The sequence below is a fragment of the Mauremys reevesii genome, linkage group 14, assembly GCF_016161935.1.
Source record: "Mauremys reevesii isolate NIE-2019 linkage group 14, ASM1616193v1, whole genome shotgun sequence".
NCBI classification, from domain to species: Eukaryota; Metazoa; Chordata; order Testudines; family Geoemydidae; genus Mauremys; species Mauremys reevesii.
Genome location: NC_052636.1, coordinates 8,771,533 through 8,914,780, shown reverse-complemented (window position 1 = coordinate 8,914,780; position 143,248 = coordinate 8,771,533). Strand labels below are relative to the sequence as shown.

Sequence of the window (143,248 nt, the reverse complement as noted above, 5' to 3'; positions counted from 1 at the left end):
GGCCCCTGAAAGAGCAAGAGTCCAACACTCAGTACCTGCTGCCCCACTCACAGCCCCACTTTCAATCAAATGGAAGCTCTGGTGGATGATAGTCGACAGAGTCCCACCCCACCCCGCTCAGAGCATCCAGGAAACGCCAGGGGGAGGGACGAAGCGAGAGCCCCTTGTCTCTCCCAGCAGATCCATCCCCCCCTACTAGCCACAGACGGACACAGGAGATAGAGGCCCTGGCAGGGTGCAGGGAGAGCTCGCTGGCAGGGAGCCCAGCGCTGTTCTCATTGTGAAGAGCTGGACGGGGCCAGACTTAGTGGGGGGCAGATGACATGACAGTGCAGGGGGGCCTTGCTGAGGGGGTTCTTCCAACAGGGGTGTCCTGTCTCTCCTCCCCCCACTTCTCTTCAGCTGTCTGCCCCTGCAGCTGTTCCTGCAGCCCTGCCCCCTCCCCCCACTTGGAGCTGCCCTGGACAAGCTGCTCCCAGGCGCTTCCTGTGCTGTGCGGGGGGGGGGGGGGTTGCTGATGTCGGGGTGGCCCCACCCTCCTGCCTCTGTGCCCAGTCTCTGCTGAGCTGAGGTGGGGGGACAAGATTCTGTGCTGCTGCCTCTGGGTCAGGAGTGGGGGCTGCTGGCCCCTGCTGCCGTGTGAACGAGCCTTCGGACTAGTGAGTGCCGCTGGGCTGGAAGTGACAGCGGGTGTGTCTCACCCCTCCCCCCCACCCACACACACACACACCCCACCACAGACACGTCAGTTACTGTTATTACTTCCTTTTACTTCCTGTCAAAATGCGCAAAGTACATGTAGTCTCTGTAATTTTATTCTTTCACATTCGGTCAGGATGACAGTGCTGGTAGTTTAGCTTTAACTGGTCTGTGCATGTCATCATTTTATTTCTGGCTTATGCTGAAATTCAGTTCTTTGAGTAACGAGTTCTAAAATGCCTCACCTGGCCTGGCTGGAGTAATTATCATTATTACTGTTGTGGCCGTATTGTGCTTTGTCATTCGTTATTTAAATGGTACTAGCAAATAACAGACTGTACATTTTGCTTGTACTTACCTGAGCAGGGCTCGTTTGAAAAAATTAGCTAAACTCAAAACTTCAGACACTGTGCAGATGAAGATCACTTATCTTCAGATTGTATTTTTAGTCTGTGACGAAGCAGGGAGTGGGGAGGATTGAGCTGGGGATGTTGCGCGAGAGTTTTACTGGAACTGTCTGCATTGGGGATGGGATATCAGGGTGTGACTTCACTTGAGGGGCGATAGCTGAGCATGTAACCTGAGCCCAGGAGGGGGATGGGGCCAGGTGACACCTTCTGCCCGAGGAAAGTGGACAAAGGCTGGAGGAGGAGCCGGGAGGTGTGGCTGGAGGAGACGGCTGGAGGAGGGATTTCAGTTTGGAGCTGGCTGGGGAAAGGGAGGTAGGCCAGAACAGGGAGGACAGAACCGTATATAAAAGTAAGTAAATACGTTGTCAGTGGAGTGAAAAACAATTGACTAAAATAGAGGAGATAATGGCAGTAACACAGAGTGTTAAGTAAAATCTGCTTCCTTTCTCTATATTTATTTATCTCTACGAAAGAGAGGGTGCAAAGTATCAAACTTGTGTTTCTGATACCTGCGTCAAAGCTCCAGAATGGATACCTCAAGGCTTGGGATAGGGAATATCTTGCTGTATTATCTCCTGATTGTTCTAAATTTAATTTTACATTTAATATGTGGCTGTAATTGGAGTCAGTAAATATTTATCTTTCTTTATATAACAATTAGATAGAGTGCTCGTCAGTGAATTTCTAAGTTATTTTCTGCAAAAAACCCTACAGTTTTCAGGTGCCTCAGTAGCCCCTGGAATCACAGTTAAAGTTGCCCCCGCCCCAAAATCTGAAATGGCCCCTGGTGAGCCAGGAGCGGCCACAGGGCTGCAGGGTATCTGGGGCTCCAGCAAGATGCAGCCCCCGTGTGAGAGCGCAAAGCCCGGCTTGAGCTGCAGGCAGAGCGCCGGGCACCACAGGCCACAGCAGCAGTGTAGGAGTAAGGGTGGGAACGGCAGCCAGTGATTTTAGTTCACCGTTCATTTACTGTGTGGTATTATAAATAACTAACACGTTATGTCACATGGAATCACTGTGTGCTAAATAGAGAATTGATTGATCGGTCTGTAGCGAGAATAATCATGTATTAGGTATCTAAGTAAATAGGGTTGAACCACAAGGCCTGTAGGCTGAGACCTGCAAGATTTTAACTTCGCTATTTTAGGCCTTGGAGCTAGGAAATGCTGACAGAAGTAAATAGCCGAGGAATAACCCGATGCCCTAAGATGATGGGAAAAGAGGTACCAAGTGGTAACAGGGTGAACAATTAGCCAGAAGATTAATTTTAAATAAAAAAAAATCTGGAAAGGCATCTCTGTTTCCACAGGACACAGGTTGTGTGTCAATGCTAATGAGGTATAATCAGAATCACGTTATCAAAGGGGGTGCCCAGAGCAGGAAAATTGAGTTCCCTGTGGGAAACTCCAGCAGGAACCATCCCTCTACTGATGATCAATCCATGAGAGACACATCAGACCCTAATACTATTGTTGTGAGTAGAACTAGAGTTGTAACTTTTGCACAGGTCTTTATAGAATTTCTGTGCACTTGGGTCGTCATAACCTTAACTGTAACTTTAATAAAACTTGTAAAACCGACTAGACCTTGTGCTTGTGAATGTCTGTGTGGTCACTTCCCTTGGTCTTTGTGTGTTCCTAGAGACTGTACGTTTGAAGCAAGTAGCAGAGGCGACTTTCACTCTGTTAAGCTTGAAACTGTCGCCACCAGAGCCGACCCCGCGGGGGTGAAATGCCACATTACAAACTGCACTTTACATAAAATAAAAGGCTGCACAATACACCACACACCAGGCCACCCTCACTTCTGCGCTGCTGCTGGCGGTGGCACGGCCTTCAGAGCTGGGCGCTCGGCCAGCAGCCGCTGCTGTGAGGCCGCCCTGCCAGTGCTGAATTTGAGCCGGGGCTTGTTGCGTTGCAGGCGAGCCGGATAAAGCACAACAACCAATATGATTGCAAGCTGAATCATTTATTATTTACAATGCATTATATTATATAGGCTTCTTCATATTAGCAAACGTCAGACACACCAACATTACATTGCTGCTGATTGGTTCTTTGTCTGATACACACACTTTTCACATGCATGGCCCTTTGCTTACTGGTTTCCCATTTCCCATGCAACTTATCTGATCCCAATTAGGCCACCTGGCATTTGCCTCGCTCTGGCAGTTCCCTACTTTCTCATAACAACTTTATCTTATCCCTCTGTTCTCGTAACCACGCAACTATAACTTTCCACCAAGGCAGCATAGGGATGATGTAACCCAACAGGGGCTGAGCTCTGGCGCCTCTTTCAATACAAACTAAGCCCTAGAGGGAGGCATCGGGGTCTGGACATGAGGGTGGGGAGCCCGTGGGGGCCAGGGGGGATGGGGGGCACCAAAATACAAGTTCACCCAAGGCCCCATTTTCTCTAAGGCCAGCCCTGGAGCTGGGTGTGGGGGAGGGGCACATCCCCTAAGGCCGTGGTTCTCAACTAGGGGTCCCTGGGCCTCTGGGGGGCTGCGAGCAGGTTTCAGGGGGGCCTCCAAGCAGGGCCCGTGTCAGACTCGCTTGGACCCAGGGCAGAAAGCCCAAACCTCCCGGCCTGGGGCTGAAGCCTGGGGCCATGAGCCCTGCCACCAGGGGCTGAAGCCAAAGCTTGAGCAATTAGCTTTGCGGGGGGGGGGGGGGCTGTCACATGGGGCCCCAGGCAACTGCCCTGGTTGCCACCCCCTAACGCCAGCCCTGGCTTTTATATGCAGAGAACCAGGCACATGCAGGGCAGTGGAGTTTTTATAGCACGTTGGGGGCCTTAGAAAGAAAAAGGTTAAGAACCCCCCCTAAGCCTCCCTGGTGGGTGCCCCTCACATCTCACAGCAGCGGCTGGTTAATCAGGTCAGGCTCCAGCTCTGGGAGTCTGGCCCGTTTTCCTAGCCCCACTGAGGGGGGTTGTTTCCTGTCCCACAAATTACAGCATTTCCACCCTCTAACCCCGTGGGTCTGTTCCTAGAATGGGAGCTGCATATTGAACAAGTCCCAACAGGTTTGCTACACCCTGGCCTCCTCCCATTCTCCCCCCGTGAATTTTTTGGCAAACTCCAACCCCCAAACCAGACTGCCCAAACCTCTCTCCTCCTGTGTGTTTGCTGTCCCTCCCCTCCAGCAGGAACCCACCAGCAACCCCCCCATAACCCCTACCTGAGCTGGCTCCTTTGCAGCCATTTCCCTTCCCTGTCCCATGGGAGCATGGGACGAGCTGGAGTGAAACATGGACGACATCCTGCAGCCTGGCAGGGCGAGAAGGGCAGTTGCAGAGGTTTCAGAACAGTTCATGTCACATCACAATTCCCCCAGGATCTTTCCCTGCAGAGACACAGCCTAGGCTCTGCCATGCTGGGAAATGCTCCATCTCTTTATTGCAGGGGAGACCTGGCCCCTCCTGCCAGGTTAAGCCCACAGGGAGATTTTTCAGCCTCCCCAGTAAAAAAGTCTCTGAACAAAATGCTGGAAAGGAGCAGAACCAAAGGGGCTGGACAGGCCCCATAGGGACACTGGCTCCTCCCTTCCCCTCCTGTGCGGCCATGTTCTGTCGCTGGCAGAGATCGCCCCCCCATCTCCCCCCCAGAGGCAGCCGTGTCTGCGGGCTCCCCCAGCCAGCACCTACTAACCACCACCCACGCTGGGGGAGTGACACAGGACAGCAAATTCCACCTACCCAAGGACAAATTGCTGCAGATAAACAGGCTGGGTTCACATCCCAAAGCTGAGGAGAACTGAAGAATTACAGAGAAAATAGGGCAAAATGAGAGACTAGAGAGTCAATAATTTTAGGGAAAATGAGGGAATCTCCTTGGATTTTCTAGCCACATGTGGGGAGGGGAGAGAGAAGGGGAAGAACTAGAGAGAATTGTTCTCAGGTTTTGAGATGGAAAGAAATGGCACAAACAGGAAAAGAATGCGAGTGGCTCACCCCCGTGACCATAGGCGTGTGCAGCACATTTCATTAGGGTGTACACCCAGGGAGCCCCGCCCTAGCCCACCCCATCCACTGCCTCCCACTTCCTGCCCCCCTCAGAACCCCCAACCCCCCCTGCTCCTTGTCCCTGACTGCCTCCTCCTGGGACCCCCACTGTAACTGCCTCCCTAGGACCCAACCCCCTACCTGTCCCCCTGACCCTTATCCACCCCCCCGCCCCCAGACAGACCCCGGGGACTCCCACGCCCCATCCAACCGCTCCCCGCTGATCCCAGACACCTCTGTGTTCTTGGGGAAGCAGGGTGCAGTATCCAGCCTGACTTATGAAAGACACCCCCCATCCTCTGCTTAAACCAAAACCCATCAGAGAAAAACACTTGCAGAGAGCAGTGAAGGGCGTTGGGAGACACACCTAGACCCCTCCTGACAAGGGTGACAAGATTAAGACATCTCCATTAGCATACAGAATGGAGAGCGGAGACGACTCCCCTAGCCTCATCTGCATGAAAGATGGGACAGGAAGCCATCTCAATTTACATACAGAATGGAGAGCAGAGAACCACACTGAATTCTGGGACCAGAAAAAGCAGGGAAGCACTGCATCATGGGAATCTCTGCTCCAGATGCTAATGAACCTACACCTGCCCACACCCAGCTCAGCAATTATCAGACCAATTGTCGCAATGGATCCTTAATTGATGTCCAAATAGTGAAGCTGCCTAGTGGCATTGTGAGCTCCCTGGAAGAAAACACCACCCATAGCCAAGAGTGATCAGCTCCTATTGTCTAGTCTACAGAAAACCCTTGAGTCATCAGCCTTACCTATAAACAAATGCATTGTTCTCCCTTGAACCACTGTATTCTCTCTACAAAAATCCCCACTCACCCTCCAGTCAGGGTGCTGATGCTTAGATTCAAACTAGGCATCAGTTCCACTGGGACTCCATCTTCTCCTGACTGATCGTGCTGGGGGCTCTGCCTGTCTCCAGCCCTCAGGACCCTGAGCTACCAGCATCACCTGGGAACCCCGACCAGTTCAAGCTTCATGGAGTGGCTGAGACCCCCCCCCCCACTTTCTCTCTCTTGCTCTGTTTTCCTTTCTACCGTAGCTATTAACCTTTAATAGTGGATGTTAGGTTGGTTTAGGCTCCTTGTGCAGTGATCACCAGTATTCAATACATAACCTGCATGGTTCAGCTGGCTGCTTCTCTCTCTCTTGCTGAGCCTCACTCTTTTGTGTTTTTAGCTTCCCCCAGTCACTCTGCAGCAACGCGTCTCTTACCTAAGCTACAGATCCCTGCAGCGCCCAGAATCCTGTGGGGTTTGCTCATCAAGGCGGGTCCTGCCAGTACAATTGTGATGTGAGAGCGGGGACAGGGACGTGCTGAATCTGGGACACATAAAGGTAACAGCTTGGAAGTGCTGCTTCATCCAGCCCAGTGAGTCCAGGGGCAGATACGGGGTCAGCGTGGCAGTGCTGATTGACCCGGTCCGCTCAGACTTGCTCTGTTACCGTAGGGGCGGGTGGGTGGGGGCTCATCCGGTTTTGGGGCTGGAAAAACCCAGCCCTAGGGAACCGAGGTCCTGCAGGAGAGCTCCATTGGGAGGGGACGTGCAGAAGGGAGGAGCAGAGCTCCATATGAAAACACACGTGAGACAAACAGCACATTGATAGAATTACAGAATCCCCTCCCCAGAAAAGTAACCCGAATAAATGAGCGTACCCCCAAGTAATGGGCAAATCTGGTAACACCGCCCCCTGACAGGACCCCCAGAATTCCCGACCCATCCAGCTCCCTCTGCTCCCTGCCTGCCCTGATCCTGCTCCACCCCACAACAGGCACCCCCCAAACCCTCAACCCATGCAACCCCCCCCACTCCTTGTCCCCTGACTGCCCCCTCCAGAGACCCCCCCACCCTCTAATCACCCCCAACTATCCACCCCCCCACCCCACCACCTGGCAGCTCTGTCAAGTGGCTGCTCCCACCCACACACTCAAAGGGGCAGAGGAGGTTCCCTCTCCTTCGGGGGGAAGGTTGCCTAGTGGTTAAGGCACAGGACTCAGGTGATCTGGGTTTGAGTCTCTGCTCTGCCACAGACTCCCTGCTTAGCCTTGGGAAAGTCACTTCACCTCCTTGTGCCCTAGATCCCACCTGCCCAATGGGGCCAACAGTGACCCTGCCTCCTGGGCTAAATCCATCCATGGCTGGGTGATGGGGGGGAGAAATGGAAATATCAACATGGGGAGATTTGGGCAAAAATTTCTCCACAGCCGGAGAGTGGGAGCCAGCTCCACAGGGGGGATGGGAGCGAGAGGGGCTCAGGCCGGCTCCACACAGAGGGGGATCAGGGCTTCAGCCCTGCAACCTTCGCCACTAAGGCGGCTGGGGCTCCCGAGCCGGGGACTTCAGCCCCACATCTTCTGCCAGGGTCCGGGGTTCTCCTGCCTGCCCCAGGGTGGCTCCTCGCCCCCTCCATCGCCCCCCCCCCTGCAGCTCCTGCAGGGGCCCGGGGCTTCTCCACCCCCCCCCCCAGCTCGGCTCCTCGCCCCCCCGCGGCTTCTGCCGGTATCTGGAGCTTCTCCTCCCCCCAACCTGCGCCCGCCCCAGCCCAGCTGGGCTCCCCGGGGGACCCGCCGCTGTTGTGGCCGGAGCCGAGCCTGGCGGGCAGGGAGCAGCGATGCACGCGGGGCCCCTGGCAGAGCCCCCAGCCCGAGCGGGCGGGGCAGCCCCAGGAGCGGGGGCTCTGCTGCTGGCCCCGCCCCCCACCGATCCCTGGGGCTGTTTGGGCGGGGGGCTCACTCAGCCCCCCGGGGGGGGAAGCAGCCGGGCGGAGCCTGCCCAGCAAACAGCTGATCGCAGCTGCGCCCAGGCCGCCCCCGGGGAAAAGCTCCGCGGAGGAGGCGCCACAAGCTGCCGGCAGCGGGTCATTCCCGGGGGGGCCGAGCACCCGCCTGCAGCCTCCTCCCCCGCCCCGGAGCCCCCACGGGAGGGGGGGAGCAGCCTCCCCAGCCGGGCTCAGGGCATTGGGGTGCCGGGGCTCCCCCCCTGCGCACGCCTGGGCCCGGGACACTCACACACACACTCTGCCCCGGGGCTCCCCTGGTGCCCAGAGACCGATCAACCCCCCGCCTGCCCCACCGCCCTTCCCCGCCTGCAGCTCCGGCCTCTCCCCTCCCGCCAGCCGCACCCAGGGGAGCCCCGGGCCCCAGGCTCTGTCCCCACCTGGAGCCCAGCGGGGCCGGGGGCAGCTCCTGCTGCAGCTGAGAACAGCGGCTCCGCTCCGGCCCGGGCGGCTCCAGCGCTGCTGGCAGCACGTGGCCACCAGGGAGCAGCTGCTCGGCCCGGGCTCCTACGTCACAATGTGCCAGAGCCCCGCCCCCAGGAGCTGCCCCGCCCCCGGGCTGTGCCAGAGCCCCGCCCCCAGGAGCTGCCCCGCCCCCGGCCTGTGCCAGAGCCCCGCCCCCAGGAGCTACCCCGCCCCCGGTCTGTGCCAGAGCCCCGCCCCCAGGAGCTGCCCCGCCCCTGGCCTGTCCCAGAGCCCCGCCCCAGGAGCTGCCCCCCCGGGCTGTGCCAGAGCCCCGCCCCAGGAGCTGCCCCGCCCCGGGTTGTGCCAGAGCCCCGCCCCAGGAGCTGCCCTGCCCCCGGGCTGTGCCAGAGCCCCGCCCCAGGAGCTGCCCCGCCCGGGCTGTGCCAGAGCCCGCCCCAGGAGCTGCCCCGCCCCAGGCTGTGCCAGAGCCCCGCCCCAGGAGCTGCCCCGCCCCGGGCTGTGCCAGAGCCCCGCCCCAGGAGCTGCCCCGCCCCGTGCTGTGCTAGAGCCCCGCCCCCAGGAGCTGCCCGCCCCGGGCTGTGCCAGAGCCCCGCCCGCAGGAGCTGCCCGTCCTGGGCTGTGCCACCCAGCCCCTTGAAACACCCCCAGCGCTGCCCGCCCCGCAGAAACAAACCCTTCTTCCCCAGCACCGCCCCCCCGAAACAGCTGTGGGCCGAAAAGGAAAGTTTGGGGTGGAGGGAGAAGAAACGGCCCCCATAGGGTGACCAGCTCCCACCAGCACACCCCTCTTCACCCCTAGCCCCCACTGGCCTGCTGCATCTCCTGCTAGTCAGTCCCCACCCACCACTCACTGCCTTTCACCTCCGCCCTCCCCTCCCAGATACCCCCAGGCCCGCCCCTAGAGCCCCTGCTGGCTCACTGCTCACCTCTGTGCCCACCTGCCACTCGCCCACCCGCTCGCCCACCTGCGCCCCACTTGCCCCCTCACCCCCCCCAGTGTAAAGCCTCATTCAGAGACCCAGGGGTCACTATATCACCGCACCCAGCAGTCACTCACTGCAGCACCAAACATTAAACTGCTGAAAATGGCGACCCCCTGCATCCACTGACGTTTTGGACTAGAAAGCTTTGCCCCAGACATCCCCTGCAGAAGACATCCCAAGACGGGCTGAGGGATACTGGTGTGACCTCACCTGGCAGCCCCCAAAGAAGGAATTGGGGGGACTAAATGGACAGGGCCCCCTTCTAGCTGAAGCCTGGCAAGGGAGGTACGTGGATCCCACTAGAGTTTAAAATGAAAAGTGAGGGAGGGGAGGCTCTGCTGGACATGGGCAGCTCTAGATACAGCACCAGGCACGTAGGAGGATTTCCACTCCTGAGCCATGGAAGCAGAAATTGACTTTTCCTTTCCAGTTTTAGTTAATGTTCAGAAAGGGAATCTAGCGCCTGCCTTCCAGATCTGAACACCTCAACATTCAGGAGGGCTCCAGCTCAATTTGGGCAGCTGTTACTTCATTTCTCCCAAATCAAATATACTGATCCACTGTCATTTGCTGTAGAAAAAGTAGGATAAAATTGAGCAAGAAATGCTTCCCAGTGGTTATTAGGACTGGAATTGCAATTTTCAACAGCCATTGCCTTTTTGTTTGTTTTTGTTTTATTTGTTTAAAAGGAAGACAGTGATATTGCACTGGCAAATTCCCCAGAGAAAGAAAGAGTGGAACAAAAGAATAATAAAGGCACCTCAACTTTTCCTCATGTATGGAGGACAGTCTTATAATATGCATCCAGATCTCCTCCAATCACACAAGCTGAAAATTGTTCCACTTTACTGCAGCTCTGTAACCATGCGGGAACCAGTCCTGTCTGTGTTCTGTGCACATCCAAAATCCCTGCTGAATGACCCACCCTGGGAGCAATTTACCAGTGACTCAGGGCTGGGGTGGAAGGAGGGTGCAGGGGTGTGTGTGTGTGTGGGGAGAGCCCAGGGCTGGGGTGGCAGGGGGTGTCGGTGGGAGCAGTGGGGAAGGGCAGAGCCAAGAGCTGGGGCAGCATGGGGTATGTGGGGGAGAGCCCAGGGCTGGGTTCGCAGGGGTGCAGGTGGGGAGAGCCCAGGGCTGAGATGGCAGGGGGGTGCGGGTTGGGAGTGGAAAGCCCCAGGCTGGGGTGGCAGGGGGTGTGGGTGGAGGGGGCAGAGCCCAGGTATGGGGTGGCAGGGAGGTGCAGGGGGGAGCCCAGGGCTGGGGTGGGGACAGCCAACATTTTTCTTTGCTTGGGACGGCAAAAAACCTAGAGCCGGCCCTGCCTCCACGCACCGTGAGGTAGGTAGGAGCAGATCATTATTATCCCTACTTGAAAGAGGGACCAGCTAAGGCTGAGAAAGGAGAATTGACTTGTCTGAGGTCACACACCCAGCCAGTGGCAGAGTTGGGAATAGGACCCAAGAGCCCTGATTTTCAAACTAACCATCGGATCTTGAATTTCAGACACTGAATGACCTGAATAAAGTGCTCTCAGATGAGCTCCAGACAAGCAACAGTGCACAGGAATTATTCAGCAAGTATCTGAGGAGAACTGCAATGTTAGAGAGAATCATGAACTGCTCAGAGACCATTAATGCAGAGAAGCAGCAAAATTTATCAAACATAGAACTGGTTCTGACTTATTTCCTTGGTCTTAAAAGAGAATAACAAGGACCTGAGTCTCCTCCCTGTCAATAACCCCCTGCTCAGCCAATCAGGGTAGAGACTGAGGACGGGAGGCTGAGGGTTCTCACCAGAGAGCCCAAAGGATGGCCCAGGTCACTGGTGGGGATCACTGCCCGAGCACTATTTCAGCCCCACATTTTTGAGTGGACCTCCCACAGTGGGAGCTGCAGAGCACTGCCCCGCAACGCACGCGCGCGCACACACACACACACACACACACACACACACACACACACACACACACACACCCACCCTCCTGGTGTTGGGAGGGGAACAGGAGAAAGGACAAAAGAAGCAAGAGACGAAGAGAAAAGAGGGAGGGAAGCAGGGAGGAAAAGGTGAAACAAAAAAGACTAACCCCAATGTCTCCAGTGATTCTAAGGGACAAAATCCCACGTGCGGAATAAAATTCGGCCTCCTTAACCTCGTGTTTTCCATGCCTAGAATTCAACTCTCACCAGATGGATCAGACTGAACAGGTTTCAAACCTCCAGGAGGCTCTTACCTTCTAAACAGGGATGTCTGTTTTCTAGTAAAATCACTGAAAGGGAAGGAGAAAACTCGAAAGAGGGTCCTCCTGGCGCTCACGTCCATGAACCCAAATACTCTCTCAGTCCTCAAAGAGAGACCCGGAGAAGGAGACTTGCTGAAGCAAAGCCACAGGGGTCTCTGAGGTTTCCCTGGCCCCTCACCCCTGTCCTGCCTGGCTGATGTCAGCATCTCTCTGTGAGGTCACCACCTCCCCACCGCCTTGGACCAATAGGCTGAGGTGCTGCAAAAGGCCTTTGTGATGTCACTGCCACACCCCTCCCTTGCTGTGCCAATGTCCTGTCCCTGGCCAGGCACTTTGGAGGTTTGAGCTACTCCCTGTGGATCACCCCACTCAAGGAGTGTTCGTTCTAGGCAGCAAGCCGGCTAGGCAGGAAAACCTCAGACGCTGCTCCCAATGCTAAACTCAGATTTTCAGAAATTAGTCGACTTTATGGCCAGAAGAGACCATTAGAGCATCTAACCCGACCCCCTGCATATCACAGGCCTCCTGTATGACACAAGAGCTACTTTTGGGGCAAACACATTCCAGAAAGGCATCTAGTCTTCATTAAACGACATCAAGAGATGGCAAATCCACCACTTTCCTTGGTAGCTTGTTCCTGTGGTGAATCATCCTCGCTGTTGAATATTTGTGCCTTAATTGTAATATGAATTTGTCTCTTTTCACCTTCCAGCCACTGGGTCTTGTTAGGCCTTTCTCTGCTCAATTCAAGAGCCCTTTAATACCCACTCTTTTCTCTCCATTAAGACACTTCAACACTTCAATGAAGTCACCTTTCAATCTTCTTTTGATCAGCTAAACAGATTGAGCTCTTTCAATAGCTCACTAGAAGACATTTTTCTCCAGCCCTCAGAACATTTGGTGGCTCTTTGCTGCCGCAAACTCTAATTTCACAACATCTTTTTCAAATGAGGACACCGAAACTGGAGGCAATATTCCACTATCAGTCTCACTGATGCCGTGTCACCTCCTGTGACGTTATTGACATAATCTGTAACTGTATAGATCACCGTTGCGACTGCTGTTCTATATTTGCAGCCAATATTGTAGAAAGGTTATTGTGTAAGGGGGTCTATGGAGAGGTTCTGATTGGCTGATTATAATGATGCCATCTCTAGATGTGTGTCATTTTTGTAGTTGACATTATGAATATTGGTTCTATGCTGCCCGTATTTCAAACTTGTGCTCTGCTTGTGGGAAACACCCCAGACAAGTTGGTGTCAGTTCTGCCTAGCCGGCTTGATGCAGGTTAGGCAAATATGAGAACCACTACACTACAGAAACTCCATTACAGTGCACTGCCCTGCCCTGCCCTCAAATTCCCTGCACTTTGGTGGTGCTCACCCTGGCACACACTGATGGGCGAACCTGGAGAAACTGGCAGCAGCTCTTTGATGGGTCAGCTGGAAGAGCAGAGGACTGGAGCCAGGGATCAGGAAGTCATCCTTACATCACCCTTGTGACTCTAGCTTGAAGGGGAGCTTCTTTTTCTTCCCCTTGCTGAGAAGCAGCAAGAGAAGAAAGAAAGGTCCGGTGGGCCAACTGGGTGCAGAAGCCAATGCTGCCTTTTCCTGCAGTGAAGCCCAAAATGAGGGACTTGCATTGAGTAAAGGCAGTACTGTGCTTCCAGGAAAGAGCCCACTGCTGCAGGAAGAGGGATGAAACAGCCTGCTGAAGCCTGGGATTGAACCAGGGACTTATTAGTCTAATGCTCTCCCAACTGAGCTACTTCAACACCTGCAGGGGGCCTTTTTGGGCTGCTACTTCTCACCTTGGAGTTTATTCTCCATAAACCATCTCTCCAGTCAATAATGGCCAATGCAAGACGGACATCACTTGCTATTTTAGCATTTGGAAACGTCATCAACTAGTCTCTGGATCTCTCAAATGCTGCGCTTCAGTTCATGGGGGAAAGGCGAGAGAAGCGACCTTTGAACAAAGGGCCTGGGGTTAACATCCTAACGCTGTCTGTCTCCGACTGTAACACTATTTAATACTGTTCCACCCTGTGCTGGTGAGTGCTCCATTGCTAGATGTTAGTACATTTCAGTTACTGTCAAAATTAAAAGTTTCTATATGCTTAAAAGAAATGATTTTTTAATTTGCTTATATATGGCATGAATAAATACCCTTTTACACATTCTAGCATGAACATTTATTGTCTTATATGATAGATAAAATCATGCATCCAAACTGTGCATCAAAATCATGAAATGAGCTACAAATGCAATAAAAATAAGGTATTCAATGGTTTAACATATGGAGCGGGGCTGGGGGAGGTTCCGAAGACATGTCTTGCCTGGGATGCCACTTGGTCTAGGGGAGGCTCTGTCAGGGAGAACAGGAGTTAGTCTCACACGCCTATTTCCAGGCTGTAATCTGTGGGCGCCCTGCTCTGGGGGAGGGATCGCGGCAGCCCAGACTCAGGGCTGGAACAGGCCCCGGATTGAGGGGGTGGCTGCAGGGTTTGCAGCGCTCTGATGTCTCAGACAATGTGTCTCTCCCAAAGCCTCAGATCTGCGTCCCCAGAAGGCTCCTGCGCTGCCTCTGCTCCTTTCACAGTCTATAGCAAGGAGCAGCAGCAGCAAGGGTCAGGGATGAGCTTTAGGCACTAGGTGGGGGGCAGAGGCTTCAGGAGGAAACCCAGCCCCCAGAGCAGAGGGGGATAGGAGGCTTTTTCTCTCTCCTTAGCCACAGGCTATAGCTCCGAGAGCTCTGTGAAATGCCTCCCCGCCCACAGCCTGGGGAAGGGGAAGGAGCCCCAGGTTCTAGCTCGATTTGGAGGAGGATCACTGGCCCCTAGAACCACTCGCTGCCCTTTCCCGGAGAAACCTGTGATGCCCAGAACGGGGCTGAGATAAATGCTGACAGGAGCCAGGAATTGCTCCCCTGGAATAGCAGCAGGACTGGGCAGCTGGAAATCTCCCCAAAGGAGCTGAAGCCTTGGTGGGTCAGACATAGATGCCCCAGGTACTGCATGGGGGGCTTAGGTTTGTTTCTGGACAAGAGCAGTGAGAGTTTTATTGCCTCAACATTTCAGTAGAAAAATTCAGACCCAAAGTGTGTGTGGGGGAGGTCGATAGCGGTTTCTTTGGGTTTGATTTAGTTTGTTTTCTCATTCTCGTTGTAAAAGCCCTGGGTCATTTTGATGGGAACAATGTTTGTGGAAGGCCAAGGACAAGTAAGAAAAGTTAAAAATCTGCGTTGGAGTGAGGGGGTCTGTGTGGGCCAGGGCAGGGGTGGAGATTTTCATGGGGAGGGGTTAGGGGATAAACTAGAGGCTTTTGCGGGAACATAGGGGGATGTTTTGCAGTTTAACCTCCCCACTTTCCTGTGCTGCTGCCCAGCTCCGACCCCACTGACACCCCTTTGACGAAGTTGGAATTTTCTGGATGTTTTGTTTGCATCTTGTGTGTACCTCAGTTTCCCCTATTTGTTGCACGATTATCTAGGTTAAAGGTCCAAAATGTGGGGTGCCCCCTGCCAGGGGGAATGGAGTAACATTCAGGGGGATGCAGCTGGGCCCAGGCCAGCCCCCATGGGGATGGGGAGGGGGAGCCACCCAGCTCCACTCTTGGCTCCAGCCCCAGCTCTGGCCCCTGCCTCAGCCCCCTTACCCCTGTCTGTGTCCCTTCCCCCTTAGCTGCGGCCCCACTCCCAGCCACGACTCGGGGGGAGCATGGACGGGGTGGGGGCATGACCCTGAAGTGTTTTGGGACCACGGATCTCAGCGGTGGGACAAGGGGGTTAAATCTTGGCAGAGACCCCCAAAGGGCAGGTGTGGCTGCTGTTGAGCTGCCTGGGCCCAGACAATGGCCACAAATTCTGTCTCCTAGCAACCGATGGCCGGGGCGCACCTGCTGCAAGAGGCCAGCTGGCTGGGAGGAGTCGGAGAACAAAGAACGAGCTGGAGGCCAGGTGAGCAGGTTGCCAGGGAAACAGGACAGAGGACAGATGAAGGGCAAAGGGCCTGGCTGAGTCGGGCTGTTGGGAGCAAGGAGTCTGCTGGGTTGGGGACTCGACGGGAGAGCCCAGGCTCTGAGTTCAGGGGCTGCCCAAGATGGACGTTGCTGAATCTTCCTGCTTCCTGTGCGAACACAGAACTTTCCCAGGCTGGATCCCAGACCCCTAACGAACCTTCTGTTGTACAGCGCTGGCTGAGAGTCACTGGGGACTGTGGAAGTTGGGGTGCAGGACTCCCCTTCGGGGGGGTGAGGCTTTCCGAGGTGTCCGATTCAGGTGGACTCACTGCAGGAAGCTCCTGGTGTGGAACAGGGGGGCTGAAAGGTCCAAGGTCAGTCCCAGGAGGGGCTGAAGCCAAGGAGGCTTCCCCCAGTGAGGGCGTCCCCTGGGGGGGTCACACTGAGGAGGCTCCTGCCTGGGTTTGACTCCGAGCTGTTCCAGAGCACGGAGCCTGTGTGCCCGTCACAGCCCCCCATCATGTGACCTACAGTCTCCACTCTGGCAAAGCTCCCTGTCCCTAGGCTTTAGCATCACTAGCCCCTGCTTAGTGACTAGGGGTCAGTTTAGGGCAGCGGACCCCAAAATGTGGGGCATGACTCCTAGGGGGACACAGAGGAAGATTGATGGGGGCACCTCAGGGCCTGAGCCAGCCCCCATGGAGGGCAGGGAGGAAGCCCCACTCAGCCCCACTCTGTCCCAGCTCTTCCCCAACCCCACCCTCAGCCTGGGCCCCTGGCTCCCAGCCCGGCCTCGACCCCCTTACCCCTGTCCGCACCCCCATCCCCAGCAAGCAACGGCCCCACTCCCAGCCCCGGTTCTCGACCGCGGCTTCCGAGGGGCCACAGCCATGGATCCGAGGGCACAGTGTGAAATGTTTGGGGCCCACTGGGTTAGGGTGACGTCCTCAATCACTTCTCTGCAGTCCAATGAAAGTGATTCCTCCCCCACCCACCCCTCCGTCAGGACGGCCTAGGTACGTTCTGCTGCCCTTCACTCGTACAGGAAGGAGAATAACATTTCATACCACTCAATGCTAAAGTGATTTGCAACCCACCACCATCCCAAACTGGTCATTTTGGGGAAGCGGCCCCATCATGCTGCATAGCTAGGCAGAGTAGGGGTGTCTGTGCAAACACGGCCTGTTCCTGAAGTCTTCCCCCAGCTCCTCACTAGATGTGAGGGGGGAGCTCATTCAGCCCCTGCTTACGCTTAGTATTTAAAAACTCCTTAATGGCCCTATCTCTGCCGGCCTTAGATTTCTCCTCCTGTCCACTTCCTGATAGCTCAGATGAGGTGGCTGAGTGGTTAAGATGATAGACTACTAATCCATTGTGCTCTGCACACATGGGTTCAAATCCCATCCTCAGCAGCTGCATTTAGTCTTCACCCTCCTTTATAGACAACCGTCTCCCCACTTTGGTACAATGACAGATCAAACAATGTTGCTTCTTGCAAACAAAAACCTTCTCAGAATCTCTCCCCCACCCCACCCCTTTGCTTCAAATAAAATGTCTAAATACCAGATTTCTAAAACAATTCTCTAGTCCGGCATTACTTAGTTTTTATCTCAAAAGGGAACAGCCTCATAATCTGCCCCAAACACCCTGGGACCTCCCCAAATAATTAAACTACCCCCAACCTGAGCAAGGCCACAACAGTGAACCAGAGCTAGTGCCTAGGCCAAGCTGTTCTGAAGGAGGCAACTCAACCATTTTCTCTCTGCTTCCCTTGGCAAAGTCTGACTGAGAAAACAGAATTCCCCAAACTGAAAATTTTCTGCTGAAAAACCACTACTAGTCTGTTTGGGGACTTTGGTTTGAATGTATTATTATTATTCTCTTCTGATTTCTGAATCAGTTTTGCCATCCAGGTGTGTTTCCAGCTGTTGAGTTGTAGGGGAGAGAGGCTAACTCATAATGTCTCTACCCCCCCTTTCATAGTTTCTTCCAACTGGCTAGGAAGTACTTTTGCTAGGATGTGAGCAAGCAGTGTCCATTGTCGCTGTGCTATCTCGGAGAAGTCTGCATTGTACACGGTTCCTGGGATAGTCCTTGGGAGTGTGGATCCCTTTAATGGGCCAGCAGCGAGTCTGGCTCCTCCATTCTCACACCTGAAAGGCTGGTGGTGGGCATTTCCCAACCTCATCTCAGTAACACACACAGAGCAAAACTTCCCAGCCAATGCTACACACACAATCCAACACAATATTAATGTTCAACTGACCAAGACTTTTGAAATGACACCTCACCAGGCAGACTTTGTACAAACCGTATCATCATTATATGAGAGTGGTGAATATGGGGCTTCCAGGGTGCTGCTTTGAGCACAGTGTGCCACCCATTGGCTGACATTGCAATGGAGACGTACCCTTAGAGTCCATCTCTCCTGGGATAAAGATGGCAGCATGGCTGGCCTGGACCATCTGACCTCATGAAGCTAAAGCTGAAAGGCTAAAAACTGTGGTGCAGATATTTGTGTTCACACTGAAGCCTGGGTTCGGAAACCCTCACCCCTCGTGGGGTCTCAGAGACTGGGCTCAAGCCCATCTGTCTGCACTGTAATTTTATACTCTTGCAGCCCAAGCCCCATAACCCTGAGTCAGCTGGCCGGGCTTTGAGACAGGTGCCCTGGGTGTGTTAATCGCAGTGTAGACATAACATTAGGCTACATCTCCAGTGCAATGAAACACCCACGACTGGCCCGTGTCACATTAATCAGGGTCATGCGGCTTGGGCTGTAAAGTTGCAGTGTCCGTGTCTTGGCTCAGGCTCAGTCCCCTGCTCCAGGAGCCCAGAAGGTTGGGAGGGAGTTTAGCAAGTGGAAATGGTAAAACCGCAGGGGAGTATGACCCTGGACTCATGGCATTTCTCCATCAGTCTGTCTGCTTTGGGGCGGGGACAATGACACGTCCTGCTGCATTCGTCATTTCAAAGGATGGTTTAGGATTTTCATTCTCAGACACGGTGCACAAAATAGGACTCAACCCTCGGCATAAACTAAACGAGCTGCCCACAGATTCTGGCAGCCACAATGAACATTTGGTGTGAGAGCTCAGACCTGCCCCTGTCCCAGAGGGAGGAGGTCGTCTGAGAGGGGACTGGACCACTGACCTATCAGCTCCTAACTCCCAAACTTTCAGTAACTCTATCCTCAGTGCCTGTGAGTGTAATTTAAACCATAAGAAAAACCACACTAGGCTAGACCGAAGGTCCATCTAGCTCTGAATCTTGTCTTCTGACAGTAGCCAATACCAGGTGCCCCAAAAGCAACTCAGTAAGGTACCACTGGAACTTGAACCCAGGATCTCCTGTATACAAAACAGTGGTTTTAGCCAGCTAAGCCATGGTGCCTACAGTTGCTGAAGGGATCATGTCTGCACACACCTGACTCTCTGCCAACCTCCATCTGGGCTGACAAGCTTTGCTGGTGTTTGAATTCAGTAAAGCAGAGGAGCAGGTGAAGTTTTACTCCCAAGGTTCTTTGGACAGGTCTACACTACAAAATTAGATCGGTGTAACTACATTACTCAGGGGTGTAAAAAATTTACCTCCCTAAGCAATGCAGTTATATCAGCCTAACCCCGGTGCAGATAGCGCTGTGCCAACAGGAGGGCTTCTCCCATCAACATAGCTTGGGGAGGGGCTTGGTTAGTGAAGATGAAGAGAATAGGTGGCCCATGGCTCTTGCATTTGGGGAGGCTGGGTGTGAGCGCTGGAAGCTCCCTAGAAGTGAGGGGCCCATTGGTGCCCAGACCATGGCACTGCCCCCCCCCCCCTTCTCTCTCTGAGGCCCCACCTGTGCTCCCCACTAGCTCCTGTTTGGCCACTTCCCACCCCCGCTCTTCCTCTTTGGCTGAGGACGGCTGATCCACCTTTCTCTTGCTCCCCTCCTCCCCCAAGGCCTTCCTGCCTCCTGCTCGTGCCTCTCCACCCCCTACCACACGGTCTGCCCACCAGCCACCACCTCTCTGACCCATTACTGCAACCCACCCTGCCCACCACCCACACCTCTCTTCCTCTCCCTTGAGACCTGCCCTGCACCACTTGCACCTCTGTGCCCCTCCCCTGAAACCTCCCTGCCCACTGCCCCCACCTCCAAGACCTGCCCCACCCGAGACCCACCCTGTCCACGTCTTTCTTCGGTCGTCTGTTGTTATGCCATGAAACATCAAGAATGGAATAAAAAGCTGAGTTTACTCCAGGGTGAGGAAAGAAAGGAGCCACCAAGCCCCTGGCATTGCTGCTTTAAAGTGTTTTAATTAAACCGCTGTTGCATGTCCACAATATGCCCCTTGTGTCACCAGAGCACATCCACAGACAGCAGTGCACTGTGGGTAGCTATCCCACTGTGCAACAGGTGCAGGGTGATTTGAGAAGGGTTTGCGATGACTCAGAGGATGGCACAGCATCACACGATACAGGTTTCTCCATCCCATTGTTCCATGGGCATCCTACTGGATTGCGAGCTGCTTTTCAACTGCAGTGTGGAGACTGTTTGTGTGTGGGGAGAGACAGTGTGTGTGTTAGGGGAGTGTGTGTATTGGGGAAGAGTGAGTGTGTTGAGGTAGGTAGGAGCGGATCATTATTATCCCTACTTGAAAGAGAGAGAAGCTAAGGCTGAGAAAGGAGAATTGACTTGTCTTAGGTCACATGCCCAGGCAGGGGCAGAGTTGGGAATAGGACCCAAGAGCCCTGATTTTTCAAACTAACCATCGGATCTTGAATTTCAGACATTGAATGACCTGAGTAAAGTGCTCTCAGATGACAACAACAGTGCACAGTAATTATTCAGCAAGTATTTGAGGAGAACTGCAATGTTAGAGAGAATCATGAACTGCTCAGAGACCATTAATGCAGAGAAGCAGTAAAATTTATCAAACACAGAACTGGTTCTGACTTATTTCCTTGGTCTTAAAAGAGAACATAAAGGACCTGAGTCTCCTCCCTGTCAATAACCCCCTGCTCAGCCAATCAGGGTAGAGACTGAGGACAGGAGGCTGAGGGTTCTCACCAGAGAGCCCAAAGGATGGCCCAGGTCACTGGTGGGGATCACTGCCCGAGCACTATTTCAGCCCCACATTTTTGGATGGACCTCCCACAGTGAGAGCTGCAGAGCACTCCCCCGCAATACACACACACACACACACCTCTCCTAATGTTGGGAGGGGAACAGGAGAAAGGACAAAAGAAGCAAGAGACGAAGAGAAAGGAGGGAGGGAGGGAGGAAAAGGTGAAACAAAAACAACAAATCCTAATGTCCCCGGTGATTATAAGGGACAAAATCCCAGGTGCACCATAAACTTCTGCCTCCTTAAGCTCGTATTTTCCATGCCTAGAATTCAACTGTCACCAGCTGGATCAGACTGAACAGGTTTCAAACCTCGAGGAGGTTCTTACCTTCTAAACAGGGACGGCTGTTTTCTAGTAAAATCACTAAAAGGGAAGGAGAAAACTCAAAAGAGGTTCCTCCTGGCGCTCACGTCTGTGAACCCGAATACTCTCTCAGTCCTCAAAGAGAGACCTGGAGAAGGAGACTTGCTGAAGCAAAGCCACAGGGGTCTCTGAGGTTTCCCTGGCCCCTCGCCCCGGTCCTGCCTGGCTGATGTCAGCATCTCTCTGTGAGGTCACCACCTCCCCACCACCTTGGACCAACAGTCTGAGGTCCTGCAAAAGGCCTTTGTGATGTCACTGCCACACCCCTCCCTTGCTGTGCCAATGTCCTGCCCCTGGCCAGGCACTTTGGAGGTTTGAGCTACTCCTTGTGGATCACCCCACTCAAGGAGCGTTCGTTCTAGGCAGCAAGCCGGCTAGACGGGAAACATCAGATGCTGCTCCCAATGCTACACTCAGTTTTTCAGAAATTAGTCGACTTTATGGCCAGAAGAGACCATTAGAGCATCTAATCTGACCCCCTGTGTATCACAGGCCTCCTGTAGGACACAATAGCAGGTGAGGGTGGGGGGCTGAGGAGGCGAGTGGGAGGGGCTGGTGAGCCGGCAGCAGGGGACTGAGGAGACGAGCTATGAGTCAGTGGCTGACCTGTTCTGCTGATCTGGTCTGGCTCCCAGCCCCTCTCCAAGGGTTGCAGCTGTCTGGAGGTGCTGCCTTCCACGCCTTCCTCAGTCCCACCTCATTCACTCCACAGGCAACTGATTACCAAGTGGGGGGAAGATCTTATTCTACTTCTAGCAAAAAGACAGTTTTCTTTTACCTTAATTATACTATCTTAGGGGCCCGCTATAACTTATTAACAAGGTTCAATACCACCATTTTGGCAGGACGGTGCTAGGGAAGGAGGGTTTGTTTCCACGGGGCGGGTGGCGCTTGGGGGGGATTGTTTCGGGGAGGGGCTTGGCGGCGCTGGGGGGTGGTGTTCAGTGAGGCCGGGGGGGTTTCATCCCTCAGCTGTTTTCTTTGGAGTAATATGGCCCTCGCTGCTTTACGAGTTGTGCAGGCCTAGACTACTCCACAGACTCTGGACTCAGCATTCAAGTATCCTGCAGTCTGAACTTCGCATCTGATACATTCCCTCATTGGCTACCATTGTTTGCCCAGCATGGAAGTGCTTCTTGTCCAACAAGGCAGCCAGATTGAGACCCAGAGGCATGGAATGGCTCTGAAGGAATCAACTGTTTCTCTCTGTGCTTCATCTAACTTTGGATCCAAATGGTAAAAGACAGTTGTGCCCAATTTAATCATGGCATCCTTCAGGAGTGTGACCAATGCCACTTAACTAGGGAGCAGTTTCTAAAAATAGTTTACCTGGGCCACAGGTCACCATAGCTTCCATCTCGGGGGTGAAAATCAACCACTAGTACCTGCAATTTTTGCCTGAGTTCTTGTCAAATCTTTGACCTTACTTGGAGTAATTTGACACTTCTCTGATGTAGAATTCTTCACCAACCACACAACAGATCAGTAGCGACAGTGAGGTACAACTCCCCCAACTATGCCCCCTTATTTCTTTAATCTGGAGGCACAGATTTAAATTAGGGACTAAATTCAGGTGCGACTTAGAATCCCTGTAAGACACCAAATGTCAGGTCTCTATTAAAAATAGGTATCTTTCTGCAGCTATAGCACATTCAACACAGATTTCATTTTCTACACATTTGCAGCATCGCCCAGGGGTGAGCTGATGAGAAAAGTCACTTCCATTTTTCCCATCTCTACCTAGATAGGGATTGTATTTCCCAAATAATAGGCAACATGCAGCTAATGAGGAAGGAGATCTCTTCAGGAGCCACTTCCTGCAGGGCCTGGGCCACAACTGCTTTGGGAGCCCTATGCATGGGTACTTTGTTTAGTTACAAGTTATTTACGAGGAATCCTCTTCCCAGCCCTTTAGAAAAAGTACTGACCTAACCAACTGCACAACAGGGGGATTGGGATGGTGATGGGGAATAAGGGAATCCCTCTGATTTACCCATCGTCCTCTGTTGTTACAGAGGGTGAAATGACATTTCCCCCTATCCATGCCCTGTTCCTGCTCCTTGTTGTAATTCAATATATTTTAAGTGAGAAAAATGGTAGTAAAAATATCTGCTCTGCAGCACAACCTGAACCAACATCTGAGCAACTGGGAGTGAAACAACTTCTTCCCCAAGAGTGAACTCGATGACTAACAATGGCTATGAAATGGGGGAACAGTATAACCGTGATGCTCAGGGTTTGTTTAGACTAGGGAAAGTGATGGAGTTTAGGTCAGGTCAAGGGGGAAGCTAATGCCAACCCCTGCACCTGGGCGCATCTGCACTACAATTTTTTACATTAAGATCACTAACTTGAGCAGCCAACGCCATGTACAGTCCTAGTGGATGTCAGGCACAGGTAGTTTTTGCCTCAGTGTAGCTTGTTGGGATCAAACCTCTCTCCCCACCTGGAGCTGATGAACATTCCTGGCAGGAGGGACACACACTCCTATGACTCAAAGGAAAGGAGTTGATAGAAAAGATCACAGGACTGACCCCAAAGACGGGTGAGCTGCAAAAGGCAGAAGCAGGTAACTCATCTGGGGGAGCTGAGAGACCACGGTGAAGATGGTGCAAAAATCACAATGTGGGAATTAGGAAATGTGATTTTTTTTTTAATTTTGCCCAGCCCTAGTCAAGGGATTTATAACAGTTCTCTCTCTTGTGTGGATTCTCTGATGTCTAATAAAATTTGAGCTGTAACTGAAGCTTTTCCCGCACTCAGAGCACATGTAGGGTGTCTCCCCTGTGTGGATTCTCTGATGTGTGATAAGGTGAAACCGCCACCTGAAGCTTTTCCCGCACTCAGAGCACGTGTAGGGCGTCTCCCCTGTGTGGATTCTCCGATGTGTGATAAAGTTTGAGCTCCGATTGAAGCTTTTCCCGCATTCAGCGCATGTGTAGGGCGTCTCCCCTGTGTGGATTCTCTGATGTGTGATAAGCTGAGAGCGCCACCTGAAGCTTTTCCCGCACTCAGAGCACGTGTAGGGCAGCTCCCCTGTGTGGATTCTCTGATGTGTGATAAGCTGAGAGCGCCACCTGAAGCTTTTCCCGCACTCAGAGCACGTGTAGGGCTTCTCCCCTGTGTGGATTCTCCGATGTGTGATAAGCTGAGAGCGCCACCTGAAGCTTTTCCCGCACTCAGAGCACGTGTAGGGCATCTCCCCAGTGTGGATTCTCTGATGTGTGATAAGGTTTGAGCGCTGATTGAAGCTTTTCCCGCACTCATGGCACATGTAGCGTCTCTCTTCCAAGTTGATTCTGTTGCATGGAATAAGGTCTGAGGGGCTACTGTAGTTTTCCTCTGGCCTCTGCTGAGTCTCACAGGCTTTTGTGTTTTCTGGGAGTGCACAACTCCTGGAAACATTCCCTTTGGATCTTCCTGATAACATCCAATGTGGATCTACTTGCACAGTGTCTTCCTGCTGGGGTTTCTCCTCCTCGTTCTCACTCACCAGCCCATCGCCGGATGGGAGACAGAGAGAATCCAGACATAGGTCACTCCCTGTGCCTGAGAAAAAGGAAATGTCAGAGAGAGGAATGGAAAAAGGGATGAACAAACCAAAATATATTTGGGAGAGATCAAACCTATCAGGTGCTGATTTTCCCCAAACCCTTCCACAGAGAAGAGGGGAAGGCATCAGTTCTGGGTCCTCATTGCACCATAAATCTCGGGGAAAGTGAGATCAGGGAGGGACCTGCTGCCACTTGTCAGTCAGCATAGGAGGGAAGCCATGAGTGACATCTGCCATAATGATTCCACATCTGCAGGGAACAATCCTGAAATTGAAGAGCTCACGGGGTCTTTGTAGGGCATCCCAAATGTTTCCTGCATTCCTAAGCAGTTGTTGAGTTGTTTAATCAAGTCCTCACCTGCGAAGGCAGCTCGGGAGCACTTCTTTCTCAGAGCCCTGGAGGTCCGGGACCCACGGTTCTTCCCCTCGTTCCAGCTGCGAGATCACATCAGGTTTGGAAATTGGAAAGCCTACTGCAGGCAAAGAAAACGAGGGAGGTCAGTGGAATTTGTGGGATACTTGTCACAAATAATATTCCATAGTTTTAACCCCATCTCATTTCTAGACAGTAACATCTGTAGCCCTCAGGATTCATCTGCTTGCCTGCATAAATATCTCTTTTCTTGTAAGTACAGTATTGTGATAGGTTTATTAATTCATATTAAAAATACGTTTGGCTGTAATGCAAGAAACCTACAGGACAAAAACCTGCATTTTAAGCTAAAGCAAAGTTAGCATAGCTATATCCTGTGCCCTTTTACCCAGAAAAGGAACTGTTTTTCCTATACCCAAATAAAGTGCCTATGCTTAGGTCTAAGACCCTTTACCTAGACCAATAAACAATGAAGAATAGCAAAGGGGATTTTTCAAAGTTGAACTCACAGACTTAACAAGTACCCCACAAGTGTGCAGATACCTGCCATCCATACGCACACACATACTAGCCTATGGAGTAAGCGTACCCTAACATTTCTATGGGGGAAGACTGAAATTTGGGTATAAGAGGAAGGATTTCGGCATTTATTTCTATAAAAGAGGTAACCTACCTCACTATGGTATCCCCACCCCCACCTCGACCTCCTCCTTCTTCTCTACACTTCACCATCTTCAACTACGTATTCATGCTATGCATCTACGACAGCTATTAACCAGTAATAGGCCGCACTTATTTTCTTTTCAAACCTTAAGTTCAAAAGGGACTCAGCTAAGCTTGGTCTCTCTAAAACTTTATTTTAATTTGTGTATTAGATTATTTAGTTGAGCTAAAAAGTAAATTCCAAAGTAGCTTTGGCAGCTCTTTACATTAGTTTCCCTTGCAAGAGCTGTGAAACCAGAACCACCAGAGGCAAGGCCAACGCCAGTTTATCAAAATAGGGTGTGAATATTAACCAAACTTTGCAGCACATAATATTGTATCATCATATGTATCTCCTGAATAACAGTAATACAATTGTAACTCTGTAATTCTACCTGTTTTACAATTTACTTACTATTTCATTGAGTTTAATAAAAAGTCGTTATGACTATATCTGTCTCACTGTGAGCTTCCTGTCATACCCCCGAAGGTCCCTTTATCAATTCTGTAGAACCCGATTCGAAACACGACCTTTTATCTTCTGATCAAACAAATTGACGAGCCTAAACTCATATTAATTAATATAAATGATTAAGTATTATTATTAATGAATTGAAATAATTACAATACAAATTAAATTAAGTTGATAAATCAAATGAACATTACTAACACACTCCAAATAAGGCTACGCATCCCAAGGCCATCTTCCTTGGCTCAAAGTGGCAGGAGAGTTACTATTATAACAAATCATATTCACTATCTTAGTGCCTAAGGACCAACTAACAGTGGGTCCCCACTGTGCTAGGCAAAGTGCAAACAGAGAATAGTAGATGGCCCATGCCCTGAAGAATTTACAATCTAAATCAGGGATAGGCAACCTGCGGCAGCGAGCTGATTTTCAGTGGCACTCTCACTGCCTGGGTCCTGGCCCGAGGGGGGGCTCTGCATTTTAATTTAATTTTAAATTAAGCTTCTTAAACATTTTAAAAACCTTATTTACTTTACATACAACAATAGTTTAGTTCTATATTATAGACTTATAGAAAGAGACCTTCTAAAAACGTTAAAATGTGGTACTGGCACACGGAACCTTGAATTAGAGTGAATAAATGAAGACTCGGCACAGCACTTCTGAAAGGTTGCCGACCCCTGATCTAAATACACAAGACAGACACAGACCGGGGGAAGGGCTAGAACCCACTGTTAGAATAGACATATTCAGGCCTGCCTGTAAAGCCTAGACTTTAAGAACTTAGGGGTATTTTTATCACTTGTCTTTATACCCCTGTAACTAGCTAAGAATCAAAATCTCAGTCTGCCTGTGTCTGGGCCTTCTCTCACTGTGACAGTCTGAGGCCTTGTTCTTACGCTAAGGCCTTTGGCTAAGCAGCAGGGGCAGCCATAAGCTGGGAAGCGAAGGGTCACATCCTCACATCCCAAACTCGTCACACTGAAATAAGGTGCTATTGGGCTGTTAGGAAGACGATCCTGTCCTGATAGTGCCCATCACCACCAGATAAAGAAACAGATCTTAAGATGGTTAAAGAAAACTTAGTTTGATAGCAGCCTGTCTGGCAAGAAATCCCTTCTCAACGCTTGTGGTTGTGAAACACTCATTTCTGTATTGTTTTATCTTTATGGCCACCACTTTTACCTTGTTAATCAGTCTGGTTCTCTAATTGTTTCTGTCTGCTGTATAAAAGACGGTTACTCACCGTAGTAACTGTTGTTCTTCGAGATGTGTTGCTCCTATCCATTCCAGTTAGGTGTGCGCGCCGCGCGTGCACGGCTCTTCGGAACATTTTTACCCTAGCAACTCCGGCGGGCCGGCTGGGCGCCCCCGGGAGTGGCACCGCCATGGCGCTGAATATATACCCCAGCCGGCCCGTCCGCTCCTCAGTTCCTTCTTGCCGGCTACTCCGACAGTGGGGAAGGAGGGCGGGTCTGGAATGGATAGGAGCAACAAATCTCGAAGAACAACAGTTACTACGGTGAGTAACCGTCTTTTCTTCTTCGAGTGATTGCTCCTATGCATTCCAGTTAGGTGATTCCCAAGCCTTACCTAGGCGGTGGGGTCGGAGTGAGACGTGGCAGAGTGTAAGACTGCTGAGCCGAAGGCTTCATCGTCTCTGGATTGTTGCACCAATGCGTAGTGGGAAGCGAAGGTGTGGACAGAAGACCAGGTGGCCGCTCTACAGATGTCCTGGATGGGAACATGGGCCAGGAAAGCGGCCGACGAGGCTTGCGCTCTTGTTGAGTGAACGGTGAGGCGGCATGGTGGCACGCGAGCAAGCTCGTAGCATGTCCAGATACATGCTGTCACCCAGGAGGAAATCCGCTGCGAGGAGACCGGCTCGCCTTTCATGCGGTCGGCAACCGCCACAAACAGCTGTGGTGAACGCCGGAAGGGCTTCGTCCGCTCGATATAAAAAGCGAGGGCCCTGCGGACGTCCAGGGTGTGAAGCTGTTGCTCACGAGGTGAGGCGTGCGGCTTCGGGAAGAAGACCAGAAGGAAGATCTCCTGATTGAGGTGAAAGGCCGACACCACCTTAGGGAGGAAGGCCAGGTGTGGTCGAAGCTGCACCTTGTCTCCGTGGAAGACGGTGTATGGTGGACTAACCGTTAGTGCCCGGAGTTCAGAAACTCGTCTTGCCGATGTAATTGCGACTAGGAAGGCTGTCTTCCAGGAGAGGTAGAGTAGAGAGCACGTGGCCAGGGGCTTGAAGGGCGGTCCCATAAGCTTGGCCAGAACGAGATTTAAATCCCAGGTTGGGGAAGGACGCTACACCGGTGGGTACAAGCGGCCCAGGCCCTTAAGGAAGCGGGAAACCATCTGGTTGGAGAAGATGGACCGACCTCCCATGGATGGACGAAAGGCGGACACGGCTGCCAGGTGCACCTTCAAGGAGGAGACCGCGAGTCCTTGTTCTTTAAGGTACCAGAGGTAGTCCAGGATTGTAGGGATAGGGACTAGGAAGGGATTAAGGCCGCGCTGATCGCACCAGAGCGCAAAACGCTTCCATTTCGCGAGGTAGGTGGAGCGAGTGGAAGGCTTCCTGCTTTCAAGTAGGACTTGCTGTACTGCCACCGAACAGCCCCTCTCTGCGTGGGTCAACCACGCAGGTACCAAGCTGTAAGATGGATGGACTGTAGGTTTGGGTGGCAGTCCTGCCGAAGTCCTGTGTGATGAGGTCCGGCCATAACGGAAGGGGAACGGGATCCCGAACGGAGAGCTCGAGCAGCAGAGTGTACCAGTGCTGCCTCGGCCAGGCCGGAGCGACGAGTATTACGTGGGTCCTGTCCCTCCAAAGCTTGAGTAGCACCCGGTGTATGAGCGGGAACGGAGGGAAGACGTAGAGGAGGTGATCAGTCCAGGAGCACAGGAATGCGTCTGACAGGGAGCCTGGGGAGCGACCCTGGTACGAACAAAACAGGAGGCACTTCCTGTTCTCCTTGGAGGCAAACAGGTCTATCTGGGGAAACCCCCACCTCTGGAAAATTGTGTGCGCCACATCCGGACGGAGAGACCACTCGTGGGAGAGGAACGATCTGCTGAGATGGTCGGCCAGCGTGTTCTGCACTCCTGGAAGAAAGGACGCTTCCAGGCGAATCGAGTGGGTCACGCAGAAGTCCCACAGGAGCATCACTTTCTTGCAGAGCAGGGAGGAGCGAGCTCCGCCCTGCTTGTTCACATAGAACATCGCCGTCGTGTTGTCCGTGAACACCGCCACGCAGTGGCCTTGCAGACGGGCGCGGAAGGCGAGACACGCCAAGCGGATCGCTCGCAGCTCCCGGACGTTGATATGGAGGGAGAGCTCTTGGGGCGACCAGAGACCTCGTGTGTGAAGGTCGCCCAGGTGAGCCCCTCATCCCAACACTGAGGCGTCTGTGGTCATGGTGACGGATGGGCGAGGAGGGCGGAACGGGACTCCTGCACACACGACCTCTGGGTCCAGCCACCAGCTGAGCGAATCGAGGGTAGGCTTCGTGACCGTGACCACCATGTCTATGGGGTCGCGATGCGGGCGGTACACCGACGCCAGCCAAGATTGAAATGGGCGAAGGCGCAGCCTGGCGTGCGTGGTCACGAATGTGCAGGATGCCATGTGGCCCAGGAGGCGCAGGCAGGACCGAACTGTCGTCGTGGGAAAGGTGTGTAGGTCCCGAATGATGGAGACCATTGTCTGGTGCCGAGACCGAGGGAGGCAGGCCCTGGCTAAACTGGAGTCGAGGACCACTCCGACGAACTCCACTCGTTGTGATGGAGTTAAAGTGGACTTCTCGGCATTGATGAGAAGGCCCAGGAGCCGAAATAGGGATAGTATTTCCGTCATCTGGTCCATTACCAGCTGTCGGGATGTCCCGCGAACCAGCCAGTCATCGAGATATGGGTAGACGTGTATGCGACGACGGCGGAGGGCTGCGGCCACCACTGCCATACACTTGGTAAAGACCCTTGGCGCGGTGGACAGGCCGAAGGGCAGCACCACAAACTGGTAGCGCGCGCTGTTGACCATGAAGTGCAGGTAGCGTCGATGGGGAGGGTAAATCGCGACATGGAAGTAGGCGTCCTTCATGTCGAGGGCGGCAAACCAGTCTCCCGGATCCAGGGAGGGAATGGTGGTCCCCAGGGTGACCATGCAAAACTTGAGCTTGAGCAGGTACCTGTTGAGCTCCCGGAGGTCTAGTATGGGTCGGAGACCTCCTTTCGCCTTGGGGATGAGAAAATATCGGGAATAAAATCCCCTGCCCCGCATGTCGTGCGGCACCTCCTCTATGGCCCCCAAGCCCAGCAGAGTCTCGACCTCTTGTAGGAGGAATTGCTCGTGAGAGGGGTCCCTGAAGAGGGACGGGGAAGGTGGGTGGGAAGGAGGGGGCGAAACAAACTGAAGGCGGTAACCATACTGGATAGTGCGAAGGACCCAGTTGTCCGATGTTATTTGGGACCATGCCAGGAGGAAGTGGGACAGGTGGTTGTAAAATAATGGGGTAGGATCCAGGAAGGAGACTGATGGGCCGTCCTCGGGCGTCCCATCAAAAGGCCTGTTTGGGCCCTTGAGGGGCCTTGGAAGGGGCCTGGGCCTGGTTGCGTCTGTTGCCCGATGGTCTACGGCGGTTTAGGTTAGCACGCCGACTATTATAGGGCCTTGACCTGGCCTGGGTAAAGGGCCGGTAGGGCTGTTGCCGGAATGACCTCCTCTGGGTAGCCGGTGTGTGCATACCCAAGGTGCGAATGGCAATTCGACCATCTTTGAGGGTCTGAATTCTGGAGTCCGTTTTCTCCAAGAAGAGACCCTGGGTGTCGAACGGGAGGTCTTGAAGGGTGTACTGCACCTCAGGCGGCAAGGTGGAGGACTGCAGCCAGGAGATACGCCGCATGGTCACACCAGAGGCCAGGGTTCTGGTTCCTGAGTCCACAGAGTCCAGAGTGGCCTGGATGGAGGACCGGGAGGCTTTTTTGCCTTCTTCCAAGAGGGCCGAAAACTCTTGACGTGAGGCGGTCGGGATCAGCTCCGAAAATTTCGCCAGGGACATCAAGATGTCAAAGGTGTAACGGGCGAGAAGAGCCATCTGGTTGGCAATCCGGAGCTGGAGGCCACCCGCCGAATAGACCTTCCGGCCCAACAGGTCCATGCGCCGTGCGTCTTTGGATTTTGGCGCCAGGGAGGGCTGCCCATGCCTCTCCCGGTCATTTACGGACTGTACCACGAGGGAGTCCGGAGTCGGGTGCGTATAGAGGTACTCGTATCCGGTGGGCGGGACCGAGTACTTGCGCTCCACGCCACGCACGGTGGGAGGGACAGACGCCGGTGACTGCCAGATGGTAGTGGCATTCTGCTGAATGGTGCGGATGAAGGGCAGGGCCACCCGCAGCGGGGCCTCAGCTCCAATGACGTTGGTCACCGGGTCGTCATCCTCCGGGACCTCCGCCACGGGGAGGTCGATAGCCTTCACCACCTGGCGAAGAAGGTCTTGGTGGGCCCTCAAGTCAATAGGAGGGGGGTCTGCGGTAGAAGCCCCCGCCACCGCCTCATCCGGCGAGGATGATGAGGACAGACCCTGGACCACCGCTTCTGGAGCTGGTTCTTCCAGGGGGTGTGAAGCCGCCTCGGACCCTGGATGCTGAGCGGGACCAGGTGGCGACAGGGCCTCACCCGGTGGAGATGGGGGAGGTCTGCTCACCGTGGCTTCGGGCACCCTATGTTCGGCGCCCACGTGCCTTGGGGGAGAGGGGAGACCTTGAGGCTCGTGGTAGGCCCAAGGGACCCAAAAACCCCACTGCTGCGGTCCGTGGTCCTGGCCTTGGGGGATGGCCCGGAGATCTCTCCCGCTGCCCGCCGGAGAGGCGACTGAGGGCTGATGCGAAGGCCAAGGCGGGGCAGAGGCGCTGAAAGATTGCGCCGTGGATGCCGGCAGTAGGTCCCTGGACAGTGTCAAGGATCGGTGCCGGTCATCGCGGTGCCGGGATGGAGAGCGGGACCAGCAACTGTTGCGGTGCCGGGAGCTCGACCGGTGCTGGGAGCTCGACCGTGACCTCGACCGACGGCGTCGGGAGCGGCTTCGGGAGTCGCGGTGACGGGAACGGTACCGGGATCCGGACCTCCCTCGGTACCGACGGTCGGGCGACCGGGAGCATCTCCGGGAGTGCGACCGGTACTGCGATGTTGAGCGGTACCGGGACTGCGACCGGTGCCGAGACGGGGAGCGGTACCGCGATGGTGAACGGTGCCAAGATCTGGAACGGCGTGGCGGTGACCGTCTGTGGGACCGGGACCGACGTCTCTCTCGTCCGTCAGGGGGAGGCGGCCGCATCATCGCCGGCTTGCCCGCTGACTGAACGGCCCGCACCGGCGGTGCCGGGGCCGGAGGCTCGGTGCCTCTGTGAGCTCGATGAGCTCTCTCGCCGTCAAGAATGTCTCGGGCGTGGACGGGAGCTGCAGCTCAACCGCCGTTGGCACCGGGGAGCAGGGTGGTACCGGACTCAACGGCTCTTGCGGCGCCGGAGTCGACGGTACCGTGCACGGTTTGTGCACCACCACAGCCGGTACCGGAGGGGCTGGTGGTGGCTGGGCAAGCGGTCCCGAAGCATGCGGCTTGAGGCCGTCTGCGCCGTCTTCTGTTTCCTCGTTGGAGAGGGAACGGTGCCGGACGCCGGTGCCGCTGCGGAGCTCGAGCAGTCTCGTACCGGAGCGGCTTGGGCCGCCGTGCGCTGCAGCGCGCCGATGACGATTTCGGTGCCGCTGGGGTCGGCTCAGGAGGTTGAAGTGTCGCCTCCATAAGGAGCTGCTTTAGGCGAGTGTCCCGCTCCTTTCTAGTTCTCGGCTTAAACGCCGTGCAGATGGGACACTTATCTGGACGATGGGTCTCCCCGAGGCAGCGCAGGCAGGAGTCGTGCGGGTCCCCGAAGCCGCACAGGGCTTAAACCCCGGTGCCTTGGGCATGAGCCCGCACCGGTTGTGGAAGAAGAGGGGCTAAACCCCCCTAATTCCCTAACTATACTATATCTAACTAAACTTATTCAACTAATCTAACAACTAAACTAACTTAACCAACTATGAACACGTAGGAAATGGAGAAACGCTAGGGCTGTGGAGGTAAAGGAGCACTCCACTGTTCCTACTGGCCGTCACGGGCGGTAAGAAGGAACTGAGGAGCGGACGGGCCGGCTGGGGTATATATTCAGCGCCATGGCGGCGCCACTCCAGGGGCGCAATGCCCGCCGGAGGTGCTAGGGTAAAAATGTTCCGAAGAGCCGTGCACGCGCAGCGCGCACACCTAACTGGAATGCATAGGAGCAATCACTCGAAGAAGAATTAATTTTTCTAGGTGTAAGTTCATTAGGGCAGTGGAATATGCTTGCTTGGAAATAACCACAATAAACATCGCATTATCTGTGCTTCGGCCTTCTGGTCTTTTGCTGCTTGCTGTCTGCGTGACAAGAACCAGGGAAGTGGGAGGGTGAAGGGAAAATACGCCACCTGATAACCAAGGAGGTGAGCCTTTAAGGAAGGTTTTAATACACTTTGGAACTGATCAGGGATTCCCCTGAGGACTGATGAGGGGGTGATGGTAAATACACATTTAGATCCTTTTCTAAAAATGGATCTAAAAAATGTTTTATATCTTTTCCACCATAAGGCTGAACCTCTGGCACTGTCATGGATCCATAGGATCTCTGCAATGCCCTGGCTTTTAAACAGTCCTTGGGAGGTGCCCCTTGAGTGCACTAGACCCCCAAGAGCTCCCACTCTTCCACAAGGACAGGCCACTTAGCTTCAACACCTGAGAATGAGCCACTTCCTCGGTGCCCTTCCTCCACACTCCTCTCCACTTCTTCCCATTACTCTCAGCCAGCACCACCTTCCGGCACCTTGGGAGCTTCTTGTGTTCCCTCTACGTCTCTCACTACCTCATCCCTCCCTGCTGCTTCTTAGCTCTAACCCTGCACACACCCTCCCCATGTCCTGGCACCCCAGAATTATCTACTCCCCCCTTCTCCTCCCCTCCCACAGCTCTGTTCTCCCTTCACCCGTATTTTCCTCTTAAAATGAGGAAAAGGCATGAAAGCTGCAGTTATTAATGTATCCAATAAGGATACATACAATGCAATTTTAAAATGACTGACGGCACCAAAAAGGCACATGACAAAAATGATACTAGTGGGTGGGAGAGGGCAAGGAAACTTCTCAAAACTTGTGTGACAAATAAAGGTATAACGTTATCACTACTCAGGTTCTTTAGAGATCCCACAGCTTCTAATAACCCGGGGGACAGGACTCCTTACCCAGCGAGGTCACCGTCTCATAGTTCTCCTGCATGACATCCCTGTAGAGGGCTCTCTGAGCGGGGTCTAGCAGAGGCCCCTCTTCCCTGGTGAAATACACAGCCACCTCCTCGAAGGTCACCGGCCCCTGAAAGAGAAAGAGTCCAACACTCAGGACCTGCTGCCCCACTCACAACCCCACTGTTCACAGAACAGCAGCACCAGGGAAATGGAAGCTCCGGGAAGCCCATGTTAACAGTCCCACCTCACCTTGCTTAGAGCAGCCAGGTGGCATCAGAAGGTGGAAAGAGAGAAACTTTGTGTCTCCCAGCTGACAGACGGAGGCAGGGTCGTCACATTTATCACATAGCTACTAACCAGAGCTTAATATAGGAGATGGAGCAGGCTCTGGACCCTGCTGTTGGCTCCCTGGTTGGAATCCCAACTCTCTCCAAATAAAATATATGGAAGAAAGGGGAAGTCAATAGTAAAGAATTTAAGTTCGAAGGTCAGAATTGTAGAAAGCTGGCAAGGGAAGCTATCAGAAATCAATGATTAACCAATGAAAATAAGAAGGAAGTTTTTAAAAGTACAAAATTAATCCTAACAATGGTAGTGATAAATTACTAGATGGAAATGGCAGAATTATCAACAATCATGGAGAAGAGGTAAAAGTGTTCAATAAATATTTCTCTCCTGGATTTGGAGAAAAACAGATGATGTAACTCATATAATAAGATGTTGACGGTGACAGTCTTTCCATTTCAACAATAACTCACAAGGACGTTAAACAGCAGCTATTCAAGTTAGATGTGTTTAAATCAGTGGGTCCAGATAACTAGAGTTTTGAAAGACCTGCTGGAGGAGCGTGGTGGACTGTTAATTTTAATTAGGACTTGGAACACTTGGGAAATTCCAGAAGACTGGAATAAAGCTAATGCTGTGCCAATATTTTAAAAAGTATAAAAGAGATGACGCAGCTAATTACAAGTGTGTCAGTCTGAAATCGATACTGGGCAAAAGAATGGAGCAGCTGATACTGGATTTCATTAATAAAGAAAGGAGAGTAATGTAATTAGTATCCATTAAAAAGGTTTAGACACAATAGATTCTATCAAACTAAGTGGATATCCTTATTGGATGAGATCAAAAGTTTGGTTGCAGCTAATAGTACTGATGTAATATACGTAGGCATATGAGTTGCTTCAGCACAATATTTTGACTAGAATGTACAAAATACACACGGCATACATTAAATAGATTAAAAACTGGGATTTTAAATAGGGAACCATGGTTGAGTGGATTTCTTTCTAGGGGGTTCCCGTAAGATTGGATCTTGGCCCTGTGCTATTTAACATTCTTATCCATGACCTGGAAGAGAATATAAAATCATCACCGATAACGTTTGCAGTTGCCACAAAGATCGGGGGTGGGAGTAACTAATGAAGTGTCAGTAGGTTCAGGCGCCAGCACTGGGAGTCTGGGAAGTTGTCCCAGCCCTGGCTGGAGGGTTATTTCCTGTTCCACAAAGAGGGCAAGTTCCATTCCCAACACCTGTGCCTTGACATTAGGAGCTATCTGACACTACAGTCCATATTCAGCATAGTGGCAGGATTATATGATTAGGACATGAGGCATTTTGTACAAGATGAGTCACGTGCGGTGTCATTGGAAAAGTTATGATTTGCTGAATACGATTATCCTACCTGTGTGCATGGATCATGTTTGTATCTGAAGTTATGGATATTGACTCTGTATCTGTCTTTCAAATGTGCTTACTCTGGGTAACACCCACAACGAGCCTTTCAGGTACAACAATGAAGAAGCCAGACAGTTCATGGCTCATCAACAAAGACAATGGACTGTGGAAGAGCTTAGCCTTCCTGTGAATGTGCCAGCCAGCCTATGAGTCACGGCTACTATGACTCAGCAGGGCACTCTAGGGCATGTGACCAGACCACATGACAATGAACTTCATTTTGGTACCTGTATTTTTCCACAAACCGGACTGGGAACTGAGTTTGGAACAAATGGTTCCTGCCCTATGGAAAAGCTACATACGGTGGGGTGTGATATCATCTCTTGGCCTCATTCCCCACACACAAGAGAACTCCTGGCAGCACCTGAGCAACAAAGACTGAAGTGGGGGAAGTGCTGGTCCCAGGGTAAAGGGATTTCTAGGTTGTGTATGGAAACTTGGTGGACTATCATCAGTCAGGGTGAGAAATTGCTAATTCAAATTCTATCCAGATAGTATGTTAGGCTTAGTTTGAATTTTTGGTTATATAAGTAATCTGCTTTGATCTGTTTGCTAACACTTATTGCTGGGAAATTGGCTGTTGTCGTCTCTCTCTCCTTGAGTGGCTCAGGTAAAGCACTCAGGTAGCTTAGTTGGCTGCATGGCGCCACCTGCTGTCATGTTGGGTGATAACAGGCCCTGGAGACGCTGGCTGAATCTCCAGCAAAGCAGTGTGAGAAGGGCCAGCCCAGCTTGAGGGTTAGAGCAGCGGTCCCCAACCTTTTTGGCACTAGGGACCGGTTTCGTAGAAAAAATAATTTCCGCGGACCTGCCCCCTATCTGACCCCCACCCACTTCCTGCCCCCCCCGACTGCCCGCCCCCCTCAGAATCCCCGACCCATCCTGCTCTTTGTCCCCTCACCATCCCCAGAGACCCCACCACCCTGGGACCCCACCCTGCTCCCTGTCCCCTGACTGCCCCAACCCCTATCTCCCCGCTGAGTCCTGACAGACCCCGAACACCCACAATCCAACCCCGGCATTCCCTGACCGCTCCCAACCTCCGCCCCCTCTCTGTGCCCTGACTGTCCCCAGGACTCCCTGCCCCTTAGCCAACCCCCCTGGCCCCAGCCTCTTACCCCCGGCTCCCTCCTCACCCGGAGCCTCAGCGCCTCGCCCGACAGCTGCAGCGTGTCTCCGGCGGGGCCTGAGCTCCGTCCTGCTCCGAGCCACGTGGGGAGGGGGCGGGGCTGGGAGCTCCACGCCGAGCGGAGGCAGCTGAGCTCAGCCCGAAGCTCACAGCCCTGCCCCCTCCCCACGCGGCTCTGAGCGGGGTGGGGCTCAGGGGCCCCGCTGGAGACACGCCGCTTGATGTGCTAGGGGTCAGTTCGTGGCCCGGCTCCTACCGGTCTGCAGCCCGGGGGTTGGGGACCTGGGTTAGAGGGCACAGCGGTTCCCAGACTGCCCCCTGGGGGTGACAACCCATCACACCCTAAACTACACTAGTGTCAGCAGGTTTGTCACATCCTGTCCCCTCCCTTTCTCCACCCAGGATATTTCCTGCCTCCCACCACCTCTAGCAGCTCCCACCAGTGGTGAGCTCCAGCCGGTTCGCATGAACCGGTTGTTAAATTTAGAAGCCTTTTTAGAACCGGTTGTTCCAGGACAACTGGTTCTAAAAAAGCTTTTAAATTTAACAAATGCTCGGGCAGCTGTCCAACCGGCCCCCGGCCCCAGCTCACCTCCCCTTCTCCTCTGAAAGCTCCACCCTTCTTCTCCTCCCCCTTTGAGATTGTGGGGGGCTGGATAGGGGTTGGGGCAGTCAGAGGGCAGGATACAAGGGGGCTGAATGGGGGCAAGGGTCCCGGGGGACAGACAGGAAGGAGCAGGGGTTGGATGAGGTGGTGGGGGGCAGTCAGGGACAGAGAGAAGGGGTGGTTGGATGGGGCAGAGGTTCCAGGGGGGCATCAAGAATGAGAGGAGGGGTTTGATGGGGCGGCAGGGGGCAGTCAGGGGACGGGGGGGATGGGTCAGGGGTCCCCGGGGGGGGTGTCAAGGAGCATGGGGGGTTGGAAGGGGCATGACCACTGGGGGGGGCATGAACCCCTCGTGAGGTGAGGACAAGGGAACCTGTTGTTAATATTTTGGCAGCTCATCACTGGCTCCCATCCTCCTGTACATTTACTGCTTCTCTCCCTCCAAGCAGAACCCACCACCAGCTCCCTGAGAATCCCTTACCTGAGCCAGCTCCATTGCAGCCATTTCCTTCCCCCTGGGAGGAGGGGATGATCTGGAGCAAACCATGGACGTTATTCTGTAGCCTGCCAGGGCGAGAAGGGCAATGTGAGAGAATTCAGACACGGTTTCTGTCCTTTCCACATGTCGATTCCCCCCAGCATTGTTCCCTGCTAATGGACATTCTAGGTTCTGCCACACTGTGAAGCACAGAGTGACCTTATCCCAGTACAGGCCTAGCCCCCTCCTACCAGGGCGTGACCCTCTGAGACATGGTGAAACCCTCCCAGCAGCAGAGTCTCTCTGTTACACTTATCAAGTTTGCGGGCGATACCAAGCTGGGAGGGGTTGCAAGGACTTTGGAGGGCAGAACTGAAATTCAAAATCATCTGGACAAACTGGAGAAATGGTCTGAAGTAAATAGGATGAAATTCAATAAGGACAAATCCAAAGTACTTCATTTAGGAAGGAACACTCAATGGCACACATACAAAATGGGAAATGACGGCTTAGGAAGGAGCACTGCGGAAAGGGATCTGGGGGTCGTAGTGGATCACAAGCTAAATAGGAGTCAACAGTGTTGCAAAAAAGCAAGTATCATTTTGGGAAGTATTAGCAGGAGTATTGTAAGCAAGACACAAGAAGAAATTCTTCCGCTCTACTCCATGCTGATTAGGTCTCAACTGGAGTAATGTGTCCAGTTCTGGGGGCCACATTTCAAGAAAGATGTGGACAAATTGGAGAAAGTCCAGAGAAGGGCAACAAAAATGATTAAAGATCTAGAAAACATGACCTATGAGGAAGATTGAAAAAAACTGGGGAAGACTCAGAGGGGACATGACCATAGGACAAGAAGCAATGGATTTAAGGCGGTTTAGGATGGAGATTAGGAAAAAAACTCCCTAACTGTCAGAGTGGTTAAGCACTGGAATAAATTGCCCAGGGAGGTTGTGGAATCTCCATCACTGGGGATATTTAAGAGCAGGCTGGACAAACACCTGTCAGAGATTGTCTAGATAATACTGAGTCCTGCCTTGAGGGCAGGGGACTGGCCTAGATGACCTCTAGAGGACCCTTCCAGTTCTATGATTCTAAGAACCAAAGGCCAGAGAAGAGCAGAATCAAAGGAGTCACTCTGGGGATTCTCCCTGTCACTGTCCCCAAGGCAGCTCTCTCAGGTTAACTAAGTTGTTGGATGCTCCAGCCTTTATCCAGTCTCTCTTGGCAGTGCCCCTTTCATTGGCAGGGCCTAATTTTAGCTTTTGGCAAGCGTGACCCTGGGGGTGCTGAGACTGGGCCTTCTTGCCACAGCACATCTTGTTCCTTTCTGTGGCTCCCCAGTGAGTCCAAATGAGTAGATACTCCTCATACAGACTGAACATAAGAAGGGCCCACTGCATCAGAGCAATGGTCCATCTAGCTCAGTGGCCAATGCCAGGTGCCCCAGAGGGAATGAACAGAACAGGTAACCATCAAATGATCCATCCCCTGTCACCCATTCCCAGCTTCTGGCAAACAGAGACGAGAGACACCATCCCTGCCCATCCTGCCTGTGACACTGGCAGACGAGGTGTTAGCTCTTACACAAGCCTCTATGTCTTAATTGAACATGGACAAACACACAGTGGAATCGGTCTGACTCACCTGTGTTAGTATTGTTAAAACAGGTATTAGGATTCTAAGAACATGCTTAGACTTTATTGAATGCTTGTGAGTTGCTGCCTGGGTTAACATCTGACTAGTTGCATTGTGAACCTCTGTGGCTCTGTAAATCACCACACAGGACAGAGAGTTTACCTAGGTGAAGTGCTGATTGACAGCCGAATGCATTACACCCTGCCTGGCAGGAAAGGTCCATCCACACCAGAGAGACTATTATGGGATGTTAAAGACAAAAGACTGTTGTGCTCTTGACTTCCCATTAGCTGAGTTTCCAGCTCAGAGCACATGGCAGGAAGGGGATGAAAAACCTCATACAGAAGGAACTGATTATCTGTATGCTGCTTGGACTCTGGGGGGCAAAGTTCCTAGGCATAAGCACGAGATCCCCAGCTGCTTAGCCTGGGTTAGTCCTAAAGAATATGCAGAGCTTGCTTATTAGAGAAGCTTCTATTACCTTTGAAATTTAAGACTGTAATTTGTCTGCATCTGGATGATTAGCTGCTGTGACAGGGCAAGGCCAGCTGGCTCTAGGAAAGTAGTGAGAAACAGGTATGTTAGCCCCAGGCTAAACAAATCCCTGTTACCATGGTAACCAAATGACAGTTGCTCCAGGTTAATCAAGACACCTGGGACCAATTAACATCCTTCCAGAAAGCCCTGGAGACAGCTAGGTTGATTGGGACCCCTGAAGCCAATCAGGGGCTGGCTGAAACTAGTTAAAGAGCTCCCAGTTAGGCAGGTGGGTGTGCAGAACAGGAGCTGTGGGAGCGACTGAGCAGTACACACCAGATCAGGCACAAGGAAGGAAGCCCTGAGGTAAGGTTGAAGTGGAGCCTGAGGAAGTGGGGCTGCTGTGGGGAAGTAGAACAGGGAATTGTATGTGTCCTGTTTCTAAAAGGTCAGATACCACAGCTGATACTATTAGGGTCCCTGGGCTGGAGCCTAGAGTAGAGGGGGGTCCTGGGCTCCCCCCTTTGCTGCCCTGATTAATCACTGAAACTGGGAGACAACAGAGACTGTGCAAGGGAGGGGAGTGTTCCCTCCCCTCCCTCGCTGGCTTACGATGAAAATGGCTCAGTGGGCTGTGACACTTGTCCCTAAAAAGAAGGGCTACGTGGAGGGTCACAGTGAGCCTCTGAGGCTAGCGAAATCCACCAGGAAATGCGGGCCCATGGAGACAAGGACAGAGCTTTGTCACACTGCTTTAACTTTGTAAACAACTCTCATTTCCTTTCAAATAAATCTTAATACAGGTTGTGACAGGACTGGCTACAAGTGTTGTCTTTGTTGGGAGATCCAAGCGTCATTTGACCTAAGGAAGTGACTGGTCCTTCGGGCCTGGCAGTAACCTGAATGTTGCTGTGACTCGTGGGGTAAGGCAGGGTTCTCAACCATGAGTCTGGGGCCCCCTGGGGGGCCATGAGCAGCTTTCAGGGGGCTGCCAAGCAAGGCCGGCATTAGACTCGCTGAGGCCCAGGGCAGAAAGCTGCAGTCCCAGCGCATGGGGCTGAAGTCTGGGCCCCTGAGCCCCACCACCCAGGGCTGAAGCCGAAGCCATGTAGCTTTGTGGGGGTCTGGGGCCCCAGGAAGTTGCCCTGTTTGCTACCCCCTAACACCAGCCCTGGCTGTGATGTTATTAATATAACCTGTGACTGTGTAGTTCATTGGTGCAACCACTGTTCTATATTTGCAGCAAATGTTGTGTAAGGTACCTATGAAAAGGTTATAATTTGCTGCTGCTGCTGATACTACCTGTGTGGGTGTATCATTTTTGCAGTCAAAGTTATGAATATTGGCTACGTTCTTGTACATCAATGCGTTTTGATTCTGAAGTAGCCTTAGTAAAGCATTAGGTCAGCGTCTTCAGAAAGGAATTTGCAAATCAAGTGCCCAATCAAGAAACACTTAAAGGACCTTGGGGAAACTCCAATCCACATACCCTGGTGGGCCGGGCCAGTTTCTTTACCTGCCACGTCCACGGGTCGGCCGATTGCAGCTCCCACTGGCCGCGGTCTGCCGGCGCAGGCCAATGGGGGATGCAGGAAGCGGCGCAGGCTGAAGGATGTGCTGCCTGCCACTTCCCGCTGCCTCCATTGGCCTGGAGTGACAAACTGTGGCTAGTGGGAGCCACGATCGGGCAAACCTGCCAAAAATTGCAGGTAAACAAACCGGCCTGGCCTGCCAGGGTGCTTACCCTGGTGAGCCGCGTGCCAAAGGTTGCTGATCCCTGAGCTAAAATATTTAAGAGACAAGTCAGTTGAAAATATAGTGGTGCAAGAACAAAGTAACATCGTTTCCCATTGTTACACAGCTTCTAGCTGCTGGAGGCTGCAATCCCCTGTCGTTAACATGGTTATTGGGCTGAAACCTCCCCTTGGCCAGTCAGAGACAGACACGTACCTGTGTCGCTCCCCAGCTCCCGTTGCAGCATCTCTAGGGGAAGGAGAAGATGGGAGAGGTGAGAATTCAGGCCCTCACATTCATGGAGAAACCCCCATTGCTTATTAATGGAACTGCTGTTAACAACGAGATGGTGACAGAGATCAGAGGCCGATAACGCAGCCGCTGCAGACAGAGCCAGCCCCACAGGGCTGCTCCATGGGGAAGGGCGACTCGCTGAGCTGGGCTGTGAGATGGAGCCCAGGAAAAGTGACATCACTAGAGTCCTCGACTCCTTCCCAGGGTCAGGGTCGCTCTAACCAGAGGAGACGCCACCCCCAGACTCCAACTCACCTTTGAATCCCAGCAGCACCTCCTGCAGCATGGCACTTTGCAGAGAGAAATCGCTGAGTCTCTTCTCCAGCTCCGCAAATGATGGCTCTGGCTTCCGAAATGTCCCGTCCTCCCTGCTGGGAAAAGGAGGGGTGAGAAATAGGCCTGAGCCCCAGACCCTGAGCCCAGCAACCCCCAAACTTCACAAAACCTGGATCTGAGCTTTGTAGCCTGAGATAGTCAATGTCAGGGTGAGTCACCCCAGCCCTGTGCTCCCCAGAGAGACGGGAAGTGGGGAGACACTAGAGCAAGGAACGGAGACATTGTTCAGGGGCTTTCTCAGGGACGCTCTGGTTCTGTGGGGGGCAGAGCCACCCCCTACGCTGGGTTACGGCAGGAACAAGGGGCACCAGCACGGGGATTATGTGGAAAGGGAGGAGACACAGACCAAAGAGTGGGCAGGTCCTACATGTTGACAGTGGCCACAGACAGAGCCCAGGGCTCCAGCAGGGAATGAACGTGGGCCCTTTAATGCCAAAACCCCCGAACCCTTCAGCTGAAGCAGTAACCCTGGGACATCCAGCTCATTTGGCAGAGAGGGCCACATTGCCCTGTCCGTTACGGCCAGTGCATCAGGGTAGGACTCTGTGCCCTGCTCCATTCACAGCAGAACACCCACTGCTCTCCATGGGACACCCACATACTAAGAACAAGAGGGGAATCTGCCCTTCGTATGGGAAATAAAATGTTAGTTCTTAGTATTTTGCCAAGTCTTTGTCTGTCACACTCAGTGTCACTCAGGAGGAAAACAGCCCCTTCCCGGACACCCCTGTAGGGCCCTGCTGGTTCTTCCCTGTGTTTCCCTGCCTTTCCCTCCCTCCTTTCTCCATTTCTCTCTCGCTTCCTTGTCCTTGTGTCTCTCCTCTGTTCTTCCCTCCCTACAGCAACCCCCTATTCCCACCCCACAAAGGCTTCACTCCCGCCCCCTCCCCGTTCCACCTGCTCGAGTGATCAGCCAGGGAACGTTTAACGTTCACATCAAAGTGCTGCCATTTCCGTTGACACCCCGATGACATGAACAGTGGACAGGAGAGTTCACGCTCTCAGAGCTACGGCTTCAGGCTGCTGGCAGCCCCAGCAAGGCAACGCTGTCTCCATTTACACTGGGGAGGTGCTGAGGGCCGGCAACTCACTTTAACAAATGCAAAAGCTGAGATTCTGCGCCCTCTGAGTACGTGACGCAGCCACGTCAGTCCAGGAGACAGGCCTGGTCTGTCCCATTGGCCCTGGGTCTAGTAGCCCTGCTGTGACCTCATGAGCGACCAGACAGTAACCGGCTCGTCTCCTACCCGAGTCAGCCACTAGGGGAGACAGAATCACACGCTCCCAGGGCAGGGGGCAGCTTCCTATTCAGTGCAGGTATCAAACCTAACGGCCCATGAGGGGGAGCGAAATGAAGCCCAGAACTTACCTGCCCCCAGTGCTCCCAGCACCCTAAAAAGGAGAGAAAGAGGAGGCCGTCAGGGGCAATGTCCCTGGGTGGGGAGGCCTCCTACTCTGCAGGGGTCACCATTGAGGCCTCGGGCAGTAGGGGAATTTCAGGTTTACATTCCCAGAGCTGCTGCCCCCCTACCAGCCCCAGCAATCCCTGCGGGCAGGACCCACTGTGGAAATCTTCTCCCCAGGCACTTTACAGGCAGAAGATATTTCTCTGCATTGAGAATCAAATTCCCCCCAGTGCTGAGAGACCCAGAAGGCCCCTGGCCACACTAAACCCATTAACCTGCAGTGACAGGGGCCTTGGGCCTGGCTCGGGACCTCAGCATGGTGGGGGAGGGGATTTCACCCTCCAAGTGCAAATGCAGAGAGACATTTCCAGGAGAGAAGGTCTTGGGGCTGCAGCATCCAGGACTCCCAGGGCCCATCCCTGGCGCCGCTGCCAGACTCACTGGGTGACCCTGGGCAGGGCTCTGCCCCTCCCTCTGCCTCACTTTCCCCATTTGTCCCATAGGGATAATGCCCCTGACCCCACTCTGTAAAGGGCTTTGGGGTCTAGGGCTCAGAAGCGCCTAGAGAAACGCTGCGTATGATCATTGCAATGACAGCCTGACCTGCAGGGGCTGGCTCAGCGGCTGCTGCCCCTTCTCTCCTCCCCTCTCGCTCAGCAGGGAAATCTGCCAGGACAGGCTGCAGACGCCCTCATCCCTTCTCTGGACAATGGCTCCCTCCAGCTCCTCCAGCCGGGACAGCAGCCGCTGCTCCTGCTCCTCCAGAAACCCTCGCAGCTCCTGCCACTCCCGGACGATCTTCTGCCTCTCGGCTTCCGTCTGTTTCTGCAACAGGGAGAGGGCGGCTCAGTAACAGGGGAACATAGAACATAAGAACAGCCAGACTGGGTCAGACCAAAGGCCCATCTAGCCCGGTATCCTGTCTTCTGACAGAGGCCAATGCCAGGTGCCCCAGAGGGAATGAACAGAACAGAGAATCATCAAGTGATCCATTCCCAGCTTCTGGCAAACAGAGGCTAGAGACACCATCCCGCTCAACCTGGCTAATAGCCACTGATGGACCTGTCCTCCATGCACTTCTCTAGTTCTTTTTAGAGCCCTGTTAGTGTCTTGGCCTTCACAACATCCCCTGGCAAGGGGTTCCCCAGGTTGACTGTGTGTTGGGTGAAGAAATACTTCCTTTTGTTTATTTTAAACCTGCTGCCTATTCATTTCACTGGATGACCCCTAGTTCTTGTGTTATGAGGAGGAAATAACACTTCCTTATTTACTTTCGCCACACAAGTCATGATTTTATAGACCTCTACCATCCCCCCTTAGTCGTCTCTTCTCCAAGATGAACAGTCTCAGGCTTTGTCTACACTGGCACTTCTCCCCTGCCAACAAAGAGCAGCTACACTGCGCGCCTGTCAGCAGAACGGCTGTAGCGGCACAGCCGTGTGGCTAAAAGCTGCGGCGTGTAGCCATAGCTTCAGTCTTATTAATCTCGCCTCATGCGGAAGCTGTTCCATATCCTTCATCATTTTTGCTGACCTTCCCTGAACCTTTTCCAATTCCAATATATCTTTTTTGAGATGGGGCGACCAGATCTGCACACAGTATTCAAGATGTGGACATACCATGGATTTATATAGAGGCAATAGGATATTTTCTGTTTTATTGTCTATCCCTTTCCTAATGATTCCCAATATTGTTTGCTTTTTTGACTGCTGCTGCAGATTCAGTGGATGTTTCCAGAGAACTATCCACAGTGACTCCAAAATCTTTCTTGAGTGGTAACAGCTAATTTAGACCTCATCAGTTTATGTGCATTTTATATTATCTTTTCCAATGTGCACTATTTTGCATTTATCAACATTGAAATTCATCTGCTCCATAACGGGAAAATCATAAATGCACCTGGGGGCGGGTGGCAGAGTTATTTACCAGAACACAAGATCTCTGGTGGTGGGGGATGGGAAGTTCATTTATCCTGGGAAGGGAGGAGGGATCAGGACCGGGGTGAGCTGTACATCACCTACAGGAGGGACACTTCTCCCCAAAACCTCATCAATGTGCACTGAGCCAAATCCTCCATCTCTGCAGCCCACATTTCATCTCCTTCCTCCCCATCCCCCCCAGGAGCTAGAAAGGATCCCTGGTCACTGTGACATCCAGACAGCCTGTGGGCAGGGGCTCCGGGCTAACACAGACTGACCCTCTCCTGCCCAGCAGCCTCCTGCATCCTAAGGGCATCATGTTACCCCTGTGTCTGACCCTGCAGGCTCCCTGGGCTCCAGCGGGGATGGGTCCCTGGCTGAGGCTGGCAGGGTGGGCCCTGCATTCACCAGGTCATTCTTATGCCAGGCAAACCTAAGTGACAGGGGGCTCTGGGCACCTACCAGCAGCTCCTCGCTCTGCCGCTCCTCCTCAGCTTTGGCTGCTTCTCTCTCTTTTCCCAGAGGGGCCAGATGCTTTTGTGGGGCCTCCTGGAAGAAGCAGGGGAGGGAGGGTTAGAAACTGCTGCAAACCTCCCAGCTGCCAGATTTCAGGGCCCGTCCTGCCCTGCAGATGCCTGTGCAGGGTCCCTGGGACTCAGACTGAGAGAAGATGGTGAAACAGGGAGCAGCTTTTCCAGAGGAAACGCAGGGCCCCAGGCTGCAGTGACAGGGGTGCAGCCCAACCCCCAGCTCCCCAGGGCCTCACCCACATCCCAAGCAGCCAACTTCAGACAGTCCCCCACTTTCCCCAGCGCCAGCCCCCAAAGCTCCCGCAGGGCCAGATCTGAACATGAGATTTCTAGCTTGTGTATGGAAACTTGGTGGACTGCTTCTATCATCAGTCAGGGTGAGAAATTGCTAATTCAAATTCTATCCATCTATTATGTTAGGCTTGGTTTGAGTTTTTGGTTATTTGCTAAATAATCTGCTTTGATCTGTTTGCTATCACTTACGGTTGGGAAATTGGCTGTTGTCGTCTATCTGTCCTTGAGTGGCTTAGGCAAAGCACTCAGGTAGCTTAGTTGGCTGCATGGCGCCACCTGCTGTCGTGTTGGGTGATAACAGGCCCTGGAGAGGCTGGCTGAATCTCCAGCAAAGCAGTGTGAGAAGGGCCAGTCCAGCTTGAGGGTTAGAGGGCACAGCGGTTCCCAGAAGCCCCCCAGACTGCACCCTGGGGTGACAACCCATCACACTCTAGAGTACACAAGTCTCAGCAGGTTTGCACATCCTGTCCCCTCCCATTCCACACCCTAGATAGTTCCTGCCTCCCACTACTTCTAGCAGCTCCCACCCTCCTATGCATTTACTGCGCCTCTCCCTCCAAGCAGAACTCACCACCAGCTCCCTGAGAATCCCTTACCTGAGCCAGCTCCATTGCAGCCATTTTCTTCCCCTGGGAGAAGGGGATGATTTGGGGCGAAACATGGACGTTATTCTGTAGCCTGCCAGGGTGAGAGGGCAATGTGAGAGAATTCAGACAGGGTTTCTGTCCTTTCCACATATCGATTCCCCCAGCATTGTTCCCTGCTAATGGACATTCCCGGTTCTGCCACACTGTGAAGCACAGAGTGACCTTATCCCAGTACAGGCCTAGCCCTCCCACCAGGCTGTAACCCTCTGACACATGGTGACTCTCTCCCAGTAGCTCTGTTACACTTATCAAGTTTGCGGGCGATACCAAGCTGGGAGGGGTTACAAGGACTTTGGAGGATATAATTAAAATTCAAAATTATCTGGACAAACTGGAGAAATGGTCTGAAGTAAACAGGATGAAATTCAATAAGGACAAATGCAAAGTACTCCACTTAGGAAGGAACAATCAGTTGCACACATACAAGACAGGAAATGACTGCCCAGGAAGCAGCACTGCAGAAACGGATCTGGGAGTCACAGTGGATCACAAGCTAAATATGAATCCACAGTGTTACACTGTTGCAAAAAAAGCAAGTATAATTCTGATCTGTATTAGCAGCAGTATTGTAAGCAAGACATGAGAAGGAATTCTTCCGCTCTACTCCACACTGATTAGGTCTCAACTGGAGTACTGTGTCCAATTCTGGGCGCCACACTTCAGGAAACATGGGGACATACTGGAGAAAGTCCAGAGAAGAGCAACAAAATGATTAAAGGACTAGTAAAAATGACCTATGAGGAAAGACTGAAAAATTTGGGTTTGTTTAGTCTGGAGAAGATATGATCAACTTTCAAGTACAGTACATAAAATTTTGTTTCAAAGAGGCGGGAGAAGCATTGTTCTTAACCTCTGAGGACAGGACAAAAAGCAATGGGCTTAAATTGCAGCAAGGAAGGTTTAGGTTGGACATTAGGAAAAACTCCCCAACTGTCAGGGTGGTTAAGCACTGGAATAAATTGCCTAGGGAGGTTGTGGAATCTCCATCGTTGGGGATTTTTAAGAGCAGGCTGGACAAACACCTCTCAGGGATGGTCTAGATCAGGGGCAGCCAACATGTGGCTCTTTAGAATTTAATATGCGGCTCCTTGTATAGGCACCAACTCCGGTGTTGGAGCTACAGGCACCAACTTTCCAACGTGCTGGGTGTGCTCACTACTCAGCTACAGGCCCTGCCTCCACTCCACCCCTTCCCTGAGCCTGCAGTGCCCTCGCGCCATTAACCCCCACACCCAGTGTCTTGCATAGTGTGAAGAGCTGATCGGGAGGTGCGGGGAGGGAGGGGGAGGTTCTGATTATTATGGCTTCCCATGGGTGGGAGCTGATGGGGGGGCTGCTGACGTATTACTGTGATTCTTTGGCAATGTACATTGGTAAACTCTGGCTCCTTCTCAGGCTCAGGTTGGCCACTCCTGGTCTAGATAATACTTCGTCCTGCCTTGAGGGCAGGGGACTGGACTAGCTACCTCTCGAGGTCCCTTCCAGTTCTGTGATTCTATGAACCAAAGGCCAGAGACGAGCAGAATCAAAGGAGTCACTCTGGGGATTCTCCCTGTCACTGTCCCCAAGGCAGCTCTCTCAGGTTAACTAAGTTGTTTGATGCTCCAGCCTTTATCCAGTCTCTCCTGGCAGTGCCCCTTTCATGGGCTGGGCCTAGTTTTAGCCTTTGGGAAGTGTGACTCCGGGGGCTCTGAGACTGGGCCTTCTTGCCGCAGCACATCTTGTTCCTTTCTGTGGCTCCCCAGTGAGTCCCAATGAGTAGATACTCCTCATACAGACTGTGAACATGAGAATGTGTTTAGTGTTTAGACTTCATTGAATGCTTGTGAGTTGCTGCCTGGGTTAACATCTGACTAGCTGCATTGTGAGCCTCTGTGGCTCTGTAAATCACCACACAGGAGAGAGACTTTACCTAGGTGAATTGCTGATTGACAGCCGAATGCATTACACCCTGCCTGGCAGGAAAGGTCCATCCAAACCAGAGAGACTATTATGGGACATTAACGAAGACACAAAACTGTTGTTGTGCTCTTGATTTCCCATTAGCTGAGTTTCCAGGACAGAGCACATGGCAGGAAGGGGATGAAAACCCCCACACAGAAGGAACTGATTATCTGTATGCTGCTTGGACTCTGGGGGGCAAAGTTTCTAGGCAGAAGCAAGAGATCCCCAGCTGCCTAGCCGGGGTTAGTCCTAAAGAATATGCAGAGCTTGCTTATTATAGAAGCTTCTATTACCTTTGAAATTTAAGACTGCAACTCGTCTGCATCTATAGGATTACCTGCTTTAACTTCGTAAACAACTCTCCTTTCCTTTTAAATAAGTCTTAATACAGGTTATGACAGGACTGGCTACAAGTGTTGTCTTTGTTGGAAGATCTAAGATTCAGTTGACCTAAGGAAGTGACTGGTCCTTTGGGACTGGCAGTAACCTGAACATTGCTGTGATTCGTGGGGTAAGGCAGGGGTTCTCAACCAGGGGTCTGGGGCCCCCTGGGGGGCCGTGAGCAGCTTTCAGGGGGCTGCCAAGCAAGGCCGGCATTAGACTCGCTGAGGCCCAGGGCAGAAAGCTGAAGTCCCAGCGCATGGGGCTGAAGTCCAGGGCCCTGAGCCCCACCACCAGGGCTGAAGCCAAAGCCTAAGCAATGTAGCTTTGTGGGGGCCCCTGTGGGATGGGGCCGCAGGCAGTTGCCCTGCTTGCTGCCCCCTAACACCAGCCCTGGCTTTTATATGCAGAAAACCAGTTATTGTGGCCCACATGGGCAGTGGAGTTTTTATATCGGGGGGGGGCAGGGCTCAGAAAGAAAAAGGCTGAGAACCCCTGGAGTAAGAGACCATCTGTCACAAAGATTGGCTCACCTGCATGGTGAGATATATGGGATCACCCAAGAGGACTGTCTGTGATCCATGTTAATGCTGTTACAGAGCCTGAAGCGTTTACACTGGATACTTGGTTGGTGAAATCTCCATACAGACCTCACACCCAATTTGGGGTTTGTTCCCTGCTTCTTACCAGTCTGCCTGAGGCTGGTGCTCGTGCTCTCGAGTCACTGAAGACAGCGTTACAGAGAGAGGGGCTGTGACTTCCCCATGGTCACTGAACAGGTCTGTGACAGAGCCAGGAACAGACCCTGTTAACTCCAGAGCCCCATCACCTGCAGCTTGGAAAGGTCCCCAGAGCACACTGTATTAGGCTGCAGGAAGAGGTGTGCAGGGACTGCAGCTGAGCTGCCCTGCCAAGACAGCCTGTGCATCCATGGACAAACCACCTCGCTGGGGGGTGTCCCCTAGGTCAGGAGAAGTCAGTGTCCAGCCCTGTGGGGCTGTGCTCCTGGCTCATACCTCCAGCACTCACTGCTGCCCCTCCCTTCCCAGCTGCACTGTTCAGCCAGCCCCAGGCCTCTGTGAGGTCACTTCCCCGCACCCCCACCACTTCAAACCTTCAAACTGGGACATGGTGCACCAGTACCAATCAGAGTGCACTAGTGTAAACTCTGTCTACACTAAGGGTTTGCACAAGTGCCTAAAACATCAGTGTGGCAGAGACCTTCAGAAACAGCAGTACGGTGGCACTAGAACCTATTTCTAGCTCGGTCACGGACAGCCTGGGTGATCTTGGACATGTCAATGTTTCTCCTCCCAACTTTAGTCTCTTTACCCAGCTGCCACTCACTGGGGTCTCCTCTCTCCAGAGCTGCTCACCACTACAATCTGTGTGGGTGTCCCCAGAGCTAAGGCAGTTCAGCTCGGGAATAGTCTTACAAGGGGGGCTGGGGAGTCTCTGTCCCTGGAAGTTTTTAAGAACAGGTAGGACAAAGCTCTGTCACAGATAATCTACATATACTTGGTCCTGCCTCGGCAGAGAGAGCTGGACTTGATGACATCTTGAGGTCCTGTCCAGCACTACATTTCTAGGATGCCATGAAATATATACGTATAAAACACAACATCCAGAGTAAAACCCACCACAACATAATGTCAGGAAACTCAGAAGAAAAAAAAAGAACAAACAAACAACAAAAGCCACAGCAAAAAATGACAATACAGAGGAAAAGAAAAACACGATGCAAACTAACAGACCCTAGGACAATATTACAGAACGAAAAAAAAAACTAGCACAGCACAGGCACCAAACATGCTGAGGCAAAACAATGAACCATAAAACTGCTGCACAACATGGTGCCATCACAGTTCCAAATGGCACCATGGAAAACAGCTCAGTGTAGAACAGGACACAGCACAAAAGAGAATTATTTCAGTGTAGGCCCGGAAGGGATCTTGAGAGGGCGTCTACTCCAGCCCCCTGTGCTGAGGCAGGACCAAGTATCCCTAGACATTCCCAGACTGGTGTATCTCTAACCTGGTCTTAAAAACCTCCAATGAAGGAAATTCCGCAGCCTCCCTTGGAAGCCAGTGCAAGGCAAACACTGACCAAAACAACGCTGTACACACACACGCTGGGCTTGGGGTTAAGGGGAGAGACAAGAATTCAAACAATCTGGGTTCAGTTCCCAGTTTTGCCCCAAATTCTCTGTGCAAACTTGTTCGACACCGGCGGCTGGCCCGTGCCCACTGACTTGGGCTCACACGGCTCAGGCTGTGGGGCTGTTTAATTGTGGTGTCGATGTTCCGGCTGGGGCTGCAGCCCAAGGTCTGGCACCCTCCCACCTCGCAGGGTCCTACAGCCTGGCCCCAGCCCGAGCCCAGACATCTACACTGCAATTAAACAGCCCCTTTGCCTGAGCCCTGTGAGCCTGAGTCACCTAGCATGGGCCAGCTGGGGGTTTTAATGGCAGGGTAGAGATACCCTTGGTGTCTGTGCAGCACCTGTCACAATGGGGACCCTGATCTTGGTCAGTGTCTGTGCAGAGCCCTGCACAACAGGAAGCCTGATCTCAGTTGGAGACTCTGCAACTCCCGGCATTACAGGATCCCTGATTTTATTTAGGGCCCTTGCAGCATCTGGCAAACTGTGGGGCCAGGATCCCTGTCAGGGTCTGTGCAGTGCCCGGTACAGTGGTGGGGCATGATCTGGGTCGGGGTCAGTGCAGGGCCAGACCCAACGGGGACACGGATCTCAGTCAAGGTCTCTGAAGTGCCCAGCACAATGGACGCAGTGGTTTGGGTCGCAGTCGTTCGCTGCCTGCAACAAGGGGGGCCGTGATCTCGGTCCAGGTCTCAGTTTCACCTGGCACAACAGTGGGGTCTGATCTCACCTGGGGTCTCTTCAGTGCCTGGCAGAACAGGGCCCAGATCTCAGTTGGGGTCTCTGCAGCACCTGTCAGAACAGGGCCACGCTCAGTACGAGAAGAGCCCTGATCTCAGTCACACACCTGGGGAGAAAAGCAGGAAGATTTTTCGAGCATTTGATATCAGTATTTCAGAACTGAGGAGAAAATGGGGCACAAACTAAATATTTGCCAATATAAGAGAGAAGCACCAACCTCTGGGAGAGTTTGTGTCACCATTTAACAGTTGAAGGGAAAAGATGGGAAATTTGAGGGGATTATACAAGGTTATTGAATCAACAACAGAATGGGAGGGATTCTTCTTGTCTCACACTCACATGGCCGGCAGGGAGCCCTGGGTGATGTCTTTTCACAGAGGACAGGAGTGGGGCTGGAGTCACAAAGTCACTATCAGTGGGGAGGGGCTGGCAGTGGGGTCTGGGAATGTGACGAGCAGGGGGGGGCTGCTGGGTTGGGCAGGGTGGGGGAGGGGAAGTAGCTGGACTGGGAAACCTGGGGCTGGGCCGTCTCCATGGGGGACACTTGCTCCTCCCTCCCCTTCCTGGCCCTTCCCAGGCCCCGTTGCCAGCAGAGAGTGGCCCCCCCAGCCCAGCCCAGAGGTGTCCCTGTCTCAGGGCCCCCCCAGCCTCTGCCCATTCACCCTCTGCCCAGCTCAGGAATCCCTCGGGGGAACCATTTCCCACCCGCACAAGGACAAATCCCTGCAGGTGGAAATGGGGAAACCCCAAACCTGAGACCTGAACTGGCCACTGGCGAAGGGGAGAGAAAATGGGGCACAATCGGGGGACAGGGAACTTCTCAGGGGTTGGGGTCACCCTGGGCGCTGCTCGTGGCTCTAGGGAGAAAGGGGGCAGGACGGGGGAGGAGGGGGGTCCCCACGGGAGGGGGCAGCAGTAAATCCGAGGGGAGCGCAGCCCCCTTTCCCTCCCGCCCCTCGGGGTCACCTGCCCCCGGCCATGTCCGGGCTGCACCGACATTTACCGCCCGCCCCAGCCCGGTGTCACCCACCGGCACCCAACCATCTCCGGCCGGGAGAGGCCCCAACGGCCCCGCGCGAGCCCGGCAGAGCCGCAGGGGCCCCCGCCCGTTTGCAGCTCGGATTGGTCTCTCCGCCCAACGTCACGTCCGGTCCAGGGCGAGTCAGGAACTACATCTCCCAGACTGCACCGGGGCCGCTTCCGCCTCCAGCCCAGGTAAGGGAGGTCCCCAGGGCCAGCCAGACTCTCCCCAGCGCTCATCCTTTCCCAGCCCCGCCCCTCTCCCAGCCGGTGCCTCTCAGACCCGCCCCCCCGCCTTTTCCCGGGGAGCGGCAGAGCTGGGAGGGGCTTGTGACCCCCACGTAATAACCGCCCCCCCCAGCCCCATTCCCAGCCCCGATCCCGCCCCTGGCAGGAAGCATGGGTGGCAAGTTTGTAAAAATTTTGGTGGTGCCCAGAACCCGCCCCCCAACTCCGCCCCCCCAAACTCCGCCCCCACCTGCCTAAGGATCTGGGAGGGGGCTCGGCGGGGGAGGTCTGGGGTGCAGATCCTGGGCTGGGGATTAGGGTGCAGGAGGGGTGCAGGCTTTGGGATGGAGTTTGGGTGCTGGGTGCAGGCTCTGGGCTGGGGCAGGGGGTGGGTGTGCAGGAGGCGGTGAAGGGTGCAGGCTTTGGGACAGAGTTTGGGGATGGGAAGGGGTATGTGGAAGGGAGGGTGCACCTTCTGGGGCGGGAGTTTGGGGATAGGCGGGAGTGCAGGGTGAGGGCTGTAGGGCTGAGGATGAGGGGTTCATGATGCAGGGGGGCTCAGGGCTAGGGCAGAGGTTTGGGGTGTGGGGTGAGGGCTGTGGGGCTGAGGATGAGGAGTTCATGATGTGGGGGGGGGCTCAGGGCTGGGGCTGAGGATTAGGGTGTGAGGGGATGAGGGTTCTGGCTGGGGATGAGGGGTTCATGCTGTAGGGGGAGGCTCAGGACTGGGGCAGAGGATTAGGGTGCAGAGGGATGAAGGTTGGGGCTGAGGATGAGGGGTTCATGCTGCGGGGGCCCTCAGGGCTGGGGCTGAGGATTAGGGTGCAGGGTGATGAGGGGATCATGATGTGGGGGCGCTCAGGGCTGGGGCTGAGGATTAGGGTGCAGGGGGGTTCATGCTGTGTGGGGGGGCTCAGGGCTGGGGCAGAGGATCAGGTGCGGGGATGAGGGTTCTGGCTGGGGCTAGGGGATGAAGGGTTCATGATGCGGGGGCCTCAGGGCTGGTGTTGAGGATTAGGGTGCGGAGGGATGAGGGCTCCGGCTGGGGCTGAGGATTAGGGTGCGGGGGGGATGAGGGTTTGGGGCATTGGAGAGGCTCAGGGTAAGGGCAGCCTGCCTTGCCATTAGTGAATGGCAGGCACTAGGACCCTGCGGCAGCAGACAGCAGTTTTGCCGGGAGCCCTGCCGCAGCGCAGCACAGAGCAGGCAGGGGAGAGGCCGGCGGGAAGCGACGCAGCGGCCGGGGTGGGGACACGCGGGGAGGGGTGGCAAGCGGGGCCTGCGACCTGCGCCAGGCAGGGTCGCCGCGGCGCGGGGAGACCTGCGGGGGCTGAGACCTGCTCCAGGCAGGGTCGCAGCGGCGCGGGGAGACCTGCGGGGGCTGAGACCTGCTCCAGGCAGGGTCGCGGCGGCGCGGGGAGACCTGCGGGGGCTGAGACCTGCTCCAGGCAGGGTCGCGGCGGCGCGGGGAGACCTGCGGGGACTGGCCCCTGCTCCAGGCAGGGGCGCGGCGGGGGGGGGAGGCCTGCGGGGGCCGGGGCCCGATCCAGGCAGGGCCGGGGGAGAGACCCAGCTCCAAATATTGCTGGAGCAGGGCCCCCGGCCCTGAATATTGTTGGAGCCTGGGCACCGCACACAGATATAACCTGCCGCCTATGGGCAGGAGCGTGTCTACCCCACGCGTGTCCCCGCCCCCGCGCTGCCCCGCGGGCTGCAGGGCTGGAGCAGCCCCCGCACCACGCTCCCGGCCCTGGCCATGGCCCCGCTGCCGCACAGAGGGGTGGGGCCGGTGGGGGGGGGCAGGAAGGGGCGGCTCCTCCATGAGCCTGGCCCCGCCCCCGGGCCCAACGCAGGGGGGGTGGGACCCGCGGGGAAGCCGGTGGAGCAGCAGCTCCCCCACCCCGTGCCGTGCCCGGCTCAGCAGAGCGTGTCAGCTGGATCCCAGCCGCTGCCGCCCGGGGAGGAGGAGGAGGTGCAGGGCACAGGGAGGGGCGGGAGCTGCGGGAAGCGGGGGAGGCGCCGGGAGGGAGAACACAGAACCGGGACCATCAGCCCCGGGCAGCTCCGGAGAGACCAGACGCTGCTGCCTCCATCGGGAGTTGAGCAGCTGCTGCTTCCCCAGAGGGGTCTGTGCGGGGGGGGAGAGCCCGGCATTAACCCCTCCGTGCCCGGCCGGGGGGGGGGGGCTTCTCTGGCTGCAGTGGAGCCAGCTCAGGTAGGGGTTATTGGGGGGTTGCTGGTGGGTTCCCGCTGGAGGGGGAGGGGCAGGAAATACTGAAGAGGTGGCAACTTCTGGGGAGTTAGGGCTGGAGGGGGGCAGGGAATACCCTGGGTGAGGAAAGGGAAGGGGACAAAGTGTGACAAACCTGCTGGGACTTGTTTAACGTGGGCCTAGATCCTCAGAACAAACACTTGGGTGTTGGGGGAGAAAATTCCCTAATTTGTGAAACAGGAAACAGAGACACCAACCCCCTGGGCAGGGCTGGGAAAACTGACCAGACTTCCAGTGCTGACACCTCAGCCTGCTAGCCAGGGGCTGGTGTGACATGGAAAGGGGGCACCCAGCAGGGAGGTGTAGGGAAGATGTCCCGGCCCCTCACATCCAGCTGCTGGCAGTGGGGAGGGTGTTGGGTTCCCCACCGTGGGGCTGTATCAGCCTCTGGCTAGTAGGGGTGTGATGGGTCTGCAGGCAGAGACAAGGGGTCCCTCTTTGTTCTCTCACCGTGATGCCCCCTGGCTGCTCTCAGAAGTGGGGGGATAGGAGCCTGCAGACTGTTTCTCTGTCGGAGCTTCCATTCAATTGGTTCCTTTCCCCCACGAATAGTGGGGCTGTGAGTGGGGCAGCAGGTGCTGAGTGTTGGACTCTCGCTCTTTCAGGGGCCGGTGACCTTCGAGGAGGTGGGTGTGTATTTCACCAGGGAAGAGTGGGCTCTGCTGGACCCCACTCAGAGAGCCCTCTACAGGGATGTCATGCAGGAGAACTATGAGAATGTGACCTCGCTGGGTAAGGGTTCCTGTCCCCTCGGTTCTGAGAAGGGGAAATGCAGAATTAAGGTTCATGCCACTCCCCCAGTGCCACCTCCACTCTGTCCAGTTTCAGCAACACCCCGACATGCCAGAGACACCCACACTAGCCCTCTCCTCTGTTACAGAGCAGTACAGCAGAAAGTCTCACAACTTCTCTTTGCTAAGATAATATTCGGGTTCGTCTCTGTCATAGCAAACAGAAGCTTCCTCCCCCTGGCCTGCTCTCCAGTACTGAACCTCCTGCACACAGGCCATCTGAGACTGCACAGTGTTACCACCCCCTTGCCCTCAACCTGACTTTTCCTTTTGAGTCGCTGCCTTCACTTACCCTCACTAAGCCCCACAGATCACTCGAACATACGCCACCAGGGTGCTGACAACCCCCATGGCAAGAACACACCCTTGGGCACCTTTGCTGACCAAGCCTACAACACTCAGCACGGAAATGAGGCAGAATTGCCCCCCAAGTTTCACATGCAACTCTCTGCATAGCACAGGCACAGCTCTGCCCAGCTGCTCCAACCCATCCCTCCATCAGCCAGTCACAGCTACAGCTGGCCCAGTGCACGCAGCTACAGCTGGCCCAGTGCACGCAGCTACAGCTGGCCCAGTGCACGCAGCTGGAGGCATGCGGATAGGTGCTGGGATTCCCACCTGTGAACACAGCACAGACAATGGCACGTTCTCTTAGTCTTCCCTCGGGTCAATTATAGGTTCATAGCTTTGAAGGCCAGATGTGACTATTAGGTCGTCTACTCTGACGTCCTTTATACCACAGACCATAGAATTCATCCCGTTACTGCTGCATTGAGCTGAATACCTGAGTCCCTGTGGCAGTTTGTTAACCTTTACGCGGCCCACACAGAACCATCCTCAGTGGTTCTGGCCAGCTGCGGGGTTAAGGGTTGGGGGCAAAGTTAAGGTTGCATTGGAGGGGGGCGTTTACATTAACTTCTCATTTCCTGGCTTGCAGAGGTTTAAGTTTAGTCACCATCTGTACCAGAGGTGGGCAAAGTACCCTCCTGCCTCCCTTGTTTTCTTTCCCTTGAGCAGGGTTTCCAGTTTCCAAACCCTCTGTGATCTTCCAGCTGGAAGGAGAGGAAGAGCCGTGGGTCCTGGATCTCCCTGGTTCAGAGGAAAGCGAGATCCTGAGAAGTCCCTGCACAGGTGAGGAACCATCAAACCAACCCAGAAACTGTAAGTGCCTGAGAGAACTGGCTGGGATTCCCCACACAGACTCTGTGAGCTCAGGACAGTCCCCAGCAGATCTCACTCCTGGCTTCCTACAGATGATGATTGACACCTTGGCTGGAGCTCCCTCCCTTCCTACTGAGTGTTTGGATGGGATGTGGGCAGGGCCGGCCTTGGGGAAATGGCACCCGGGGTGCCCCTGGCTCCCATGGGCGTGGCACCCCCCCATTCCCTCTGTCCCCCATGGGCTCCCCAGGCTCCCCACCCTCCCTTCCACCCAGGCCCTGCACTGTGCCCCCTTTGCTCCAAATACCTGCTCCCTCTCCTGCACCCCTAATCCCTACACCCCCTTCACTCCCAACACCTGCCCCCTCCTGTGTCCCGAAGCCCTGCACTGTGCCCTTTCAGCCCAACCCCTTCCCCTCCCTTATGTGCCCCTAATCCCAGGATTGTGCCCCCTTCACTCGTACCCCCGGCCCCACCCTCCAGCAAGGTGCCTACCCCCAGCACCCCCAACCCTGCCCCCCGCACCCAACTCCTGCCCCCTCCTGAGCCCCCAGCCCCAGCACTGTGCCCCCGTTGCCTCAAACCCCGGCATCCCCCACCTGCACCCAAGTGGGGAACCGGGCCGGGATGCACAAAGCAGCTGGCATTGCTGCTCGCTCCCCCACAGGACTGCTGCTCCCCGCCCCACACAGCCCTGGGGGCTGGAGAGGAGCAAGGAGCGACGTCAGGGCTTCCTGCACCCAGGTCACTTTCCCTGCAGGCTGTGTAAGGGGAGGGCAGGAGAGCAGCTGCTCCTGATGTCTCAGCACAGCCAAGGTGGGGAAGTGACCTGGATGCAGGGAGCCCTGGTGTGTGTGTGTGTGTGTGAAGGGGAGGATTTGAAGGAGTGTGTGTATGGTGAAGGACTGCGTGCCCCTGAGTGAGTGAGTGAGCGCGCTGTCTCTTTAAGAAAGCTCTCAGGGTCAGGAGCCTGAACTAGGCTTGTTCAGACACAAGCAGCTGCCGGCAGCTCCGGCCCCAGAGAGGCAGCAGCACACGCGGATTCCCCCTGTCCCGGCACCCCAGCTCAGTGGAAATCGGGTACCCGGGTGGGGGGGAGGGGGACACCCCCCCCATCGATCAGCACCTCCCCCCTGCAGAGCAGTCAGTAGGATGCTCCCAGTCGGGGGTGGACGGGGCCACTCCGGGGGTGAACGGAGGGTGGGGGGACAGGAACAGCAGCAGCTGCACATGTGGAGCAGGGCGGAGAGGGGCCCCTCTGCTCCGGAGCAGTCACCTGGCTCTGACGGCTGGTCGTCCAATTTCCCCCTGCAGCTCAGGTCTCTCCCACTCCCCCACGCAGCTGCTTATCTGCCTCCCTGTGCCGCTTTCATCAGCCCAGCGAGCCTCTCGGCAGCAGGTCAGGTGGGAATCCAAACCCTGCGCCCGCACCCCTTGGGTGGGGCACCCGCACAGCCCCTAAAGGCCGGTCCTGGGTGGGGAGTAGAATTGATCCCCTCCACTGTCCCCTGTGGGGAAGAGTTTGGGGGAGTTCAGTCCCTGGTTTTTATTTTCTGTCTCTCCAGCACTTACTTGGGTTTGTTCTCTGCCTTTCCATCCCCAATTCTGAGATTTCTCCTCTCTTCTAGCAGGTGATGGGGTGGTGAGGGAGAGCGAGGAGCAGAATCCTCACCAGGAAGATGCTGAGCTCGCCGAAGCGCATGGGGAATTACTGCGAATAGCCAAAGGGAGTGTGTCCAGCCCCCATGAGCAGGGAAAAGCTGGTGAAAATTACCACAGACCAGAGAGAGAGCAGGGAAACCACACAGAGGAGAGAGTGGATGAACCCATTAATTGTCAGGGAACTCACAGGGACCTCAAGGAAACTACGTCCCAGGAGAAAATCCTCACGGAAAAGCGAGAGTCTACGTGTAGTGAGTGTGGGAAAAACTTCCATTACCGCTCAGCCCTTATTCGACATGAGATAATCCACACGAAAGAGACACCTTACAAATGCTGTGAGTGTGGGAAAAGCTTCAATCGTACCTCAGCCCTTAGTAGGCATCAGCGAATAGACAAAGGAGAAAGACCCTATGAATGCTGTGAGTGCGGGAAAAGCTTCACTCAGAGATATACCCTTAACTCTCATCAGAGAATCATCACAGAAGAGCGACCCTACGAATTCTGCAAGTGCGGGAAAAGCTTCACTCAGAGATCAGCCCTTATCTCTCATCAGACAACGCACACGGGAGAGCGACCCTACAAATGCTGTGAGTGCGGGAAAAACTTCACCCTAAGCTCAAACCTTACTAGGCATCAGAGGATCCACACAGGAGAGAGACCTTATGAATGCTGTGAGTGCGGGAAAAGTTTCAGTCACTTCTCTTCCCTTATCTCTCACCAGAGAGTCCACATGGGAGAGAAACCCTATGAATGTTGCGAGTGTGGAAAAAGCTTCTCTCGGAGCTCAAACCTTACTATGCATCAGAGGATCCACACAGGAGAGAGACCCTATGAATGCAGTGAGTGTGGGAAAAGTTTCACTCACCTCTTCTCTCTTATCTCTCACCAGAGAGTCCACACAGGAGAGTATCAGAGGGGTAGCTGTGTTAGTCTGGTTCTGTAAAAGCAGCAAAGAATCCTGTGGCACCTTATAGACTAACAGACGTTTTGCAGCATGAGCTTTCGTGGGTGAATACCCACTTCTTCGGATGCAAGTAGTGGAAATTTCCTGGGGCAGGTTTATATAAGCAAGCAAGCAAGCTAGAGATAACGAGGTTAGTTCAATCAGGGAGGATGAGGCCCTGTTCTAGCAGTTGAAGTGTGAAAACCAAGGGAGGACAAACTGGTTCTGTAGTTGGCAAGCCATTCACAGTCTTTGTTTAGTCCTGAGCTGATGGTGTCAAATTTGCAGATGAACTGGAGCTCAGCAGTTTCTCTTTGAAGTCTGGTCCTAAAGTTTTTTTGCTGCAGGATGGCCACCTTAAGATCTGCTATTGTGTGGCCAGGGAGGTTGAAGTGTTCTCCTGCAGGTTTTTGTATATTGCCATTCCTAATGTCTGATTTATGTCCATTTATCCTTTTTCTTAGAGACTGTCCAGTTTGGCCGATGTACATAGCAGAGGGCCATTGCTGGCATATGATGGCATATATTACATTGGTGGACGTGCAGGTGAATGAACCGGTGATGGTGTGGCTGATCTGGTTAGGTCCTGTGATGGTGTTGCTGGTGTAGATATGTGGGCAGAGTTGGCATCGAGGTTTGTTGCATGGATTGATTCCTGAGCTAGAGTTACTATGGTGCGGTGTGCAGTTGCTAGTGAGAATATGCTTCAGGTTGGCAGGTTGTCTGTGGGCGAGGACTGGCCTGCCACCCAAGGCCTGTGAAAGTGAGGGATCATTGTCCAGGATGGGTTGTAGATCCCTGATGAGGTGTTGGAGGGGTTTTAGCTGGGGACTGTAGGTGATGGCCAGTGGAGTCTTGTTGGTTTCTTTCTTGAGTTTTGTCTTGCAGTAGGAGGCTTCTGGGTACACGTCTGGCTCTGTTGATCTGTTTCCTTATTTCCTCGTGCGGGTACTGTAGTTTTGAGAATGCTTGGTGGAGATTTTGTAGGTGTTGGTCTCTGTCTGAGGGGTTAGAGCAGATGCGGTTGTACCTCAGTGCTTGGCTGTAGACAATGGATCTTTTGGTGTGCCTGGGATGGAAGTTGGAGGCATGAAGGTAGGCATAGTGGTCGGTAGGTTTTCGGTATAAGGTGATGTTAATGTGACCATCACTTATTTGCACCGTGGTGTCTAGAAAGTGGACCTCCCGTGTAGATTGGTCCAGGCTGAGGTTGATGGAAGGGTGGAAGCTGTTGAAATCATGGTGGAATTTTTCCAGAGTCTCCTTCCCATGGGTCCAGATGATGAAGATGTCATCGATGTAGCGTAGGTAGAGAAGGGGCGTGAGTGGACGGGAGCTGAGGAAGCGTTGTTCCAGGTCGGCCATAAAAATATTGGCATATTGTGGGGCCATACGGGTGCCCATAGTGGTGCCACTGATCTGGAGATATATATTGTCAGCAAATTTGAAATAGTTGTGTGTGAGGATAAAGCCACAGAGCTCAGCAACCAATTGTGCTGTGGCATCATCAGGGATACTGTTCCTGACAGCTTGTATTCCATCACTGTGTGGGATGTTTGTGTAGAGAGCCTCTACATCCATGGTGGCCAGGATGGTGTTTTCTGGAAGGTCACCAATGCATTGTAGTTTCCTCAGGAAATCAGTGGTGTCCCGGAGATAGCTGGGAGTGCTGGTAGCATAGGGTCTGAGTAGAGATTCTACATATCCAGACAGTCCTTCAGTGAGAGTTCCAATGCCCGAGATGATGGGGCATCCAGGATTTCCGGGTTTGTGGATCTTGGGTAGTAGATAGAATAACCCTGGTCGGGGCTCTAAGGGTATGTTGATTTGTTCTGGTGTTAGTGTAGGGAGTGTCCTGAGTAGATGGTGCAGTTTCTTAGTGTATTCCTCAGTGGGATCTGAGGGAAGTAGCCTGTAAAATTTAGTATTGGAGAGTTGTCTGGCGGCCTCCTTTTGGTAGTCAGACCTGTTCATGATGACAACAGCACCTCCTTTAACAGCCTCTTTGATTATAATGTCAGGATGGTTTCTGAGGCTGTGGATGGCATTGCGTTCTGCACGACTTAGGTTGTGAGGCAAGCGATGTTGTTTTTCCACAATTTCTGCCTGTGCACGTCGGCGGAAGCATTCAATGTATAGGTCCAGACTGTCATTTCGACCCACACAGGAGAGAAACCCTATGAATGCAGTGAGTGCGGGAAAAGCTTCTCTCGGAGCTCAACCCTTGTTACACATTACAGAGTCCACACTGGAGAGAGACCATATGAATGCTGCGAGTGTGGGAAAAGCTTCACTCATAGTTCAGGCCTTTCTAAACATCAGAGAATCCGTAAAGGAGACAAACTTCATAAAAACCTTCTCTAGAGCTGTCAGGAGATTTTTTCTTTAATTCTTTTGACAGTTCCCAGGTAGTGAGTGTTAAGGCTGTTTGCATCTTTTGCACACTGTAGTTCCTCAGCTTCCACACATGAGTTGCCCACTTTTGAAGCTCGCCCGTCTTTGGGGTGGATCCTGTGGTCCTTTGTCTCAACTCCATTGTCCTGCGAGTCATTGGAGTGTGTGTCCTTTCTACCAGGAATGTCATCACCCCAGGTGGGAGATGGGGGTGTCTTCAGCCAGCTACGTTGAGATAAAATCTACCTGGGTCTCATCACTGTGGTTGTCATGGAGTTAGCTAGCTTGAGTTCACTTTCCTGATGTAAAAGAGAACTATTCTTGCACTAAATACATGGGCCATGGATAGTTGGTGGAGTTATCTTGCACATTTCCTCCTGTCTGAGCTAACCATCATCACATTTCCTTTTCTGTAGGAACTTTACACTTCTTAAGCACTAAGGGGTCGGAAGACCACCCCGCATTTAGAGCGGCTGAAGTGGTTCCCACCCCACACTTCCGGTCAGGAGACACACAGATTAGCGCCGACCAGGTGCATACCACTGGAGTACGCAGTGCATAAAGCACCAATCAGGAGAGGGGGCGGTTAGTTGGCTTGAGTTAGTACATGAGCATAATAGGATGATTTATGTAACCAATTATAATAAATAGACGTGGACAGCCACGTTCGGGGCGCTACACGGGAACAGACTGACGGACTTGGCTTGATTCATTGCTACATCTGGTGACCCCGACGTGATTCCCCCTGCTCACCGGCTGGAATAGCCCTCTGTGCACCGAAACTCGCTGGAAAGCTTCATTTCGTGAGTATGGGTGGGAAGCTGTCAGCTCGGCAGAAAGTTCATGCGAAAGAGCTGCAGGATATCATACAACAGGCTGGCAGGCCAGTCTCCCTGGGTCAGATAGAGCAGCTACTAATTGAAATTGATCGCCAATGTCCTTGGTACCCGGATCACGGGTCACTGTCGGTAGATGATTGGATAAAGATAGGGGCGACGCTGCATGCGGAGCCTCGAGCCGCGGTGCAGTGGCTCCTGCTTTGGCAGCGATGTACGGAGGCTCTGGAAACAATCAGGGTTGAAGCGTCATCCAAGGCTATCCTTCTCGCCCCCGCGCCTTCGGCCCTTCCTCCTTACCCTCGGATCTTGCCCCCTAAGCCGCCTGAGGCGGTACCCGAATGCCACGATGCATGTCCGGGTACGGATGGCTCTTCACGGCCGAATTTTCGGCTGTCCCCTTTCAGGCAATGATACAGAGGAGGAAGAGGAGAATTGAGCAGCGAGCAGATAGGAGAGTTATTGGCTGCGTTCCCAGTGACACATCGCCCAGGCAACGCAGCGGGAAGCTGAAGTGGAGATCACAGCCCCATTCCGTTCTCCGAGGCGAGACGGACGGTTACTGAGTCGGGATCAAAATCCACCTTCACCCGAGGTACGTTAGAAAGGATTGCAAATGGGTATAGCATGCTCCCCCAAGATTGGAAGGATCCTTGTAGGATGCTTTTAAGCCCCGCGCAGTATGTTATTTGGGATAGTGAATTTCAACAGGAAGCATTACAACAGGGGCGGGCATTAGGGGGGGCCTATACTCCTGAGCAACTGTATGGAGCAGGACAGTTCGCCACTATACGAGAGCAGGCTGCGAACATCCCTTTTGTAATGCTCCAAGCTGTGGGGCGCTGTGTTTTAAAAGCCCTGTTTACAGTACCGGTGACGGGGAAACCCCCCGGTCCTTTACCATCACCCGCCAGGGCCCTCAAGAGTCGTATGTGGAATTTATTAACAGATTACAGGAGGCTATTCAGAGGCAGGTAGATAATCCTGATGCCCAGTGGGAATTAATGAGGAAACTTGCTTATCGGTATCCCCCTTGAAGGGCTGGTGGATACTGGAGCTGACGTTACAGTCATCTCCGCTCGGCAGTGGCCGTCCACATGGGACAAATCCGAAGTGCCAGCCAATTTGGGGAGTGGGCGGATTGCAGGCTGCTCAACAAAGCACCCGATGGATTGCTATAACTCCGCGAGAGGGGGAAAGGAGATTCTCCTTAAACCCTATATCATGGATATTGCTGTATCCCTATGGGGAAGAGATTTGTTAAGCAAATTTGGATCACATCTTACCATTTATGACTGAGGCCAGTGCTGTTAGTGCCTGGCCAAGTTTTGCCGCTTTTGCTTGGGTGTAGTTAAGTCCCCCTTTCTCTTGGCTGTCCGCCAAGTTTTAGCAGCTAGTGGTGTCCTTGATTGAGGCCAGTGCCATATTTTCAGTTTTTTTCAGTTAACTCATTCTGTTCACATTTTACCATTCATGATTGAGTTTATTGCCCTTCCCATTGTGTGGCTAACCAGTACCCCTGAGTGGGTGGAACAGTGGCCACTGCCCCAGGAGAAGTTTGTTGCATTGTGTCACTTATGTGAGGAACAATACCAGGCGGGCCATGTGGAAAAATCCACTAGCCCCTGGAATTCGCCAGTTTTTGTTGTCAAGAAAAAATCTGGTAAATGGCGAATGCTCCATGATTTTAGAGAGATTAATGCATGCATTCAACCCATGGGACCCCTGCAGTGTGGAACCCCAAATCCCAATTTTATCCCATATGATTATCAGCTTATGATAATAGATCTTAAAGATTTTTTTTTTATAATTTCTTTTTGTCCCAAAGATAGGGAGCTCACTTTTCCCGGGGAGGTGGTGGCGGTTCTTACCCAATTTTGGGACCCCTGCCCCTGGGCACTATGGGGCTAATCCTCCTCGTTCCCATGCCGGAAAATATGGCATTCAGATAGTCCCCAGGGTAATAGATAGTGATTATGTGGGAAGAATTTATGTTTAGATTTGGGCTCATATGCCAAAACAGCTGCACCAAGGGGACTTATGGGCCCAGATGGTGATTCTTCCCTTCCCTTTTTGGCTAACACATTTTGTTAGTGCCTGGCCGAGTTCTGCCGCACTCATAGCTGCTTTTTTTGGATGTTCGCAAAGCCCTCCCTTATTCTTGGCTGTTCGCCAAGTCTTAGCTGCGGCGGTGTCCTTGATTGAAGTCGGTGTTTTTCTTTAGCTTTTTCAGTTAACTCAAGTTAACTCATTCTGTTCTTTTGGATTTCATTGATAGTCATGCCTTTTTCATTGAAATGCTAAATTTTTGGCGAAGCATTTATGATCCCTTTAATTCAGGCCCAACGTATTGTCCAAACCTGTAATTATTGTGGCAGTCCCGAATTGGGTGTTAAATCCCCGTGATCTTCAATTCAATCATATTTGGCAAATGGATGTCACGCTTTATCCCCCCTTTTCCCTGGAAATATTTACATGTTACCATTGATACCTACTTTCATTATATTTGGGCCACCCCAATGGGGCGAATAGGCCAAATATGTACTTAATCACATTTTTGCTGCGGTGGCCTTAATGGGCCGCCCCGACAGATAAAAACCGATAATGGCCCGCCTACATTTTTCACAGGTTTGCGGATTTTTGCACAAAAGAGTACCTAATAAAGCAAAATAAAACAGTGGGGGATGATGGGCCATCCCTGGGCGCCAAGCAAAATTAATTAGCGATAGTATTGTTTATTCTAAATACTTTAAATATCTTTCAGAATTTTATAGCCACTGAATGACATTTTAAGAAGGAAACACCGCTCCCATGCCCATCTGTCAAATATAGGCAGAGCCGGACCCTACTTGGTATGGCCCGTTCCATTGATAACCTGGGGACGAGGGCATGCCGCTGTGCTTACTTCCACAGGTCCGTTGTGGGTCCCTGCCAAAAATGTGCGACCGTGGCACGATGACGTGGAATCAAAGCCTCAAGAACCCGATACCCAACTTCAATCTGAACCTAACCGAGACCTTTCCAGTGTGCCGAGCCACAAAGATGGCACCGAGGGTTACCTGGGGGCAGGTGAAGCGACTGGCGCAGCAGGCTCAGCAAATGCTGGAGTATAACAAGGCTGAGCCTACCCCCGAAAATTTTACTGCTGCTATTTTTGCCTGTTTGATTGCTAATTCCTTTACCATATTGTTGTGTTGTTTTTGTGTGTTACCGGCTGGGGCCAAACCCGAATTGCATAGCCGCATGCGTTATAATATATGAGTTCGATTTGCGATCCTTGCCAATCAATCTTCCTTTTGTTTACAGCAGGCCCCTGAGATGCATGGCCTGTTGGGCACCTGCCTGGTCCCAGTATGCAAGGCGCCAGGCGATGCTGCAGATGCAATAGGGATGTTAATTATATTAATGCCACCGAGATTCGATATTCTTCCATGAGCCTATGGGGTCAGGCCACTTATGTGAAACCCGCGAGTGCCTTGTCCCTTTTTACCCCATGGGTAGCCAATTATGCCAGTTTGACCTGTATACGGATGGTTAATTGCACACATCACAAGCCCCCAAAAGGATGTTTGCAGGTGGGTACCCCGGGATGGAACTGTACACACTTTCAAAATGTGTCCAGCAATTACGGGCACATCTTGTTACCGGAGGGTTGATTTTCTACATGTGGTCAGAGGACCTTTAATTATATTCCGGCCAACATTTCAGAAGCTCAATGCTGCCTAAGCAGGCTCACGTTGATACTCCCCACGAGGTCAATGTTGACCGGCTCCCAAACTAATGAGACCCGCACCCGACGCCGGCAAAGCTCAATCCCCATGAGATTAGATTGTAATGCCAATGTCAGCCTTTTCAGTTGGGCTAAGTACATCTTTCTGGCTGCCATCCATGGGATGGGCTCGAATTGTTTTGCAATATGCTTTGATTGTTATCGCCTGCTTGATTGGTTTTTGTTGCTTTGCTCAGTGTATTCCTAATATAATTAGGATGTGTTTTACACCCTGTTGGCGCAAACCCCTGCCTACATTCCAGGCCGTCATGTATGCCCATAGAATCATGAAACATGCGGACCAGGCACGGGTTGACAAAACAGAAAAGGAGGGGATGTAGGAACGTTACACTTCTTAAGCACTAAGGGGGTAGGAAAACCGCCCCCAACATTTAGAGCGGCTGAAGTGGTTCCCACCCCCCCACACTTCCAGTCAGGAGACACACTGATAGAGCGCTGACCAGGTGTTTACCACTGGAGTACGCAGTGCATAAAGCACCAATCAGGAGAGGGGGCGAGGAGCTGGCTTGTGTTAGTACATGCGTATAATAGGATGATTTATGTAACCAATTATAATATATAGACGTGGAAATCCCCGTTCGGGGCACTCCACCGGAACAGACTGACTGACTTGGCTTCATTCATTGCTACACCTCCTACTTCAAAAGATTAAAAAGTGTGAAAAGAGAGGTATTTTTCTCCATGATGCAAACATTCCGACATAGAAGACCCCTTCTACCAACACATATGGCTGAAGATCCTGAGATATATGAACTCACAGAAGTGGTTGGGACCTACGTTGGGACAAACCACAATGAGAACCAGGGTTCAGTTGTTGGCAATGGGGATTAAAAGAAAACTAACATATATGACAAGAATTTCTGATCTTTGAATGTATTGTTGTTACGAATTAAAATGAAATTATAGGTGAAGTGATTGGTTAAAGAGTAAGAGACTGTGTGATAATCTGAATTATTTTGGAAAACTGAAAGTTGTCTTGTTTTTGTGTTTTGTTAGTCGTACAGGAAATTATGGCTAATCTTGAAAAGTTAATTTGATTTAATTTACCCTGGTTCCTCAACTGTAGCTACAGCTCTAGTACCCATCAATCCAAAGACTGAGAGAAATGGAGTGTTCCAACCATTGTCCTTTTTAATATCTTATTGTTCCTCTCTCTGTTTTTTGTGCTGGCCTTTCTATTCTATCATTTTCTGCCTTTGTTTAGTGGTAACAGTTGGTTTCCATCACTCACGTTTGTTTGTTTAAATCTCTATCTGTTGTTAAATAAATTTTTTGCTTGTTCAATAACTGTACTCAGGTGCTGTGTGAGATACAGTAGCAATGGTCCACAGTAACAACTAGTAACCTGGGATACTTGGGGAAGAGAGGATCTGGGATTTCACCGAGTATCTGGTGATCCGGGCTGGACCCCAGAGGGGGACACATTGAAGGAACTCAAGGGTTAAGGTGGCTGCTGTAGCTCAGAGGAGGGTGCTTGAGTTCCAGCAGGCTGGTCAGTTTGGTCACTAACATCCAAATGAAAAACTCCCTCTTCCTTGTGGCAGGTGGCAACAAGGAGACTCTCAGCCCTCAGCACCCTGAGAAGGGTCATAATGTGTCTCTGTGTTGATCCACCTGTCAAACTCACACAGGGAAAGCTCCCAATAGCACAAAACTCTGCCCTATGAAATCATGGAACATGTGCTCTTTGCTCTGTGGGTACGTCTAAACTACCCACCGTATCAGCGGGTAGCGATCGATTTCTCGGGGATCGATATATCGCATCTCATCTAGATGTGATATATCGATCCCCGAAAGTGCTCTCGTCGACTCCGGAACTCCACCAGCGTGAACGGCAGTAGCGGAGTCGACAGGGGGCGATTCACGTAGCTGAAGTTGTGTATCTTAGATCGATTTCCCCCCCCCCCTCAGTGTAGACCAGCCCTCTGAAAGCATGTAAAAAATCCAAACACTGGAGGACAGGATTTGGGTCCAGAGCGACCTAGACAAACTGGAGGATTGGGCCAAAAGAAATCTGAGGAGGTTCAACAAGGAGAAGTGGAGAGTCCTGCACTTAGGATGGAAGAATCCTATGCACTGCCACAGGCTGGGGACTGACTGAGTGAGGGGAGATTTGATAGCAGCCTTCAACTACGTGAAAGAGCAGCATTGTGGGCTTTCTCCTAGCCACTTTTGCTGGGCTGGGCAGGCATCCTGGAGGCCTTTCTAGAAGAGCATTGGGAACTGAGTTAGAAAAACCAATGTGAAAACCAGAACCTCAGGTTTAGACTCATTTATTTATAATATTAATCTTCAATTCTAGTGTCACAGTCAATACAATTGCTTCAGCCTGATAGTTGCCCAAAGGGAAACTTAATGTCTCTCCAAGGGGAGTGGAGAGAAAGCACTTTTCAGAGTCCAAGAGAGACAAGGCGGGTGAGGGTAAAAGCCTGCAGAGGACCAACCTCTGTTGGTGAAAGAGACAAGCTGTGGAGCTAACCCCACACCCTTCTTCAGTTCTGTGTAGCCTGGAAGGTCGTCTCTTCCATAACCAGCAGTTAGAACATAAGAACAGCCACACTGAGTCAGACCAGTTCATCTAGCCCACTCTCCCGAAAGTGGCCAATGCCCAGCGCCCCAGGGGACCCCTGGAACCAACATGGATACAAAACCACCACAAACAAGGTTAAAAGTCAATGCACATGGAGAAGGATCTTGTGTTTCATTCCTTATGTCCTAGTCCCATCATGTGGCCATTTCCTTTTCTTCCTTTCTGTTAAAAGCTTTGGTGTTTTGCACAGAAACATTATTTCCCCAGGAGAGACCCAGGAGTGGGGGCTGCATTCCTGTACAAAACAGTCACTGGAAGGGGGCAGACAAAGGCCTTTAGGACCAGGCGTCCGTCACTGTCAAGAAATCATCTCCCTCCTGCAGGTCACTGGCAGCCTGAATTTGTTCCTTATCCTCCCAGAGTCTGGGGGCTGGAATCAGCACTACCCAGCCCCTCCGTATGTAGCAGGAACAAACACAAACCTGGTCTTTAAAACAAGCTGTCCCCTTCCTTCTCAGGGAAAATTTTTCAGTGATTGAAGTTGAGCTTCAGTTCCCCTCTCCTAGGGGTGGGGAGGGTGTGCGGCCAGCTCCCAGTGAGATCTGTTTTCACCTTTGCTCCCTTTCAGTCACTCTGGGATCCTAACTCTGCTCTCAGCTGTCAGGCAGCTTCCAGCCCATCCACCCTACTTGCTAACTCTGTGTGCATGTCTCACTCCCTCTGCCAGCACAGAGAGCCTGCAGGAAAGCTACTCCTGCCAGCTGCATTGGTGGTATAGTGGTGTGTGTAGGTGCTTTGCAAGCAGTTGATCTGGGTTTTATTCCCAGCCAATGCAATAATGGCTTTTCTCTTTTGTTGTTTCCTCATCTGGAAGTGGTTTAATTTCAGTCACATTGTGTTACAATCACATTATCTATAGAATGAGACAATAAATGTGTCGAAGTCCAGCAGGTCATACAGGATGGAGGCACACAAGGGGCTGGAATGTGTCATCTGAGAAAGACAGAACCCTTGGAAACCTGCATCTTCCATCCCCTGGCCTTGCGTGTTATGATTCCAGCTGCGTGAGCTGTTTGTAGGATGTTCCTGCATGTTGGGGAAATGAAGTTTTGAGTCAGTTTTTGCTCCTGCAGATTCCTTTGCTGTTACAATTATAATGACATGAACAAAAGGGAGGCAAAATAAACATAACCCCCAAGTTGCAATACAGGTGGGGAAGGGGAAGATCACGGTTAAGCCAAACACGTCAAAATAAAAATTAATACAAAAAAGGGGAGGGGGGAAGAGATCAGGTATGTGGAGATCCCCTTGATATTTGAACTCAAATTGTTAGAATCAAAGTTCAGACTTGACACTGGAAAACCTGCAACTACCTGTCTCTGTGAACACCTGTGATGAGCAAGATGGAGTTGGGACACCTGTTCTGCTTCAATCATTTATTGTCTCTCTGTTCTCTCCTTCTTCTCCCCCCAATTCCTCATCTCCAATGTCTCTGCCTTTCTCCTCTTGCTCCCTCTCCCCTGCCCTTTCCAGGAACTCACAGTCTACAGCATTTAGGACAAGCCAGAGCTCCCATGTTCTGCACATGATCCTGTGTCAGAGGATGTGTGACCCCGGTCAGAACCAGTCACCAGAACAATATGACCCTTTATGGGTGACTTCTCTGCCTACTCTGCAATTTACACCCACACCCACTGAAGGGGGTGGGGTACACCTGTGACTGAGAGGCCCCACAGGAGAAATTTCCGCCCAAAGACAAATTTGCGTGAAATGTTGAGAAGTGAAGAGCCCCCTTCCCCTCCCCCCAAATTCCCAGAACTCTAGTGTCACCCCCATGGCACCAGCACAGGGAACCCAGTGAGATGGGGTTACAGAATACAAGGGGGAGGCAGCAGGGAGAGAGGTGACAGGGAATCTCTCTCTTTCCTTCTCTCTTCACTTTCTGTTGTTCTCTTTCCTTCCAGGAACTGCAGTCACAGCAGGGAGGGGTTTGTCTCTTTATCAGGGATCCCTCTGTGTCACGGAGGCTGCACAAGTCATAGATTCTGTGACTTCTGCAGTGGCCACTGCGGCTGACTCCATGGCTGCCCCAGCAGCTGGCCTGGGAGCAGCTTGAGCAGTGGTTCCAAGGGTGGCAGGAGCAGCCACAGCTCAGTGGCTCCTGGCACCTGTCCCAAGGTGGCCGGAGCAGGGTTGGCCTCTGGGGATCCCCTCACCTGGCAGCATCTGGAGTGGCCAGGGGCGGCTCTAGGAATTTGGCTGCCCCAAGCATGTGCCTGCGGAGGGTCCGCTGGTCCCGCGGCTCCGGTGGACCTCCCACAGGCATGACTGTGGAAGGTCCGCCGGAGTTGCCTGCCGCTCTCCCGGCAAAATGCCGCCCCACACGCGCGCGCGCTTGGTGCGCTGGGGTATGGAGCCGGCCCTGGGAGTGGCAGTGGGTCCCCAGGGCTTCTCCCCCAGCACATGGTGCCACGGGTCCCCAGGACTCCCTGCGCCCACAGCTGGTGCTACGGACCCCCTGGGCCTCCCTCCCCAAGATTCAATGAGGGGTATTTATGGTATAAGTCATGGCCGGGTCATGGGCAATGAGCGTTTGGTTTTTGCCCGTGATCTGTCCATGACATTTACTAAAAATACCCGTGATTAAATCTTCACCTTCCTCATTATCGATCAAATAAATAGAAACGCCTCCACCTGCAAGTGGATTTAGCCCAGGACCCTCAGAGTCAGCAGCTGTTACGCCCCCACTGAGCTCTCTGGTCAGGTGTCCTAGCGCTGGAAGCCTCCTGTTTAGATCCTAAAATAGCGTTTTTGCACCAGGGGGGCTGAAATTTTGGACCGGACATTGTAGCTCCACCGTTATTTTACTGAATTGCTTCAAAACAGCAAGTCAAGAAAGTCTCCTAAGTGCCAGGCTCTCTGCCCTGGAAACAGCTGCCCCTGCTCTGCAGGAGTCTGTGCGCTCCACACAGCAACGCACACACCTGCTCCGCACTGACGGGGGGTCAGACAGCGACAGGGTTGGTAACACAAATACTTCAGACTAGTAACTCCAGGTCCCTTCCTTTCTTTAAATCAGGATGTGCCAGTCAACTGGTAACCATGGTGTTATCTTCACCTTAAAATACCGCTCAGGACATTTTCAGTGAGCCCTGCACCCCATGCCCTGCCTGCAGCCAGCCCCTGTCTCCAGCCAGCCCCGCACGCCCCGACTCCAGCCAACCCCTGCTGCACCCCCCCTGCCCTGCCAGCCAGCCAGCCCCGCACCCCCTGCCCTGCCAGCCAGCCCCGCACCCCCTGCCCTGCCTGCAGCCAGCTCTGCAACCCTGCCCTGCCCGCAGCCAGCCCTGCACCCCATGCCCTGCCTGCAGCCAGCCCCTGTCTGCAGCCAGCCCCTGTCTGCAGCCAGCCCTGCACCCCCTGCCCGGCCCCCCCCCGCGGCATCCACCCTGCCCTGCCCGCAGCCAGCCCCGCACCCCTGCCCCTGCATGCAGCCAGCCCCTCACCCCCTGCCCACAGCCAGCCCCTGCCACACCCCCTGCCCTGTCTCCAGCTAACTCCTGCCGCACCCCCTGTGGCCCCGCCCAAAGCCAGCCAGCCCCCACACACCCCCAGCCGTGGACACCCTGCCCTGTCTCCAGCCAACTCCTGCCACACACCCCTGCCTGAAGCCAGCCAGCCTGCCCCACACACCCCTGTCTCCAGCCAGCCCTGCACCCCTTGCCCTGCCTGCAGCCAGACCCTACCTCCAGTCAGCCCCTGCCCTGCCTCCAGCCAGTCCCATGGCCACTGGTGCCCTGCAGTTTCCAGGGCACTAACCCTGCACACCTGCTTCAATGAGGGGGGCAGGGAGCAGCTGGGACCCCACATGGTTACACCCTAAGGTGACCAGACAGCGAGTGTGAAAAATCGGGACAGGGAGTGGGGGGTAATAGGATCCTAGATAAGAAAAAGACCCCAAAATTGGGACTGTCCCTGTAAAATTGGGACATCTGGTCACCCTAGCAAACCCCAGGACTCCTGAGTTCCATTGCTGGGTTTCCTATTGGTTCCACTGCTGGTTGTTTTCCTTTTCCTGGGGGACTCTGGGCAAGTTGCTCCCCCCTCTAGGGCTCCGTCCCCAGCAGGCAAATGGGGATTTTGTACCTTCCCGCTGTTGTTATTCCATGAGTCATCAAGGATGGAATAAAAAGCTTCCCGCTATTGGAAAGTGCTGGGAGAATCCCCCAGCCAAAGCTGCTCTGACAGCGCTAAGCAGCATCTGACCAAGGTCGGAGCGCACGGCCCAGGAGGAGGAGTGTCTGGCTCTGGGGTTTCACTTCAGCCCAGTCTAGAGAGAGGGGCCCAGCCATGGGGTTTGGCTCAAGAGGACCAAGTCTCCAATTTGTTAAGGGCGTTTTGAATTCCAATCCTGAGCTCCAAAGTGCTTGGTGTCAGTTGCACATTTTAGAACGACACTCTCCACTCCATTTTCCAAATCATCATTCATACTGTTTACCCACCTCCACTAGGCCCGGAACCCTGCCAAAGAAGGAAAGAGGCTGGGTTTGGAATGATTTGTTTTTGACAAATCCATGCTCACTTGTCCTAAGAATCAAATTATCCTGTAGGTGCTGCTGACAAACTGAGTGTTTAAGAATGTATTCCAGTATCTCTCCAGCTGTGGAAGTGAGGCTGGCTAGTATGTAAGACCCAGGGGTCTCTTTGTTCCCCTTTGAAATATGGGTCCTGTCTTGTTCATGGATGGGAAGATGTTCTTTTTCAGGGATCTCAGACGAGAACTGGGGCACAACACCTGGTTTGTTAAGGCCACAAAAATGGAGGCAGGAACCTCTTCTCTCCTGCTGGCAAAGAACCCCAGGTACCGAAAAGACAGAGACTCACACCCCTGAATGGGCTTTAGAAAAGGCAATGGTTAAAAAGTTTGGCCCCGACCATTTCTTTTTTCCACAGACTAGACATTTTAGCAAACTTTAGAATTCCTTGGTGTTAAACACCGTGAAACTCCCCTTTCTCCTTCACAGAGGGCTTTATCGCCCCTTATCTCACTCAGGCTCACGACTACCCAGGGTTCGAGAACTGTCCCTGTTCCCATTGGGCAGATGGGGAGGAGCCTGAGGTATAGAGAAGGGAAGTGACCTGTCACCAAATGGATCAGACTGAACAGGTTTCAGACCTCGAGGATGCTCTTACCTTCAAAACAGGGACGGCTGTTTTCTAGTACAATCACTAAAAGGGAAGGAGAAAACTCGAAAGAGGTTCCTCCTGGCGCTCACGTCCGTGAACCCGAATACTCTCAGTCCTCAGAGAGAGACCTGGAGAAGGAGACTTGCTGAAGCAAAGCCACAGGGGTCTCTGAGGTTTCCCTGGCCCCTCGCCTGGCTGATGTCAGCATCTCTCTGTGAGGTCACCACCTCCCCACCACCTTGGACCAATAGGCTGAGGTCCTGCAAAAGGCCTTTGTGATGTCACTGCCACACCCCTCCCTTGCTGTGCCAATGTCCTGCCCCTGGCCAGGCACTTTGCAGGTTTGAGCTACTCCCTGGGGATCACCCCACTCAAGGAGCGTTCGTTCTAGGCAGCAAGCCGGCTAGACAGGAAAACATCAGACGCTGCTCCCAATGCTACACTCAGTTTTTCAGAAATGAGTCGACTTTATGGCCAGAAGAGACCATTAGAGCATCTAATCTGACCCCCATGCATATCACAGGCCTCCTGTATGAAACAAGAGCTACTTTGGGGGCAAACACATTCCAGAAAGGCATCTTGTCTTCATTAAATGACATCAGGAGATGGAGAATCCATCACTTCCCTTGGTAGCTTGTTCTTGTGGTGAATCATCCTCGCTGTTGAATTTTTGTGCCTTAGTTGTAATATGAATTTGTCTCTTTTCACCTTCCAGCTATTGAGTCTTCTTATGCCTTTCTCTGCTAGATTAAAGAGCCCTTAAATACCCAATCTTTTCTCTCCATTAAGGCACTTCAATGAAGTCACCTTTCAATCTTCTTTTGATCAGCTAATCAGATTGAGCTCTTTTAATAGCTCACTAGAAGGCATTTTTCTCCAGCCCTCAGAACATTTGGTGGCTCTTTGCTGCCCCACCTCCAATTTCACAACATCTTTTTCAAATGAGGACACCAAAACTGGAGGCAGTATTCCAGTATCAGTCTCACTGATGCTGTGTCACCTCCTGTGATGTTATTGACATAATCTGTAACTCTATAGATCACCATTGCAACCACTGTTCTATATTTGCAGCCAATATTTCAGAGAAGTGGTTGTGTAAGAGGTCTATGGAGAGGTGCTGATTGGCTGATTATAATGATGCTATCTCTAGATGTGTATCATTTTTTTGTAGTTGACATTATGAATATTGGCTCTATGCTGCCTGTATTTCAAACTTGTGCTCTGCTTCAGGGAATGATACCTTTGTTTAATTGATGAAAACATAAACTAGACACTTAGAGGATTGGGACTGATTTCAGCTGATGGACAGGTTTGCTAGGTTTTTATGCATTTGGACAGCAAAATGTTGAGTGTTCACATTCATTTCAAGCGTCCTTGTATGGTGGAGCTCCTGAACATGATGGAGAATGGAAATGAATTTTTTTTTAAAGAGGGCACCTGGGTTTGAACAAAGGACCACTTAATCTGCAATTAAACACTCTACCACTGAGCTATACCCCCATTACAACAGGAATATGGAATCGTGATCTCCAGGACTTTGAAGGACAGACCCTGCTTCATCGAGCGCCTTTGCCATTCCCAGACCACAGGTGGTTTTAAAAATGGGGTTTGATTAAACTTCTTAAATGTGGTAAACACCACAGCTTGCACACTCACTGCTATAGCTTCTCCCCATGACAGAGCTGCCACCTCCTGGGGAAGTGGATTGACTACACCAACAGGAGAACTCTCCCCCCTCAGCATGGAGCAGTGGTTCTTAAGCTGTGGGTCAGGACTGCAAAGTGGGTCATCACCCTGTTTTAATGGGGTCACCAGGGCTGGCATTAGACTTGTTGGGTCCTAGGGCTGAAGCCAAAAGTCTGAGCCCACCCAGGGCTGAATCCCTCAGGCTTTGGTTTTGCCCTTCCACCCTGGGGCTCAATCTTTGGCACTCAGTGGAGGGGCTTGGTCTGTCTTTCCAGGGCTACATATTAAGTTATTTTGGCAGAAGGAGGTTGCAGTGAAAGGACGTTTGAGAAACCCTGGCATAGAGCATCTCCATTACTGAGCTGCAGCAGCCTAGACTCACTGTTTGAAATATTGACCTGGCCTTAGCCTCTGAATATGTCTAGGCTTGGCTCCCCGTGGCACTGTTGTGATCAGACCCTGACAGTACAGCCATGGAGACACCACCCACCAGCCTTGCCTAGCTGGCAAGGATCAAACCTTCACAGAAAGACACCCATGGTTTTTTAGCCCAGCTAACTAAGGCCTCAGCCACAACCAGTTAACAGAGGGGCCTTTCTACACTCTGGTTCTATTCTCACTGAAGGGTCATTACAAATTGTTTGCTCAGACCAGCTTCCCCAGCGCACTCACTGCTGTGCAGCTCTGTACGTGTGGCCATGGCTGAACCGCAAGAATTCCTGCCCATTTCCCTACTGGCTGGAGCATGGCTAGAGTGTGTTTGTGGTTAATGATGTTGCTGTAGATTGTTCATTCCCTGCCTTGGCAATTCAGACAGTCCCTTTTCCCGTTGTATTGCCAGCACCTCTGGGAGTCCAATAACAGAGGCAGGTTTTCTCTGGGCATTGAGATTTTTGAGGGCGTTGGTGGCTGCTTTCTTTCCTCACCCTGGAGAAACTCAGCTTTTTATTCCATCCTTGATGACTCATGGAATAACAACAGCAGCATGAAGAGGAGAGTGAATATCTCACTGCCAGGGGGAAGGTGGATGCATTCCCTCTGTCTGACCATTGCCATTGTGGGAGAGAAGGTTTCAGTGGAATCGAATGCCCTGGCTCAGACAATAGACACAGGGAGGTTTTGCTGTTCATGGATCTGTGCAAAGGAAATTGTGTGTTTGTGTGAAAATGAGGAGGGATATGAAATGCCCACGTGGTGGTGCCTAAGGCAAAAGGGAACCCTAGAGGATTAGAATAGGATAAGTTCTCAAGCAACATGTTTCTTACTTTGCCCATGTGTTAGTTTTGATGATTATCGATGGAAAGATTTTGCCATTGGGTCGTGTGTTTACACAGAAATTGACATTTACCAACAAATACGTAATTCTTCCAAGCCTGCCTAGTCTGCTGGTGGTGAGTTTAGAGGGACACACTCACTCTTCCCACCCCCCCATGCCAGGCCTGTTATCCAGAATGTCAACTTCCCACAGATCTGGGATCCTTTCCTCATCTCTCCCCAGACCACTGCCCCACCCCCACTTCTGGGGTCCCCTTCCAACACTGTCCAACTCCCCTGCTGGCAGGATCCCTTCCCATTCCTTTCATTTCCTGCCTCCCCTCTGAGCAAAAGCTCTACATTGTTTCCACAATGAGAATTGAACCCCGGCCACCGGGGTGAAAAACCAGGAATCCAAATCATGAGACCATATGGGACTTGTATAGTCAATAGCACATTTACACATTCACACCCAATAATTCAAAGTAGCCATTCAAAAAAACTTCAAAAACAGACTTCAAAGAGAAATTGCAGAGTTGCAATTGATTTGCAAATTTAACACCATTAATTTGAGCTTGAATAAGGACTGGGAGTAGCTGGCTCACGACAAAAGCAATTTTCCCTCTCTTGGTATTGACACCTCCCCATCAATTATGGGAAAGAGGACCACATCCACCCTGACTGAATTAGCCTTCAACACTGGTTCTCCTCTTGTACGGTAACTCCCGTCACTTCATGTTCCAATCTATATTTATGCCTCTATCTGCAATTTTCACTCCATGCATCTGAAGAAGTGGGCTTTTTACCTACGAAGGCTTATGCCCAAATAAATCTGTTAGTCCTTAAGATGCCACCAGACTCCTTATTGCTTTTAATTCTAAGCTGATCTTAACCCTTTCAGTACCCTTACAAACTCAGATGCTTCTCACCACAGGCTGGCTGGTGGCTTTTCAGCCAGGCTCTCCCCTTTCATCAGCGCTTCAGTTGCTTGGTGTGGGGGTGGCTGTAGATGTAGTTGACAGAGAGAGATAAAGCCTGGCAAATGTCTCTCCTTTTATCATGTCCTTTCCTCCCTCATGGCTTTGCTCCCCCCTCCTTCAGAGTCAGGTGAGCATCACTGCATCTCTCCAAGCAAGTCTGAGCAATTCCTCATGCAGTGTCCTCATGCAGGTGAGTCATTGCATTGTAGCTCCCTCGCTGGGCAATGGCTGTCGATGGGTTGTTTGACACCCTGTCTGGGTGTTGGTTACTTTCCTTGCTGTTGCCACTGGGGAGCTAATATTTGGCTGACTCCCCCACCTTGCAGCACAGTGTCAACCACACTGCACAATTCTCATAACTTCATATGCATGAATGGTCTACATCTATGGGTAGAGAAGTGACTTTCAGCCGATCATATCCTTTCCCTGATACCTTACAAGTCATGCTCTATATGTAAGATCACGATAATATGAAAATGAGGATTATGGGGGTTACAGCCGCTCCCCCAAAGGTATAGAATGTCACACTGAGATTCTGTGTTCATTTGTTCTGTAACAGCATTACAGAGATCCAGTGACTGACCAATGGCATTTCCAAATGCTAAAATAGCAAGTGATGTCGGTCTCTCATTGGCCATCAGCAACTGAAGATGTGGTTTAATGAGCCGGAGCTCCAAGGCGAGGGTGGCTCTGTCCACTGCCTTCCGTTGCGCTGCTGGGCCCCAAGTCCCTGGTGGCCAATGTGTGACGCTGGGAGAAGAGAGTGGGGTGGCAAGTGGCGGCAGGACTTTTGCCACCAGGGTCTAGCTGCCCAACTTCCTCCTGGGAGTGCTGGCCCCCCGTCGCCTTCTGGTAACCCAGGAACTAAGGCAGGAATAGGGCGAGGAAGCGAGTAAAGCCAAGCAAGGAAGGCAAAAGTGAATCTTGTCTTCATGGGCCGCTCGCAATGACGTCCTTTTTCTGTGCCACAGCTGACAACAACATCCCAGACAGAAAAGCAGGAGGCCAAAAAGAAACTGAGCAGCTGCTGAAGTAGTTCAGTTGGGAGCGTGCTAGACTAACAGGGTCTTCTGTCCCCCTGTGTGCACGGGTGGGATGTTTTCTGAAAGTGCAGCAGTGCCTTTAACTGCCACAAGTCCCTCATTTCAGGCTATGCAGCAGGAAAAGGCAGCATGGGCTTCTGCACCGAGTTGGCCCACCTGACCTTTCATTCTTCTCTTGCTCTTTGTCAGCAAGGGGAAGAAAAAGAAGCTCTCCCTCAAGCTGGAGTCACAAGGGCGACGTAAGGACGACTTCCTGAGTGCCTGCTCCAGTCCTCTGCTCTGCCAGCTGACCTATTGAAGGGCTGCCACCACTTTCTCTAGGTTTGTCCATCGGTCTGTCCGAGGATGAGCAACAGCTAAGTAGATGGAGTTTCTGTAGTGTAGTGGTTATCACATTTGCCTCACACGCAAAAGGTCCCTGGTTCAAAACCAGGCAGAAACATGCTGGCTTCCTTTTGCCAGATCCCCTTGCTGTTCAGGAAGACGCTCCTCCTTCTCCTATTGGCCTGTCCCTGGGATAACTCCAAACCCTGCATGACAGAGGGTGCTGACAGCAGTGGAGAAAGCACCTTGGCATCAGGCTGGAGAACCTAGAGGAGTGCGGCGTGTCACCTTTTGGAGGCTTGTGGCTTGGCCTCCTCTGCCCTGGGAGGTTGGCCGGTGGAGGCCGGCTCTTCCTGCTGGCCTCCTCTGCGTGACTTGCCAAAGGAGGAAGTGAGGCAGGAATGGGGCAAAAGAGGAAAGTCGAGCTGAGGAAGGCAGGGCAGAAGCTAAGCACGTCATTGCGGCTAAGTGGGGTTAGTAGAGCGTCACCATTCGTTCTGCAAAGCCGGGGGAGGTGCGGTTGGCTGCTGGGAGGCAGAATCCTGTGCCTGCCTCTTGGCTTCCCAGGGGTGGCTCCTTGCAGCCCAGGAGAAGTGGGGTTCTGGGGGGAAGGAAAAGCAGCAATCGCGAGGCTGAGTGGGCTCCTTTCTGGCCGAGATGGTGGGTCTGGGAGTTGCCTGTAAGCCATAAGTGGACTTGGTGCAGTGAAAACCGCTGCTCCATTCTGGCTGACCTGGGGGAGCCATTAATGACTTGGGAGTGGGGGCAGGGTGCTGGCTGTGAGCAAATGGGATCCAGGAAGCCCCAGCCTGCCCCTCCAGGGGCCCAGTCTTCTTCTTCTCTCCTGCCAGGGGGAGCCTGCCCAGCATGCGCTGCAGCTTGAGCATTAAGCCTTCCTGTGGCATAACCGAACTACGGCCTAGTGTAATAAGATGTAAAGTTTAGATTGTGAATTTAGCTTTAATTTTCATGGTAACTTACTTTGATCTTTTATGCCTACCACTTATAATCCTTAAAACTCCATCTTTCCGTAGTTAATAAATCTGTTTTATGAAACTGGAGTATTTTGCTTGAAGTTCTTGGGAAATCTCAGCTCCATTACAGGGCTGGTTCATGTACTATTCACAGTGAGGGAGGGGTGGACCCTGCGTAATAAACTCACTATTGTGTCCTACAGGAGGCCTGTGATATGCAGGGGGTCAGATTAGATTCTCTAATGGTCTCTTCTGGCCATAAAGTCGACTAATTTCTGAAAAACTGAGTGTAGCATTGGGAGCAGCGTCTGATGTTTCCCTGTCTAGCCGGCTTGCTGCCTAGAACGAACGCTCCTTGAGTGGGGTGATCCACAGGGAGTAGCTCAAACCTCCAAAGTGCCTGGCCAGGGGCAGGACATTGGCACAGCAAGGGAGGGGTGTGGCAGTGACATCACAAAGGCCTTTGGCAGGACCTCAGCCTATTGGTCCAAGGTGGTGGGGAGGTGGTGACCTCACAGAGAGATGCTGACATCAGCCAGGCAGGACAGGGGCGAGGGGCCAGGGAAACCTCAGAGACCCCTTTGGCTTTGCTTCAGCAAGTCTCCTTCTCCAGGTCTCTCTTTGAGGACTGAGAGAGTATTCGGGTTCACGGACGTGAGCGCCAGGAGGAACCTCTTTCGAGTTTTCTCCTTCCCTTTTAGTGATTTTACTAGAAAACAGCCGTCCCTGTTTAGAAGGTAAGAGCCTCCTGGAGGTTTGAAACCTGTTCAGTCTGGTCCATCTGGTGACAGTTGAATTCTAGGCATGGAAAACACGAGCTTAAGGAGGCAGAATTTTATTCTGCACCTGTGATTTTGTCCCTTAGAATCACTGGGGACATAAGGGTTTGTCCTTTTTGTTTCACCTCTTGCTCCATCCACTGTCTGATCCTCTTTTCTTCATCTCTTGCTTCCTTTGTCCTTTCTCCTGTTCCCTCCCAACACCAGGTTTTTCTCCTGCTGATAACAGCTCACATTAACTGATCACTCTTGTTATAGTGTGTGTGGCAACACCCATTTTTTCACGTTCTCTGTGTGTATATATATCTTCCTACTGTATTTTTAACTGCATGCATCCGATGAAGTGGGTTTTAGCCCACAAAAGCTTATGCTCAAATACATTTGTTAGTCTCTAAGGTGCCATATGTTCTCCTTGTTTTTTTTGCAGATAAATTAATGGAGGTTAAGTCCATTAATGGCTATTAGCCAGGATGGGTAAGGAATGGTATCCCTAGCCTCTGTTCATCAGAGGATGAAGATGGATGGCAGGAGAGAGATCACTTGATCATTACCGGTTAGGTTCACTCCCTCTGGGGCACCTGGCATTGGCCACTGTTGGCAGACAGGATATGGGGTTGGATGGACCTTTGGTCTGACCCAGTATGGCCATTCTTATGTTCTTATGAAGGGAGGGGCACAGCCTTGTGATGGAGTTTCTGTAGTGTAGTGGTTATCACATTTGTCTAACACCCAAAAGGTCTCTGGTTCAAAGTCAGGCACAAACATGATGGCTTCATTTTCTCAGCTTCTAGTGGCCTGTCCCTGCTGTTGTAGGAACAGCAGTGATTTCTATGCTCCAAAGGTCTGTTATCCTTCCCCCTCTCCCCTCACTTTTGTCTCCTCTCCCTCTCTGAATGCCTGTGAAGTGGCTTTTCCCCACCCCTCCCTCCTGCAATGCTTGTGGGATGAATGGGCTGGTTGAAGATCAGAAGAGCTTCCAGGTAGACAAGGTGTCTGGGACTCTCATTAGGCAGCACTCACACACCCAGAGCAGGGACACTGCATGGACACTGGCTGAGGTGGAGTGTGACCCACCGGATGCAGCCAAGTCATCTCCAGTCGCAGGCCATGAGGAGCAGGTCCTTAAAAGGGGAAGGGGCCCTGTGCTCAGGAGTCACTCACAAGCTTGTACCTCCAGTGAATGCCCTTCACCCCGACCGCCTGGCCAGTGGTTCGCTGTGTTACATTCCATCGCGCCTCGGGAAGACTTACCTTCATCGCACCGTCCATCGCGGCGCTGGGGGACACTTACCTTGCAAAATCCTGACATCTCCAGTGCCGAGCCAGTCCTGGGAGCGTGAGTATGGGAGTGTGAGTGTGACCCCGCCTTCTTTTGAGCTTAGCTATCAATATAACAAATGTGCTGCTTTCTACCAAAGTCTGGGGGGTCATTAGTCCTCCCTACACTTAGTAGCTGGCCCAATTTTGGGTAACACCAGCGATAACCCCTACCCCTGCAGGACAGAGGGTGGTGAAATGAACTGAGAAAAAGCCTTGGCCTCAGCAGGGGAAAGCTAGAGGATCTGTGCGAGTCACCTTTTGGAGCCTTGTGGCTTGGCCTCCTCTGCCCTGGGAGGTTGGCTGGTGGAGGCCGGCTCTTCCTGCTGGCCTCCTCTGCGTGACTTGCCAAAGGAGGAAGTGAGGCGGGAATGGGGGAAAAGAGGAAAGTCGAGCTAAGGAAGGCAGGGCAGAAGCTAAGCGCCTCAGTGCGGCTCAGTGGGGTTAGTAGAGCGTCACCATTCGTTCTGAAAAGCCTGGGGAGGTGCGGTTTGGCTGCTGGGAGGCAGAATCCTGTGCCTGCCTCTTGGATCCCAGGAGAGGAAGGATGGTTCTGGTGAAAGGACGACAAGCAAAGCTCTGGGAGGAGATTTGGGTGTGGGGTGCGGGCTCTGTGCTGGGGGAGGGGGTTCGGGTGCAGGAGGGGTGGTGCTTACCCCGGGCACTGCAGCTCCCAAAGTGACCGGTACACACAACCCTCCAGCAGCAGCTCCTAGGTGGGCAGGGCCAGGGGGTCTCCATGCACCACTGCCTGCAGGCGCTGACCCCTGAGCTCCCATTGGCTGCAGTTCCTGGCCAATGGGAGCTGCAGAGTTGGTACTCAGGGTGGGGCAGCACATAGAGACACTCCCCCCGCCCCAGGGGATGCTGGGACATGCCAGCCACTTCTGGGAGCGGCACGGAGGGACGGAGGTAGAGTGGGCAGGGAGCCACCTTAGTGCTGCTGGCACATCTCTGCACACCCGTTGTGGGGGGAGGGGAGCAGAGGGCCTCCATGTGCTGCCTGGGGTAGGGGCAGAGCACGGAGCTGCCTCCCCTCCCTGGTCTATTCCAGGAGTGGGTGGGTGGGGTCTTTTGGCCTGCCAGGTGCAGCAGGTCAGACTAGATGATCACACTGCTCCCTTCTGACCTTAAAGGTTCTGAGTCTAACAGGGAGAGGGAAGTAAAGGATTTTTTTTTAAATATAAACCAAACATCATAATACCTGGATGACTCCAACTGCTCATTTTACAGTCTTGCCCCTTTCTTTGTCCCCTGTGTGTTTAATGATCTGGTAGGATGTGGGACATTGATTCTCTTATTCCCTTGATAAAGCAGTACAGTGACTGAAACTTAACCAATTCCCAGGAGAGGAAACATCACATCCCTGCATTGGCCAGGAATTGAACCCAGGTCAACTGCTTGGAAAGCAGCTATGCTCACCACTATACCACCAAGGCAGCTGGTGAAAGTCCCTGATTTTTCACACTTGGTGTCTGGTCACCCTACTGCTCAGTGTGAGGCGAATGTCTCTGTGTTCTCTGCCGTTCATGGTGGGGAGTTTCCCCACTGATAACAGTTCTTGCTGGGTCGGGGAGGGGAGAGAGAAGAGGGGTTTGCTCTGTTTCATTCCTCTCCATTTTCTGTTCCTTCCCGTCCCTTCCAGGGTCCTCCCTTATAATAAAAAATAATAATAATTGGAGATATACCAATCTCCTAGAACTGGAAGGGACCTTGAAAGGTCATTGAGTCCAGCCCCCTGCCTTCACTAGCAGGACCAATTTTTGCTCTAGGTGGCCCCCTCAAGGATTGAGCTCACAACGCTGGGTTTAGGAAGCCAATGTTCAAACCACTGAGCTATCCCTCCCCCTTTCCATTTCAGATTGTGCAGTGACACCCTCCCAGCACTCAGGACTCTGGAGCCTCTGCAGCAGCACGATCCCATGAGATCCTCAGTGACCAAGGGTCTTTTCCAACTTCTAGGAGACCCCAGCTTGAGACTAAAGGAAGCTCTGTTCCTTCCTGGGGATCTTCTCTCCCTTCCTGGAGATCAAGATCATGAAGCCTCTGCCTTGCCTCCTGGATCTGAATTAATGTCCCATTTCCCACTATCTGCTCAAAATAAACAAGTTTCTAACCCAGGTGAGCAGAGCTAATTCAGTTCTCAGCTGGAATCCTTCACCAACATTCCTTAGGAGATACAGACTCTCTGTGACACAGACTGACTGGGGTTCATCTCTGCACGTCCCCAATGGGGAAGGAAAGACACTGAGGGGAAAGGAAGATAGGCAGAAGGAGTCAAATTTGGGCAGTCCCCAGAGCCAGTTGATTGAGTGGCCTTGGAGTCAGCCACTGTGGCCACTGCAGAAGTCAGAGGTTGCAGGAAGTCACAGAATCCATCACTTCCACCACCTCCATGACAGACACGGAGACAAACCCCTCCCTGCTGTGACTGCAGTTCCTGGAAGGAAAGAGAAGAACAAGAAAGTGAAAAGAGAAAGAAAAAGAGAGATTCCCTGTCACCTCTCTCCCTGCTGCCTCCCCCCTTGTATTCTGTAACCTCATTTCACTGGTTTCCCTGTGCTGGTGCCATGGGGGTGTGTCATAGGTCTTCTCCCCCACTTGGAGCTGTTGGGTTCCAAGATGGGGACCTGCATGGACTCCTCTAAACTAAAATCCTAGTTTAGATCTGGTTCTCGCTGCCACCAGTTAAGTTTAAAGTGGGTAACACACTGCCTGTCCCCCAAACTTCCCCTGGGGAACCCAGATTCAAACCCCTTGAATCTCACCAGAGAGAGAGAAACAGCCAGTTCCCCTCCCCCACTTCCCTCTCTCCAGCCTGCTCCAGAAAGATTACACCCCGAGTCAAATCCTTGACTCAACACAAAGAGGGACTCACCTCTCCCTCCCCTTCCCTAGTCCTGGAAAGAGATACCTTGATTCAAACTCCTTGAATCAAACAAAGAGGGATTCAGTTTTCCCCCTCCCCTTCCCCTGAAAATCCAGACAAGGGAAGAAATCAATCAAGTTCTAAAAAGAAAAGATTTTATTAAAGAAAGAAAAAAAAGTACACTCTCTCTGTATTACCAGGATGCAAAAATACAGGGTCTAACGTATAAAAACTGGAGCGACTTCCCCTCCCTCCTTCTCAGAATAATCCAAGTAACAGCAAACAGAACTAAAGATATTTCTCCAGCAAACACACAATTGCAAATATAGAAAGCAACTCAAAAGACTAATCCGCATTTTTAACTAATACTCACTATACTGGGTAGTAGGAAATAGTCCAGGAGAACTTGGAGACATGTCTGGCCTCTCTTAGATCCAAAGAGAGCACGAACACTTAAACAAAGAACACAGACAAAGCCTTCCCTCCAGAGAGATTTGAAACTATTTTGTCCCTTGATTGGTCCTCTGGTCAGGTGTTCCTCAGGTTACTGAGCTTGTTAACCCTTTACAGGTAAAAGAGACTTTAACCCTTAACTATCTGTTTATGACAGGGTGACACTAGAGTTCTGGGGATTTGGGGGACTCTTCATTTCTCAACATTTCACACAAAATTTGTCTTTGGGCTGAAATTTCTCCTGTTAGGCCTCTCAGTCAGAGCTGTACCCCACCCTGTTTGCGCGGGGGGGGGGAGGGGGAGAGGGGAGATGTAAATTGCAGAGTAGGCAGAGAAGTCGCCCATAAAGGGTCATATTGATCTGGTGACTGGTTCTGACCAGGGTCACATGTCCTCTGACACAGGCTCATCACAGGTGTTCAGAGAGACAGGTAGTTGCGGGTTTTCCAGTGTCAAGTCTGAACTTTGATTCTAACAATGTGCGATGAAATATCAAGGAGATCTCCACATACCTGATCTCTTCCCCCTCCCCTTTTTTTGTATTAATTTTTATTTTGACGTGTTTGGCTTAACCGTGATCGTCTATTTCCCCCCCTGTATTGCAATTTGGAGGTTATGTTTATTGTGCCTCCCTTTTGTTCATGTCATTATAATTGTAACAGCAAAGGAACCTGCAGGAGCAAAAACTGACCCAAAACTTCATTTCCCCATCATGCCGGAACATCCTACAAATAGCTCACGCAGCTGGAATCATAACACGCAAGGCCAGGGGATGGGAGATGCAGGTTTCCAAGTGTTCTGTCTTTCCCAGATGACACATTCCAGCCCCTTGTGTGCCTCCATCCTGTACGACCTGCTGGACTTCGACACATTTATTGTCTCATTCTATAGATAATGTGATTGTAACACAATGTGACTGAAATGAAACCACTTCCAGATGAGGAAACAACAGAAGAGAAAAGCCATTATTGCATTGGCTGGGAATCAAACCCAGATGAATTGCTTGGAAGACACCTACGCACACCACTATACCACCACTGCGTCTGGCAGGAGTAGCTTTCCTGCAGGCTCTGTGTGCTGGCAGAGGGGGTGACACATGACCATGGAGTTAATGAGCAGGGTGGATGGGCTGGAAGCTGCCTGACAGCTGGGAGCAGAGTTAGGATCCCAGAGTGACTGAAAGGGGGCAAAGGTGAAAACAGATCTCACTGGGAGCTGGCCCCACACCTGCCCCACCCCTAGGAGAAGGGAACTGAAGCTCAACTTCAATCACAGAAAAATCTTCCCTGAGAAGGAAGGGGACAGCTTGTTTTAAAGACCAGGTTTGTGTTTGTTCCTGCTACATACGGAGGGGCTGGGTAGTGCTGATTCCAGCCCCCAGACTCTGGGAGGATAAGGAACAAATTCAGGCTGCCAGTGACCTGCAGGAGGGAGATGATCTTTTGACAGTGACGGACGCCTCATCCTAAAGGCCTTTGTCTGCTCCCTTCTAGTGACTGTTTGGCACAGGAATGCAGCCCCCACTCCTGGGTCTCTCCTGGGGAAATAATGTTTCTGTGCAAAACACCAAAGCTTTTAACAGAAAGGAAGAAAAGGAAATGGCCACATGATGGGACCAGAACATAAGGAATGAAACACAAGATCCTTCTCCCCTGTGCATTGACTTTTAACCTTGTTTGTGGTGGTGTTGTATCCATGTTGGTCCCAGGGGTCCTCTGGGGTGCCGGGCATTGGCCACTTTCGGGAGAGTGGGCTAGATGAACTGGTCTGATTCAGTGTAGCTGTTCTTATGTTCTAACTGCTGGTTATGGAAGAGACAACCTTCCAGGCTACACAGAACTGAAGAAGGGTGAGGGGTTAGCTCCACAGCTTGTCTCTTTCACCAACAGAGGTTGGTCCTCTGGAAGCTCTTACCCTCACCCGCCTTGTCTCTCTTGGACTCTGAAAAGTGCTTTCTCTCCACTCCCCTTGGAGAGAAGTTAAGTTTCTCTTTGGGCAACTATCAGGCTGAAGCAATTGTATTGACTATGACACTAGAATTGAAGATTTAATATTATAAATGAATGAGTCTAAACCTCAGGTTCTGGTTTTCACATTGGTTTTTCTAACTCAGTTCCCAATGCTCTTCTAGAAAGGCCTCCAGGACGCCTGCCCAGCCCAGCAAAAGTGGCCAGGAGAAAGCCCACACTGCTGCTCTTTCAGGTAGTTGAAGGCTGCTATCAAACCCCCCTCACTCAGTCAGTCCCCAGGCTGTGGCAGTGCATAGGATTCTTCCATCCTAAGTGCAGGACTCTGCACTTCTCCTTGTTGAACCTCCTCAGATTTCTTTTGGCCCAATCCTCCAATTTGTCTAGGTCACTCTGGACCCAAACCCTGTCCTCCAACGCTTGGATTCTTTACATGCTTTCACAGGGCCGGTCTACACTGGGGGGTGGGATCGATCTAAGATCACGTAGCTGAAGTTGTGTATCTTAGATCGATTTACCTCTCATCCTCACGGCGCGGGATCGACGTCTGTGGCTACCCCTGTCGACTCCGCTACCGCCGTTCGCGCTGGTGGAGTTCCGGAGTCGACGGAAGCACTTTCAGGGATTGATATATCACGTCTAGATGAGACACAATATATCAATCCCCGAGAAATCGATCGCTACCCGCCGATACGGCGGGTAGTCTAGATGTACCCACAGAGTGAAGAGCATATTTTCCATGATTTCATAGGGCAGATCCTAAAATTTGTGAACTGTTCTGATACTTTACATAGACAAATAGTTATGAGATACTCTTTTAAATACTCAAGAGGTGTGATGCAGAGTTTGATGGAATATCGGGAGCTTTCCCTGTGTGAATTTGACAGGTGGATCAACACAGAGACACATTATGACCCTTCTCATGGTGCTGAGGACTGTGAGTCTCCTTGTTGCCACCTGCCACAAGGAAGAGGGAGTTTTGCATTTGGCAGCTGGATGTTAGTGACCAAACTCACCAGCCAGCTGGAACTCAAGGACCCTCCTCTGAGCTACAGCAGCCACCCTAACCCTGAGTTCCTTCAATGTGTCCCCCTCTGGGGTCCAGCCCGGATCACCAGATACTCGGTGAAATCCCAGATCCTATCTGCCCAAGTATCCCAGGTTACTAGTTTTACTGCGGACCATTGCTACTGTATCTCACACAGCACCGGAGTACAGTTATCGAACAAGCAAAACATTATTTAACAATGGATAGAGATTTAAACAAATGTACGTGAGTGATGGAAACCAACTGTTACCACTAAACAAATGCAGAAAGTGATAGTATAGAAAGGCCAGCACAAAAAACAGAGAGAGGAACAATAAGATACTAAAAGGACAATGATTGGAACTCTCCATTTCTCTCAGTCTTTGGATTAATGGGTAGTAGAGCTGTAGCAACAGTTGAGGAACCAGGGTAAATTAAATCTAATTAACTTTTCAAGATTAGCCATAATTTCCTGTACGACTAACAAAACACAAAAACAAAACAACTTTCAGCTTTCCAAAATAATTCAGATTATCACACAGTCTCTTACTCTTTAACCAATAACTTCACCTATCATTTCATTTTAATTGGTAACAATAACATATTCAAAGATCACAAATTCTTGTCATATATGTTAGTTTGCTTTTAATCCCCATTGCCAACAACTGAACCCTGGTTCTTGTTGTGGTTTGTCCCAACATAGGTCCCAACCACTTCTGTGAGTGCATATATCTCAGGATCTTCTGCCATGTGTGTTGGTAGAAGGGGTCTTCTATGTCGGAATGTTTGCATCATGGAGAAAAATACCTCTCTTTTCACACTTTTTAATCTTTCAAAGTAGGAGGAGGTAGAGAAGTAATGTAAATGCATAAAACACAAGAGAAAACTAAGGTCTGGTTTAGACTAAAGACATTTATCGGGATAACTATATTGCTTAGGGGTTTGAAAAATCCACACAGCTGAGCAACGTAGTTACACAGCCCTAACCCCCTGTGTATATAGTGCTAGATGAGTGGGAGAGTTTCTCCTGCCAACATAGCCACCGCCGCTTGCGGGGGCTGGACTAATCAAGTCCGATGGGAGAAATCTCTCCCATTGGCTTGGAGCATCTGTTATAGCAGTGCTAGAGCAGCGCAGCTACATTGGTGCAGCTGTGCCAACATCAGCTTAATTGTGTAGCCACAGCGTCAGACACAAAACCATAGAATCAGGACTCAACATGCATGTCTCTGGCAGTCTAAAATTGGAGCCTGACAAATTCGTTGCCTCATTGGTTACCATCATTTCTACAGCCTGAAAGTCCTTGTTACCCAATCAGGCAGCCAGTTTGGGATCACAGGGAAGGACTGTCCTATGAAGCACTCTCTCTTTGCATCCAAACAGTGAAGGATGACTGTTCTCAATCTAACCCTGGCATACTTTGGAAGTGTAATCAGTGACACTGAACTAGGAAGTGGAGTTATAGAAACAATTTTCCTTGGGTCACCATTGCTTCCTTTACTGGGGTGGAAACCAAGAACTGGGTGTGGACTCTTGGATGGGGTAAATCCTTGGTCTTGGATGGGGTAAATTTACACTTCTCTGAAGTAGAATCCTTTACAAAACCACTTAAAATCTCAGCAGTGTGAATGAGGAATGGCTTCCTGAAACATGCCCAGCTTTTCTTTAATTCGGTGGCACAGGTCCAGGGAAGGGACTGGATACAGGCCTGGATCAGAATCTTCATTAGTTACCAGAGCTGGAGATTCTATTAAAAAATGGCTATTTTTCTGACGATATTACATTTTCAACACTGGTTTCATTTTATACACATCTTTAGCACCTACAAAGGATAAATTCGACAAAAACTCCGCTTCTATTTCCTCAACATCTGTGTCATGAGGGGCTGCATTTCCCATAGCATAGGATTAGCTAGGAGAGATCTTCTGTAGGGCCTAGGTTACAAATGCTTTGGGAACCAAACACACGGGCATTTTGCCTAGTTCAAAACCACTTACTATGGAATTCTCTTCCCAGATCATCGGAGAGAATATTGCCTTAAACAACTGAAATACACTGTGATCAGATGCACTTCCTTCAGTTAGTTGGGGTTCTGCTGTTGTTCACCATTTCTGAGTGGAGATTTTAAATCACTGCTGTTTCTTTGTTAGCCTGTCCAGTAAATTAGAGAGTTCTCTCCTGTTGATAGAACTGCACTTCAGCTTTCTCCATGTCATCATGGAGGGATGGGGAAAAAGCAAAGCTGAAATCATAAATGAGGACTTTAGCAAAGGGTCATTGTCTTAAATTCTTCAATAAATCTGAGCTACATCCTATCAAACTGAACTAATATCCAATTGGGTGACCAAACAGCCTTCAGGAAAGATAGAAACCCACATCACAGATAGAGAATACATGACAAAGAAAGTGTCAAGTGAAATTCAAGAGCAGGTTACATCTGATTATTCAGTATCGGGACAAGAGATTCTCCCATCACATTCTCCTCTGATCCATTCAAAACTGCTTCCCTCATCCCTGTCTCAATAGTCAGTTATGTTATTTACAACATTTTTAGTATCCTAGCATCCCCATAATGAGGGAAAAACAGCCACCTTGCCAAAGTGGCTTTACAATAGATGGAACCTGGGATTTAAACTCCAATAACACTATATTTGGGATCCATTTGAATTCCCCTCCCAGGTCTTTGACACTTTCATCTCCAGTCATAGCGACTCTGATATAGGATTAAAGAAGTCAAAACATCATCTGCAAGCACAGACAATGGAGAATGCTTCATCACATGACACTTTGAGAAGTGGATGGATAGAATGTGATGAAGATAAACTCTGCCTGGCTCAGGCAAAAGGTAACAGTTCTGCAGTGATGGGGAAGGAAGGAATCTCTGAGTCACCCCATCTCCTTCCAGTGTCACAGAAGCTGTAATTATACTTTTTTCCTGCCCCTGCTCCTCTTCATTTACATATAATTTGAAAAATTCCCAATATATCTGCTCTTCAGCACAACCCAGAGCAACGTGAGAACAACTGGCAAAGATACAATCTGGATCACTGGTGACTCTAACAATAACTTTGCAATAGTAGGAATGGTATAAACGTGATGCTCCCTGGTTCCTCATAGGGAGGGCACACTCCAATTACTTGTGGGACAATAGAAAGGACAAATAGGTCCATCTCAAAAGAGGGTGAACTGCAAAAGGCAAAAATGGGCCACTCATCTGGACAAGCTGAGGGATAACGGTGCTGCAAACAGTTCAAAGAGTTTTAAAAGTTACTATGTGGGAATCAGGAAAAGTATTAAAGAAAAGAAAGTCTTGATAGCCCTAGAGATTTTTACAATGTTTATCTCCTTTGCAGATTCTCTGATGGCTAACATGGGTTGAGCTGCGATTGAAGGTTTTCCCACACTCACAGCATTTATAGGGCCTGTCCCCTGTGTGGATTCTCTGATGTTGAGAAACTTGTGAGCTGCTAGTGAAGCATTTCCCACACTCACGGCATTCATAGAGCCTCTCTCCTCTGTGGATTGTTTGATGCCTAATAAGGTGCGAACTGCGATTGAAGGTTTTCCCACACTTAGTGCATTCATAGGGCCTGTCCCTTGTGTGGATTCTCTGATGTAAAGAAAGGGCTGAGCTGTGAGAGAAGGTTTTCCTACACTCACGGCATTCATAGGGCCTTTCCCCTGTGTGGATTCTCTGATGTTTTGAAAGGTGTGAGCAGCTAGTGAAGCTTTTCCCACACTCACGGCATTCATAGGGCCTTTCCCCTGTGTGGATTCTCTGATGTTGAGAAAGGTGTGAGCTGCTAGTGAAGCTTTTCCCACACTCACTGCATTCATAAGGCCTCTCCCCTGTGTGGATTCTCTGATGTACAGAAAGGGATGAGCTGTGAGAGAAGGTTTTCCTACACTCACGGCATTCATAGGGCCTGTACCCTGTGTGGATTCTCTGATGTTTAGAAAGTTGTGAGCTGCTAGTGAAGCTTTTCCCACACTCACTGCATTCATAAGGCCTCTCCCCTGTGTGGATTCTCTGATGTACAGAAAGGGATGAGCAGTGAGAGAAGGTTTTCCTACACTCACGGCATTCATAGGGCCTGTCCCCTGTGTGGATTCTCTGATGTTGAGAAAGGTTTGAGCTGCTAGTGAAGCATTTCCCACACTCACGGCATTCATAGAGCCTCTCTCCTCTGTGGATTGTTTGATGCCTAATAAGGTGCGAACTGCGATTGAAGGTTTTCCCACACTCACTGCATTCATAGGGCCTGTCCCCTGTGTGGATTCTCTGATGTACAGAAAGGGCTGAGCTGTGAGAGAAGGTTTTTCCACACTCACTGCATGTATTTTTTCTTTTTCGCCTGAGAATATCCTGCTGTGTTGTGGTTTCCATGAGGACCTTCTGAGTTCCCCAACAGGAAATAAATTTATCCACTTTCTTCCCTGGCTGGTTTCCTTGATCTGTTTGTGGTCTGTGCTGAATCTCCCAGGATTTTCCCTGCTCATGACTCCTGGACACATTCCTTTTCGATCTTTGCGATAATGCTCTGTTTTTACCCACTGGCTCAACATTTTCAGGCTGAAAATTCTGCTCCTCTTTCGCACATGCCATTGCATCACCTGCTGTGACAGAGACAGATACCTCAAACAGGGATGGAAAGGGGAAGACCAAACAAAAACAAGTGCTGAAGACAGGTCAAATAAAAATCAGGAGCTGAACTCCCCCAAACTCTTCTCCCAAGTAGGAGAGAGGAGGGGGATGAATTCAGCCTTCACATCCCATCCAAATACGCAGGGGGAAGGGAGGAAGCCACTGCCTGGTGTCTGCTAGGATCTATAGGAATCCATGAACTATATTTACCCTGAGGATACGACCCCTGCTAGGGATAATAATGAACTGAGAGACCTCCCCAAGGGCTTTGTTGGGCATCCCAGATGTTTCCTTCAGGCACTTACAGATTCTGAGGTGGTTTAATGTTTCCTCACCTGTGCAGGGAGATCTCAGGATCTCTCTTTCCTCTGAACCCTGGAGGTCTGGGACCCATGGCTCTTCCCCTTGTTCCAGCTGGGAGATCACATCACACTGGAAAACTAGAAACCCTGCTCAGATGAAAGAAAACAAAGGAGTTCAGTTGATTTCATACGACTTGGTCATAAAAAAACATTCTATTCATTTAACTTCAGTGCTTAGTGTGACCTGGTGGGCCAGGGGCAGTTCTCACTGAAAATGCCAAAGTTAGGGCAGGCTGAAAAAGGGAGAGCAGATGCTCCCAAAACTGATGGTTAACACTGAAGTTAAACTCACTGACCAGTCACAAACTGTGCTTCTGATCCCCCACACGGGTTATCGAGAAGCTGAAAAAAGAAATCACACGGCCCCCTTTATTCCATCCCAGTTCTCTGACTCCTAATCAGCAACTAGGTCCAGTACAGTGAGAGGTTTTTTAGAAACTCTGCTCACATAAACAAAGTGTTCCTCTGACCCCAAAGGGTCAGCCACATCACCAGGTCAGTATAGGTTTGGATATTACCCAAAATTCCATCCTTCCAGACAATCCTTTAGCATCTAAACTAAAGGTTTAAAGGAAAGAAAGACAGAAAGAAGTTAAATGGGAAAGCAGTCAGATACATTCCAAAATGGATATATCAGGTTCTTAGCAGTATTGGTGAGTTGCTGGCTTGAAAGTCCGTCTGGAACACATCCATAGCTTGGATGGGTCATTCAGTCCTTTGTTCCAGGGTTCAGTTTGTAGAGAAGTTGCTCCAGAGGTAGGAAGGGGGATTGAAGACAAAATGGAGATGATGCAGCTGCCCTTTACATTCCTTTTGCCATGTGGCCTGTACTTCCTGTGTCCCAAACACAAGCTTCACAGCACGTGGCATGGAAAAGCCTTGAAGTTCTCAGTAGACAGGCATACCCCGGCATGTCTTGCTGACTCAATAGGTGTATCCCCTTGGTCCTTTCCATGGGCTCATTGTACAGCTGATGACCCTGAATGGGCCATCAAACAGGCTAGGCAGTGTTGATGCCAATATGTCTGGGGGGTGTCACCCAGAAATACTGCACAAGTCTGGAAATACAGATATACCCTACATATCTATAACTCACAATACAAAGGTGATACAAACGTAGAAACAAAATTATCATACTTGGCAAATCATAACATTTTCACTGACACCTGGCATGGCATATCTAGCACAATTCATTGCAAATTTATCAGATTATATTATTATTTTTATTATTAATACCAAAGTGTCTCAATTCCATACAGCGTCACACTTGGTAAACCAGTGAATTCCCAGGACCAGTTCCCCAGGTCCTTGAAGATGCCGAACACTGTGCTTATGAGGGATTGAAATACCCACATATCTGCTGGGAACACACACACACACACACAGACACTGTGTCAGTCTATACCCCTGTGTTCACTCTTCTAGAAAATTATAATCAATTTTGTACGCAGTATGGCTTGTGAGGTATCATTTGAAAATGCATAATCTACTGAATATTACCCTCCTGTTAAAATGTGTAGTAACACTGTATGTAAAGTTATGAGATTTTAGAGTATGATATTACTGAAAAAGTTACAATTCTGGGGAACACCCACGGAGCAGTTCCTCAGAGACAGCAAGGCAAACAGCTGGTCAAACAGCCATTCTCCTGCAGGGGGAAGGTGTGAAGAAGACATTTACATTCCATCACAGGGACCTCTTGAAGCTGTTGTGGAAAAAGACCACACGATTGATTTTGAATCAGCTCAGCCTGAGGTTCTTTTCTTGGTTAAAAGTGCGCAGGGGGCGACAGCTATTGGAATACTGTCCCCCTGAGCTAAAAATCACACAAGCCTTTTAAAGCTTAAAACCCCAAACAACGACACATACATTGCACATTAATTTCCTTATTTGGAATATATTGCAAAATATGATGCAGGTCAAAAGCGAGCTGAACAATCAGTTTTCCATATTCGGCCTTTCCTGTTATTGTTATTACACCTGGTGATATGGGAGCAAGACTCTGCATGTCTCAAGAAATGTCATTACGAACCTAGGCCATTTTCACATGCTGGGTGCAATCCAGAGCAGTGAGGAGTTGTGTCATCTGTAATCCTGGGTGAGATTCAGTGTTCTGCTGCTGGAGATCCCCTGTCTGGATACTCCCAGCCAGCATTCAAGGACGCGCCAAGTGTCTGTGTGATAAGTAACCCTGGACTGGCAGCTCTGACTCCAGCCGCCTGCTTGTTACATCCCAAGCACATTCTGGTTTGGGTAGAGAAGGCTCAGGGTTTGAGAGAAGGCCGGGGGTAGGAAGCTTCTGTTGGTTATGCTGGACCTAACCCCCAGTTTTACTTGAGTAAAGAGGAGCTATTTGACACTGTGTGATACTGCTCCTGTGCTCTGTTCCCAAAGTGTTCTGCAGCATGGGAGGGTCTCTGGTAGTGTGTGTGTCACTGGCATATTGGGGTGATGCAGAAACAGGACAGAGTAGAGGTGGCATTGGGGGGCTGGCGTGAACCTTAACTCTTCATTTCCCCTTCGAAGAACCGAGGGGACAGGAACCCTTACCCAGCGAGGTCACAGTCTCATAGTTCTGCTGCATGACATCCCAGTAGAGGGCTCTCTGAGCGGGGTCCAGCAGAGCCCACTCTTCCCTGGTGAAATGCACAGCCACCTCCTCGAAGGTCACCGGCCCCTGAAAGAGCAAGAGTCCAACACTCAGGACCTCTTTCCCCTCTCACAGCCCCACTATTTGTGGCAGAGACGAGCGAATCAAATGGAAGCTCTGGGTGGATCCCACTCAACAGAGTCCAACCCCCACCCCCCTCAGCGTATCCAGCAAATACCAGGGTGAGGGGACGAAGAGAGAGCCCCTTGTCTCTCCCAGCAGATCCATCACACACCTACTGGCCACCGACTGATACAGGAGTTGGAGCACCTAGTAGGGTCCAGGGAGAGCTCCCTGGTAGGAAGCCCAATAACCTCCTCATTGTGAGGAGCGGGATATGAAGGGAGAGACAGCTCCAATAAGCCTGACTCATGGGTGCCCCCTTCATATCTCACAGCAGCCGCTGGTTAGTGAGCTCAGGCTCCAGCACTGGGAGTCTGGTCAGTTTGACTAGCTCCATGTAGGTGGGCTATTTTCTTTCTTCACAAATTAGGGCATTTCCACCTCCCAACCTCCTGGGTCTGTTCCTAGAATCTAGGGCACTTATTAAATAACTCCCAGCAGGTTTGCCACACCCTGGCCTCCTCCTTTCCCCACCTTGTGCATTTCCTGCCCCGCTCCAACCTCCAAACCAGACTGTGCAAACCTTCCCATCTCCGGTGTATTTGCTCTCCCTCTCCTCCAGCAGGAACACACCAGCAACCTCCCGATAATCTCTACCTGAGTTGGCTCCACTGCAGCCATTTCTCTTCCCTGTCCCACGCCAGGCTGGGATGAGCTGGAGCAAAACATGGACGTCATTCTGCAGCCTGTCTGGGGGAGAAGGGCAGTTGTGGGCGTTTCAGAACCAGTTTTAGTTAACTTCACATCAGAATTCCTCCAGGCCCTTTCCCTGCAGACAGACACCCTAGATCCTGCCATGCTGGGAAATGCTCAATCTGTTTATTACAATGTAGACCTGGCCCCTCCTGCCAGGCTAAGCCCAGACACATTTTTAACCTCCCTTCTCCCTCCCCTCACCCCCTAACAAAGTCTCTGAACACAAGGCTAGAAACCAAAGGAGTCACTGTGGGGGATTCCCTCGGACACTGACCCCACGGCAGCCACACCCCAGCAGGGGGAATATGGAGTCAGGAACTGGCTTTTCCTCTGTCTTATCCTTGTTTTGTCCACTGGAAAGTGGTTCTGCCCAGGGATGCAGCAATACATGTGTCTGGGTGGACTAGAGAGCTGGAAATCTCTCCCCCCTCATTTCTCACACTGCCCCTTTCAGTCTCTCCTTCCCCTGTCCTCTCTCTCTGCCCCTCTGTCTGGGACAGTCCCATTCCTGGGGGCTTTGCTCTCCCGTGGCTGGATTTTCTCCTGGCAATTGGTACTGGGAGGAGAAATGAGGAGGGGCTGTTTGTGCAGAGTCACTTTCTTGCCAGTCCCCAGCACTTTCCCTGAGGTCTGTCAGTTACCTAGAGACTCTGGCTCAGAATTTAGTATTAACAGGGCCCAGGGCTGCCCTAGGGGGCTAGGACCAGCTGGAGAAAGTCATCCCCTGGGCCGGGCAGAGAAGCAGCTTTAATTCAGGTCACTTCCCAGCACAGAACCCCGCTGGGGGAGCAGCAGCTGCTAAGCCTGGTCTCCCAGATCACAATGGAGGCTGCAGCGTCTGACCCAGGAAGCTGAACCCCAGTATCCTGAGCAGAGAGGGACAGAGCGTTTGAGCAGCTTCCCTCCTTTAGCTCTCTGGGGAGAGCAGCTAATGAGAGCCCCTCCTCACAGGGAGAATTGCTGATCTCATTTGCACCACTGTCCATCCGGAGTCACTCCTTGTCTTTCCATACAGTGACTCTGGATTAACAATGGTCTCAATGAAAACAGAGTTCAGAAAGAATGAGTCCAGAACGCTGGGGAAGAGACCATTGTGCGGCAGTGCTGACCCCCCTCCCACCTCCATCTCTCCCCAGATCCAGGACAAGGACTGGACAATCTAGGAGAATGGAATTGGAAGTTCCTGCAGTTTTCAAGAGGGGAGAAAAGCAAAAATCTGTGATTTCACCTCACAGTGTTTGATAAGTGGCAAGAAAGTTACCACGGTGACTGGGCCTGGCCGGGGAATGTCGGGCAGTGCTTGGAGCCAGGATACTGGCATAAGCTAATCAGGGAGAAGCAGGAAGGTCAGGAGCAGCCCCCAGAGCCCCAGGCAACCCCCCCAGATACTCCCTGGGACGCAGCCCCCAGAGTCCCTGGCCAGGGACCTCAGATACCCCTCAGAGCCCCACCAGCCAGACAACCCCTACCAGACCATCACTGACAGGTTGGGAATCCCAAAGGGTTCCCCCCACCAAGAGACCACAACAGCCAGAGACCCCCCAAAAGGGACCCCCACTGGGAACTCAGTCCCTCACTGCCTGCCTAGGATCCCCCCCACCCTCCAGCAGGATCTGCCCTGCCCTTTGCCTGGCACCCCCTCCTCCCCCCTGCGGGATCCCCTGATGCTTTACAGGGGCACCCCCTGGCCTAGCGCCGGGGATTCTCCCACACACACTCTGTGCACTGGGCACGGCAGCGATCCCAGGAGTCTGCGGGGGAAGCCCAGACAGAGCCCCTGGCACAGCACCAGGCTCCCTCTAACCCCCTGTCCCGCCTCCCCAAGAGACGCCCACCCCGGCTGTTCTGCAGCCAACAGGCCCCCAGCGATAGCCACCTCCAGGACCCACAGCCTCAGGGCTGGGCACATCACAACCACCCCCTGAAACCCCAAATCTCCAGAACCCACCAACCTCACTAGGGTACCCCCTGCCCAGCCACCCAGAGGCCTCCCCCCACCACAATCCCCTTCAGCTGCTATCTCCCCCAGCCCCACCCCACCCAGCAACACTGTTATCTCACAGTGCCTGAGAAGTGGATAGAAAGTGACCACCACCCCCTGCTGGCCAGTCACACAGGCAGAGGGAGACCTGGGGGATGTCTCTGGAACTGGAGTATGGAAGACATGGAGGGACAAAATAGGTAAGAAATGTCCATGCCTGTCACTCGCAAATAATGGCCACCATGGATCCACCCCAGAGGTGGCTGCATCTTAGCACTGTGGGAAGCAACCCCTCACAGAGGCCTTTTGCCATGAGGCTTGGGATACTTCTCAACTCACACTGCACTCAGAGTGACCTCCTCATCCCGTGCCAGCTGGAGAAAAGAAAAGGGTCCAGCCAACTCTTCTGTTACCGGTTGGGAACCACTGATCCCCAAACAGGGGGAGGCCTCTGGCGTTGATGGGTATTAAATATCTGCCTGGTCTCTTTCTTCGGCAAACATTTTAACAGAGGTAAAGGAGGGAACAAATGATTCGCAAAGGAGTCGGGAAAGATGATCTCTGGGCAATTTAACCCCCTACAACATCCAGGATGGAGAAGGACTCAGGGCAACAGGTTCCCTTGAAGGAAGAAGTTGCTGGGATTTAGAAACATGGGGAACAGCCCCAAACCTGAGAGGATTTTTAACTTACATTTGATAATGACATAGAAAGAGGCAAAACCTGAGCTTTGAGAGCAACGTTCAGAAATGAAAGAGTTCCCAATCTGAGAAATTTTGGATCCATTTTGCAAATTATAGAGAGGAAAGTGGAAAATCAGAGGGATTTTATATCAGTTGTTGATAGGAGGTAAAATCTGAGTGTTTCACATCAATATTTGATAAATAAGTAAAGAGGAAATGGGCAACATTTGCAAACATTTTATATCCAGGTTCAAGAATCTGAGAAAAGGTGTAAATCTGAGATTTTCTTGGTATTTTATAATTAGAGAGACAGGGGGAAATCTCAGGGCATATTCAATTAGAAATAGACAACTAGAGAGCAGTGGGGCAAATGTTTAGGGTATTTTATATGAATCTTTGAGATTTGCAAAGAAAATGTGTCAAACTGCGTATTTGATAACATGAGAGAAAAACACCAAGATCTGAGGGGATTTTATGTTGCTGTTAACGAACTAGTGGAAAAGGGGGACTGTTGGATTGGATTTTATACGACTGTCCAATACATAAACACAAAGTAATGGTCCCCCCCACCCCCACCATTCCCATGGGCAGCAGGAAGCCCTTTGAGGAGCTGATTAAAAGGGCAAGGGAGGGGGAGCTGAAAGGTCCCTGGATAAAGGAAGGGGGCAGCAGTGGGGGACGGGCAGGTGACTGGCAACTGATGGTTGGGGGCAACTGTGTTGGTAGTTAGGGGGCAACAACTGGGATTGGGAAACGGGGGTCTGGGCAGTCCCCATGGGGGACACGTGCGCCTCCCTTCCCTGCCCTGGCAGAGAACAGGCATCTCCTAGAAGATCAGGGCTGGAAGGGACCTCAGGAGGTGTCTAGTCCAACCCCCTGCTCAAAGCAGGACCAATCCCCCACTAAATCCCCAAATGGCCCCCGCAAGGAGTCAGCTCCCAGCCCTGGGTTTAGCAGGCCAGTGCTCCAACCACTGAGCCATCCCACCCCCACTCCAGGGGCAGCCATGTGCTGGGGAATGACTCAGGGCAACAATTTCCCACCTACACAAGGACAAATCGCTGCAGATAAAATGGGTGGGAAAATGCCCCTCACTAGAGAAGATTTTAAACTGACGTTTGAGACTCATGGGGAGAAGGGGAAATCGGGGGACGGAGAGCTGATCATTGGAGGATGGGGAATCGCCCCAGATTTTATAGCCCGTGTGAGACACTGAGCGAGAAAAGGGGCAGAACTAGAGAGAATTTGTAACGGGGCGAGAGGCAAGTGGCACAAACAGGGACAGGATCAATTAACCCCCTCCCCCTTCGCCCGCCCGCCACTCCCGGGAATTTCCTGGCTGCCCAGAGACAGTTCAACCCCAGCGTCCCACTGACCTTCCCCACCCAACTCCGGCTTCTCCTCCCTGCCTGACACCCCCATCTCCCCCCACATCACAGGGGATCCCCCCCGCCAGGCCCCAGTCTCTGCCCCCCAAATCCCACTGGGGCTGAGGCAGCTCTGAGGCTTCTCCCAGGTTCCCTGGGGCAGAGTCACTTTCCTGCCCAGCCCCAGTGCCCCCCCCCGGGGTCTCTCACTCCCCGGGGGGCTCCGTGGGAGGCTGGACACCAGGGATGCAGGACGGCAGGAATGGGGGCGACAGGCCTCCTGTTCCTCAGTCTCACGGCGGGACCCAGGGGGCTCGTCACTCTCCGGCTCGGGAGCGCTGGGAAGACCCGACCGTGGAGGGGCCGTCGCTGGGGACGGCCCCGCAGGCGCTGAGCACGTCCTTATATCACTTCTGTGGCGGGAAAAGTGCTGAGGAGATGGAACGCTGAGGGCTGGTTTGGGAGGGAAAAACCGGTTTGGACTGGTTTGAGCCTGTGTCCTGATGGTAAACAAGTCCCCTCTCAGAGATGGAGTCCAGGGGTCAATAGTTCATATGCTCCAGATTGGATCTTATTTTAAAGCCAGTGATTTACCTCATAAACATCTTATTAACCAACTAATGGAACCTATTGAACAGTTTATACTTCTCACACTTAACAATGAGATAAAAAAAAACAACACAGACAAACCTTGTCAGTAACGGCTAATGTCCTAACTGGGAAATCAGCAGCGGTTTGTAGCGGGGGGAGCGCACAGTCTGAATGTGTATGACCCGACCCCAGCCCCCAGCCCCACATAGCAGTGGGGCTTGGCACTCTCTGTGCATTGGTGTGGTGGCTGAGTGGTTCACCAAGCAGTGACAATCCAAGGAGGTTCCCTGAGTCAGTCTCACTCCTGAGGAGATTCTGCACCAAAAAAATTCTGTGCACAATATTTTAAAATTCTGCAAATTTTATTAGTCAATAAATAAATGTGGAGGCTCCAGCATTGCAGTGGTGAGCACAGGCTGCTGGATGCACAGAGGTGGGAGATCACCCTGCAGCCCCCACTCTCCTCCAGTGAAACAGACTTGGTGGTGGGGCTGCACCTCTCTGCTGCCTGCTTCAGGAGCCCCAAAAAGACTCCCCAGAACTGCTCATGAGGGGCACATGTGCCTTCCCTTTGCTTCCCCATCAGAAAGTCAGAAAGCCTGAGCAGCTGGCCCCGGGCGATTTGAAAGGGCCTGGGGGCTCCTGCCACCACTACCGGCAGCACAGCGGGACTAAAGTGGATTCCTGCCCACCCTCGCTCCGCACGCACCACTCCCAGAAGCATCTGGCACATCCCTGCAGCCCCCGTGGGGTGTGTCTCTCGCACGCTGCCCCCACCCCAAGTGCCAACTCTGCCATTGGAACTGCGGCAATGGGAGCTGCAGGGGTGGTGCCAGCGGGCAGTGGTGTCAGGAGACCCACGCCCCCTGGGCCTCCTCCATGTAGGAGTTGCTGCCAGATGGGGGTGTGGGTCACTTTTGGGAGCTGCCCAAGATAGGTGTGTAGCAGAGTGGCTATCCGCTCCCGCCTGGTGGGGCTTTAAAACAGCCCTGGGAAGGGGCTTTTGGCTGAGCTGACTAGGAAAGTGGCTGCAGCTGGAGGCCACGCCCCAAACTGAAGCCCTGGGGCTTATAAGAAGCAGGGAAGCCAGAGCCCAGACAGAGTCTCTCTCTGCTTCAGAGAGGGATGGGCCTGGCTGCTTAGAAGCTGAGACTAGATACCTGTGTGAAGCAGGGCTGGGGGACAGGCTGAGGAGCTGGGGAAGCTCCAGCCTGGAAAGCCCCAGGCTGCGGCCTAGCAAAGGGCCATAGGTATTGGGGGTTGCAGAGGGCAGCCCAGGGGTAGGACGAAGCAGCAGGTCCAAACCCCCTTTGCCTGTGATGAGTGGGCTGATACTGCAGTCTGCCCCAGGGTGTGGGGCTAGACCATGACTGTCAGTAGCCACTACTGAGGCAAGGCGGGGATAGTAGCGTGGGGTTCCCCTGGGAGGGGGAGACCCAAGTATAGATAGCGGGCACCGGGTCCAGGGAGGGACGCCGGGGCCAGAGAACAGGTGGGTCACCAGCCTGCTGAGGGCGCTCCAGGGCTGGACCGAGGGACATTCCGGGACCAACCAGCAGGAGGCGCGGCAGGGGTGAGTACCACCTCGTTACAAGGTGCCACACCCCTACCCTCTGCCACAGCCCAGATCCCACACCCCGCCCACACCCAAACTCCCTCCCAGAGCCCACCACTGCCCCCCAACTCCCTGCCCCAGCCCAGAGCCCACATCCAAACTCCCTCCCAGGGTCCACCCCCTGCCTCCCCTGCACCCCAACCCCCTGCCCATCCCAGAGCCTGCACCTCATGTACCCAAACTCCCCCCCAGCGCTTTGAGGGGGGGCGAGGAAGGACGGGCAGGACTTGGACCAGTTCTGGGCATCACCAAACGTTATATAACCCTGGTGATGCTGAGCTGGAGCCCTAGTCACTGCACATCTCTCTCCTTACAGGGGGGACTCCGTGGGGCAGGGCGCTGCTGGGGGTTTATTCCTTCCTTTAATGGCTGTGGAAGGGGAACAGGGAGAGAATTTGCTCCTCTGTTCTCTGCGGAACACGTGCAGGCAGCGGGATTATCTCCAGGGCTGTAACAAAACACAAGCTAGCAGAGGGAAGGGATTTCCTGCAGGATGGATTCCCAGTGCAGCTCCCAAGCTGTGCCCTGGCGAGCTGTGCCCAGGGATTTAGATGCTTTATGTAAGGGGACTGTTGCCCCCTTACTAACATTCAGTGGGGTGTTTGGTTGCTAGCTCCCAGCACTAAAAAGGGAGGGGTCGATGGGAAATCAGGAGCCTGAGACTGACAGTCCCCAGGAACAATGTGGAGAGGCCAATGCTCCAGGTCAGCCTGATTGACAGGGCGGGCAGGCTATTCAAGGAGTCAGGAGGCCAGGGGTCCCGTCCTCCTGTGAGCTGGAATTGTCTGAGTCACATGGAGTGGGGCCGAGCTAAGGAGAGAGCAGGGGACCCAAGCTGAGCTGATGGTAGCAGAGCTGCAGCCCCAAAGCCAGAGCACAGCCCAGAGAGAGCAGCCCTGCCGTGGGAGCAGAGCTGTAACAACTGGAGCCAGAGAGGCCAGACAAGCAGCCCAGGGAGCTGAAGGCAGAGCAGCAGCAGCAGCCGTGCTGAGGCAGAGCGGAGCTGGAGCAGTCCGGAGCTGGGTGCGGTGAGTAGCTGGGGAGAGCGAGGGGGACCCTGGGCAGTGGGCCCAGCACAGGGAGACGCCTCAGCCAAGAGGCCCTGCAGGCCAGACTTGGAGGGGGATCGTAACCCTGACAGGGCAGGGGTGATGCTGGGGAGAAGGGTCCTGCCACCCAGAGCCTGAGAGTGTGTGGCCACCGCCAGAGCAAGTGTCCAACCTGCAGCATCCCTGCAGCACAGCCAGGGCCTGAGGAGGCGGCCTGGGACCTACAAGGAACAGACTGTGAAGTGCCCTGATGTCCAGAGACACTTTTTGTGATGGTCCCTGCCTCAGAGCGGGGTGATGTGTTTTCCTTTAACCTTTCCCATTTTTTCTTATTTTTTAAATTTTATTGTTAATTAAATAACTTGTATTTGCTTTAAATTGTATGATGTGATCAGTGGGTCAAGGAGTTGCGCAGTGCAAAGAGAGGGACACCCTAGCCCCTGTCCTGGGTGACCACAGCAGGGTTGGGGGGTTCAGCCCCCCAGGAATCCTGGGCCCAGCCTTGTTGGGGTTACGAGGACTCTGCCAGACAGGAGAGTCTGTTAGAAAAATAGGCCAATGCAAGCCTGTTAGCAAGACTAGGCCCTTAGCATGAGTAGACTCAAGGCCCTTAGCATAAGTAAAATCAAGGCCTTGAGATGCAAGCAGAGAGAAAAGCCTGTGTCAGCTATTATCAGCTTAATGCTTGGTTTGTATTAGTCCATGCTTATCAGCAAGGCCCACGCTTGGCGTAACATATGTGCAGCTGTCTTTTTCTGCTTATGGCCAAAAGCAGTTAGCTTAATGGGTCATCTTCTCATGCATGAAGCCAAGAGTAGTTAGTATGATAGTATAAGGGGTTAAAAGGGGATATCTTATGTCTTCCTTACAATGATAATTACAATGATAAATGTATCCGTGCAGCTGCACTGTTATCATGATGGATGTATCCGTGACAGTTATGCATATCTTGTTCCTTTTTGATTGATATATGTATTCTATGTACTTCAATATTCCCTATAGATACATTTACAGGACCTATAGGGTCAGCCAAGTAACGCAAATAAGACGTCAACAAAGTTGTTTGTTTCGGGGTATAAAAGTAAGCCCATCCGGCCATGTAAGGTGTGTCTCTCTCGGGCATTAGCCGGGACGAGAACACCCGCTCAGCTGATCGATCAATAAAGCTAATGGTACTCGTCTACCTGTTTCCGTGCTTCCTTGGCGTAATTGGGTAAGCTCCAGGGAGAATCGGGCCCTTTTGGCTAACAAATTGGCGACTCCACGCCGGGACTTCTCTCCCTGTTGGGGGCGTTGACCGGCGGCCGAGGACGGCTCAGGAGAGTGGCCACCTCGAGCTATTGGTTTGCTCGAGCTCCGGGTCGCCACAATCGACCGGGACGGCTACGCCCCCTCTATAGAGAACTCCAGCCGACACGGAAGCAAGACAGTACCAGAAGAGGGGAGTCCACCTGCCGGACGCGGCCACTCCGGGCGCGGTAAGTGCGTTTACCTCTTGGGTTTGAGGATTAACGCCCCCGAAGAGTGAGGGTTGGGACATTGGGCCCCTAATGGTAAAGGAACCCACAGATAGGAAGGTGTGTGGGTAAAAGTTTTCTGATAAGGTACCTGGGTTCAGGCACGGCAAATGTATAACTTTACTAACTCCACTGATTCATGGACCGTGCTGAATGAGTATTGGAATGTAAATACTACCCTCTTGTGTTTGTTTGCGATAGTACTGCTTGTGTTTTACATTGTACTGACAACTTGGAAACCGCGGTTGCACTAGCCTGGTCTAGGACTTAAGCCAATTCTAGCCGCCCCAAGACTTCCATGAGAATTTCCCCAGGACCGGAATATCTTGAAAGCAAGGGAGTTGGCGAACCCGTGACCAGGCTGATATCTAGGTGTAATGGGGTCCGGACAAAGCATGTCTACCCGGACACCCCTAGGATGTATGTTAGAAAATTGGCCAGAGTTTAGACGCCAAGCAGATTATGGAATGGTACTGTGTAAGGATAATCTGGAAAAATTCTGTACCTTAGAATGGCCAACGTTTGGGGTGGGGTGGCCCAGGGGAACACTCAAACTGGAAACAGTGCAGGCTACACATAACGTTGTCACTCGGGATGGGCATTGGGATCAATACCCTATATAGATATCTGGCAGGATCTCGTGGCCAATCCCCCCCCGTGGCTACGGGAATGCAGAGCACAAGCTATCAGAGCCTTATTAGCCCGCGCCCCTGTTAAAAAGCCCTGTCCCCCTTATGATACCCCCCGTCCGCCTGCTGTGCTTCCTTCTGCCCCTGACCTACTGCTTCCTCCTCCCGTATATCCTGGTCTCCCGGTCTTGGCAGCTGCAGCAGCTCCACAGGCTCCAGCTCCCGCTTCCCCTCCCGAAGGCGGAAGCCCGGCCGTAGTGGCAAAACCCTTGCCTGACACACAGGAGGCTGCAGGGATAGACTCGGCCATAGAGCTGGGGATGAGCCGTCTGTTTCAGAGCACTCTGATAAGGGTGACTCAGTAGCAGACCGAGTTAAACAGAATCCTAGGACAGGCCTCAAGGTGCAGGGGGCAGGGAGCTCCACGCTTGTCGTCTCTTACAAGAATGCCCCAGAGGAAACTACCCCAGTGTTTGAGGGCCCCTTACGGGAGACTATGCTTCCTGGCGGTGCTGGGGGTACTGGTGTCCTGACTATGGTATATGTCCCCTTCACCACCAGCGATCTGTATAACTGGAAACACCAGAATCCCCCGTTTACGGAAGACCCTGCCCGCTGACTGCCGTTTTGAGACCTTGGTTACAGCCCATAAGCCCACCTGGGGATATGAGGTTGCCCTAGATACCCTTCTTACTGCAGAGGAGGCGCTTAGTTTTCTCCCAAGCCCGTAAGTGTTTACGAGAATCGGGGGTGCGGGAAGAGGATTTAGCTAGACGGCTCCCTACTGCACCACCCAACTGGGGACATACAGAGGCTCCAGATATAACAAAACACCAGGACTATGCCACGGCAGTGGTACAGGGGATGAAACGCTGTATTCGGAAAACCACAAATTGGGCTAAATTGTATAATGTGAGACAAGAGAAAAATGAAAATCCAGCCGCTTTTATGAGCGCATGCGATACCTGTAAAAGGTATACTGACCTCGATCCAGAGACTGCCAATGGAAAGCAGGTATTAATCCCCCTTTTCATTGGACAGTCCTATGAGGATATCAGAAGGAAATTACAGAAGCTAGATGGAGCTGCAGGCAAGAATATAGAAGAGCTCCTGGGGATTGCAGTGAAGGTTTATGACCGCAGGGATGACAAGGAGCAGAGGAAAGGGGCTCGCGTACTGGCTATGGCCCTGAGAGAAGGAAGAGAGGAAAAGGGGGGCAAGGGAAGAGGACGCTCAGGCTCAATTGGCAGGGGAAAGGGCTCCCGGTTGGGTCGGAATCAGTGTGCCTATTGTAAGGAAGAGGGACACTGGAGAAATGAATGCCCCCGCCGACAGGTTAGAGGAGAGGGACACAAGGATGGGACTTCACCCGTGCCTGTTTTCTATGGTGGCACGGGGGAAGGGGCTACCCTATAGGGAGGCCGGGGGACCCAACGGCCCCTCCTGGCAGCACAACCCGCCAGTCTGGATCCCACGGTAAAAATTAAGGTAGAGGGCCGCCCGATTACAGCCCTTATTGATACAGGGCTACTCTTAGTTTACTACCCCTCGACACGGCACTGAGCCAGAGCCCAAGGGTGTGTCACGGTCCAAGGAATAGAGGGCAGCACATTACACTAAAGAAAACCCTCCCCCTCTTAGTGAAAGTAGGGGACCGCCAAGTATCCCATCAATTTGTTTGCAGCCCTTCCTGCCCCATTGCGCTGCTAGGGCGAGACCTCCTCACTAAATTACAGGCGGAGATCTCGTTCACTAATGGGGCTATGGAGGTTAGGCTCCCAAAACAACAAGCTTCCAACTATCAGATGGCCCTACTTAACGTTGCTGTAAAACCTGCCCTGGCACACCACGGGGTTGACGAGGCTTCCCTGCCAGGCGTCAATGCCAGAGTTTGGGCTGAGGAGGGAAGTCATGCCCGTGCCAAAAATGCCTCGCCGGTACACATCACCCTTAAGGAAGGAGTTGCCCGTCCGCATCCGACAGTATCCTTAAGTTAGCCACTCAAATCGGGTTAAAACCTCTGATCCAAAAGTTTGTACAATGTGGGTGGCTAAGGAGGGCACGTCCCGTATAACACCCGATAATGGGAGTGCCTAAGCCTAACGGACAATACCGGCTCGTGCAGGATCTAAGGCAGGTCAATAAGCTAATAGAGGCGCCTTATCCTGTTGTCCCAAACCCCCACACGATTCTAGGACAGATACCCAAAAGCCATGGTTGGTTCTCAGTAATAGATTTAAAAGACGCCTTCTTTTCCATTCCCCTTGATCAAGAATCTCAAAAGCTGTTTGCCTTTGAGTGGGAGGATCCCGACACCCATTACAAAGCCCAATACCTCTGGACTGTTGTTCCGCAGGGGCTTACTTGTGCACGGAAATTTTTGGGAGTCAGCTACGGAGGACCTTGCTCCTTCCTAGCTCGACACCCTGCGTGCAACGTAGTCCAGTACTGCGATGATTTACTTTTAAGCACTGAGACAGAGCAGACTTGTAAGGAACAAACTGTAGAACTCCTTAACTTCCTGGGGCACAGGGATACAAAGCCTCTAAGGAAAAAGCACAACTGGTTAAACAGCAGGTCACTTTCCTAGGGTACCGCCTTAGTCAGAGTCGAAGTTTAAGTAACGATAGAATCCAGGCTATACTCGACAGCCCTCAGCCCCAGAACCCCAGAGAATTGAGAGCTTTCCTGGGACTGACCGGCTTTTGCCGACTCTGGATCCCTGACTATGGGAAAAGCCAGACCCTATATGAAGCCCTAACTAAAGAAGGTCTGCTGCATTGGAAGTGGACTAAGGACAAAGAGAAAGCATTTCAAGAGCTTAAAAGAGCTTTAATTCAGCCTCCTGCTCTGGCTCTCCCAGATCCACGGAAACCATTTACTTTGTATGTCCACGAAAGAGCCGGGTAGCGTCTGGGGTCCTCTGTCAAAAGTCAGGACCGACCTGGAGACCCATCGGCTATTATTCCAGAGTCTTAGATCCCGTTGCCAGGGGATGGCCAGCCTGCTTGCGGGCTGTTGCTGCAACTGCTCTCCTCGTACAGGAAGCCGAGAAGTTAACCCTTGGTGGGGACACTGAGGTTGTGGTGCCTCACGGAGTACCCAGATACTAGGAACAGGGGCGGGGGATAGACATCTGAACCCCAGTCGGCATACTAAGTATGAGGTGGGACTTTTACTAGCCCCAAACCTCACCTTTAAAACAGTCAGTTCTCTCAACCCAGCTACCTTACTGCCTGACCCTCAGGTTCCCAGTGGTGCTGTTGATCTGACCCATGACTGTGTCGAAGTCCTGCAGCAAGAGACTAAACCCGTCCCGATCTTTCAGATTTGCCCTGGCCCAACCCTGATCTTGAGGCATATGTCGATGGTTCTAGTTATGTACTAGATGGGAAGCGGTACACAGGGGCTGCTGTGATAATTAAAAGCACAGAGGTGGTGTATCCCTTTAAACTCAGCTCCTCTCTATCCGCTCAAGCAGCAGAACTAATTGCTCTCATCGAAGCTCTTCGCTTGGGGGCTGGGAAGACCATAAATCTATACACTGACAGTTGCTATGCGTACATGGTAGTACATGCTCATGGGACCTTGTGGAAAGAAAGGGGTTTCATTACAGCCTCGGGCCAAAGAATTGCCCATGGGACCCTTATCAAATTGTTGCTTGAAGCCTTAATGCTTCCCTTGCGGGTTGCTGTCATCCATGTCCGTGCACATGGGAAAGCTCCGGATGCAGAGCAGCGCAAGTATAATCGTTTGGCTGATCTGGCTGCGAAGGAGGCAGCACGCAGGGGAACTGTGTGGCTTCTTTTAGTTCAGGACACTGAGGCCGAAACTCCTGTCCCCCGTTACACGACAGAGGAGGTGTCCTGCGCCCAAGCTGCAGGGGCCCAGCAAACCCCCTCTGGGTGGTGGAAACTACCCGGGGGAGAAGTATTCGTTCCCCGTCCGGTGCTCCAGGAGATTCTTCAATCCCTGCATAAAGAGGGACATTTAGGATCGGGGGCGATGGTTGATTTGGCTGCCCGATCCCTTAGAGCAGTGGGTATGCATACAGAAGCCCAGAGAATTGTCAGTAATTGCTCTGTTTGTCAGCGCACTAACCAGAAGGGATCTGGCCCCCCCGTTCCACTGGGAGGCCGACCCTGGGCTGCCTACCCCTTTCAAAGGTGGCAAGTGGATTTTGCTGAAGTACCCCCTTGCCGAGGCTACAAATACTTGCTTGTTTTTGTTGATCAGCTTACCGGGTGGGTGGAGTGTTTCCCTACCCGACACTGTCAGGCTCGGGCAGTTACTAAGGCCCTGCTACATGAAATACTTCCCAGATACCACCTCCCTGAAGTAATTGAGTCAGATCGGGGAAGTCACTTCATCTCCCAAGTGGTCCAACAGGTAGCGCAGGCCCTTGGTATCCAGTGGAAGCTGCATACTCCTTGGAGGCCACAAAGCTCAGGCCAGGTAGAAAGAATGAATAGGACTCTCAAAGATACTTTAACAAAGCTCTGTATAGAGTCTGGTTTAAAGTGGCCTGATGCCTTGCCGCTTGCGCTTACTCGCATTCGAAGGGCCCCCCGTAAGGGTCTGAGACTCTCACCCTTTGAGTTGGTTTCAGGTTCCCTCCCGAGTACTCATCCCGGGTTCCGGGAAAATGTAAGCTGGGAGGTAGGGAATGACTCTTTGTGGAAACAGGTCTCTGCGCTGCAATCTGTCTTGTTTCAGCTACACCGGTACGCAGCACCCTTCCAGGCCCTTCCCTTGGATCGACCCGTGCATTCGTTCCAGATCGGTGACCGGGTCTTTATCAAGAAGTGGAAGCGTGATCCTCTCACAGCACGGTGGGAAGGCCCACATACTGTTTCGCTCATCAGCCAAGCTGCCGTCAAGGTTCTTGGAAGCGACAAATGGACGCACTGCACGCGAGTTAAACGCTTTGTTGGCTCGGATCCAGAGGACGAATCAACCGAGGAGGACGACAGCCCTCTGCTCCCCCCGGCTCCGGACGCCCGGGGTGGCACAGGTGAAGACTCTAACTGGGAGTATCACGGACTGGAGGGCTTAAAGGGACTCTTTAAAAGAAGGCAACAATGAAGTTGTTCCTCCTGTTTCTGTTTTGTTTCCTTGCTTGCTCTTATGGTTGGGAAAACAGGTTTCTGCAGTTAGGAGAGATAATTGCAAGTTCCTTTAACCTCACTAACTGCTGGGTGTGCGGTGGCCCAGGGAATTGGATGAATGGCCTGGGTAGCCCAGCCAGTGCAGCCCAAGTACTTGCTGAGTAATCTCAGCATCGTGCATAATGGCACGGAGCAATGGTCCACAGATAGTAGCCCTTGGCGGCTCTATTCCGCTGGCATGGGAATCTTTTGCCTTGTCGCACCCGGCGTGGGGGCGGTATGTGGGGAAAGTAAATGTAGTTGGACCCTATCCCGGGGATATGATTGCTACCATCATCCTGGCTGTCACACCTATGATTGCTCTAAATATCGAGGCGATGGAACCATACCCATGTGAAATTAACCAATAGTAGCTGGGTCAGATGTTCCTTCCAACACCATACCGGTGAGGTTGTAAGGCAGTGGGACTAGATGGGTTCTTTGAATCCCTCATTCTAGCCTGACAACGCGATAACACCACTAGTAAAAAGCATGTGATCCGGTGGTATCAGTGGGCATGGCAGCACTCTAATGGAACTCGGGTAACTCACTTCAGACACTTTTGGTCTAATACCGACAGGCCCAGGTCAGGTTGTAAGTGTGTGTGGAAAGCAGGAGCTGGAGCATGGAAATGTGAATACTGTGCTGCTGATGGGGTACCGTCCTCCGTGATGGGAGGGCCATTCGGAGGACCCTAGGAACAGGCAACCACATATACTATGAACGACCCTTGGACCCGATACCTGGGATGGCCCTTTTGCTAATGGGACTTGGGCCCTAAAGGGCCATTATTGGATCTGTGGCTCTTATGCCTATCGCAGACTTCCACCAAATTGGTCGGGGATATGTTATGTGGGGTATATTCGGCCATTGTTCTTTCTCCTGCCCCAAAACCGGGAAACACACTAGGAATTAGAGTGTATGATGATCTCGTTAGGGAAAAGCGGTTTGTGGACTCCACTTTAACTGCCGGAAGTTCCCAGGCCTGGGGAGCTCAGGAGTGGCCCCAGAGCGGATCATCAAACATTATGGGCCTGCCACCTGGAATCCCACCGAGCTTGTCACGGGAGCTAGGGAACCCATTTACAATCTGAACCGCATTATCAGGCTGCAAGCTATCTTGGAAATATTAACCAACCAGACAGCTGCAGCGTTAGATCTGCTGGCAGATCAGTCAACCCAAATGCGAAATGCCATCCTCCAACATCATCTAGCTCTTGATTACTTGCTGGCGGAGGAAGGCGGGCTCTGTGCAAAACTTAATGAGTCTAATTGCTGCCTGCAAATAGATGACAATGGGCAAACAGTGAAACAGTTGACCAAAGAAATGAGAAAACTCGCCCACGTCCCAGTCCAAACCTGGGGTGGGTGGGACCTGAACTGGTTCACATCCTGGTTGCCACAAATGGGATGGTTTCGTAAAGGCTTTTTGCTTTTTATGCTTGTTATAGTTACCCTTATAACCTTCGCTTGCTTCACCCCCTGCTTGGTCGCTATAGTTCGACGACTGGCTACCCACGTTACCTATCAGCAAATAATGACCTTATATCGGCCAGAGGATCGGCCAAAGGAAGCAGAGGAGTGGGAAGTTTAAGCTCTTAAAATGCTTTAAGGGGAAAGCTGTTAGAAAAATAGGCCAATGCAAGCCTGTTAGCAAGACTAGGCCCTTAGCATGAGTAGACTCAAGGCCCTTAGCATAAGTAAAATCAAGGCCTTGAGATGCAAGCAGAGAGAAAAGCCTGTGTCAGCTATTATCAGCTTAATGCTTGGTTTGTATTAGTCCATGCTTATCAGCAAGGCCCACGCTTGGCGTAACATATGTGCAGCTGTCTTTTTCTGCTTATGGCCAAAAGCAGTTAGCTTAATGGGTCATCTTCTCATGCATGAAGCCAAGAGTAGTTAGTATGATAGTATAAGGGGTTAAAAGGGGATATCTTATGTCTTCCTTACAATGATAATTACAATGATAAATGTATCCGTGCAGCTGCACTGTTATCATGATGGATGTATCCGTGACAGTTATGCATATCTTGTTCCTTTTTGATTGATATATGTATTCTATGTACTTCAATATTCCCTATAGATACATTTACAGGACCTATAGGGTCAGCCAAGTAACGCAAATAAGACGTCAACAAAGTTGTTTGTTTCGGGGTATAAAAGTAAGCCCATCCGGCCATGTAAGGTGTGTCTCTCTCGGGCATTAGCCGGGACGAGAACACCCGCTCAGCTGATCGATCAATAAAGCTAATGGTACTCGTCTACCTGTTTCCGTGCTTCCTTGGTGTAATTGGGTAAGCTCCAGGGAGAATCGGGCCCTTTTGGCTAACAAGTGGAAGGGGAGTCCTCAAGGGCAGGGAGGCCTCTGGGTAAAGGAAGTGGGAGTGAGGACTCAGATCCTTTTGCCAGCCCACTTCTCCGGGGTAGTGCAGAAGCCAGGAAAGTTCCCCACAATAGCAGGACCATTCCCCCACTTACATCTAGATACAGCACCAGGCACGTAGGAGGATTTCCGCTTCTGAGTCATGGAAGCAGAAATTGACTTTTCCTTTCCAGATTTAGCTAATGTTCAGAAAGAGACTCTAACACCTGCCTTCCGGATCTGAACACCTCAAAATTCAGGAGCGCTCGAGCTCAATTTGGGCAGCTGTTACTTCATTTCTCCCAAATCAAATACGCTGATCCACTGTCATTTGCTGTAGAAAAAGTAGGATAAAATTGAGCAAGAAATGCTTCCCAGGGGTTATTAGGACTGGAATTGTTATTTTCAACAGCCATTGCCATTTTTTCTAGTTTTGTTTGAAAGGAAGACACCGATATTGCACTGGCAAATTCCCTATAGAAATGAAGAATAATAAAGGCACCTCAACTTTTCGTCATTTATGGAGGACAGTCTTATAATATGCATCCAGGTATCCTCCAATCACACAAGTTGAAAATTGTTCCATTTTACTGCAGTTCTGTAACCATATGAGAACCAATCCTGTCTGTGTTCTGTGCACATCCAAAATTCCTGCTGAATGACCCATCCTGGGAGCGAGTTACCAGTGACCCAGGGCTGGGGTGGAAGGAGGGTGCAGGTGGGGGGGAGCACCCAGGCCTGGGGTGGCAGGGGGTGTGTGGGTTCGGGAGCATTGGTGGGGAAGGAGAGCCCAGATCTGGGGCAGCACAGGATGTGGGGAGCCCAGGACTGGAATGGCAGGGGTGTGGGTTGGGGAAGAGCCCAGGGTGGGGTGGCAGGGGATGCAGGTGTGGGAGGCCCAGAGCTGCAGCGGGTGCAGGTTGGGGAGCCCAGGGCTCGGGCAGCAGGAGGGTGTGATGGGAGCCCAGGGCTGGGATGGGGGCAGCCAAAATTTTTTTTTGCTTAGGGCGGCAAAAAACCTAGAGCCGACCCTGCCTCCATGCACTGTGAAGTAGGTAGGAGCGGATCAGTATTATCCCTACTTGAAAAAGGGAGAAGCTGAGGCTGAGAAAGGAGAATTGAGTTGTCTGAGGTCACACAGCCAGTCAGTGGCAGAGTTGGGAATAGGACCCAAGAGCCCTGATTTTCAAACCAACCCTTGGATCTTGAATTTCAGACACTGAATGACCTGAATAAAGTGCTCTCAGATGAGCTCCAGACCAACAACAGTGACAGTAATTATTCAGGAAGTATTTGAGGAGAACTGCAAGGTTAGAGAGAATCATGAACTGCTCAGAGACAATTAATGCAGAGAAGCAGCAAAATTCATCAAACATAGAACTGGTTCTGACTTATTTCCTTGGTCTTGAAAGAGAACAACAAGGACCTGAGTCTCCTCCCTGTCAATAACCCCCTGCTGAGCCAATCAGGCTAGAGACTGAGGACAGGAGGCTGAGGGTTCTCACCAGAGATCCCAAAGGATGGCCCAGGTCATTGGTGGGGATCACTGGCCGAGCTCTATTTCAGCCCCACATTTTTGGGTGGACCTCCCACAGTGGGAGCTGCAGAGCCCTCCTCTCTCTCTCTCTCTCTCTCTCCTGCTTTTGGGAGGGGAACAGGAGAAAGGACAAAAGAAGCAAAAGACAAAGAGAAAGGAGGGAGGGATGGATGGAGGAAAAGATTAAACAAAAAGGACAAACCCCAATGTCCCCAGTGATTCTAAGGGACAGAATCCCAGATGCGCAATAAAATTCTGCCTCCTTAAGCTTGAGTTTTCCATGCCCAGAATTCAACTGTCACCAGATGGATCAGACTGAACAGGTTTCAAACCTCGAGGAGGCTCTTACCTTCTAAACAGGGACGGCTGTTTTCTAGTAAAATCACTACAAGGGAAGGAGAAAACTCGAAAGAGGTTCCTCCTGGCGCTCATGTCCGTGAACCCAAATACTCTCTCAGTCCTCAGAGAGAGACCTGGAGAAGGAGACTTGCTGCAGCAAAGCCACAGGGGTCTCTGAGGTTTCCCTGGCCCCTCGCCCCTGGTCCTGCCTGGCTGATGTCAGCATCTCTCTGTGAGGTCACCACCTCCCCACCACCTTGGACCAATAGGCTGAGGTCCTGCAAAAGGCCTTTGTGATGTCACTGCCACACCCCTCCCTTGCAGTGCCAATGTCCTGCCCCTGGCCAGGCACTTTGCAGGTTTGAGCTACTCCCTGGGGATCACCCCACTCAAGGAGCGTTCGTTCTAGGCAGCAAGTCGGCTAGACAGGAAAACATCAGACGCTGCTCCCAATGCTACACTCGTTTTTTCAGAAATTAGTCAACTTTATGGCCAGAAGAGACCATTAGAGCATCTAATCTGACCCCCTGCATATCACAGGCCTCCTGTATGACACAATAGTGAGTTTATTACGCAGGGTCCACCCCTCCCTCACTGTGAATAGTACATGAACCAGCCTTGTAATGGAGCTAAGATTTCCCAAGAACTTCAAGCAAAATACACCAGTTTCATAAAACAGATTTATTAACTACAGAAAGATGGAGTTTTAAGGATTATAAGTGGTAGGCATAAAAGAGCAAAGTAAGTTACCCTGGAAATTAAAGATAAATTCACAATCTAAACTTTACATCTTATTACGCTAGGCCGTAGTTTGGTTATGCCACAGGAAGGCTTAATGCTCGAGCTGCAGTGCATGCTGGGCAGGCTTAAGGCCGGGCTCCCCATGGCAGGAGAGAAGAAGACGACTTTGCTCACAGCCAGTGCCCTGCCCCCACTCTCAAGTCATTAATGGCTCCCCCAGATCAGCCAGAATGGAGCAGCGGTTTTCACTCCATCAAGTCCACTTATGGCTTACAGGCAACTCCCAGACCCACCATGTCGGCCAGAAAGGAGCCCACTCAGCCTCGCGATTGCTGCTTTTCCTTCCCCCCAGAACCCCGCTTCTCCTGGGCTGCAAGGAGCCACCCCTGGGAAGCCAACAGGCAGGCACAGGGTTCTGCCTCCCAGCAGCCAACCGCACCTCCCCCGGCTTTGCAGAACAAATGGTGACGCTCTACTAACCCCATTTAGCCGCAATGATGTGCTTACTTTCTGCCCTGCCTTTCTCAGCTCGACTTTCCTCTTTTGCCCCATTCCTGCCTCACTTCCTCCTTTGGCAAGTCACGCAGAGGAGGCCAGCAGGAAGAGCTGGCCTCCACCGGCCAACCTCCCAGGGCAGAGGAGGCCAAGCCACAAGCCTCCAAAAGGTGACACGCACTCCTCTAGGTTCTCAGCCTGACACCAAGGTGCTTTCTCCACTGCTGTCAGCACCCTCTGTCATGCGGGGTTGGAGTTATCCCAGGGACAGGCCAATAGGAGAAGGAGGAGGCCTTCCTGAACAGCAAGGGGATCTGGCAAAGGAAGCCAGCATGTTTCTGCCTGGTTTTAAACCAGGGACTTTTGCATGTTAGGCAAATGCGATAACCACTACACTACAGAAACTCCATCTGCTTGGCTGTTGCTCACCCTGGCACAGACCGATGGACAAACCTGGAGAAAGTGGTGACAGTCCTTCAATAGGTCAGCTGGCAGAGCAGAGGACTGGAGCCGGCACTCAGGAAGTCGTCCTTATGTCGCCCTTGTGACTCCAGCTTGAGGGAGAGCTTCTTTTTCTTCCCCTTGCTGACAAAGAGCAAGAGAAGAATGAAAGGTCAGGGGGGCCAACTCGGTGCAGAAGCCCATGCTGTCTTTTCCTGCTGCATAGCCTGAAATGAGGGACTCGTGGCAGTTAAAGGCACTGCTGCACTTTCAGAAAACATCCCACCCGTGCACAAAGGGGGATAGACGAGCGTGTTAGTCTAGCACGCTCCCAGCTGAGCTACTTCAGCAGCTGCTCAGTTTCTTTTTGGCCTCCTGCTTTTCTGTCTGGGATGTTGTTGTCAGCTGTGGCACAGAAAAAGGACGTCATTGCGAGCGGCCCATGCAGACAAGATTCACTTTTGCCTTCCTTGCTCGGCTTTACTTGCTTCCTCGCCCTATTCCTGCCTTAGTTCCTGGGTTTCCTGAAGGCGACGGGGGGCCAGCAGTACCAGGAGGAAGTTGGGCAGCTAGACCCTGGTGGCAAAAGTCCTGCCGCCACTTGCCACCCCACTCTCTTCTCCCAGCGTCACATATTGGCCACCAGGGACTTGGGGCCCAGCAGCGCAATGGAAGGCAGTGGACAGAGCCACCCTCGCCTTGAAGCTCCGGCTCATTAAACCACATCTTCAGTCACTGATGGCCAATGAGAGACCGACACCGCTTGCTATTTTAGCACTTGGAAATGCCATTGGTCAGTCATTGGATCTCTGTAATGCTGTTACAGAACAAATGAACATGGAATCTCAGTGTGACATTCTATACCTTTCGGGGAGCGGCTGTAACCCCCATAATCATCGTGATCTTACATATAGAGCATGACTTGTAAGGTATCAGGGAAAGGATATGATCGGCTGAAAGTCACTTCTCTACCCATAGATGTAGACCACTCATGCATATGAAGTCATGAGAATTGTGCAGTGTGGTTGTCACTGTGCTGCAAGGTGGGGGAGTCAGCCAAATATTAGCTCCCTAGTGGCAACAGGAAAATAACCAACACCCGGACAGGGTGTCAAACAACCATCGACAGCCATTGTCCAGCAAGGGAGCTACACTGCATTGACTACCCTGCATGAGGACACCCCTGGGTTTTTGCTCAGACTTGCTTGGAGAGACGCAGTGATGCTCACCTGACTCTGAAGGGGGGGGGGGGGGCAAAGCCATGAGGGAAGAAAGGACATGATAAAATGAGAGACATTTGCTAGGCTTTATATCGCTATGTCAACTACATCTACAGACACCCCACACCAAGCAACTGAAGCGCTGATGAAAGGGAGAGCCTGGCTGAAAAGCCACCAGCCAGCCTGTGGTGAGAAGCATCTGAGTTTGCAAGGGTACTGAAAGGGTTAAGATCAGCTTTGAAATGCCATTGGCCAATCTTTGGATCTCTTTAATGCTGTGCTTCAGTTCATGGGGGAAAGGCGAGAGAAGCGACCTTTGAACAAAGGGCCTGGGGTTAACATCCTAACGCTGTCTGTCTCCGACTGTAACACTATTTAATACCGGCCCACCCTGTGCTGGTGAGTGCTCCATTTCTAGATGTTAGTACATTTCACTTACTGTCAAAATAAAAAAGTTTCTATATGCTTAAAGAAAATGCATTTGTTTTATTTGCTTATATATGGCATGAATAAATACAGGTTTACAGAACCTAGCCTGCAAATTTATCATCTTATATGACAGAGAAAATCATGCATCGAAATTGTGCGTCAAAATCATGAGCTGAGCTACAAATGCAATAAAAATAAGATATTCAAAATTTTAACATATGGGGGGGGCACCGAAGACATGTCTTGCCTGGGACTCCACTTGGTCTAGGGGAGGCCCTGTCAGGAGAACAGGAGTTAGTCTCACACGCCTATTTCCAGGCTGTAATCTGTGGGCTGGAACAGGCCCTGGATTGAGGGGGTGGCTGCAGGGTTTGCAGCGCTCTGATGTCTCAGACAATGTGTCTCTCCCAAAGCCTCAGATCTGTGTCCCCCGAAGGCTCCTGCGCTGCCTCCGCTCCTCTCACAGTCTACAGCAAGGAGCAGCAGCAAGGGTCAGGGATGAGCCATAGGGCACTAGGTGGGTGGCCAAGGCTTCAGGAGCCCAGAGCGTTTGCCTGTCTGGGCATTTTGGCTGAGACCTCAGGGACACATTGTGAGGCAGAATCCCAGGCATCTTATGAAAGGAGCATAAGGATGTAAGGACATACGACGGCCAGACTGGGTCCATCTAGCCCAGTATCCTGTCTTCCCATAGCGGCCAAAGCCAGGTGCCCCAGAGGAATGAACAGAACAGGGAATCACCAAGTGATCCATCCCCTGTCGCCTATTCCCAGCTCCTGGCCAACAGAGACTAGGGACACCATCCCTGCCCATCCTGGCTCAGAGCATGTCCTCCATGAAGCGATTTAGCTCTTTTTTTAAAACCCTGTTATAGTCTTGGCCTTCACAACCTCCTCTGGCAAGGAGTTCCACAGGTTGACTGTGCGTTGTGTGAAAAAATACTTCCTTTTGTTTGTTTTAAATGGGCTGCCTATTAATTTCATTTGGTGACCCCTAGTTCTTGTGTTATGAGAAGGAATAAGTAACACTCCTTATTTACTTTCCCCACACCAGTCATGATTTTATAGCCCTCTAGCATATTTCCCCCTAGTCAGCTTTTCTCCCAGCTGAAAAGTCCCAGTCTTGTTATTCTCTCCTCATATGGCAGACACTCCATACCCGTTTCTGAACCTTTTCCAATTCCAATACATCTTTTTTAAGATGGAGCGACCATATCTGCACGCAGTATTCAAGATATGGGTGTACCATGGATTTATACAGTGGCAATAAGATTTTCTCTCTTATTCTCTATCCCTTTCTTAATGATTCCCAACATTCTGTTCGCTTTTTGCCTGCCATTGCCCATTGAGTGGATGTTTGCAGAGAACTATCCACAGTGACTCCAAGATCTCTCACTTGAGTTGGAACAGCTATTTTACATCCCATCGTTTTCTATGTGTAGTTGTATTATGTTTGCCAATGTGCATCACTTTGCACTGATCAACATTGAATTTCATCTGCCGTTTTGTTGCCCTTTCACCCAGTTTTGTGAAATCTCTTTTTAGCTCCTCCCAGTCTGCTTTGGACTTAACTATCCTCTGTAGTTTTGGATCATCCGCACATTTTGTCACCTCGCTGTTCAGCAGATCGTTTATGAAGATGTTGACTAGTCCCAGTACAGGACCACTAGTTACCTGTTTCCATCCTGAAAACTGTCCATTTATTCCTACCCTTTGTTTCCTAGCTTTTAACCAGTTATTGATCCACGCGAGGACCTTCCGGAGGTGAACGTAAGCTGGTACATTCCGATATGAGGTCCTGGCAAGAGCGGGTATGCTGTGCCAGCCCGGCCCGGCTTCACCAGGCTGGTGATTTAAAGGGCCCAGGGCTCCCTGCAGCCTCCCAAGCCCCCCTGGCGGAGCCCCGGGGAGCAAATCACTGCCCTGGAACGCTGCTCTCTCCCGCGCTACGAACACAGAGCAGGGGCGGCGGGAGCTTCCTTACAGTGGGGGGGTCACTATTGTCTGAACTGTGGCACTCCCATGAAAACCCTTCCCTAAGGACCCACACTCACACCGCCTCTCCCCCCGAGGCCACACCCACAGAATTCCTCTCCCCCCCCCAAGACTCCCCCTTTCCCCACTCCATCATTTGTCCTAACAGCCAGTTAAGAGTGGTGGGGCCACGGCCCTCTAAACCCCCTGTTCCAGCACCCCTGACACAGAGCTCAGCAGCAGCAGTGTGTGTGTGCGTGTGACAGAGGCTGCTGTGCTGAGCTGAGCCAGTGAGGGAAGCGGGGACTGATGTTGGGGCTGCCCCCTCCCCCTGCCTCAGGACTGGTTGCTTGCAGCAGCTGTCTGAACATAGAGACAGTGTGCCGACACACTCCCTCTTCCCACACACACACTCCCTCTCCCCACACACACACAGTCTCTATCCCACCACGCACACTGCAGTTGAAAAGCAGCTGGCAATCTAGTAAGATGCCCATGGAACGGTGGGATAGAGAAACCTGCATCATGTGATGCTGTACCAGCCCATGAGGCATTGCAAACCCTTCCCAAAACACCCTGCAGCCAGTTGCACAGCTACCCACAGTGCACTGCTCTCTGTGGCCATCCAAGATTCTAGCGTGGATGTGCTCTGGTGACACAAGGGGCATAGTGTGGACATGCAACAGGTGATTAATTAAAACACTTTAAAGCCGCATTACCCAACAGTGTAGACACAGCTTGAGAGTGAGACAAGACCCAGCTCCTTTGAAACTAAAGAACCACAACTTTCTCCGTAGTTGGCAGGATTCAAACCTACACAGGGAGGCCCCAATGGATTTCTAGTCCATCGCCTTAACCACTCAGCCACAACTACTTGGTTAAGCTGTGTCTCTCACTGCACTCTAGTTCTGTTCTCACTGAGTGATCAATTCCAGTTGTTTCCTCAGACCAGCTTCCACAACACACACACTGCTGTGCCATTGTGTAAGTGTGTCCACGGCTGAACTGCAAGAATTCCTGCTCATTTCCCTTCTGGCTGGAGCATGAGGAGAGTGTGTTTGTGGTCAATGACGTTGCTGTAGATTGTTGCCCATTTCCTGCCTTGATCATTCAGACAGTCCCTTTCCTGCCATATCACCAGCACAGCAGTGATTGCAATAACAGGGGGCAGGTTTTCTCTGGGGCACTCAGATTTGTCAGGGGGTTGGTGGCTCCTTTCTTTCCTTACCCTGGAGTAAACTCAGCTTTTAATTCCATCCTTGGTGTTTCAAGGAATAACAACAGACGACCGAGGAAAGAGGTGGACAAGTGGGTCTCAGGAGGGGCAGAGAGGTGGGGCGATGGGCAGGGCGGGTGTCACTGGAGGGCAGAGAGGTGGGGCGGTGGGCAGGGCGGGTCTCAGGAGGGGGCAGAGAGATGGGGGCGGGGGCAGGGCAGGTCTCAGGGGAGGGGAAGAGAGGTGGGGGCGGGGGCAGGGCGGGTCTCAGGGAGGGCAGAGAGGTGGGGGCGGGGGCAGGGCGGGTCTCAGGGAGGGGCAGAGAGGTGGGGTGGGGGCAGGGCGGGTCTCAGGAGGGGCAGAGTGGTGGGGGCGATGGGCAGGGAGGGTCTCACGGGAGGGGCAGAGAGGTGGGGCGGTGGGCAGGGAGGGTCTCACGGAAGGGGCAGAGAGGTGGGGCGGTGGGCAGGGCGGGTCTCAGGGAGGGGCAGAGTGGTGGGGGCAGTGGGCAGGGCGGGACTCAGGGGAGGGGCAGAGAGGTGGGGGCGGAGGGCAGGGCGGGTCTCAGGGGAGGGGCAGAGAGGTGGGGGCAGCAGGCAGGCCGTGGGGTAGGGGGTGGAGAGGCACCAGGAGGCCTTCAGGGAGGAGAGGAGGGAGCGAAAGGTGGACCAGCAGGCCTCAGCCACAGTGGAAGAGCGGGGGTGGGAAGTGGTCAAATGGGAGTGAGGGCAGAACACAGGTGGGGCCTGAGAGGGAGGCGAACGAGTCAAGGGGGTGGAGTGGGCAGGGCCGCCCAGAGGATTCAGGGGGCCTGGGGCAAAACAATTTTGGGGGCCCCTTCCATAAAAAAAAAGTTGCAATACTCTAGAATCCTGTATTCTCGTGGGGGCCCTGCAGGGCCTGGGGCAAATTGCCCCACCTGCCCCCCCTCTGGGTGGCCCTGCCCTCAGCCTCTCCTCGTAAGTCCCCTGCCCCCTAATCATTTTTGTTGCCCTCCCCTAGACTCTCTCCAATTTGTTTCTGTAGTGGGGGGGGGCCTCACCAGTGCCGAATAGAAGGGAATAATCACTTCCCTCGATCTGCCGGCAATGCTCCTACTGACCCAGCCAATATGACCAGGTACCCATATTGAATGCAGACCCAGCAATATTTGATAAATTGGTTACTGTCCATTCAGGAGGTTATTTCCCAGCTATTCATAAATAATGAAGATGCTCTAAGCGGAGGGGAGAGAGCTGTCCCGTCCATGTAGTTAATCCATCTCCCCGAGAGGTGGTAGCTATGTCACTGGGGGAAGCTATGGGGGTGGGTGTGCAAGCTGTGGTGTTTACATGGATCTATAAGTTTAATCAAACCCCATTTTTAAAAGCACTGTGGTCTGGGAACAGAACAGGAGATCCCTGAGGCAGGGCCTGTCCTTCAAAATCTTTAAGATCTCTGACTTACCTACACAGCAGTCATGGGGGTATAGCTCAGTGGTCGAGTGTTTGACTGCAGTTCAAATGGTCCTTGGTTCAAATCCAAGTGCCCCCTTACAAACCTCTTCCTTCAATTAAAATAATGTCATTTCCATTATGTTCAGGAGTTCCACTGAATAGGGATCCCTGAAATGAATAGAAACACTCAATGTTTCCCTGTGCAAATGCATAAAAACCTAGCAAACGTGCCTTCACTGAAATCAGTTCCAATCCTCTAAAGGATTAAAGAATCCTTATTGAGGTTGCAGGAAAAAAAATCCCCATGTGTAGAAAGAATAGTAAATATGGCAGGCGACAAGCTTGGCTTAACAGTGAAATCCTTACTGATCTTAAACACAAAAAAGAAGCTTACAAGAAGTGGAAGACTGGACAAATGACCAGGGAGGAGTATAAAAATATTGCTCAGGCATGAAGGAGTGAAATCAGGAAGGCCAAATCACACTTGGAGTTCCATCTAGCAAGAGATGTTAAGAGTAACAAGAAGGGTTTCTTCAGGTATGTTAGCAACATGAAGAAAGTCAAGGAATGAGGGAGGTAACTTAGTGGACAGAGGATGTGGAAAAAACTAATGTACTCAATGCTTTTTTTTGCCTCTGTCTTCATAAACAAGGTCAGCTCCCAGACTGCTGCACTGGGCAGCACAGTATGGGGAGAAGGTGACCAGCCCTCTGTGGAGAAAGAAGTGGTTCAGGACTGTTTAGAAAAACTGGACGAGCACAAGTTCATGGGGCCGGATGCACTGCATCCAAGGGTGCTAAAGGAGTTGGCGGATGTGATTGCAGAGCCATTGGCCATTATCTTTGAAAACTCATGGCGATCGGGGGAGGTCCTGGATTACTGGAAAAAGGCTACTGTAGTGCCCATCTTTAAAAAAGGGAAGAAGGAGGATCCGGGGAACTACAGGTCAGTCAGCCTCACCTCAGTCCCTGGAAAAATCATGGAACAGGTCCTCAAGGAATCAATTCTGAACCACTTAAAGGAGGGCCAAGTGATCAGGAACAGTCAGCATGGATTCACCAAGGGCAAGTCATGCCTGACTAACCTAATTGCCTTCTATGAGGAGATAACTGGGGCTGTGGATGAGGGGAAAGCAGTGGATGTGTTATCCCTTGACTTTAGTAAAGCTTTTGATACAGTCTCCCACAGTATTCTTGCCAGCAAGTTAAAGAAGTATGGGCTGGATGAATGGACTATAAGGTGGATAGAAACATGGCTAGATCATCGGGCTCAATGGGTAGTGATCAACGGCTCCATGTCTAGTTGGCAGCCAATTTCAAGTGGAGTGCCCCAAGGGTGGGTCCTGGGGCCGGTTTTGTTCAATATCTTCATTAATGATTAGGAGGATGGCGTGGACTGCACCCTCAGCAAGTTTGCAGATGACACTAAATTGGGAGGAGTGAGAGATACGCTGGAGTGTAGGGATAGGATACAGAGGGAACTAGACAAATTAGAGGACTGGGCCAAAAGAAACCTGATGAGGTTCAACAAGGACAAATGCAGAGTCCTGCACTTAGGACGGAAGAATCCCATTCACTGCTACAGACTAGGGACCGAATGGCTAGGAAGCAGTTCTGCAGAAAAGGACCAAGAGGTTACAGTGGTCGAGAAGCTGAATATGAGTCAACAGTGTGCCCTTGTTGCCAAGAAGGCTAATGGCATTTTGGGCTGTATAATTAGGGGCATTGTCGGCAGATCGAGGATGTGATCATTCCCTCTATTAGACATTGGTGAAGCCTCATCTGGAGTACTGTGTCCAGTTTTGGGCCCACACTACAAGAAGGATGTGGAAAAAGTGGAAAGAGTCCAGCAGAGGGCAACAAAAATGATTACGGGGTTGAAGCACATGACTTATGAGGAGAGGCTGAGGAACTGGGCTTGTTTAGTCTGCAGAAGAGAAGACTGAGGGGATTTGATAGCTGCTTTCAACTACCTGACAGGGGGTTCCAAAGAGGATGGATCTAGACTGTTCTCAGTGGTAGAAGATGACAGAACAAGGAGCAATGGTCTCAAGTTGCAGTGGGGGAGGTTTAGGCTGGATATTAGGAAAAACTTTTTCATTCAGAGAGTGGTGAAGCACTGCAATGGGTTACCTAGGGAGGTGGTGGAATCTCCTTCCTTAGAGGTTTTTAAGGTCAGGCTTGACAAAGCCCTGGCTGGGATGATTTAGTTGGGGATTGGTCCTGCTTTGAGCAGTAGGTTGGAGTAGATGACCTCCTGAAGTCCCTTCCAACCCTGATATTCTATGATTCTATGATTAGATTTTCTAATGGTCTCTTCTGGCCATAATTTCTGAAAAACTGAGTGTAGCATTGGGAGCAGCGTCTGCTGTTTCCCTGTCTAGCCGGCTTGCTGCCTAGAACGAACGCTCCTTGAGTGGGGTGATCCACAGGGAGTAGCTCAAACCTCCAAAGTGCCTGGCCAGGGGCAGGACATTGGCACAGCAAGGGAGGGGTGTGGCAGTGACATCACAAAGGCCTTTTGCAGGACCTCAGACTATTGGTCCAAGGTGGTGGGTAGGTGGTGACCTCACAGAGAGATGCTGACATGAGCCAGGCAGGACAGGGGCCAGGGGCCAGGGAAACCTCAGAGATCCCTGTGGCTTTGTTTCAGCAAGTCTCCTTCTCCAGGTCTCTCTTTGAGGACTGAGAGAGTATTCGGGTTCACGGACGTGAGCGCCAGGAGGAACCTCTTTCGAGTTTTCTCCTTCCCTTATAGTGATTTTATTAGAAAACAGCCGTCCCTGTTTAGAAGGTAAGAGCCTCCTGGAGGTTTGAAACCTGTTCAGTCTGATCCATCTGGTGACAGTTAACATAAGAACATAAGAACATAAGAAAGGCCGTACCGGGTCAGACCAAAGGTCCATCTAGCCCAGTATCTGTCTACCAACAGTGGCCAATGCCAGGTGCCCCTGAGGGAGTGAACCTAACAGGCAATGATCAAATGATCTCTCTCCTGCCATCCATCTCCATCCTCTGACGAACAGAGGCTAGGGACACCATTCTTACCCATCCTGGCTAATAGCCATTTATGGACTTAGCCACCATGAATTTATCCCGTCCCCTTTTAAACATTGTTATAGTCCTAGCCTTCACAACCTCCTCAGGTAAGGAGTTCCACAAGTTGACTGTGCGCTGCGTGAAGAAGAACTTCCTTTTATTTGTTTTAAACCTGCTGCCTATTAATTTCATTTGGTGACCCCTAGTTCTTGTATTATAGGAATAAGTAAATAACTTTTCCTTATCCACTTTCTCAACATCACTCATGATTTTATATACCTCTATCATGTCCCCCCTTAGTCTTCTCTTTTCCAAACTGAAGAGTCCTAGCCTCTTTAATCTTTCCTCATATGGGACCTTCTCTAAACCCCTAATCGTTTTAGTTGCTCTTTTCTGAACCTTTTCTAGTGCTAGAATATCTTTTTTGAGGTGAGGAGACCACATCTGTACACAGTATTCGAGATGTGGGCGTACCATGGATTTATATAAGGGCAATAATATATTCTCAGTCTTATTCTCTATCCCCTTTTTAATGATTCCTAACATCCTGTTTGCTTTTTGACCGCCTCTGCACACTGCGTGGACATCTTCGGAGAACTATCCACGATAACTCCAAGATCTTTTTCCTGACTCGTTGTAGCTAAATTAGCCCCCATCATGTTGTATGTATAGTTGGGGTTATTTTTTCCAATGTGCATTACTTTACATTTATCCACATTAAATTTCATTTGCCATTTTGTTGCCCAATCACTTAGTTTTGTGAGATCTTTTGAAGTTCTTCACAATCTGCTTTAGTCTTAACTATCTTGAGTAGTTTAGTATCATCTGCAAACTTTGCCACCTCACTGTTTACCCCTTTCTCCAGATCATTTATGAATAAATTGAATAGGATTGGTCCTAGGACTGACCCTTGGGGAACACCACTAGTTACCCCTCTCCATTCTGAGAATTTACCATTAATTCCTACCCTTTGTTCCCTGTCCTTTAACCAGTTCTCAATCCATGAAAGGACCTTTCCTTTTATCCCATGACAGCTTAATTTATGTAAGAGCCTTTGGTGAGGGACCTTGTCAAAGGCTTTCTGGAAATCTAAGTACACTATGTCCACCGGATCCCCCTTGTCCACATGTTTGTTGACCCCTTCAAAGAATTCTAATAGATTAGTAAGACACGATTTCCCTTTACAGAAACCATGTTGACTATTGCTCAAGAGTTTATGTTTTTCTATGTGTCTGACAATTTTATTCTTTACTATTGTTTCAACTAATTTGCCCGGTACCGACGTTAGACTTACCGGTCTGTAATTGCCGGGATCACCCCTAGAGCCCTTTTTAAATATTGGCGTTACATTAGCTAACTTCCAGTCATTGGGTACCGAAGCCGATTTAAAGTTGAATTCTAGGCATGGAAAACACGAGCTTAAGGAGAGAGAATTTTATTCCACACCTGGGATTTTGTCCCTTAGAATCACTGGGGACATTGGGGTTTGTCCTTTTTGTTTCACCTTTTCCTCCATCCCTCCTTTCTCTTCGTCTCTTGCTTCTTTTGTCCTTTCTCCTGTTCCCCTCCCAACACCAGGAGGGGTGTGTGTGTGTGTGTTGCGGGGGAGTGCTCTGCAGCTCCCATTGTGGGAGCTCCACTCAAAAATGTGGGGCTGAAATAGTGCTCGGGCAGTGATCCCCACCAGTGACCTGGGCCATCCTTTGGGCTCTCTGGTGAGAACCCTCAGCCTCAGTCTCTACCCTGATTGGCTGAGCAGGGGGTTATTGACAGGGAGGAGAGTCAGCTCCTTGTTGGTCTCTTTTAAGACCAAGGAAATAAGTCAGAACCAGTTCTATGTTTGATGGATTTTGCTGCTTCTCTGCATTAATGGTCTCTGAGCAGTTCATGATTCTCTCTAACATTGCAGTTCTCCTCAGATACTTACTGAATAATTCCTGTGCACTGTTGTTGGTCTGGAGCTCATCTGAGAGCACTTTATTCAGGTCATTCAATGTCTGAAATTCAAGATCCGATGGTTAGTTAGAAAATCAGGGCTCTTGGGTTATATTCCCAACTCTGCCACTGACTGGCCATGTGACCTCAGACAACTCAATTCTCCTTCCTCAGCCTTAGCTTCTCCCTCTTTCAAGTAGGGATAATAATGATCCGCTCCTACCTACCTCAACACACTCACTCTTCCCCAACACACACTGTCTCTCCCCAAACACACACAGTCTCCACACTGCAGTTGAAAAGCAGCTGGCAATCTAGTAGGATGCCCAGGGAACAACGGAGAGAGAAACCTGCATCACTGAAAGTGCAGCCATGGAGACACCACACCCCAGCCTGGCCTAGCAGGGGGAGGGGGGCGAGAAGGGACATCATTCGAGCTCCCTGCATCCAGGTCACTTTCCTCAGCCGGGCTGCGTCAGGGGAGGGCAGAGAGCAGCAGCTTCTGATGCTCCCCTCACAGCCCAGCCCAGGTGGGGAAAGTGACCAGGACGCAGGAGCACATAGTGCTGCTCCTCGCTCCCCACCCTCTATGGGGCCACGGAGGAGCATTGGGGCAGGGAGAGCAGTGAGCACCTTTGCACGGCCACACGGTGCCCTTTGACCCCCTGGAGCCCTGGGCGGCTGCCGGGGGCCCCACCCCTAAGGCCGGCCGGGCTCCCCAGCACGAACAGCAGAGACACAGGGAGACTGACCACCCACTGAGCAGAGGTAGCCTGGGCGGCTCGTAATGGAGGATCGGGGGGGGCTCAGCCTCCCCAAACCTTGCGTCGCCAAGGGGGCAGTGGGGCCCATGACTAGGGGCCCTGGCCAAATTGGGACCCGCTGGGAAAGTCTCCCCCATGTCAGCCCCAGGGCTGGAGGAGCTCCCACTCCCTGCTACGGCCCGGGGCTGCAGCAGGGGCACAGAGCTTCTCTGGTCTCGGGGGGCAGCGGGGCAGGGTAAAGGAGTGACAGGGTGGGGCCAGTGGGGAAGGGGTGGAACAGAGGTGACAGTGGGTGGGGCCGTGGGTGGAAGGTGTGGAAGGGGCGGAGCCACACACAGAAGTGGGGTCATGGTTCGGTGCTGGGGCCCCCACTTGTTCTCCCTTTCCCTGGGCTTTGGCATCACTAGCCCCTGCTTAGCGAGTAGGGGTCAGTGGTCCCCAAAATGTGGGGCGTGACTCCTAGGGGGACACAGAGGAAGATTGATGGGGGCACCTCAGGGCCTGAGCCAGCCCCCATGGACGGCAGGGAGGGAGCCCCACTCAGCCCCACTCTGTCCCAGCTCTTCCCCAACCCTACCCTCAGCCTGGCCCCCTGGCTCCCAGCCCGGCCTCGACCCCCTGACCCCTGTCCGCACCCCTCTCCCCAGCAAGCAACGGCCCCACTCCCAGCCCCGGTTCTCAACCGCGGCTTCCGAGGGGCCACAGCCATGGATACGAGAGCACAGTGTGAAATGTTTGGGGACCACTGGGTTAGGGTGACGTCCTCAATCACTTCTCTGCCGTCCAATGAAAGCGATTCCTCACCCACCCACCCCTCCGTCAGGACGGCCTAGGTACGTTCTGCTGCCCTTCACTCGTACAGGAAGGAGAATAACATTTCATTCCACTCAATGCTAAAGTGATTTGCAACCCACCACCATCCCAAACTGGTCATTTTGGGGAAGCGGCCCCCTCATGCTGCATAGCTAGGCAGAGTAGGGGTGTCTATGCAAACACGGCCTGTTCCTGAAGTCTTCCCCCAGCTCCTCACTAGATGTGAGGGGGGAGCTCATTCAGCCCCTGCTTACGCTTAGTATTTAAAAACTCCTTAGTGTCCTTATCTCTGCTGGCCTTAGATTTCTCCTCCTGTCTACTTTTTGACAGCTTGGATGAGGTGGCCGAGTGGTTAAGGTGATGGACTGCTAATCCATTGTGCTCTGCACACATGGGTTCAAATCCCATCCTCATCAGCTGCATTTAGTCTTCACCCTCCTTTATAGACAACCATCTCTATGTTCAGGAGTGTGTTTATAGACAACCATCTCCTAATTAGCTCAGGAGTGGGTGGATCGACTTATGGGCCTGCATCTTGCAGGAGGTCAGATGAGATGATCATAATGGTCCCTTCTGATCTTGGATTCTATGATCTCCCCCCCTTGGTACAATGACAGATCAAACAATGTTGCTTCTTGCAAACAAAAAGCTTCTCAGAATCTCTTCCCCTCGCTTTGCTTAAAATAAAATATCTAAATACCAGATTTCTAAAAAAATTCTCTAGTCCAGCATTTCTTAGTTTTTATCTCAAAAGGGAACAGCCTCATAATCTCCCCCAAACACCCTGGGACCTCCCCACATAATTAAAATACCTCCAACCTGAGCAAGGCCACAACAGTGAACCAGAACTAGTGTCTAGGCCAAGCTGTTCTGAAGGAGACAACTCAACCATTTTCTCTCTGCTTCCCTTTGCAAAGTCTGACTGAGAAACCAAAATTCCCCAAACTGAAAATTTTCTGCTGAAAAACCACTACTAGTGTGTTTGGGGACTTGGTTTGAATGTACTATTATTATTCTCTTCTGATTTCTGAATCAGTTTTGTCATCCAGGTGTGTTTCCAGCTGTTGAGTTGTGGGGGAGAGAGGCCAACTCATAATGTCTCTACCCCCCTTTCATAGTTTCTTCCAACTGGCTAGGAAGTACCTTTGCTAGGATGTGAGCAAGCAGTGTCCATTGTCGCTGTGCTATCTCGGAGAAGTCTGCATTGTACACGGTTCCTGGGATAGTCCTTGGGAGTGTGGATCCCTTTAATGGGCCAGCAGCGAGTCTGGCTCCTCCATTGTCACACCTGAAAGGCTGGTGGTGGGCATTTCCCAACCTCATCTCAGTAACACACACAGAGCAAAACTTCCCAGCCAATGCTACACACACAATCCAACACAATATTAATGTTCAACAGACCAAGACTTTTGAAATGACACCTCACCAGGCAGACTTTGTACAAACCGTATCATCATTATATGCGAGCAGTGAATATGGGGCTTCCAGGGTGCTGCTCTGAGCACAGCGAGCCACACCTGGGCTGACACTGCAATGGAGACGGACCCTTAGAGTCCATCTCTCCTGGGATAAAGATGGCAGCATGGCTGGCCTGGACCATCTGACGTGGGCTCATGGAGCTAAAGCTGAGAGGCTAAAAACTGTGGTGCAGATATTTGTGTTCACACTGAAGCCTGGGTTCGGAAACCCTCACCCCTCGTGGGGTCTCAGAGGTTGGGCTCAAGCCCATCTGTCTGCCCTGTAATTTTATAGTCTTGCAGCCCAAGCCCCATAACCCTGAGTCAGCTGACCCGGGCTTTGCGACAGGTGCCCTGGGTGTGTTAATCGCAGTGTAGACATAACATTAGGCTACGTCTCCAGTGCAATGAAACACCCACGACTGGCCCGTGTCACATTAATCAGGGTCATGCGGCTTGGGCTGTAAAGTTGCAGTGTCCGTGTCTCGGCTCAGGCTCAGTCCCCTGCTCCAGGAGCCCAGAAGGTTGGGAGGGGGTTTAGCAAGTGGAAATGGTAAAACCGCAGGGGAGTATTACCCTGGACTCATGGCATTTCTCCATCGGTCTGTCTGCTCTGGGGCAGGGACAGAAACACGTCCTGCTGCTTTTGTTATTTCAAAGGGCAGGTTAGGATTTTCATTCGCAGACACAGTGCACAAAACAGGACTCAACCCTCGGCATAAACTAAATGAGCTGCCCACAGATTCTGGCAGCCACAATGAGCATTTGGTGAGAGAGCTCAGACCTGCCCCTGTCCCAGAGGGACGGGGTCATCTGAGAAGGAACTGGACCACTGACCTATCAGCTCCTAACTCCCAAACTTTCAGTAACTCTATCCTCAGTGCCTGTGAGTGTAATTTAAACCATAAGAAAAACCACACTAGGCTAGACCGAAGGTCCATCTAACTCTGAATCTTGTCTTCTGACAGTAGCCAATACCAGATGCCCCAAAAGCAACTCAGTAAGGTACCACTGGAACTTGAACCCAGGATCTCCTGCATACAAAACAGTGGTTTTAGCCAGCTAAGCCATGGTGTCTTCAGCTGCTGAAGGGATCATGTCTGCACACACCTGACTCTCTGCCAACCTCCATCTGGGCCTGACAAGCTTTGCTGGTGTTTGGATTCAGTAAAGCAGAGGAGCAGGTGAAGTTTTACTCCCAAGGTTCTTTGGACAGGTCTACACTACAAAATTAGATCGGTGTAACTACATTACTCAACTCCACCAGAGAGGTCCTTTGGGGCCATCTGCCTGTCCCAAGTCAGGGTAAAGGAGGAGGGTTGGGCGTGGGGCTAGCAACTCCACCCTGTAGAAATCAGCTTGCTACAGAAACGCCAACAATAGAGTTAACAGAGACTTTTAGCCTGGAAAAAGAAGGGTCTTCAACTCGAAGATGCATGACGCTGGGTGGTGAAAGCCGCGAGGAAGCCACTAAGCCGATCACCCTTCTTGCAGCCAGGAGGATTACCATCGGCACATGGAACGTGAGGACCATGTACGAGTCAGGAAAGACGGCGCAGGTTGCAACTACATTACTCAGGGGTGTGAAAAATTTACCTCCCTAAGCAATGCAGTTATATCAGCCTAACCCCGGTGCAGATAGCGCTGTGCCAACAGGAGGGCTTCTCCCATCAACATAGCTTGGGGAGGGGCTTGATTAGTGAAGATGAAGAGAATAGGTGGCCCATGGCTCTTGCATTTGGGGAGGCTGGGTGTGAGCGTTGGAAGCTCCCTGGAAGTGGGGGGCCCATTGGTGCCCAGACCATGCCACTGTCCCCCCCACCCTTCTCCTATCTCTGAGGCCCCACCTGTGCTCCCCCCTTGCTCCTGTTTGGCCACTTCCCACCCTCGCTCTTCCTCTTTGGCTGAGGACGGCTGAGCCACCTCTCGCTCGCTCCTCTCCTCCCCCAAGGCCTTCCTGCCTCCTGCTCGTGCCTCTCCACCCGCTACCACAAGGTCTGCCCACCAGCCGCCACCGTGACCTCTCTGACCCATCCCTGCAACCCACCCTGCCCACCACCCACACCTCTCTGCCTCTCCCCTGAGACCTGCCCTGCTCACTGCCCCCACCTCCGAGACCTGCTCTGCCCACCGCTCGAAACTCTCTGCCCCTCCCCTGAGACCCACCCTGTCCATGTCTTTCTTCGGTCATCTGTTGTTATTCCATGAAGCATCAAGAATGGAATAAAAAGCTGAGTTTACTCCAGGGTGAGGAAACAAAGAAGTCACCAACCCCCCGGCATTGCTGCTTTAGTTAAAGTGTTTAGTTAAAACAGCTATTGAATGTCCTCCCTATGCCCCTTGTGTCACCAGAGCACATCCATGCTAGCAGTTCGTGGATGGCAACAGAGAGCAGTGCACTGTGGGCAACTATCCCACTGTGCAACTGGCTGCGGGGTGTTTTGGGAAGGGTTTGCAATGCCTCACGGACTGGTACAGCATCGCATGATGCAGGTTTCTCTATCCCACCGTTCCACGGGCATCTTACTAGATTGCCAGCTGCTTTTCAACTGCAGTGTGTGTGGCGGGGTAGAGACTGTTTGTGTTCTGGGGAGAGACAGTGTGTGCCGGGGGAAGAGTGACTGTGTTGAGCTAGGTAGGAGCGGATCATTATTACCCCTACTCGAAAGAGAGAGAAGCTCAGGCTGAGAAAGGAGAATTGACTTGTCTTAGGTCACACAGCCAGTCAGGGGCAGAGTTGGGAATAGGACCCAAAAGCCCTGATTTTCAATCTAAACATCGGATCTTGAATTTCATACACTGAATGACCTGAATAAAGTGCTCACAGATGAGCTCCAGATCAACAACAGTGCACACAAATTATTCAGCAAGTATTTGAGAACTGCAACATTTGAGAGAATCATGAACTGCTCAGAGACCATTAATGTAGAGAAGCAGCAAAATTCATCAAACATAGAACTGGTTCTGACTTATTTACTTGGTCTTAAAAGAGAACAAGGACCTGAGTCTCCTCCCTGTCAATAACCCCCTGCTCAGCCAATCAGGGTAGAGACTGAGGACGGGAGGCTGAGGGTTCTCACCAGAGAGCCCAAAGGATGGCCCAGGTCACTGGTGGGGATCACTGCCCGAGCACTATTTCAGCCCCACATTTTTGGGTGGACCTCCCACAGTGGGAGCTGCAGAGCACTCCCCCGCAACACACACACACACACCCCTACCTCCTGGTGTTGGGAGAACAGGAAAAAGGACAAAAGAAGCAAGAGACAAAGAGAAAGGAGGGAGGGATGGATGGAGGAAAACGTGAAACAAAAAGGAGAAACCCTAATCTCCCCAGTGATTCTAAGGGACAAAATCCCAGGTGCGGAATAAAATTCTGCCTCCTTAAGCTCGTGTTTTCCATGCCTAGAATTCAACTCTCACCAGCTGGATCAGACTGAACAGGTTTCAAACTTCCAGGAGGCTCTTACCTTGTAAACAGGGACTGCTGTTTTCCAGTAAAATCACTAAAAGGGAAGGAGAAAACTCGAAAGAGTTTCCTCCTGGCGCTCACGTCCGTGAACCCGAATACTCTCTCAGTCCTCAGAGACCTGGAGAAGGAGACTTGCGGAAGCAAAGCCACAGGGGGCTCTGAGGTTTCCCTGGCCCCTCGCCCCGGTCCTGCCTGGCTGATGTCAGCATCTCTCTGTGAGGTCACCACCTCCCCACCACCTTGGACCAATAGTCTGAGGTCCTGCAAAAGGCCTTTGTGATGTCACTGCCACACCCCTCCCTTTCTGTGCCAATGTCCTGCCCCTGGCCAGGCACTTTGGAGGTTTGAGCTACTCCCTGTGGATCACCCCACTCAAGGAGCGTTCATTCTAGGCAGCAAGCCGGCTAGACAGGGAAACATCAGATGCTGCTCCCAATGCTACACTCAGTTTTTCAGAAATTAGTCGACTTTATGGCCAGAAGAGACCATTAGAGCATCTAATCTGACCCCCTGCATATCACAGGCCTCCTGTATGGCACAATAGCATGTGTGAGAGAGGGGCTGACGAGACGAGTGGGTGGGCAGTGGTAAAAGGGTGGGTGAGCCTGCAGCACGGAAGGCAGGGGGCTGAGGAGGCGAGTGGGAGGGGCTGGTGAGCTGGCAGCAGGGGACTGAGGAGACGAGCTATGAGTCGGTGGCTGACCTGTTCTGCTGATCTGGTCTGGCTCCCAGCCCCTCTCCAAGGGTTGCAGCTGGCTGGAGGTGCTGCCTTCCTCAGTCCCACCTCATTCACTCCACAGAGCAACTGATTACAAAGTGGGGGGAAGATCTTATTCTACTTCTAGCAAAAAGACATTTTCTTTTTACCTTAATTATACTACCTTAGAGGCCCGCTATAACATATTACCAAGGTTCAATGCCACCATTTTGGCGGGGCAGTGCTGGGGAAGGAGGGTTTGTTTCCACGGGGTGGATGACGCTTGGGGGTGATTGTTTCGGGGAGGGGCTTGGCGGCACTGGGGGGTGGTGTTCGGTGAGGCCGGGGGGTTTCATCCCTCAGCTGTTTTCTTTGGAGTAATATTGCCCTCGCCGCTTTACGAGTTGTGCAGGCCTAGACTAAACCAGAGACTCTGGACTCAGCATTCAAGTATCCTGCAATCTGAACTTCACATCTGATACATTCCCTCATTGGCTGCCATCGTTTGGCCAGCAGGGAAGTGCTTCTTGTCCAAGAAGGCAGCCAGATTGGGACCCGTAGGCATGGAATGGCTCTGAAGGAATCAGCTGTTTCTCTCTGTGCTTCATCTAACTTTGGATCCAAATGGTAAAAGACAGTTGTTCCCAATTTAATCATGGCGTCCTTCAGGAGTGTGATCGATGCCACTTAACTAGGGAGCAGGTTCTAAAAATAGTTTACCTGGGCCACAGGTCACCATAGCTTCCATCTCAGGAGTGAAAATCAACCACTAGTACCTGCAATTTCTACCCGAGTTCTTGTAAAATCTTTGACCTTACTTGGAGTAATTTTACACTTCTTTGGTGTAGAATTCTTCACCAACCGCACAACAGATCAGTAGCGACAGTGAGGTACAACTCCCCCAAATATGCCCTTTTATTTCTTTAATCTGGAGGCACAGATTTAAATTAGGGACTAAATTCAGGTGCGATTTAGAATCCCTGTAAGACAACAAATGTCAGGTCTCTATTAAAAAGAGGTATCTTTCTGCAGCTATATCACATTCAAACGGATTTCATTTTCTACACATTTGCAGCATCTCCCAGGGGTGAGCTGATGAGAAAAGTCACTTCCATTTTTCCCATCTCTACCTCAGTAGGGATTGTATTTCCCAAATAATAGGCAACATGCAGCTAATGAGGAAGGAGATCTCTTCAGGAGCCACTTCCCGCAGGGCCTGGGCCACAACTGCTTTGAGAGCCCAATGCATGGGTACTTTGTTTAATTACAAGTTATTTATGAGGGAATCCTCTTCCCAGCCCTTTAGAAAAAATACTGACCTAACCAACTGCACAACAGGGGGATTGGGATGGTGATGGGGAATAAGGGACTCCCTCTGATTTACCCCATCTTCTTCCGTTGTTACAGAGGGTGAAATGACATTTTCCCCTATCCCTGCCCTGTTCCTGCTCTTTGTTATAGTTCAATATATTTTAAGTGAGAAAAATGGTAGTAAAAATATCTGCTCTGCAGCACAACCTGAACCAACATCAGAGCAACTGGGAGTGAAACAACTTCTTCCCCAAGAGTGAACTCGATGACTAACAATGGCTTTGAAATGGGGGAACAGTACAACCATGATGCTCAGGGTTGGTTTAGACTAGGAAAAGTGATGGAGTTTAGGTCAGGTCAAGGGGGAAGCTAATGCCAACCCCTGCACCTGGGCTGCATCTGCTCTACAACTATAATTGTCTTGTTACACCAAGATCACTAACTTGAGCAGCCAACGCCATGTGCAGCCCTAGTGGATGTCAGGCACAGGTAGTTTTAGCCTCAGTGTAGCTTGTTGGAATCAAACCTCTCTCCCACCTGGAGCTGACGAACATTCCTGGCAGGAGGGACACACACTCCTACGACTCAGAAGGAAAGGAGTTGATAGAAAAGATCACAGGACTGACCCCAAAGAAGGGTGAGCTGCAAAAGGCAGAAGCAGGCAACTGATCTGGGGGAGCTGACACACCACGGTGAAGATGGTGCAAAAATCACTATGTGGGAATTAGATTTTTTTTTTTTTAATCACATTTGCTTTCTCCAGCCCTAGTCAAGGGATTTATAACAGTTCTCTCTCATGTGGATTTTCTGATGTGTAATAAGGTTTGAGCTCTGATTGAAGCTTTTCCCACACTCAGAGCATGTGTAGTGCTTCTCCTGTGTGGATTCTCCTGTGTGCACTCAGGACAGAGCTGCGATTGAAGCTTTTCCCACACTCAGAGCACGTGTAGGGCTTCTCCCCTGTGTGGATTCTCTCATGTCTGATAAGGGTTGAGCTCTGATTGAAGCTTTTCCCGCACTCAGAGCACGTGCACGGGCGTCTCCCTGTGTGGATTCTCTCATGTCTGATAAGGGTTGAGCTCAGCTTGAAGCTTTTCCCGCACTCAGTGCACGTGTAGGGCTTCTCCCCTGTGTGGATTCTCCTGTGTGCGCTCAGGGCAAAGCTCTGCTTGAAGCTTTTCCCGCATTCAGGGCACGTGTAGGGCGTCTCCTGTGTGGATTCTCCGATGTGTTATAAGGTGAGAGCTCCTATTGAAGCTTTTCCCCCACTCAGAGCACGTGTAGGGCGTCTCCCTTCTGTGGATTCTCTCATGTCTGATAAGTGTTGAGCTCTGCTTGAAGCTTTTCCTGCACTCAGAGCACGTGTAGGGCATCTCCTGTGTGGATTCTCTCATGTTTGATAAGGTGAGAGCTCCGATTGAAGCTTTTCCCGCACTCATGGCACATGTAGCGTCTCTCTTCCAAGTTGATTCTGTTGTGTGGAATAAGGTCTGAGTGGCTACTGTAGTTTTCCTCTGTCCTCTGCTGAGTCTCACAGGCTTTTGTGTTTTCTGGGAGTGCACAACTCCTGGAAACATTCCCTTTGGATCTTCCTGATAACATCCAATCTGCATCTACTTGCACAGTGTCTTCCTGCTGGGGTTTCTCCTCCTCGTTCTCACTCACCATCCCATTGCCAGATGGGAGACAGAGAGAATCAGACATAGGTCACTCCCTGTGCCTGAGAAAAAGGAAATGTCAGAGAGAGGAATGGAAAAAGGGATGAACAAACCAAAATATATGTGGGAGAGATCAAACCTATCAGGTGCTGATTTTCCCCAACCCTTCCACAGAGAAGAGAGGAAGGGATCAGTTCTGGGTCCTCACTGCACCATAACTCTCAGGGAAAGTGAGATCAGGAGCGACCTGCTGCCAGTTGTCAATCAGAATAGGAGGAAGCCATGAGTGACATCTGCCATAATGATTCCACATCTGCAGGAACAATCCTGAACTTGAAGAGCTCACAGGGTCTTTGTAGGGCATCCCAAATGTTTCCTGCATTCCTAAGCAGTTGTTGAGTTGTTTAACCAATTCCTCACCTGTGAAGGCAGCTCTCGGGACCACTTCTTTCTCAGAGCCCTGGAGGTCTGGGACCCACAGTTCTTCCCCTCGTTCCAGCTGCGAGATCACATCAGGTTTGGAAATTGGAAACCCTACTGCAGGCAAAGAAAACAAGGGAGGTCAGTGGAATTTGAGGGATACTTGTCACAAAAAATATTCCATATTTTTAACCCCATCTCATTTTTAGACAGTTTAACATATGTAGCCCTCAGGATTCATCTGCTTGCCTGCATAAATATCTCTTTTCTTATAAGTACAGTATTGTGATAGGTTTATTAATTCATATTAAAAATATGTTTGGCTGTAATGCAAGAAACCTACAGGCCAAAAACCTGCATTTTAAGCTAAACCCAGAAAAGGAACTGTTTTTCCTATACCCAAATAAAGTGCCTATGCTTAGGTCTAAGACCCTTTACCTAGACCAACAGACAATGAAGAATAGCAAAGGGGATTTTTCAAAGTTGCACTCACAGACTTAACAAGTACCCCACAAGTGCGCAGATATCTGCCATCCATACGCACATACATACTAGCCTATGGAGTAAGCGCACCTTAACATTTCTATGGGGGAAGACTGAAATTTGGGCATAAGAGGAAGGATTTCCGGTATTTATTTCTATAAAAAGAGGTAACCTACCTCACTATGGTATCCCCACCCCCACCTCGACCTCCTCCTTCTTCACTACACTTCACCATCTTCAACTACATATTCATGCTATCCATCTACGACGGCTATTAACCAGTAATAGGCCGCACTTATTTTCTTTTCAAACTTTAAGTTCAAAAGGGACTCGGCTAAGCTTGGTCTCTCTAAATGTTATTTTAGTTTGTGTATCAGATTATTTAGTTGAGCTAAAAAGTAAATTCCAAAGTAGCTTTGACAGCTCTTTGCATTAGTTTCCCTTGCAAGAGCTGTGAAACCAGAACCGCCAGAGGCGAGGCCAACACCAGTTTATCAAAACAGGGTGTGAATATTAACCAAAGTTTGCAGCACATAATATTGTATCATCATATGTATCTCCTGAATAACAGTAATACAATTGTAACTCTGTAATTCTACCTGTTTTACAATTTACTTACTATTTCATTGAGTTTAATAAAAAGTCATTATGACTCTATCTGTCTCCCTGTGAGCTTCCTGTCATACCCCCAAAGGTCCCTTTATCAATTCTGTGGAACCTGATTCGAAACACGAACTTTTATCTTCTTATCAAACGAATTGGCGAGCCTAAACCCATATTAATTAATATAAATGATTAAGTATTATTATTAATGAATTAAAATAATCATAATACAAATTAAATTAAGTTGATAAATCAAATCAACATTACTAACACACCCCAAATAAGGCTATGCATCCCAAGGCCATCTTCCTTGGCTCAAAGTGGCAGGAGAGTTACTATTATAACAAGTTATATTCACTACCTTAGTGCCTAAGGACCAACTAACAGTGGGCCCCCATTGTGCTAGGCAAAGTGCAAACAGAGAATAGTAGATGGCCCATGCCCTGAAGAATTTACAATCTAAATCAGGGGTAGGCAACCTGCGGCAGCGAGCTGATTTTCAGTGGCACTCACACTGCCTGGGTCCTGGCCCCTGGTCCGAGGGGGGGGGGACTCTGCATTTTAATTTAATTTTAAATTAAGCTTCTTAGACATTTTAAAAACCTTATTTACTTTACTTACAACAATAGTTTAGTTCTATATTATAGACTTATAGAAAGAGACCTTCTAAAAATGTTAAAATGTGTTACTGGCACATGGAACCTTAAATTAGAGTGAATAAATGAAGACTCGGCACAGCACTGCTGAAAGGTTGCTGACCCCTGATCTAAATAGACAAGACAGACACAGAATGGGGGAAGGGCTAGAACCCACTGTTAGAATAGAGATATTCAGGCCTGCCTGTAAAGCCTAGACTTTAAGAACTTAGGGGTATTTTTATCACTTTGTCTTTATACCCCGGTAACTAGCTAAGAATCAAAATCTCAGTCTGCCTGTGTATGGGCCTTCTCTCACTAGGGGCCTTGTTCTTACGCTAAGGCCTTTGGCTAAGCAGCAGGGGCAGCCATAAG

At 51.6% G+C, this 143,248-nt stretch overlaps 1 long non-coding RNA gene, 4 other non-coding genes and 1 pseudogene across 5 annotated transcripts; 4 read left to right on the top strand and 2 right to left on the bottom strand.

Moving 5' to 3' along the window:
• Positions 1-16,851: 16,851 nt before the first annotated feature.
• On the top strand, positions 16,852-16,933 carry TRNAS-ACU. Its single transcript has one exon. It is a non-coding gene; the product is annotated as a tRNA-Ser (tRNA).
• A 7,019-nt stretch (positions 16,934-23,952) lies between these two features.
• LOC120381691 lies at positions 23,953-140,384 on the bottom strand (annotated as a pseudogene).
• On the bottom strand, positions 24,777-34,467 carry LOC120381692. The gene is made up of 3 exons (XR_005588134.1): positions 34,410-34,467; positions 26,040-26,187; positions 24,777-25,022 (listed from the first exon to the last, which is right to left on the bottom strand). It is a non-coding gene; the product is annotated as an uncharacterized LOC120381692 (long non-coding RNA).
• On the top strand, positions 81,006-81,078 carry TRNAV-CAC. The gene has a single exon. It is a non-coding gene; the product is annotated as a tRNA-Val (tRNA).
• On the top strand, positions 125,616-125,687 carry TRNAC-GCA. The gene has a single exon. It is a non-coding gene; the product is annotated as a tRNA-Cys (tRNA).
• On the top strand, positions 132,475-132,556 carry TRNAS-GCU. Its single transcript has one exon. It is a non-coding gene; the product is annotated as a tRNA-Ser (tRNA).
• Positions 140,385-143,248: the final 2,864 nt, after the last annotated feature.